Genomic DNA, 144,179 nt, shown 5'->3' on the forward strand with positions numbered 1-144,179 from the left:
GTGATGGTACATTAAACATCTACAAGGATTGATTAGTAACCAAGGATTTTAGACAAAAGAAAGATTTTGATTATTTCTGCACATATGCACTAGAAGCAAGCACAATGAAAATTATAGTTTTGTTTGCATTAGCTTCATCAAATAGATGTCAAAAATACTCTTAAATAGAAGATCTCGATGAGGAGATTTACATGGAGAAACCATAAGATTATATGCTTCATGGTAGTTAACAAATAGCGTGCAAGCTTGTCAAATCCTTGTATGGATTAAAATAAGCACTGAAACAATGACTTCAAAAAGCTTGACTTTTCCAGTACAAGATTCAAAATAAAATAAAATAAAAGGGGAGACACACAAATTAGGGGGAGACTTTGAATCTTATTAAAGCACGAATACAAAGAGTTTGTCATCATCAAAAAGGGGGAGATTGTGAAGAATATATCTTATATCTAGTTTTGATGAAGACAAAGGTTATCAAAGGAGAAAAGGATCAAAAGTGTCATGCACGTCAATGATGAAGTTGACCAAGAAGGTTTAACATAGAAAATCAAGTGAAGATTTGAGAGAAGTGAACATAACCAAGGTACTCATTACAATTTTTATTATACTATTTTAAATTGTTCATAATCTCATCTCTCACTTCATCTAAAACCTTCTTACATCATCGTGCATGATTATCTAAAAATATTTCTCATCTAATTCTTGTGACAAGTGTTTGTACATAAAGTTGTGTGAGAACATTATGATTTTCTTGTCTCCATGTTGATTATATGTTGATCATTATCAACGAGTTGAATGGAACTTTAGAAACAAAGAGGTTTCTAGATTCGACATTCAAGATGAAAAGATGTTGAAATAATATACACCATTTTCGATCAAAGTAAAGTGAAATAGTGGGGTTAAAAACATAGTCAGGAAAACTATATTGAGAAAACTTCCATATTCAAGATGAAAGATCTTGGATTATTTGAAACTCTTTTGGGGATCAAAGTAATACGAAATAGTGGGGGTCATGAACTTAGTCAAACACACTTTATTGAGAAAGTTATTGATAAGTTAAAATTGCCACGTTTCAAGAGACTGAATATTCAATTGGATCTTAGTGTCAAAATGATGACGGAGGTGTTGTGGCTATATTAGAATACGGAAGTGCAATTGGTTCTCTAATGTAATGTACTAGACCTGACATAGCATTTGCACTTAGTAAATGAGTAGATTTACTTAGAAATCCAAATGGTGAGCATTGGAAGGCCATCACAAGGATTTCCGATTATCTTTTAAAGAAACCAAAATCTTGACCTTCATCATGGTAGGTTTCCTATCATATTAGAAGGATATACCAATATGAGTTGGATATCGAGTGTAGGAGATCATAAAATTACAACTGAGTGGATATTTACACTAGTTGGAGGTGAGATTTCTTGGAAGAGCAAGAAACAAACATGAATCACTCTCTTGACCATGGAACCATGGTGTGTGGATCTCGCTTCCACTAATAAAAGAATTTAAATGGTTGAGGGACCTTCTGTCGGAAGTTCCATTGGCTAAATACAGTGTTTCAAAGGTGTTAACACAATGTGTTAGTCAAGCCAATTTAGCAAGAGAACTCAGATAAGTGTAAAATGAAAAGTCTGGGCAATGAGGCCTTAGACATTTGTGAGAAAATTGATTAAAGATGTAATCATTTACTCGCATATATACGATCGATCTATAATTTGGGAAATTCATTTACTAAGCCACTGGCCAGAGACTTAGTAAAAACAACCCCGAGTGGTATGGGGTTGAAACTCCTTGAGTAAGAGTTCCGACAGCGGCGACAACCCAATCTTATGTTAACAAAACATTAACCTCAAGATTTTCAATGGGTAACAATAAGTCGTTGATTTGGATAATTGTCAAACATTTCGTGATAATGTTGACCTTAAAACGAGGGTTGAGTTTTATTTTTAAACTCTTAATGAAGTTCAATACCGAGGGTACGTGTCTCGTGGAAAAGGACACAATATGAACTTCACCTATGTGAATTTCGAGATGGTGTCGTCTCAAAGTGAGAGTTGGAGTTTCTCTCATGAAAAATTCATGATACAGGATAACATATGGCCATAAATAAGTGCTAAGCGAGATATGTAGAGGAAGAACCTTTAAAGAGTATGTGTAAGGTAACGCCGGTCTAATCACATGGATTAATGGTTTAAAAGCATTGCTACCTAATATTCCGATTAAACTTTGCGTTATTCTCACTAAGGTTAAGTTTTAAATCGAAAGATACCTAAGTGTATTGACACTCTTTATATCTTTATTTCTGGAATGAGTTTTTGTCATTATTAGAACAAGTTGGGAATTGTTGGAAATTATAAAATAATAATTACCATAGTGTGTTCTAATGTGACAAAAATGGGAATAGATTTTTGGTTGTTGCATAAATTTGTTTTTAAATTCAAATTTACAACATTTCATGAAGGGGTGTCTTGTGTCATTATAGATGAACCATTGTAATATATGGTGAAAAGGTGTTGTTTCATCAAGAGTTGCAAACTTATGAAACAACACATGTAAGGCCTATAAATACACATTTATGAATCCAAAATGAAACACAAAAATTATAAATCCTCTTTCAGACACTCTTCCTTACATTCGAGTTTTTCGTCAGTCTTACGCAAACTCGACAAAAAGCTGAATTATCCTGGGTATTCATGCGTTCCAACTCTAAGACATATTGAGAGTACTTGAAATACTTATAAGGAAAGCGATTTCGTTCACGATTCTAGCCTCGATTCCATTCAGTTTAAATTAATTTTCTAACATAAATGGCTCCTAATGTCATATTAGAAAACTAACACAATGACATGAAAAAGATATAGAAGCATTATTGTGTTTCTACTGTTCCACATAACAAGAAGCTCGTTCGAATATGATAAGAGCTCCCACCTATCTAGCTACTCAATTATGTTGGCACAATGCACTTATAAAGTAACAATCTCAACGATCACCACACTAGAAATATCAACAATTGGATCGTACTCACAACAAAAAACTTAAAAGATGAGGTTCACTCCAAAATATTATCATTCATTATTTCACTCAAAAATTTATTATTTTCTTTGACTCTTCATTACTTTAACATCAAAATGTCTTTACAGGTACATCTACTTGCTCGGAGAAAGAGCGTACAATAAAAAAACATAGAACCCATAAGCTTGTCATGAAGATCACACCACCAATGGTGATCCCATCTGACATGTTAACTCATTTAGCTAAGAAAAATTAAGTTGCTGAGGACTCTGATAAAATTCAAAAAGAATATCATTGGTTTTTATCAATGGTCCAAAGTTTTGAGAACTATACTTAACAAATTCTAAATATTAAATTCAAGATTTTTTTTCTTGTTTAGTAGTCTAAAAGTCTGAATTTTACCCCTTAAAGGTGAATGAATGAGATGTTGCAAATTTGAACTCAGACTGTTACAGTCGAATGTCCTACACAGCTATCAACTAAATTGTCTTAACGAGACCGACCTTCCTTTTTAATTAGGCTAAATACAACTTTGATTTTTTTTTTTCTAATTTGTGTCCAAATATTTTAAAATGAGTTTTTAGTCTCTCTATAAAAAAATTCTAAGATTTTAGTCTTTCTCCAATTTAAGACCAATTTTTAGTGACATGACATTGATTGTGATAATGTGTCATAGCTATATCTACCAAATTTAAATCAAAAACCATTTAAATTATTATTTATGTTATTAATAATAATATGAATTACTCTATTTAAATAAAACTAAATAAAATTAAATAAAAAATTCATCATCTTCAACCATACACACAAATTCTCCATCCTCTTCCACAAATTCAAAAATAAATAATTAAAAATTAATGTCAAACTAAGAGGAACTAAAATTAAAAAAAAAATTAAAAAAATATAATTAAAGTTTTTTGCATTACCAATTAAAAATATTCCTCTAGTTTTTTGTATTCATAATTTTTATAAAAAAGTTTAATTGTCTCTAGAAGGATGCTCTACTGAATTGGTAAAAGTTTAAAAAGAAATTGGATTTTATCAATAGTCAAAATTTATTTTAAATAACACTAACTATTATGCATCTCGGTCTAAATATTTTTACAATTCAATGACAACTATTTATATCTAATACTCCCTCCGTTTTTTATTATAAGTCGTTTTAGACTTTTCACACAGTTTAAGAAAAATAATAATTGTTGTATAAAAATGAGAAATTATGAAGGTTTTCACAAAATTATCCTTCATTAATGATGTGTGGAAGATAAATTTATATAATTGAAAGGAGAGAGAATAATAAATATTTAAGGATATAATAGAGAAAATAACATTAATTATTCATTAGAATTGTAAAACGACTTATATTTAAATACAATTTTTTTTTCAAAACGACTTATAATAAAAAACGGAGGGAGTATTTTAGATATATACCAAAAAAAAAAAAAAATCAAACGTTATAAAAATTTGACAGTTATAATCAGCTCACACTGTAAAAAAAAACTTTAGGTTCATTTCAATTAAACCATTTAACACTCATATTACAACAAAGCTCCCCATAAACCCTCACTATAAAAAAAAACTTTAGGTTCATTTCAATTAAACCATTTAACACTCACATTACAACAAAGCTCCCCATAAACCCACAAATTAGAGTCTAATAATCACTACTTAACTTTCTCTTTTCATTCATCCGTCACCTTCAACACCGGTTTTTGTTTCCGCCATTGCAACAATCAGCAACTTCTTCTCTCTTCTCTTTCATTACCGAGAGTCATGGTTCAAATTGGCGGGAAAAAAGACGATCGCGAAACCGAAGAGGTTTCGAATTCCAATTCAACTGATTCGGAGAAGAAAATCGAAGAAGCAGTGACAGTGACAGTTACCGATCCCGAACAGGAACGAGAAAAAGAAAAGGATTCAATGGAGATGAATGTAGAAGACGGAAACGAACCAGACTCGTTCTCGCCAACTCCCGCCACCGTTTTTCAAATTCGTCTCGAACAACCAGACGCCTATTCACTTTACAAGATGGATTTCCCTCAAGTTTGTCGCAATTTCAGGTTCGCATGCGATTCTTTTCTTTGTTTCAATTTTGCATTTACGAATAGTTTGATTCTTATCGTAATGCTGCTACTGTTGATATGGATATTTTTTATTCAGTGCCGTTGCTTGGTGTGGGAAATTGAATGCTATAGCTTGCGCTTCTGAAGCATGTATCAGTGATCCAAGGTTAGTCTGTTTTTAAAATCCACTCACTGGTCATGTTTTCTCAATATTTCTTGATATCTATATAGCACCGACACCTCTGAAAAAAGGTGGTGTCTGTGGTGTCTGTGTCGAACACTGACACTGAGATATGTGATTACGTTTAATTTATTCATTTTTCAAATTATTATCTATGTCGTTGTATTAGTATCGGTGTCGTATTCGGGGTGTCCGTGTTTCATAGCTGAATATTGCTAAATGTTTTGTTGTATATATGACCTGTTATCTTTGGATTACTATGTAGCACCGACTCCTCTGAAAAAATAGGTGTTCGTGTTCGTGTCAGACACCGGCACTGACATATGTGATTACGTTTAATTTATTCATTTTTCAAATTATTACTGATGTCATTATATTATTATATTAGTGTTGGTGTCGTGTTCGGGGTGTCCGTGCTTTATAGTTGGATATTGCTAAATGCTTTGTTGTAAATATGTCTTTCTTGTTTTGATTTTTAGTCTCATGTTGAATTGAGATATGATGAGTATATGACTTTAGTAGTGATGATAAGTAAGGGGCAACCCTCATTTTGTTTGTCTGTTTTGTGTAGTTAAGTTAAGCTTAATACAAACAAACTCTAAGATGATATCAAAGGTTATCATAGATTGTTGTAATATCCCAGCTGGAATATTGGTTAGAAGCCACTTATTCGTCAAAATAATAAAATTATGGGACTGAGGGTAAAATAGTCATTTTGATCACCAAGGTGTTCTGGTCAAATTCTATAGTCTCTACTTGACTTAGGGTTTTGGGTCTGATTTGTGTAGTTAAGTTAAACTCAACACAAACTCTAAGATGATACTCTTTCCGTTTCTTTTTAAGTGTCATTTCAAAGTTCAAAGTAGTATTGGTTGTAGTTTTGTCAAAATTACCCCTATTTATTTATTACTGAGAGAAAAAGTTAAATAAATTACCAAAAAGTTAAGGGTATTATAGACAAAAAAATAATCACTGACTAAAAAGTAACAACAATTATTAGCTGTCTTGGTATATGTAAAAAGTAAAAAAAATGACATATAGTAAAATGGAACAGAGTATCAAAGGTTATCATAGATTTTGTTATTCCACCTGCATTTGTCCATACTCCAAATCTTTAGTTTTGGATGTGAGAGAGTGTGTTAAGATTTATGTTGTTTAATCTAAATTATTAGTCGACATTTTAGAAGACCAGTTCTGCGGTGATGTGTTGAGAGTCCCCTATTTGTTAGAGATATACTAAGGTAGTGTTTATTAGACTCGAGCAACTCTTGTCTTACAAGCCAGTGTTGTCTAATTGAGTTAGGCGCAAAATCTAAAAGTTTGAATAAGTATAGTTGATGAAAGATTTAAGAGCAAACTAATTTACTAGATTAGGATGATTTTGGGGGTCCGTTGGCCCAAGGCATTTAACAATTTATGGATGAATTCAAGAAGATTTGATTGGTTAATATTTCAAACTTTCTCAATTACATCTATCCTATTGTAAGATCCAAACCAGAAAAAGCACTGGGAAGAGGTGTTATGGGATGTATCTTTTGGTTTGCTTATCTCAGGTGGTTGGTACGGTGTCTTTGATTTCTTTCTCTGATTATCTTATATTATATTTTTCTTGCTCTTAATTAGTTTCCTCCTTTCTAGGCAAATGAATGTCAAACAACTTTAAGTTATGTCCTGTCTGATTTATATTTCTAGTAATATGGCAAATGGTTCATTAAAAATTGTGTTAAAGGGTAGGCTGCAGACAGAATTTCTGATCAACAGCAACATATATGTTAGTTTTGCATATATATTCATTTGTTAGACAGCCTACAAGGAAATCTGAATGAACGTGGTTCGTGGAAAACAAAAACTTGTTCATATGCAAAAAAAAAAGCTAGCTTAACAATGTCCAAATTCATATTGTTTATTAAATTTGCTTCTAATGTTTGTTCAAATCATTGAGGTTATATTGACTCAGTCATCTGTATCCGTTACTTTGGCTTGCGGCTGATACTCTTTATGTTTGTTTATGTGGGTAATTTTGTAATGGTTATTAGTCTTTCCTTTTTCCATAGCTCAATTCTAAGTCCATCATTTTGGATCCCTGTGCATATTGTGATCCCAGAGAGGCCAACTGAATCTGCGGTATTCAATGTCATAGCAGGTACTTTGATGTCATGGCTATTTCACTTTTACTGTAAGGGTTGGTTTTGTTTGATATTATTCTTCACTTGGCAGCAATATTAAAATTTGGTAAACAATACCAAAATTTGGAAAGTCTTTTTCAATTTCATTACCAATATCAAGGTTCTGATAAATCAGAGGCTTTTCAACAATGTGATCCTACATAAGCTAAATATGGATTTAGGAATATTATATTTGAGCATAAGGCATCAAGTTGATAGCAGAGAAGGAATCTTCTAATTGTTAGAATTTTTTGGCAATTGTATTTTGAATTAAACCTTTAGATGATTTTAATCTGGATAGCTTATAAGCATCAGATGTCAGATCGACTCCTTTTGAAGTTGTAATCAAATCTTTATGAAGTTGCTGTTTCACCACCAGAGGGGCAATTTAATTGATTTTAAAAGAAAAGTCCAAAGGATCTTCATGATGAAAATATATGATAAATCATCATCATCATCATAACAGTAATAATAATAATAAATAATAATAGTTTTACGTTGAATGGTTTGACAAATGACATTTTTTATGTGTAATATTGGTAAAATAAGAAATAAGATGAGTTGAATCTAAATGATACAATCCAGAAAACTGAGGAAATTGAGATCCTGTATAACAGTAGCAGAGATCAAATATGCAATTACCTCATCTGTTAATTTCTCCTTGCCATCAAATATGGGATATTTCTTTTGATTTGCTTCATTGACTGATCATCATATGAAAAATAATATTTTGATGTTCTTTCTTGGCATTTTCCCCTGAGCTTTTAGTCTCTGAACTGAACTGCTTCACTAAATAGGCAAATGCGTTTATACATTTGGGAATTTGATTAGTTGCACTATACGCCTTCTGTAGATTCTCCTCGTGATCCCATCCAGTTTATTGAATGGTCCCCTGCCTGTTGTCCCCGTGCATTATTGATAGCGAATTTCCATGGGAGGGTAACTATTTGGACTCAGCCATCTCAAGTAAGCCAGTTTTACTTAAGCTGATACTACTATCAAAATTTTCTAGCATAGCTTTAATTGTTAAGTATTCTTTATAGGTTTTCCTATGACCATAGATTTAATTGCTTAGTTGCTGGCTGCCTGTAACTGAGTTTGTTGCTAAAATTTACCCCACACTCCATAGCTTCCTGTGAACTGAGGGTATTTTTAATTTAAAAAAATACTGTAACGAGTGATTTAGCTATGTATGATAGTTTCATGTAAACTGAGATGCAATTTTCAAATCCCTTAATGAGTGATTTAGCTATGTGTGATAGCTTAATGTAGTTGACCTAGTGCTTGTGTTGTGCCTGCCCCTTTTGCCCATCTTTATTTTTCACTTGTTTCTTCATTACTCATATGTGGCTATATGCTTTTCTTATTGTTGGTTTCTTTCCCATTCAGGGGCCAGCTAATTTTGTACTTGACACTAGCTGTTGGCTGTGTGAGCATGAGTGGCGGCAAGAAATTTCAGTTGCTACAAAGTGGCTGTCAGCGGTGTCTCCGGTATGCAGTTAACTTCTCTTCTATGCTATGTTCAAATTTTCATTTTACTGTCTTTGAGGATTTTTATCTGTCTAACTATACCTGAAACTTATTTGAATAAACAATACATTTTTTTGGGTATATTCTAATAAAAAAATATATGTCGAACTATACAGTTGTCTCAAAAAAAGTTTTCTATCTCTTAGAATTTAGGTTGAGTTTAACTTAACCTTACAAAACCGCTTGTAAGGTGAAGAGCGGACTTATAAACAATTACTCAAGCCTAGTCTCATTAGATGTGGGACTTGACTCAACCCCTCACGCCCAAAGCTATTGAGTTAGATGCGTGGGTATAAATGGTGGGGGGTCCGATAGCAAAAACTTGATAGCACTTGACCTAATGGATTTTGGATTGGCTTAAATATCAACCTAAGGTTTGGGTTAGGTTCAAATGAACCTTACAGAATTGGATTGTAAGGTTCGGGCCTTATCTCATCTAATGTGAAACTATTATCCCTATCTATAAATAAAATTCTCAGTTGTTTAGAGATAGATTTTTTTGGAGGAAAATTAGAGAAATAGAAAATATTTCTTGGGAAGTGGTTTTTTTAGACACCTCTTTAATTGGAAAATTGGCAAACTATTATTTTTCCTTGAAATGAACTGTAACTTTTAAAGAAGTATATAGGTTTTGTAGGTTTCCTAAAATCTCCCTGATTCCCCTTCAATCATGAAGTCAGGGCATTGATGCACTGACTTACAATTTGCACTGTAGTATTAGTAAGCATGTGAGTACATACATAAAGATATTGTGCGATTCAATGTGACCTTTTTTAAAAAAAAAAAAACTGATTTAATTGCTTTTTTGATAAATAGTATAGGCGGCTTTCTTCCAAGTCAAGTGCTCCTGCCAATTCAAAGTCAATGTTTGAGGAAAAGTTTATTTCACAACAATCTCAAACTTCAGGTCTATTTTATTTTGCATTTACTATTCTAATTGCCATTTCCCATGTTTCAAAAATTATTATTTCGGGAAAGAAGAGGGATATAGGCGTATGGATATGTGTATCTTTGTGTATTGGGACTAGAGTTTGAGTGTTGCACGGTTTCACTTTTAAATTTTACTTATTGTTTTTGAATTATCCTGTCTCACCCATGGACACAACACAGCCCTTCTGATTACTCTCTGTATTTTCTGTTGCACATTAGCCTTTAGCAATATTCTATGTTGTTTTTGTGAATTTATTTTTGTTGATAAATGTCTCCATAAAGACAGATCACTTGAGATGAAGTAGTAAACTAACTGTTCTTTACAATTTTATCTGATTTGTATAATATGAATTTATGATACTCAACTGTCTTAGTGGCTGGCTGATGCCTAATTATCAAGCCCAAATACTTCGAAAATGGAGCCTTATCTTTACCAGAACACTTGTCATCCTAGCATGACTTGCAGTTTTTTGATCCATTCTCTGTATTATATCCAATGTCTCCCTTCTCAGACTGGTACGAAAACAAATTTTGTATGTTGATGATGCTGGTGGTAGTTCAGGACAGAACCTTAAATTAGAACTATGTTATCCTCTCTTTGTATTGTTAGACGCTGGCCTATAGATCTAGAGGGGGGGGGGGTGAATAGATCTCACTAAGTTTTTACAGATTTTTCTACAGACTTGAGCGAAAGCGGTTCTGAATCGACTTGCGTCTATTCTGGACCGCTATTGCAAAGGTCGTATGTATTTCAAAACCAAATAGTAAGTGGAATTGATGGTGAAGTAATATGATAGCTAACCAATACGTTTAACAACTGAAATCCAATTAACTTCTAGATTGACAACTTTGATTTGCAATGCAGTAAGATTGGATTAAGCAAAAACACAAACACTTGGTGATAGGTTCAAATTGATAGTGATTCAAGTTGTGGTGAATTGTGATGTTTGTGCAGAACTTTAATTCACAATTTTAACACTCGAATCGTTGATCAATTTTGCACTTATAACCAATTATGAACAGAAAGTAAAAGAGAAAGTAAAAGCGACAAGAACACGATATTTGTTTAGGCAGTTCGTCGATCGTCCTCGCTACGACTACGTCTGCCCCCAATTCCAAATTGAAATTGGGTAATCTTTCATTAATGTTGAAAGTAGTATATACAAAGAAGATAACAAAGCGATAAACGATAAACCAATTATGTCGATCCTTTGAATCTTCTTCCCCCTTAATCTTGAGCCAGATCAAGGTTATCCAAGAGCTTCACTTTGATTCCCTTCTGCAGTGTCTTGATTCCTTGAACTCCCCGTTCCTCAATCGTTACACTCAGCCGAATCCTCAATGAACGCCTCTTGATAAAAACCCCCAAGAACCACCCGTCGTGGAGGACAAAACCCGCAGATTTTATTCACCAACAAACCCCACAAACCTTCACCCACTAGGAATCTTCAATTCCGTTCCATGGACGTTATCGAACTCATCACTAACCCGCAACGCAAGAATGATTATGTGTAATTGTGTTGGAGATGATGAAGAACGAAGATGAGAAGCGTTTGTGTATCTTTCAGTCGTTGGTGTTGCTTGAATAATTACCCTTGCACAATATATATGATTGCATAACAGTTAGAACCAAGAAAAACTGATTTTTGAACTTTCTTGATCAGTTAGGTCGACCACTTGTAGTGCTTAGGTCGACCTAACAGAGCTTGCAGAATTTTTCTCCCAGTTAGGTCGACCTGTTGAAGGAGTAGGTCGACCAGAATCCTCTTCTGATGCATTCTGGGGACATTTTCACAGATTAGGTCGACCTAGTTGCCATGTAGGTCGACCTAGCAGACTGATGTGAAGATTTCTTCATTTTGAGTCGACCTAAATGGTCTGTGAGTCGACCTAGCAGAGGTATATGGATTTTCCTTCATTTTAGGTCGACCTAGGTTGACAGTAGGTCGACCTAACTGCTGATTTTCTGCATTTTTCATGTCCCGCTTGTGTTGAGTCGACTTATATACATAATGGATCACCTTGTGCTTTCATGAGTGATCAAATGCTTTGCTTTTCTGATTCCTCCTTGTTGTTTGAATGCTCATTTGAGTTTGCCATAAATCAAAAACCTCTTTGAGTGTAATCTTGTATTCACAAACTCCCCCTTTTTGATGATGGCAAACCAATACTCAAAAGCTTTGGTAGTAAGTGACAAGGACTCAAAAGGCTCCCCCGTACATCCGGCATCTATCTCTCACCAAGGCAATCTCTCAACAAAGCTCCCCCGTACGCTCAGCATCTATCTCCCCCTTTGTCAACATCAAAAAGAGAAAACAGGAGAATGGAAGAGTAACAAGAGAACCATAGATAATAATGCTAGCATGTATAGTATAGTAGGTAAAAGATAGTTAATGGTAGAATGAGACACATATGTGAGCAGGAGCAGTTTTTATGCATGAGGTCACTATAAGCGTGTTAATTGATAGCATATTATAGTATCAATAATATTTTTGGAAGTGAACACCAATTGCGTTACCGCTTTTTCAATATGACGCCTGGCTTGATGATGAGCTACCTTTATGCTAAAAAAATTGTTAGCAAGACAAATAGATATATACATAAAGTAAAGAAATAATATTAAGAGAAAACAAACGTAATTAGCCCAAATTAGAGATATCGAGTATCCCTAATTCCCTACGAATGTTGAAATATTGCTCCGTTGCTAGCGGTTTGGTGAAGATGTCAGCTAGTTGCTTCTTGCTTTCTACATGTTCAAAAGTAACGTCTCCTTTCTCTACATGATCTCGTAGAAAGTGATGCCTTATTTCAATATGTTTGGTACGTGAGTGTAAGACAGGATTTTTACTCAAGTTTATGGCGCTTGTGTTGTCGCACATGATAGGTATGTGATCAAGCTTAATACCAAAGTCAAGAAGTTGTTGCTTGAGCCATAATATTTGTGCACAGCAGCTTCCAGCAGCTACATATTCTGCTTCAGCAGTGGATAATGCAACCGATACTTGTTTCTTACTATGCCAACTTATTAATGAGTTTGAGAATAGATGACACGTTCCACTAGTGCTTTTTCTATCGGATTTGCAGCCAGCAAAATCTGAATCGGAGAATCCTACCAAATGACACTCATTTCCTTTTGGATACCATAGGCCATATGTAGTAGTTCCACGTAAGTATCGCAGAATTCTTTTGACAGCTTTCAAGTGAGATTCTTTTGGACAAGATTGATATCTTGCACACATACACACACTAAACATAATGTCTGGTCTTGAAGCAGTAAGATACAATAGTGAACCTATCATACCTCGGTATAATTTCACGTCAACCTCTTTACCTTTCTCATCTTTGTCTAGATTTGTATTTGTTGCCATAGGTGTGTCAATTTCCTTTGCTTCACTCATTCCAAATCTTTTGAGCAGCTCCGTACAATATTTAGTTTGATTCACAAACGTTCCATGACTGAGTTGCTTGATTTGTAGGCCAAGGAAGAAATTTAGCTCACCCATGAGACTCATCTCAAATTCACTCTGCATAAGCTTAGAAAAGTCTTTGACAAGTTTTGCATTAGTGGACCCAAATATAATATCATCTACATAAATTTGGACTAAGAGAATATCCTTATCTTTTCTTTTAATAAAGAGAGTAGTATCAACTTTACCCCTAGAGTACCCTTGACTAAGGAGAAATTTGCTCAAACGTTCGTACCAAGCCCGAGGGGCTTGTTTAAGACCGTATAGAGCACGTTTCAGCTTATAAACATGAGTTGGATACATGTAATTCTCAAAGCCGGGTGGCTGAGCAACATAGACTTCTTCATTTATATAGCCATTTAGAAAGGCACTCTTAACATCCATTTGGAATAGTTTGAAGTCTTTAGAACAAGCATAAGCAAGTAAAAGGCGAATAGCTTCGAGACGTGCTACAGGAGCGTATGTCTCTTCATAATCAATACCTTCCTCTTGATTGTAACCTTGAGCAACTAATCTAGCTTTGTTTCTAGTAATAACACCGTTTTCATCAAGTTTGTTACGAAAAACCCATCTAGTGCCTATTACTTGATGATCTCCCGGATGAGGGACTAAGTCCCAAACATCATTCCGTTTAAATTGGTTTAATTCTTCTTGCATGGCCATTAGCCAATGCTCATCAAGTAATGCGTCCTTAGCGTTTTTCGGCTCAACTTGTGAAACAAAAGCAAAATGATGGCAGAAGTTACTTATCTTTGAGCGTGTTGTAACGCCCCTTGAGATGTCTCCTATTATATTGTCAATTGGATGGTCTTTCACGTTTGTCCAGGCCTTGGGAAGTTCTTCATTGTTTGAGATGCTTTCTTTTTCATTTTCATTGTGAGACTCATCTTTCTCTCTCTCAGCATCTTTCTTTACAATACTCTCATCCTCATCTTCCTTATCCTTGACAATGTCTTCAGTGGATGGGCCTGCACCATTAAATGAAAGACCTTTCTCGACATATTTTGCATAAGATTCATCAAAAGAAACGTGTACTGACTCTTCTACTATAAGTAATCTCTTATTATATATTCGATATGCTTTGCTAGATTGTGAGTAACCAAGGAATATGCCCTCATCAGCTTTAGCATCGAATTTGCCAAGATTATCCTTACCATTGTTCAAAACAAAACACTTGCAACCGAATACATGGAGATGAGATACATTTGGTTTTCTACCCTTTAGTAATTCATAGGGAGTTTTGTTCAGTATAGGACGTATTGTTATCCTATTCAAAACATAACATGCTGTACTAATTGCGTCAGCCCAGAAATACTTTGGTAGATTACCCTCATTCAGCATTGTTCTTGCCAGCTCCTCTAGAACACGATTTTTACGTTCAACTACTCCGTTTTGTTGAGGTGTTCTAGGAGCTGAAAAGTTATGCTCAATTCCATGTTTATCACAGTATTTTTCAAAAGAAACGTTTTCAAATTCTCCACCGTGATCACTTCGAATTGCAACTATTTTGTTGTTCATTTTGTTTTGACATAATCTTGCAAATTGTGTAAAGGCTGGAAAAGTTTGATCCTTACTAGGTAAAAAGATTGTCCAACAAAATCTCGAGTAATCATCGACAATGACAAAACCATAGGTGTTTCCACCTATGCTTTTAGTCCTTGAAGGGCCAAAGAGATCCATGTGAAGTAGTTCAAGAGGGCGTGATGTTGAAACCACGTTCTTTGATTTAAAAGAGATTTTTGTTTGTTTTCCCTTTTGACAAGCATCACATAGATGATCTTTTGAAAAATTCATTTTGGGTAAGCCGATTACTAAATCTTTTGAGACAACTTTATTTAGTAAGTCAAAATTTATGTGGGCGAGACGTCTATGCCAAAGCCATGAGTCATCGCCTAGAGCAACTAGACATTTGGTACTAGACTTAGATACCTCATCCAAGTTTAGCATGTAGATGTTGTTTACTCTTAAGCCCTTAAACATAATGTCTCTTTTCTTAGTATGTTCTATTGTACATCCAGAATTTGTAAACATTACTTTAAAATCTTTGTCGCACAATTGACTTATACTTAAAAGATTATGTTTAAGACCTTCTACTAGCAGCACATCAGTTATAGTAGTGGTAGAAGGGTTACCAACACTTCCTTTACCAAGTATGGCTCCACGATTGTTATCTCCATAGGTGACATACCCCTTTTTCTTTGCTTGAAACTCAACGAAAAGAGATAGGTCTCCAGTCATGTGTCTTGAACATCCGCTATCAAGGAACCACAACCTTTCGGCAATGTCAAGACACTTTTCCTGCAAGATTAATTTAAAGAGGGAGGTCCCCAATTTTCATTGGGTCCTTGGTAGTGAGTACACAATTTGTTGCACTTAGGCAACCATTGAAATACTCCTTTAGGAACTAAAATTCTCCTAAATTTGCATTTTTCAATGGTATGTCCCTTTTTGCAACAATAATGACAGGTAATATGATGAGAATATGGAGTTTTGCTAGTTGATACTTTTGGTACAAAAGTGTATTTACTATATAAAGGAGTATACGATCTTTTGAACTTGTTTGGATCAACCGCAAAAGTCACTTTTGGTTGTAGAGCCTTGTCTAACTTGGCTTTTAGATCTCTTACTTCTTTTTGCCAAATGTGACATGTCTCACAACCAAACCATGATGTAGGATCTAATTCAACTTTGTCCTTTTGAATGTCTAGCATAGATTGTTTTAAAGCTTCCATATCCCTTTCGGTTTTCTCAACTTTTGATTCAAGGTATGAAAATATTTTCTTATTTGAGGCCAAAAGTTTGAAAGCTTTAATTGCATCTCTATGTAATTCTTCAAAAGCAAGTTTTAGTTGAGAATGAGATACCTTATCTACGAGTTCAGGTTTAAGATGACTTACAGCTTTCTTTTTCTTGTTTTGATGAGCCATGAGACATAGGTTTGCTGATTCTTCTTCATCGCTTGACGAGCTTTCACTAGATGAATCACTTTCCCATGCTATGTAAGCTCTTTTAGATTTGTTATGACCTTTGCTTTGGTTCTTCTCCTTTTCTTTCTTAAGGTATGGACAATCCGGTTTGTAGTGACCGGCTTTCCCACAATTGAAGCAAAGACCTTTGATCTTTCCTTTGTTGTCGTCATCTTGTTTGAACATGTTTGATTGCTTTCTATAGTTGATCAATCCTTTGTCGGAATGTTTTGCTCCATTTTTCTTTAGATATTTGTTGTATCTTCGCACAAACAGTCCCATTTCCTCATCATCGGAGTCTTCGTCATCACTTGTGTCACTATCCTTTGGCTCTCGTTTTGAGGTCTTGGAGCTCGAAGCTTTTAGAGCTATTGACTTCTTCTCTACCTCTTTCTCCATGTTCTTTTCTTTCTTTGTCCTCTTCTCATGCATGTCAAGGCATTTAAGATGCTGTTCATGTTCCTCTAGTTTACCAAAGAGAGTGGTAATGTCTAAAGTGTTGAGATCATTTGCTTCCTTAATTGCTGTAACTTTGGGCTGCCATTCCCTGTTCAAACACCTTAAGATTTTGTTAGTAGCAACTGCATTGGAAACAGGTCTATCAAGAGAGTTTAATCGATTTTTCAGGTGAACGAATCTTTTCTGCATGCTTTCGATGGTTTCACCATCTTCCATGTGGAAAAGTTCGAACTCTTGAGTTAACGTATTGATCCTAGCTAGTTTGACATCATCCGTTCCCTCGTGGGCAACTTGCAATGTGTCCCACATAGCTTTAGCTGATCTACAATGGGAAACGCGATAGTATTCATCAACTCCTAGAGCTGAGATTAGAATGTTTCTCGCTTTCCAATCGTATGCATATTTCTTTTCATCTTCAGCATTCCAAGTATCTTCTGGTTTTGGAACAACTGCACCAGCTGCATTTGTCATAGTGATCTGAAATGGACCATTGACAATAGCTGTCCAGATGTTCCTATCAATTGCATTGATATGGACACACATACAATCCTTCCAATAGCCGTAGTTTTCTCCGTTGAAAACTGGAGCTCTATTATGAGCCCCTTTAGGTCCAGAAGCCATCTTTCCAATAAGTGTTTCACGTAGCACGGAATAAACCAGAGCTCTTGATGCCACTTGTTAGACGCTGGCCTATAGATCTAGAGGGGGGGGTGAATAGATCTCACTAAGTTTTTACAGATTTTTCTACAGACTTGAGCGAAAGCGGTTCTGAATCGACTTGCGTCTATTCTGGACCGCTATTGCAAAGGTCGTATGTGTTTCAAAACCAAATAGTAAGTGGAATTGATGGTGAAGTAATATGATAGCTAACCAATACGTTTAACAACTGAAATCCAATTAACTTCTAGATTGACAACTTTGATTTGCAATGCAGTAAGATTGGATTAAGCAAAAACACAAACACTTGGTGATAGGTTCAAATTGATAGTGATTCAAGTTGTGGTGAATTGTGATGTTTGTGCAGAACTTTAATTCACAATTTTAACACTCGAATCGTTGATCAATTTTGCACTTATAACCAATTATGAACAGAAAGTAAAAGAGAAAGTAAAAGCGACAAGAACACGATATTTGTTTAGGCAGTTCGTCGATCGTCCTCGCTACGACTACGTCTGCCCCCAATTCCAAATTGAAATTGGGTAATCTTTCATTAATGTTGAAAGTAGTATATACAAAGAAGATAACAAAGCGATAAACGATAAACCAATTATGTCGATCCTTTGAATCTTCTTCCCCCTTAATCTTGAGCCAGATCAAGGTTATCCAAGAGCTTCACTTTGATTCCCTTCTGCAGTGTCTTGATTCCTTGAACTCCCCGTTCCTCAATCGTTACACTCAGCCGAATCCTCAATGAACGCCTCTTGATAAAAACCCCCAAGAACCACCCGTCGTGGAGGACAAAACCCGCAGATTTTATTCACCAACAAACCCCACAAACCTTCACCCACTAGGAATCTTCAATTCCGTTCCATGGACGTTATCGAACTCATCACTAACCCGCAACGCAAGAATGATTATGTGTAATTGTGTTGGAGATGATGAAGAACGAAGATGAGAAGCGTTTGTGTATCTTTCAGTCGTTGGTGTTGCTTGAATAATTACCCTTGCACAATATATATGATTGCATAACAGTTAGAACCAAGAAAAACTGATTTTTGAACTTTCTTGATCAGTTAGGTCGACCACTTGTAGTGCTTAGGTCGACCTAACAGAGCTTGCAGAATTTTTCTCCCAGTTAGGTCGACCTGTTGAAGGAGTAGGTCGACCAGAATCCTCTTCTGATGCATTCTGGGGACATTTTCACAGATTAGGTCGACCTAGTTGCCATGTAGGTCGACCTAGCAGACTGATGTGAAGATTTCTTCATTTTGAGTCGACCTAAATGGTCTGTGAGTCGACCTAGCAGAGGTATATGGATTTTCCTTCATTTTAGGTCGACCTAGGTTGACAGTAGGTCGACCTAACTGCTGATTTTCTGCATTTTTCATGTCCCGCTTGTGTTGAGTCGACTTATATACATAATGGATCACCTTGTGCTTTCATGAGTGATCAAATGCTTTGCTTTTCTGATTCCTCCTTGTTGTTTGAATGCTCATTTGAGTTTGCCATAAATCAAAAACCTCTTTGAGTGTAATCTTGTATTCACATGTATGACTGCTTTTTGTGTTATTTGCTTGATCATTTATTTATAAGTTCGCCTTTTCTGTTTTAATTAATAGTGCAGAACTATGTATTAAATTGTAAGATGCTTGTGTGTTTAACACATAGTTGTTTTGATTTCAGCTAGATGGCCCAATTTTTTCTGTGTCTGTTCTGTACTCTCATCAGGCTTAGTTCAACTTCATTGGTCACAATGGCCTCCTAGTCAGAATGCAACATCACCCAAATGGTTTTCCACTAGAAAAGGACAATTGGGTTGTGGGCCCAGAGGCATTGTGGCTGGTGATGCTATCATTACAGAAAGTGGTATTATGCATGTAGCCGCTGTGCCATTTGTCAATCCATCTACCATTGTTGTATGGGAGGTTATGCCTGGGTCTGGAAGTGGTTTCCTATTAACTCCAAAGACAAGTATTAATAATGGTGTCCCACCTCGTAGCCCACCCAACTGGAGTGGTTTTGCACCTTTAGCTGCATATTTATTTAGTTGGCAAGATTATCTGTTATCTGAAGAAAAAAAAGGGAAAAACCAAACAAACCAAAACCTTAGTGAATCTATACGACTTTACTGCTCACCAGTTTCAAATTTTTCAGCATATATGAGTCCTGAAGCGGCAGCTAAATCTGCAGCAACCCCTGCATGGGGTTCTGGTATATCAGCAGTAGCCTTTGATCCGATTCATGGCGGTTCTGTGTTAGCTGTTGTGATAGTTGAGGGTATGCACTTAATCCCCCCCTCAATTTCATTATATTATCTGTACATTATTATTTACGTTCCTCATTATCTTACCAGTATTTATACGTGATTCCTATTGAATGACACTAAGATCTGTGAAGCCTTATTTTTCCCATATTTTGTTAAGCTGTTTAAGATTTTAAAACCATTTATGTGTAAACCTATTATTTTCACTTAATCAATTGATGAACCATTAAATTACAGAGAAGATGTAATGCTAAAAACCCAAATAGCGCTAATCTGAATAAAATGATATCCAGTAAAAGATCGCGACTAATTTTTAATTAAAGCCTGAGATGTCTATATTTTTCTGTACGTCTTTTTATATGAAACCAGCAAATTGATCATCAAAACTACTTCTCCTTTGAATAAAATTAATCAGCTACGAAGCAATAGGGCTTCAGTATCCTCAATACAGGATACAAAATTTGAATATCAAATGATACTATGTGACATATTCCCTCTCACTACTGGTGTTTCTGCTCTTGGAATATCATCCTAGTGCAACCTGGCATTCCTTTTGAGACCAACTTGAGTGATATATCAGTAGGACCCATGCACTTATCTAGCCTTCTACATATTGTAATGATACTGCCTGTGATTCATGTTCGTCGGAATTTTTTGCCTGGGGTTTCTTGTGCACTGATCATTGAGCATTATCTCTGCAGGGCAGTACATGTCCCCTTTTGACCTAGATGAGGGACCATCAATCACAGGGTGGAGAGTGCAACGCTGGGAATCATCGTTGCAGCCTGTTGTCTTCCATCCAATATTTGAAAACCCTACTTCAAGTATTGATGGAAAGCCTCCTATGCAAGATGTTTGGCAATGCAAAGTGGATATGAGTATTCCACAAACAAATGATATCAAGAATCATCAAACACCTCCAGTCGGAATGAATGCTAATGTTCAAAAGGCATCTGAGTCTGGTTTTGATAAGTCAAAAGGGGAAAAGGTCAATGCTTTTGATCTTCCAACTGATATTAGGGCACTCTCACGAGTTGTTTACTCAGCTCAGGGTGGTGAAATGGCTATTGCTTTTCTTCGGGGCGGAGTCCACATTTTTTCTAGCTTAAATTTTGCACCTTTAGCCAACTATCAGATTGATGTTGGAGCTGCAATTGCTGCTCCTGCTTTTTCTGCAACAAGCTGTTGTTCAGCTTCTGTATGGCATGACACAAGCAAGGGTCAGACCATATTGAAAATAATCCGGGTTCTTCCTCCTGCTATTCCAATTGGTCAAGTGAAAGCAAACTCTTCAACTTGGGAATGTGAAATTGCTGAAAGGTGATTGCTTAAAATGCTTTAGGATGCAGCATGTTCATTCTTTCTTAATATGCCCATAAATTTACTGAAAGTTGTGATTTGTGTTTTTTGGACAACGGTTTATTTCTCTTCTAACATCTGTTTGGAAAAGCAGGTTCTGGTGGAGCCTTTTGGTTGGAATTGATTGGTGGGATGCTGTTGGTTGTGCACAAAGTGCTGCTGAGGATGGTATTGGTAAGGATACTGAAATTGTTAAGTCTTGCTACTATTTTTTGTGTTTTATTGGTGTTTGTGCCTGGAAAATTAGAGTTGCTAACTATTTAGTCTTGCTACAGTGTTTTTTATTTCACTTGAAATTTGTGCCAAAAAATCAGAATGAATGGACATTACAATTTAGTCTATTTCATGCACTCTATATTGTGGCTGCATAATTGCTACTGTCAACTGATTCTGTATGCTAATGAGGTTTTTATTTCATTTGGTTTCAGTTTCACTTAACAGTGTTATTGCAGTCTTAGATGCGGATTTCCATTCCCTTCCTACTGCTCAGCACAGACAACAGTATTGTCATGTATATTTCCATAAACTATCACCATTAGCTTGCTTAGTTATATATCTCTGTCTTTAACTCCAGGCTGTGTTTTATTATTTTCTGTTGTTTCGCATGTATTTATGAAGTTGTTGATAGTTTTTTATGAATATAATATTAGTTGGAATATGTATCCTGTAGCAAATGCTTGTCAGTAGCATTTTCATTTCATAACATGATAGATTCTGAATAGTATTGACAATTAAGGGAATAATAATACACACCATTAGAGTACTTTATAGCAGTTATACAGGGAATAACTTCCTGCAGTAGCAGTTACAAACTGCAACAGCAGATCTACTTACACAATTAACTGTAAATAACCTCTAGGATTAGAGAGCCTAGTCTCTCCCAAACCAACCCAACCAAATACAAACTGAATGATAGCCTTTCTCATTCTTTATTCTACTTATATACTTGACATCTAACTAAATCATTTGGGCCTAACTTACTTGGCCTTTGGGCCTACGCCTAACATACACATTAGTAATTGGAGGTCTACTAACAATACTCCCCTCCAAAAGTTTCACCTTGTCCTCAAGGTGAAAATCAGGAAATTGTTGGTTGATGACCTCAAAAGCTTCCCATGTTGCTTCAAATGCTGGTAAGTCCTTCCATTGAATAAGCACCTCCACAACGTTGGCAGCATTAGTACGGACAGCCATGAGATTTTGAGGTTCCATTGAGAAAAATCCCTTTAAGATAATCTGGTTCTACACTTCTAAGTGGGCCAGCATACAATTCAAACTTGTCCCGATACTCTTCCACCGATCCCATTTGCTTAAGGCTGAGGAGCAGTTCATAGGGACTTTGTAGCATTGACGGTTGAAACCGTTTGATCAAACCAGCCTTGAAATCATCCCAAGATGGTGAGGGGGAACAAAATTCCCACCATTGATACCAAGTGAGTGCTTTTCCTTCCATTGCTATCATGGCAGCCTGTACCTTTTCCTCGTCAGTTACACCCCTTAAATCAAAGTAGCGTTCAACACGATTAATCCACCCAAAAGCGTCTTCACCCTCGAAAATGGGAATTGTAAGTTTTCTCCATTTGTCATCATGGTTGCGGAGATTCTGTCCAAATACAGGGGTACCATTACCTATGTTGTCATTTCGGATAGTGAGACCGCGGACAGTTTCGAGTAGTTCATCAATTCGGCGCTGCGATTCATATTTTTCAGTTTCCATCAGATTGCGCAACTCATGAATCTCTTCTCTGGTTGCAACAAAACCTTCATATGCCCTTTCCAAAAATTCCAATCTTGCTTCCATTTGGCGGCGCGTGTGGACCATAAACTAGTGCCAAGGATCGTTGTCTATGATACCAATGATAGATTCTGAATAGTATTGACAATTAAGGGAATAATAATACACACCATTAGAGTACTTTATGGCAGTTATACAGGAAATAACTTCCTGCAGTAGCAGTTACAAACTGCAACAGCAGATATACTTACACAATTAACTGTAAATAACCTCTAGGATTAGAGAGCCTAGTCTCTCCCAAACCAACCCAACCAAATACAAACTGAATGATAGCCTTTCTCATTCTTTATTCTACTTATATACTTGACATCTAACTAAATCATTTGGGCCTAACTTACTTGGCCTTTGGGCCTACGCCTAACATACACATTAGTAATTGGAGGTCTACTAACATAACACTACTAAAACCTCAATTGGTCCTCCAAAGATTAGGTTTTTGTCAAATTAGATTTTTATTACTAAATTAGTCTGTCAAACATTATAGTGTCACCATTTCAGTCCTCCAAAAAATTTCATCACATTGGTCCTTCAAAGATGCACATTTGTTTCGAGATTTATCCATACAAAAGCTAAATGGCTGAAGTAAAATGGCTAACTTTGTGACATTTTTAGATCTTTGAATGTCTAATTTAATGAGTAGTCTTTTGAAGAACATAGGGCCTGTTTGCATTCTAAAAGTATTTTCAATTTTCATTTTATTAGGCCATGGATGAAAAGGCTACTGAAGTGAATAATTATGGTAGAGAGATGATGAAAGGAGATTGCGTTTTTTAAAACACTGAAAAAACATGTTATCGGCATTTTTTAAATTATCGAATTGGATAGAAACATGGTATTAGATAGAACATTATGGCAGAATTTGGTCAATGTAACCGACCCCACTTAAATGGATAAGGTTTGGTTGTTGGATCTTTTTTTAAAAACCCATTTTCAAAAGTTTCTAGAATGTATCGTCTATAAGGTTTATTCTTTTTGGTGGAAATGAAAGTAGGAAACCAAGAAGTAAAAGGGTCTTAATATGGTGACACTTTAATCTCTGAGGGACAAATAAAGTTTCACCAACCCCTTTCTATGGCTTTCATATATATTTCAACAATCACAATGTCTCGTTATATTGTTAAATATTAACTTTACATTTTAGCTTTCTGGTTTATTGCTGTAGTGTCTTAATGCTTATGGAAATGGCTTATTGATGCTGCTTTCAGGGCTTAACACACAACCATGTTTTGTATGATTGCAGAGTCTAGACCGAATAAAGTGTAGGCTACTTGAAGGATCAAATGCTCAAGAGGTCAGGGCAGTGGTTCTGGATATGCAAGCTAGGTTATTGTTGGATATGCTCGGAAAGGGAATTGAGTCTGCTTTAAATGACCCTTCAGCTTTAGTGCCTGATCCATGGCAGGTATCTGCTGAGGCATTATCCAGTATTGGTCCCAAAGCAGTAGCTGTTGAACCTGCACTAATTCCATGTATTCAGGTTTGTTTGTTTGTTTACAGTTATTTTGGCACAATTTTCTGCTGCAGCAGTTGACAGTTGCTAACTGCATGGTTTATAGCTGTTGAACCCAGAAATCCAAAGAGGAAAACAATTGTTTATTATTGACTGAAAAAGGAGCTCAAAGGCTCTACAATGGTAAATAAAACAATGCAAGCGATAAACCAGAGGAGTCTTACTCCTATTCCAGAGCAAAGCTCATAACCAGGGAGAAAACTCTCCGGACCAACTCTAGCAATATTTATCAATGCCCTTACACCCTCCTACTCGTGTATGTATAATGCCCCTCTAACAGAATCTCATATCCCACAAGCCACCTCACTAACAAACTTCCATTTTCTCCCTCATGGACCCACTTTCTTGTAGAATATGCCTAGATGTCCTAACATCATGGTACATGTAAAAGAACTTATGTTGTTGCATATTTAATACATCATGTAGATAAATATACCTACCTACCTATTATATGTATATAAATCTCATAATTGTTTCGATATTATGTAGGCCTATGTTGATTCAGTTCTTGATCTGGCTTCACATTTTATCACACGGTTGCGGCGGTATGCAAGTTATTGTCATACACTGGCTAGTCATGGTGTGACTGTGGGGACTGGAAGCAACCGGAATAAGGTCACTGGTCCTGCCCAAAATTCAACAGCTCCTGCAACAAGTCAGGGTAGGTCTGCAACAATATGATATATTGTTTATTATTAATAGATATTTCTTACAATAGAAAACTAAGTTAAACCATTAAGAACGATTTGAATTTAATGGTCGATCAGCAGCAGAGATGATTCTTAGTAGCACACTTTGGCATTATTTGATTGATGATGTGTAGTTTGATCCTATTAAAGGAACTGGTATTAACCAGTCCACTTTGTAAATACTGTGCACTAGCTGCTCAGTACTATAGTCTATCTAACTGTCCCTAACTAACTCCTAAAATCTAGGAAACTATTCCCTAGATTTTAGGATTAGGAAACTAATCCCTAGACTTTAGGAGACTTGTAACTAACTCAGTTGAGATCCTTGGTTCTATAAATAGATCTCAATCCTTTGTAATCAAAATTAAGAAATGCAAAAATAGAAATTTATAGAATTCAATTGAGAATTCTCTCATTACATTCATGAAAAAATAAGAATTCTAACAGAATCCATATAACTGAAAAAAGGCTTTGATTGTTCTTTTTGTGTAGTTTGTTAGATTTTGATTGATAAATTGTATAAATGTATTGAATCTATCTAGAAGCAAAGTTTTGGGCCTTTTGCTTTTCATTGTGAATAAAATTTATTTACATTGAATATTTTAATTTCCTTGAGTATCAGCATTATTTTTTATTTTACGTATCAAATAAAGGCAAAAATAACACTGTCCAGGAGGTGAAAATGGGACCACCAGTTCTAGTGGAAGCACAGAGATGAAAGATTTAGTGCAAGGGGCTATTGCCAAGATTAGCAACACTTCTGGAGTATCCAATCCGACTCCTAATCCCCCCATCAGCGGTCCTTCGTCCTTTATGCCAATAAGCATGAATGGAGAAACTTTTTCTGGAACACCCGCAGTTCGACTTATGGGGGACTGTCATTTCCTTCATAGATTATGCCAACTTTTGCTCTTTTGCTTTTTCTTTCGACGATCACAACTTCCCCGCTATATGAGTGGTGCGAAGAGAACTGCCGATAACAATACACAAAAGCCTCAACCTAATGCTTCTGTTCCTGACAAGGTGGAGGAGATTGCAAAACCGGTGTCAAGTGTGGGTAGGTCAGATGACAGTCAGACAGGGCGAGTTCTGCTTGGGCCTAGGTCAAGAGGGGGTGAAGAACAGTATCTAGGGCGTTTGAGATTTGGTACTGGAAATGCAGGTCAGGGGTATACTTTTGAAGAGGTATAACTTTGTTACAACTTGTCTAAAATATCTTATTTTTGTTATTTGTGACTGACATAAATGTTTGGAAACCATGGCAATTTATTCCTTTGCTTACAACAGTTGAACTGTTAGTTTCACTTGAGGTTTTAAAGCACTTGTAATGCAGGTCAAGGTTCTTTTTCTAGTAGTTATGGACCTTTGTCGCCGAACTTCTAGTCTGCAGCACCCCTTGCCAGTTTCTCAAGTGGGGAGTAGCAACATTCAGGTTCGGCTGCATTATATTGATGGGAACTACACTGTACTGCCAGATATTCTGGAAGCATCCATTGGCCCACATATGCAGGTAATTTTCTGTTTTCTCATTTCAAAGTTAGTGTGTCTGGTAAACAAATGGAAGTATGGAACTAGTTATGGGTTTTCTTTCACAAGCATGATGTATTATTTCCACTAGGTTAATATGCCACTCAATTCATGAATTGAAAATATGATGTAAGAATGATAGAAATGAATGAAATAGGGTTGGTAAGGGGCTCGGTTGTCTTTCTTTAACTAGCATGTTGTTTTTCAATTAATGATAAAGCATACTGTTTTAGATTACTTAGGAACAGTTAAAATGTATGAATATTGAACTCTTGATAAAATACATGTTTTTGTTTGTTTTATTTCATTTGGGTGAATTAAGATCTGTTTCTTTCCTTGGACTGAGTGGCTAAATTTCCTAAGAGTGACGCCTGCCCCAAAATTAAATAAAAAATGGCTATGCAGAACATGCCTCGCCCTAGAAGTGCAGATGCCGGTGGTCTTCTACTACGCGAGCTAGATCTCAATCCTCCAGCAGAAGAGTGGTACCGACAGAATTCGTTTGGTGGGCCTTGGACTGATCTAGATGATGAGGATGATGCAAATGATGCACCAAGACTAGTTAGTTTGTATCCATTTGATTCCAGTTCATTGGAAAACAATGATATCCATTATGAAGCCAATGGCTTGTTGCCAAGGAAGCGCAGGATGATTGAACGAGATGCAGCTTTTGGGTTGAACACTTCAGAGAGTCTGGGAGCTTATCTTGGTATTATGGGATCTCGAAGAGATGTTGTTACTGCATCATGGAAGACTGGCCTTGAAGGGGTCTGGTACAAGGTATGAAAGAAAGTCTTGTACAGTTTTTTCATTTTTGTTTTTCTAGTCAGTGTGTACGCATATTAACTAACAAGTGCTTTTTGGTTGTTATTAAGTACCGTCCAAGATTTTCCGTTAATCTCTAATATAGCCAGTGCATTTTTCTCTCAGTATATATCCCTACCAATAGATAGAAGATATATTGCTAAGTACCAACCGACGGAAGCTTTGATGTTAACTGAAAACTTTAGTTTTGTCAAAATTGTTAATGTGTTCAACCAAGATCAAATTTGTAAATAAAGTTATTCTATTGATGATGCTTGAAAATTACTGAAAAGACACTTCTTATTCTTCTTTCTGCCTCCAATTGGATATTATTCTATTTTCGTTCTTCGACATGTCTACATTCACATATATAGACACTCATATGCAATAGAAACACTACCCCCCACCACCACCATTGTGTATTGTTACTTACGGGATAATATAATAGATCTGCTTCTTTTTCTGATTCTTCTTTTAACTGCTGTATGGTGCAGTGCATAAGATGTTTGCGGCAGACTTCTGCTTTTGCTTCCTCATCTTCCACCAACCTTCCTAGTCAAGATGACCTCAAGAGTTGGTGGGTGAGCCGCTGGGCGTATGGCTGTCCAATGTGTGGCGGAAGATGGACTCGAGTTGTATAGCTGGCTTCATTACAAAATTGTCACCATGTTAGTTTCTTCTTGGTTGAGGGAATAAACACATGATTGTGGTTAACTGAAGAAACTAAATATAGATAAAAAAGAAGCAATTAGAATTGTACAGGGAAGAGATATAGACACGAGTTTCTTCTTGTTTGAGGGAAGAAACTCGTGATTGTGGTTAAGTATAGAAAGAAACTGAATGAAAATAAAATGCCGACTCGAATTGTACAGGGAAGAAGAGGTGTAGATTTACCTGACAGTGAGAAGTGTTGTGTTTTATGCAGTCACTGTTGTTGGAGCAAAGAAAAAAACTAGCTCTAGTTGTCATCAAGACATTTCATTGCCATTAAACTCTTCATAACACTTTGATGTTGCAAGTGAAGGTGGTTTACTTCATAGAACAAATGATGAGTGGAAGGAAGAGTTGTGTATGTCTCTTATGTACTGCAAGGTTTATGAAGATAAAACAATTTTTGGATAAAATGCTTGAGTTATTTATTTATAGACCTTAAAACATGCAAGTATCTCAACTTAGGTTTCTAAATTTTTAAATTATAATCAAGATCACTTATGTAAAATTTAGTAAACATGACAATAGAAAAACTAAATATTATATAAATTATTGTCAACATTATCTATTATAAATTACGCATATTACATTTGAAGTTACATTTGTATCATCAATATCTTCAACCTTTCTTTTGAAACAATTAATTTTTATTGCAATATATAATTGACCATGCAACAACACCAATGTTAGAAGATATACTCCAACATTATAAAGGCACAAGAAATTGTATAAGCTGAAATTAAAAAGGAATTTTTACATCAAACTCTATAGAAATGTTCAGATTAAACATACAATTAACAAATACAATCAAAATAGAAAACTATTTAATCTCAATCGAGTCACACACCACAAGTCTTGATCTCAATATGCACAATGATTCTAGCTTCCGAGGTTTGGTCATCACATTTACAAGTTGCCTTTCGAATATGCAATGGGACACTTCTACCCTTCCATCTCTTGTGAGATCCCTTAGGAAGTAGAATCTGACATCAATATGCTTGTATTTGCCATGTATTATAGGATTCTTCAAAAACTTGATGGTTGATGTGCTTTTTCTGCCATTAGTGTCTCTTGCATAATAAGAGTTTTACACCACTTGTTAGGATAAGCAATGGTTATATTTAGTACAATTTTATTGGGCGCGTGAGATCAGTTGTTGCAGTGCAAGAGAATGAATTTGGCCTAACTTAGGCTAACTATATCAGTTTTGTCTAACCAGCATAACACTGAAATGCACAAGTCAAAACTAAAAACTTCATGTTATTTAGATTGGAAATCATCAGAAATACTCATTGCTCAACATTAAATCACAAAAATGTACAAAACAATGAAACCAAACAAGATATCCCAAAAGGACTAATAAATGCAAACAAGCTCTCCCCTCATCATACTATCAAGTTGCACTTCACAAACAAAAAACTAAATAAACTTAGGTTATTATTTATGATGACACAAGTAGTTATGTTTGTCCCCAAGTAGACCAATTAGCTTCACTCCCAACACGCGGCATCATCTGATTCCTTGACTGAGAGTCAACATTGAAGTTAGCTCCACACATAACACCCTCACTGTCAATCCTAGGCATTGCTTTCATCTTCTTTGTTGGATGCTCAAAGTTCAACAATCCATGCTCACTATGAAACAAACACCCTGAAAATTCGAATATTATACATTAGATTTTATTAGTCCCTATACAATTTTTCACATTAAAAAAATCTAATTTTTTGCTAATCAAAATATTTACATACCCTTTGGAAAAGGTGCAAATGATTTAGCACAACTTGCTTTAACAAGCTCCAAATTTTCAGAAATAACCACTGACCCATCAGCTGCAATACCCCAATACAGTCCAATTTGCCCATCAGAGCCCTAAAAAAATATCAACAATTGTTAATCAATAAGTCCCAAAAAAGTGATTTTTTTCCAACATAGGCTAATTATAAGAAAAAAGTGACTCACAGATGCAGCAAAAACAGTTTCATTTTTATGATCATAGATCACAAATCCAAAACTTCCTTCAAATTCTTTGAGGACTTGATCAGCAGGGTATGGACCTCGGTCGCGAAGTGTCCGATACGCCTCGATGATGAACATGGCCTCATTGCTTCCCTTTGATAGTCCATATTGTTTGTTCAATTGACTGAGGTTGTGTAGATTTCCCATGAAAGCACAGTATATGTTGTCCAAACCACTAAACAACCTATTTGACACATGAAACATATTTTGTATTAGCAATATATCTATGATCTATATGATAAGCACTTTTACTCTTTTTAGAAATTTGATTCCTAAAATACCCTCATACCTTTGATGAATGGAGGGTGTGTTTGAAGGGGAATAGGCCAATAAAGCATCATTTCCAAATGTCATGAAGAAGGCATTTTCGGAATTGCATGACATGAAATCTCTAAGAATTTCATGACTTGGTTTAGCTTTCTTTGTGTTTGAATTTTGAGAAGCTGGACTATTAAGCTCTTTTGGTGCATTCACCAACTTTTCTTTGAAAATTCCCAACATGTTTGATTCAAATCTTTGATTTAGTGACAATTAGCTGCATAAAAACATTATAAAAAAACATGTTAGGAATTTTGAACCATGAATGAAAAAAATATTAAATATGAAAAGTAAGGGAATGAAAATAGAGAAGCATACCAAGAAAAATAATGAGAAAGCAAAAAAAATAAGTTGTAGATGGAGAATGAGATTTGGTGAAAGATAGTTTGAAAATGGAAAACGGATGATGAGAATAATGAGGCAATAATGTAAGATATATATAGAAAAATGGTGTGTGAGAGTTTTCTTTCTTTTGACTTAAAAGATGTGAGAGAGGTGACGTGGAGATAATATCCAATCCAAACAATAAATTATGATAAATATGAAAAAGTAAGATATCTTAATCAATTTTAATACATATGCAGGCCAGATTCACAATTGATAGTTGGTCCAGTGGTGATTGGTGCTGGACTTGGTAGATCGAACCACGGTTCGATCCCCCGCAACTGCGATCGGGAGGGGGATGGAACCACTTGATGCCAGAACTCGCCCCCGAACCGGACTAAACCGGTGGTATAAAGCCAAAAAAATAAAAAGAATTAATATATAATAAAAACATTTTGATAAAAAAAATAATTTTTTTGGTTAGCAAACAGTTCCGATTCATATAGTGAACCGACTAATCTAGATTTGTGGTTCAGAGGACGGCCCTGACCAAGTCTTATTTCTACTAAGAATCGAACTCAAATAATATTCGAACGATCGATCAGTCTTAAAAGAAACTCCTTTCCCACTAGAATCCAAGTAATTGGTTAAAAAAAATCTCTTTTAATTTATAAATATTTTTAATTTTAATATAAATGAATTGATAATAGAAAAGATTTTTTTTATTGCGTTATCTATTAATAATTTTATTCCCACTTTATATTTATTTTAATTTAAAAGCAATAGTAAAAAGAAGTTGTGTAATATAATAATAGAATGAGAATCTTGTTTGTGATAGAAGAGAACGTGTTGTTGGTTGGAATTGTGAATAAATCTTATCCATTCCATTCTCATGTGACAATTATCTGACTCATCAACTTCCAAAACTACCTTACATCATCATCCACAGTTAAAAACATCATTCGTGTCTGAATCTCACAAATAACAATAATTTGAATTCAAATGGTCAATGGATTTTTATTTTGTTGTTATGGAATCATCACAAAATTGTCCCTGCCCTATTCGTTGAGACAGATTCTTGCAAGAATTCTACTGTTGTCGACACCACTAGATTTTTTTACTCCCTTGCAATTATTTTTAAACAAAAATTTTAAAATGTCCTGCTTTCAATTTAAGGTCACGATAACTGGTGTCTCTGAAATACTTTTTAAAAATATTAAATTAAAAATATATATTTTATAAAAGTAAATATTTTAATTTTTAATTAATTGTATACACGTATTTTAAAAAAAAATTACTACTTTAATCATTTAAATTTTTTTTCAAAAACACTAGTTAGCATCTCCCTTAAAATTAAAATCATAGAAATTCCATTTGAGAAAGAGGCTCGGTCATCCATTGGCCGAGGATAGTCTGAATTCTTTTTAATGAACAGACTAGGTCACTCTTTTGCCGAGGATAGGAATTTTTTATTGTTTTTTATTATTTTAATATTTTTAATTAATATAATTTTTAATTTCAATATTTTTATAATATAATATAACTTTTTTAATTAAGTCATCTTTTTTTATACTCCCTCTAGTCCCATTTATAAGAAAAGATTTCTTTTTTAGATACATTGAATAAATAATGTACCTAGATAACATATTGCCCATATACATTATTTATTCAATGTATCTAAAAAATGGAATTTTTTTTTATAAATGGAACCGGAGGTAGTAATATTTTTAAGAGAAATGCCAACGATCATTAAAAATTTAAAATGGTATATTTTTATTGAAAATATTTTATTCAATGCATTGGATATTGAAATAATTGACCTTATTAAAGAATAAAAAAATGTTTTCTTATAAATATTTGTATTCAATACATTCAAAGTAGAAATCATAAGTTTATTTAAAAAAATACTTTTTTTATTTGAAATCCTTAAAAAATGTCTACGGGACACTAGTTAACATGACTCTATTTTTAAAGATTTAATGTAATTCTAATAAATTTTTATATTATTTTTTTAATTACGACCATTAAACATTTAAACAAAAACTATTATAAATGGTATGATTATGGATGTTCATCAATTAGGAGATTTCGGATTGATTTTTCATTTATTACATATGTATAAGAAATAATACTCATATTGTATCAGAATCTGACACACTCAAAATATGAATAATAGAATATATTTTCTTCTTCTCTTTCTCTCTTATATTGTTTTATTCAGTTTCATAACACGTTATCAGCACGAAGCTCTCAGATATATTTTTCTTTGTTTATTTTAGTTTTATAAAATATATTTGTTATTCAACCTATTATATTAGGATAAATCAATTGTGATTTCCATGCATCCCAAACGATTACATGAAGAATATTAAAATATCCCCAAAAGATTTTATAAAGATTGTTTTGTTATATCGATCTAAAAATTTGTAATTTGTAATATGTTCATAAAAAGATTCTCATTCCAGAAGAATGGCACAAATAATTTTACCGCATACCAAAATAATGGTTATGGTTATATTTTTTGGATCGTTTATAACATATTTTAATTTATCCCAGAAGGATGATTATATTTTTTAGATTATCGTTTATAACAAATATTTTAATTCATCCCAGAAGGATGGTGATAGAAGGCCCAATCGCATTAAAAGACAGCCCACATAGATGATAGGTTTTGTGCCCAAATAACAATTTTCTTTTATAGTTTTCTTTTAATTACTTGTTGGGCCTGACCCGTTTATTGACCCATTAGGGTTATGTTTGTATTTAAGACAGCATGCATTGTGGCAGCAGCATTGAATGAAAAATCAAAATTTTATTTTCTTCTTTAACGTTGTTTTGTGAGTTATTCAATGGTGAAAACCCTACTTTGGTAATATATTTGTTCTACCCTATTTATCATTGGTGCTTTCATTTCTTGTTCTCATGGCTCCCTTAAAACCCCCAAATCGATCTTCCAAAGAAACCATTGATGAAGTTGTCCAAACAGCAATACAAACTTCAACCCTTCATCTTAATAATGCCTTACAAGAGACCCAACTTCAGCTTGATGAACGATTTGCCCTTGCATCCACGGATCTGCAACAGCTGAACACACGGATGGATAATGATAGGGAGATTGCGGATAAAAGGTATGATTCAATGATGTCCATTCTTACAAAGCTGGTAGTTCAAAAGTCCAACCAATCTACACCCACTGTTCACACAGCAGCTTCATTATCAGGTATTCCTAAAACAACCTCTCCCTCACCCATGAACACATCTAATATTTCCACCATAATCTCTCCCACACACACCCCTACGAGGCATTCCACAATTTTTTCTCAGCCACCCACTCAACCCACGATTTCTATTAGCCCTAGAATACCCATCACTCAACCATCTCCCTTCATTCCTTACAGCCAATATATTCCACCCTTTTCAATAGCTCAGAATTTTGCTACTTCACTTGGGACAACAGCTTTTTCCCCCAACCACTCCTTTCCCATGTTTTTCCCTTAACAAATTCCATACACCCAGCCTTCCCCCATTCCCCAATTCCCCCTTTTCGCACCCCAAAGTTAGAGCTTGCTGTTTTTGATGGTTCTAATCCCCTATAATGGTTATTTCAATCTGATCAATTTTTTACTTTTTACTAATTACCGCCTGAAAATAGACTCTCTATGATGTCCTTTTATATGAAAGGAGAAGCTTTGGCTTGGTTTAATTGGCTGCATCAAAATAATTTGTTGTTGGATTAGTTTTCTTTTATAAAAGAGTTAGAATTACGGTTTGGCCCTTCTACTTTTGAAAACCATCGGGCTGAATTATTCAAATTGAAGCAAACAAATTCTGTTGTGGAGTATCAAGCCGCTTTTGAAAAATTGGGCAACCAAGTTGTTGGTTTATCGCATGAGGCTATCTTAAATTGTTTTATTTTATTTCAGGTTTGACACCTGAGATTTAACATGAAATTGCTATTCATAAACCCACATCCATCTCTCAAGCAATTGGTCTTGCCAAATTGATTGAGTCTAAACTAAGAGAATCTAAACCTAAATACACAAAAACCTCTTCACCCAGCCCACCAAACCGCCAGCCCCTTCAGCCCCAATCTGCATCAACAAATGCAGCAAACCGAAACCAGTTTCACATTCCAATACACCACGTCTACCTATACGCCGCCTTTCCAACACTCAATTTGATCGCGACTTTACGTGTCTATTAGTCGGGATAACTGCAAGTGCACAGTCGTGTCGTGTAGTTTTAAAAGATATCGAATCCACAGGGACTATAAATCGATCTACCGTTAAAGTTACTATGTAAAGTTAAGGCTAATGATATTTTGGTTGTTTATAAATGGAAACTAAAAATCTTAATTCTAAGAAATATAATAATAAGCGGATATCAGTATGTAGTTCGTCTAACTTAGGTGATCCGAAGTTCCATTGTCCAGATTCTAATTAAATCAAAAATCTTTACTAACTATGTTATTTAAAAGTCCTCCTCTCAAACTCTCGCTCTATTGATTCAGACTACGATCTTAACTCATAATGTACGCTCTCGCCATCCCACTAGATTTAGAAACGCTTTTTGAAAACATCATATTTAATAAAATGCTCGCTTCATGAAGACGTTACCTACTTAAATCTCCTAGTCTCAAACTCTCGCTCTGTTGACTCGGATCATGCTAGTATTCCCTAACGTACGCTCTCGCCGTCCCGCGTCGGGTTTAAAAACACTTTTTGAAAATAAATAAATTCTAATTAGTTTTAATACGCTTTCGCCATCCTTAAAACTGATGTTCTATGTCTACTATCCAGTTAAAGATCTCAAACTCTCGCTCTGTTGATCTTAACCTTTATCAGTTCTAAAATCTAAAACTCTCGCTCTGTTGATTTTAGAACTTTAGCAAATTAAATTAGATACAAAACCAGAAACGGGTGATTTTCAATAAAATATATTTAAGCCAATTTATTTCGGATCCCACAGTTAAATTACTTTACATACTGTCATACCCCAAAATTTGCCCACCATATTCAAATATTCAAATTATTTCAAAATTGAATTTTTTATAAAATTTTGAGGTCATTCACATTGACGTCTTGAATTTTATAAATATTCGATTTAAAGTCTATTTTAAAATATAATAATTTACTCTTAAATTATTTATATTTTAATAAATAGCAAAATGATTTCCCATGCTTCATACACTTTCAATTAGCTTTTGTTTCAAACAAATAATATAGCGCAATTGGTAAGGAGGTAAGGCTTGCAAGTACAAAGTCTCGGGTTCGAATCCCACTTCTAACACTTTTTTCTTTTATTTGTTTCTAACTATGGTTTTAATTTTATTTTCATTTATATAAAAAAATCACAAAAAAATCATTTTTTATCATTTTATTTTTAATTATCGTATTAATTAAATAGGCATTTTTTAAAATAAGCAATTTTAACTTTTTATGCATTTTTAGTAAAAAAAATCACCAAAAATCATAAAATATTTAAAAAATCCAAAAAAAGAAGTTTTTAATCTTATTTGTCCTATATTTAGCACTTTTTATAACTTAGGGAACAAATCAATGTTATTAAATTAGTTTGATTTAAATTTTTATTAGAATTAAAACAAATTGATTTTTGGGCTTTGATTTGGTCCATAGTTTTACTATAATTATTTTTCTTCTAACCTAATTCATGATGATAAATAGGACTAACAATTCTAACCCTTACTCCGTCTCTCTCTTCTCACAAACACAAAATATTTTCTCCTACTTCTCCTTCTTCAGGGTTGCAATTCCGGTTGCAGCACAATAATAAATTTTCCAGCCTATCAGTCGAATTTTGAAACTACTGTTTCGATTTTCTCCGAATTTTTTCCAGAAGTTCAGAAAAAATCGTAGAACAATACTCCTTTAGAATAGAATTCAAAAGGATTTCGACCCTCAAAATCGCAAAATCCTCTTTTTTCTATTTTATTTGATTTAATTTCTATTTTCATATTTTCAAAAAAATCTAAAAAAAATTGTGGTTTCGTATTCTTATTTTATTTGATTTATAATCAGGTTTTTATTTTTTATTTTATTTTAATCACTTTTCTATTTTTCCATTTGTTTTTTTAACCGTAAGATTGCGTTGGTTTATGAACAGGTGTTCTATGGATTGACCAAATGGATGGTACCCCAATTGCTTTTTTGGCCAAAAACCTTTTGGTATTTGGCCAAATCAAGGTTATTTGTAATTCTGTCCATAATTTAATTTGCTAAACCCCAATTATTTTCTTGTGTTATTATTATTACTATTACTAATATTCTTATTCTTATTATTATTTTATTTTTGCAAGTACCTCCTTTGGCCAAAGGGGAGCAGGTGTCAATTCTTCCTTACAGCTTCATTACCCTTGAAAACCTTGGTAACCATTAACCCTAAAATATATATAATAGGTAGATGTTGTCCATTTTCATGAATTAGGGTTAGGATTTTATCACATTCTTTATTTTTAGGCTAATAATTATTTTTAGGCTAATTAATTTATTTTTAAGCTAATTAATTTATTTTTAGGCTAATAATAATTTTAGGCTAATTAATTTATTTTTAGGCTAATAATTATTTTTAGGCTAATAAATTTAAATTTAGGTTAAACAATTTAGATTAATCAGGTTCATTTAATCAATTGACTTTCCCTTGCCATGTTACCTTAGTGCAGTTAGGCTAAGTAATTACTGGTAGGTGTTGCCCATTAACCATAGATTTAAGTTTTTTCCCCGTAATTCTTTTAAAACACTAATTTTCTTTATTTTGCCCTCTTATTTTACTTTATTATTTATAATTTCGCCTTTATTTGCTTACTTTACTATTGTTTACTTTACTATTATTACTGTAGTGTCTTGCAGGGTTATCATCTACTTAATTATTTCTTGTGGTTTTCCCGCAAGTTTTTGCCATATTATGTAACTGCTCACAGGATGTAATAGTTTAATTAGGGTTTTTATTCCTGCCTTTATTTTTCTGCCTTACAGGTGTGTGTTTATTGTAATAGCGTAGAATCTTTATTTCTGTTTATTTTTCTGCTGTGGTTAGTAATCCTAGGGAGTGCAAGCCTTGTTAAAATGAATTAGACCACTAATTATAAGATAAATATTCGAATTGAACCACATGATTGTGCCACACACGCACCTTTAGGATAATCCTTCTTATGCTGCATGTTGCCTTTTAATTACGATTCTAAAATAGTCAAGTCCCTCGATTTCGAGGATACCTAAAGCTAATGTTTCCCTCAGTTCATAAATCATCATAAGATCATATGTCCCTTTGAAGTTGCCTTAACAAAAATGATCTTGTCCCTCGAAGTTGCCTCGGTAAATGGTGATTGTCCCAATTGCTAAGGTATCCTCGCCTGTTGCCTAAAAAAGATTAATGACTATTATATCCTTCCCTAAAGACTACCTACCCTCTATATGGCAGGGACAGTCTTATGGCGAACGATAATTCCGATGACCCTTCAACATCCAATGAAAGGACTTCCCACCCTCTTATGGTATGGATAGCCCTTTTAAACTGAAAAGTTTAAAGAACAGAAATCTTAAAATTAGGGTAGTTGCTACTAATTGCTTGCTCTGATTTAAATTCAAAAATCTTTTTTCACACTATCTTTTCAAATACTTTCAAAAACAAGGCTACACTTATTTACAAGCTAAAGTCCTTAACAAAGTTTTTACTATTCACACACTACACTTCAAACATTTTGAAAACAAAAGTGAGCTAAGCAATTAAGAGCCCATGAATAACCATGGATACAAAGGGTGCTTACACCTTCCCTTTGTATAACTTACCCCCCGAACTCAATCTCTTTTAAAAGGTCTTTTTCTGTTCTTTTAGCCTTTCTAAAAATTGGATAAAATAAAAGTCGGTGGCGACTCTTGCTATCCGCGACATTTTTAAAAGTCAGTTCTCCCACCGTATTACACATACCGATATCTAAATAAATTAGCCAGACATATTAATATGGTTAAACATGCATAAATAGATTCGGTTCATAATTTTAGGCATATTAATTGGCATACAATATATTATGCAAAGGAATAAAATTAAAGCAGTAAATAAGAAACCTGAATAATATAAATCTGAAATAAAATCTTGAATCTTGGAGTACTTGAACTTCCACCACAGGTTGGTTGGATTGTTCTTCAAATATTATTCAGCAGGAATTAAAACAAGGAAATAAAAACTAAATCTAACGTAAGGTTAGATCTGTTAAAGGTTCACAACAATTTCCGGTATAGAAATTGTTGTGAGAAAAGATGAACAGAATAAAAAAACAATTGCTAGAAAAGTAAAATGTTGGAATGAAAATAATACTAAAAACTATGGCTGGGACAAAGCATGGTCCAACCCCTTTTACATGAATACTCCCCTCTTTATATAGTGGGAATTATTGGAAGTTATCACGTGAGATGTAGTGGAGATCATGGTGGGAGAAGTTGAGAAAATCATGGGTGAGCGGACTTAGTGACTTCATTTGGTGGTTTAGAAAATGTTAATGTGCGAGGAAAAATAGGGAGCATTTGAATAAGTCTGGAGATAGGCGTCTTGGGTGAGAAAGAGGTGGAGAAAATAAATGAGAGGTGGAGACGGACGTCTCAAGTGGCTGACATGGCCTTTGGACGTGGGTGAACTTGGGAGACTGACGTCTCCTTTGATGACGTGGCCCTTGGACTTTGGAGACGGACGTCTCCATGCAATTGGGCCCTAAGACGGGCGTCTCAGCTTCTTCATAGTGGGAGCTTCAGCTCCTTCGTGGGTCGGGCTTCCACACTTGGTCCATCCTATTTGCACCCCTCACATTTGATTCATTCTATTTGCACCTCCACTTATAATATTTGCCTATTTTCTTCTTTCTTTGTCTTTTTAAGTTGATTTTATCTACATTTCATCTTCTTTTGACAAATAGTTCTCAACACGAACATAATACCTGAAACATCCAAAATACCAGCGTAATACTAAAATAAAGCAATTAAATCGAATAAAAGTACTAGCAATATGTATGTAAATCAAGTCAAATATACTATATAAATTCGTGTTATCAAACTCCCCCACACTTAAACCATTGCTTGTCCTCAAGCAATCAACCAACACGGTAAAAGAAAATAATTATGCACGATGTGAAACAAGGGCACGACATCACTCTTAGTCATACGCGGTGCTAAGCGAATGTTACATTGATAGGTTCTAGATATCAACACCAAGGATACTGTAATGACACAATGTTCAAAGACTCCCTCTTTATGCAAACCAATTCGAATTATGCCATTATAACTCAACCTATATCTCTCATTTTTTTTCTTCTTTCGCTCTTTTTCATTCAAACGCAATCACATTAAGCCCGTTATCTGTACACGCACATAGTAGGGGAAATTGGTTAGCGACTATGATCCTTTTTCTTTAGCACGGGGTTCTGGTTTTTTAAATGGTGAAGCCCCATATTTCCCAACTGCGGTTGCGGGGGATCGGACCATAGTCCACCCTACCAAGCCCATTATCAATGACCTCTGGGCCAACCAAAAGTGGGTGCTAATTATTAAATTCTTATTGGCTTAACAACCGTTGGGCTAAATGACCGGGTGAGGGTCACCTAACTTAGAAGGTTATTCTTCAATTAAATCATTTTAAAAACAGGATCATTCACTTATATTCATCGACTCCCTACGTAGTTTGTGCTTAAGATGGTGCCGACTGCTAATATAAACTACTTAAGAGCTACTTTGAAAACTTGAGCCTAAGGTCTCGACATAATGGGCATCCAAATTGATATCACATAATGAGGGGGTTTAGGGTGTCAGGACGGTATCGATGTTGTTGAAACGTCCCCAAGTCTTTCTAACAAAGCCTAAAGTGTGACGACCTATATACTTTCAGAGTGTGCATGCCATGTATCAAAAAGCAAATAATTTTTGTTGGTGGTTAAAAATTTTAAATTTCAAGGGAAATTCAATAGCAACTGAAAATCACGTATATAGACTCGACAACATAACTAGAAAACAATAAAGCAACAAATGAGAACAGTAAAGTTCCTCCCCCACACTTAAACCAAACATTGTCCTCAATGTTTTGATATAAGGTGGGAAAGGAAAGACATAACCTATATGGATGCTACAGGCGTTCCATCATGACCAAATCCACTCCGCGTCTGGAGGAAATACCTTCTCCTATCATACTCATCAATTGTGTCACCACCAGCAGCAACACTCGTAGGAATGTGCGTGGAGACCCGCTCATCTTTGAGACGATCGTCTATAGATTTTTCGCCTAGATATGGTTGAGACGTGACAAGCGATCCATACTTTTATTTTCTGCAAATTCAAACAATAAAAAGAAAAAAAATTAAATTAAAAGCTCGTGGGTTGCCTCCTACGCAGCGCTTTGTTTAACGTCGATAGCTCGATGGCTTAAGAGTGCAAGCACTCAAGGTGGTTCTCTCGAGAATGACTCCTCGGTTGAACTTTTAGCAAACCTCGTTTCCATGGCCACTTATCAAGCCATCTCACATATCCCTCACCTTTTCTTTTCTTTCTCCTGTTTGGTGGTTCATTCTTCTGAACTCGTGGTGGAGGTTCTGGATCAATTCTAAGTATAAGCTTTTCAAATTTGGGTTTAGTGATTTCATCTACCACCTCAAAATTTAACCTTACCCTCTTAACACTAATGATCTCCCTAGTTTCATGGTCCTCTAAATTTCTCTTTTTATGCAAGACTTCCAACAAGGGTGCATTAGTGTGGATATTTTCGAATACCTCCACATATGTTTTGGATTGGGATTCTACCTTAACTTCCATAAAACTTTGCAGGAAAGGAATCGGTGGGTGTAATACGGTGAACTGACTTTTAATAATCGAAAATGTCGCGGTTAAGCATGAGTCGCCATCGACTTTTATTTTATCCAAATTAATCAGAAAGGCTAAAAGAACAGAAAAAACCTTTTAAATAAAAACTGAGTTCGGGGGGTAATTTATGCAAAGAGAAGGTGTAAGGCACCCTTTGCATCCATGGTTTTCCATGGGCTCTTAATTGCTTTGCTCGTTTTTGAAAAGAAATATAGAAGAAGTGAATATGGACTTTAGCTCGTAAATGAGCATAGCCATTTTGAAGATTTATGAGAAAGAATATGAGAAAACAGTTTTAGCCAGAGCAAGGCAATTAGGAGCAATTACCTTAAACTTAGATGATAGGTTTCTTTTAGCCTTTCAGGGTGAAAGGGTCTATCCTTGCCATAAGAGGGCAGGAAGCCTTTCATTTGGAGGTTGAAGGGTCATCGAGTTATCGTTCGCCTTAAAACTGTCTCATGCCATAGAGAGGCAGATAGTCTAAAGGGAAGGATCAGAATAGCCTTTTTCGTAGGCAGCCAGAAGATACCTCAGCCTTTTCCGTAGGCAACTTCCGAGGGTCGAGGTCATATTGGTGTATCGAAGGCAGCATCATTAGGGTCTTATGACCTTTGCATAATCGAGGCAACATGGCTGAGGTATCCTCGTATTCGAGGACTGGCTATTCTGCAAAGAAACACAAGGCAACAGGCAACAGGCAACAGAGAGGTTTACCTAAAAGCGTGCGTGTGTGCACCAATCACGTGATCATATTCAATTATATTATCTTATAATTAGGTGATTCTAATTCAGTTCAGAGTTACACTCCCTAAAATTACTAACCACGACAATATAGACAGTATAATTAAAGCAATATGGGGAAGGGAAGTTGTAACCAGCGGAGGAGAGGGTAATTGAAACCAGCGGGATATAATTAAAAGCAAAAGGTTTAACACAAGTAATAATTGAGGATAGGGTTTAGGGTTACCAATACTCGTAGCTTTGGCAGTCGACAAACCCTGAAAATTGGAAAAGAAAGAATAAACAGAGGGGTGAGTGCATTATCGATTCGGAGGCAAACGAAATTAAACCTAAAAATAAGAAGATAATGAATTTAAGAATGAATAAATAAATGAGAGATACTTAGCTTTGCATTTGATCTGATATGGTTGGCGATCGGAGTGAAGCCTCGGAGGTAACCCTAAAAAATGGCAAAGGCAGAAGAATGGAGAGTGAATGTATGCACAGTTCATTAAAAGACGAACCTTAATAGAAGGAAACAAAATAGACTTTAAATTAAATTAAATACTTAGCTTTGTGAAGGGCGTGGCGCGTAGTCGGAAAGCGTTTGAAAAGTAACCTTGAAAAGGCATAAATAAAAAAACATTCAGTGTAGGGCATGATCTTCGTAAACCCTGATTCGGGCGTAAATTAAATAGAAATAAAATAATCGATTTAATTAATTATTGATTTCGCAACCTAATTAATTAAATAGATTGATAAATAAATTTTAATCAGAAAAAAAGCATTCTCATAATTTTTGTTAAACAAAACAATTAAGGTTTTATAAAAAAATTTCAATAAATAAAACTACATAAATTTAACAATTAAAATAAATAAAATAAATAATTTTGTTATTTGTAAAAAAAAGATTTTGAATAAAAAACTAGTTTTATTAAGATATATGTGAAGAGAAAACAAACATATATATATGAAAAAGAAAACAAGTTTATATAATAGTAAATAAATAAAAATTAAAAAAAACTTAGCTTATGATTGTATGTGATAGGCCCTTGGGAGTCCATGGTGGGGAGGCGCCTTCTGGACCTTCAGATTTTGGTCTCTGCAGATCTACTGGTTGATATGTGGAGGCGTACGGTTGGCTTTCACGCATGAGACGCACAGGATCTGCAAGAAAACAAATTGAAAAAAAAGCTTTGCAAGGGCCAGGGATCGAACCCTAGACCCTTTGGTCATCAAGCTTACGCGTTACCACTAGAACCAGATCAACCAGCTGTTAATGCTATTATCAATAATTATCATATATGAAAAAAACACGTGACAGTTTTAAAAAAAACTAGCGCGCCCTCACTTCTTCTTCTTCGTGGAATGTTTCTGAAACAACACACTTTTGCCTACGGTTTATGTCCGTGGCCATAGACCTTCAACATTAAAAAACCTGCAAATCACGATATATGGATGCCAAACAAAATCCAGATCGATTAACTAATGCCCCCTGATCACGAAAACATGATCAATTGCAATTAATTTGGTTCCTAAAAGCGTAGCCCCAAACTATGAATTAAAAACCCTAACCATGGTGTATGCTTCGAATCGCACCTAAAATGCAATCAAACTATCCAGAAACGATATACAGGCCCTCACGATTACGAATATGTATTCAAAACACGTTCATGATTCTTATATGATCAAAATCGAAAATCAAATACAAGTGACAAACCGTGAACGTGATGACGGCAGTTCTGAGCGTTTTGGCCGATGTCGAGAGTTGCAATACCTTCAGGAGACTTCCAGGAATCGATAGAGACCTTGTGTTTGGCTTGAATCTTGCTGAGATCCAGAAACTGAGATTGCTCTTTGCCTTGAATTTTGGGTTTTTGTCAATCCTTCTAGACTGCGAATCCTTGTAATTTTCCACCCCTATTCTTCTGTGCTTTCTCAGTATATATAGCATAAACAATTAGGTCAATAATCTTCACATAAATCTCTTGAAATCATGGTGAAATATTTGATTGAATATTTGTATGCAAATCTTTCCAAAATTGAGTTCAATCTTCCCTATCCCTCTCCAATATCTCTTGCAACGATTCATAATCAGAAATAAGATAATTGGATGCTTAGATTTGATTGGAAAATAAAAGTCATGCATATCTTCTATATTTCTTATTATTTATTTAATTAAATTTTGAATTTAATTGAACAAATTTCAAAATAATAGAAATAAAGAATGGCATTATGGGCCTTGGATAAGTTCATGATTATTTTTCAAAACCAAAACTTAGGCCCATTTGTCAAAAAAAACATCAAATTTGTTCAAATTGACTTTTATGTATTTTCTCAATTTTTGTCAACTTCAACGAGTCATAATTCCCTCAATATTTATCATATGGAGATGTTCTAGGACTTTTTGAAAAGCTCAAGATGTCCTCTACAAACCCATTTGGAACATATTCTTCATTTGGAGATTTTATCTTGAGGATATGGCTCCTGGAAGAAAACAGCTTTTTGCGAGCTTCTAGAAGGACCTGTAATGTTTTGGCTCATATCTCTTAGGTAGAAGCATTTCTTGACCTTGAGCCCAACATCAAAGTTGTAGAGAATGAAATTTCCTTGAGAATAGGCTTTAGTTGGGGAATTTTTGATAAAGCATGAAAGAGATATGATTAGTCAAAGTTGGGTTGACTTTTGTTAAGGAGAGTGTCTTAGAGCCTTTGTGTATTGATTTGAATTTGTACAAGAGAAATAGTATGGGCAAATTTTGGGGTATGACAGTGGGGTATAGGGAAGAGGAACAACAATAGGTGTTTCCTTCTCTACCTCTTCTACAACCTCCCTTTCAGTTTGTGTTGGTGGATTTTTCTCAATCTCCACTCTTTTCTCACTAGAACTCTCCTCAACTATATTATCCCTCTCCTCAATCTCATTATCACTCTCCTCAATCTCATAATCACTCTCCTTAGGAACTTCAATTTGTTTTTCACTAATGGTTGTTTCAACATCCACATGCTCCTCAGGGAAAGGTCCTAGAGGGTTTTGTTCAAGTTGGGAAATTTGAATCTCTAATGCCATGTTGTGAGTCGCGAGGGACTCAACCATAGTGGTCAGTTGCCTAAGGGTTTTGTTGTTTTGAAGACTTTGTTTTCTGAACTCTTCATTTTGGACAGTTTGTGTCTCTACAAGGTGCTCCATCATGGATTCTAATCTAGAGTGAGTTAGGGTCTCTTCGGAATCCTCCATTGATGTTTTGAAGTTAAAATTATGGGATTCTTGAGGTTCTTCAAAGGGAGTTAGCGTTGCATTTTGTGTTTCCTCAAAGTGCTTCGTCATCATAGATTCTAGCCTTGAGAGAGTTTGTGCTTCAATGAATTCCTCCATTAAGATTTCGAGGTGGGATTTATGATAATCTTGTGACTCCTCAAAATGTTGGGCGTGGTGATCGTAGAGGAAATTTGGTTGATGATAAGTTTGTGTTGTATTGAAATCCTCTATTAATGCTTCGAGGTTAGAATTATAGGATTCTTGTGGTTCCTCGACATATTGGATATGGTGATCGTAGAAGAAAGTCGTTTGAGGATAGGTTTGGTTGGAATCATAAAATTCTAGCGACTCCTCAAAATGTTGGGATTGGTAGTTGGAGAGGAAATTCGGGTGAGAATGAGTTTGTGACGCATTGAAATTTTCCAACAGTATTTCGAGGTTGGATTTATGGGATTGTTGGTATCCCTCGAAATACTGTTGTTGGGAGTTGTAGAAAAAGTTTGGGTGATACATTCTAATTAATGAAAAAAATGCCTTAGTCTATACTGTGTAACTAAAAGAGTTACGATATCGACTTAAATAGTCCCCGGCAATGGCGCCAAAAATTTGATCACGACTTTACGTATCTATTAGTCGGGATAACTGCAAGTGCACAGTCGTGTCGTGTAGTTTTAAAAGATATCGAATACACAGGGACTATAAATCAATCTACCGTTATCTAAAGTTACTATGTAAAGCTAAGGCTAATGATATTTGGGTTGTTTATAAATGGAAACTAAAAATCTTAATTCTAAGAAATATAATAATAAGCGGATATCAGTATATAGTTCGTCTAACTTAGGTGATCCGAAGTTCCATTGGCCAGATTCTAATTAAATCAAAAATCTTTACTAACTATGTTATTTAAAAGTCCTCCTCTCAAACTCTCGCTCTATTGATTCAGACTACGATCCTAACTCATAATGTACGCTCTTGCCATCCCACTAGATTTAGAAACTCTTTTTGAAAACATCATATTTAATAAAATGCTCGCTTCATGAAGACGTTACCTACTTAAATCTCCTAGTCTCAAACTCTCGCTCTGTTGACTCGGATCATGCTAGTATTCCCTAATGTACGCTCTCGCTGTCCCGCGTCGGGTTTAAAAACACTTTTTGAAAATAAATAAATTCTAATTAGTTTTAATATGCCTTCGCCATCCTTAAAACTGATGTTCTATGTCTACTATCCAGTTAAAGATCTCAAACTCTCGTTCTGTTGATCTTAACCTTTATCAGTTCTAAAATCTCAAACTCTCGCTCTGTTGATTTTAGAACTTTAGCAAATTAAATTAGACACAAAACCAGAAACAAGTGATTTTTAATAAAATATATTTAAGCCAATTTATTTCGGATCCCACGGTTAAATTACTTTACATACCGATATCTAAATAAATTAGCCAGACATATTAATATGGTTAAACATGCATAAATAGATTCGGTTCATAATTTTAGGCATATTAATTGGCATACAATATATCATGCAAAGGAATATAATTAAAGCAGTAAATAAGAAACCTGAATAATATAAATCTGAAATAAAATCTTGAATCTTGGAGTACTTGAACTTCCACCACAGGTTGGTTGGATTGTTCTTCAAATATTATTTAGCAGGAATTAAAACAAGGAAATAAAAACTAAATCTAACGTAAGGTTAGATCTGTTAAAGGTTCACAACAATTTCCGGTATAGCAATTGTTGTGAGAAAAGATGAACAGAATAAAAAAACAATTGCTGGAAAAGTAAAATGTTGGAATGAAAATAATACTAAAAACTATGGCTGGGACAAAGCATGGTCCAACCCCTTTTACATGAATACTCCCCTCTTTATATAGTGGGAATTATTGGAAGTTATCACGTGAGAGATAGGGGAGATCATGGTGGGAGAAGTTGAGAAAATCATGGGTGAGTGGACTTAGTGACTTCATTTGGTGGTTTAGAAAATGTTAACGTGCGAGGAAAAATATGGAGCATTTGAATAAGTCTGGAGATAGGCGTCTTTGGTGAGAAAGAGATGGAGAAAATAAATGAGAGGTGGAGACGGACGTCTCAAGTGGCTGACATGGCCTTTGGACGTGGGTGAACTTGGGAGACGGACGTCTCCTTTGATGACATGGCCCTTGGACTTTGGAGACGGACGTCTCCATGCAATTGGGCCCTAAGACGAGCGTCTCAGCTTCTTCATAGTGGGAGCTTCAGCTCCTTCGTGGGTCGGGCTTCCACACTTGGTCCATCCTATTTGCACCCCTCACAATTGATTCATTCTATTTGCACCTTCACTTATAATATTTGCCTATTTTCTTCTTTCTTTGTCTTTTTAAGTTGATTTTATCTACATTTCATCTTCTTTTGACAAATAGTTCTCAACACGAACATAATACCTGAAACATCCAAAATACCAGCGTAATACTAAAATAAAGCAATTAAATCGAATAAAAGTACTAGCAATATGTATGTAAATCAAGTCAAATATACTATATAAATTCTTGTTATCACAATTACAAGAGCGTCGTGCTCAGGGTCTATGTTTTAATTGCGATGAAAAATTCATCCCAGGCCATAAATGTGCAACAGGGAAAATTCCTTTTACTTTTGGTGGAAGATGATGATTCTATTCTGCCGGACCCCACATAAGAGACTGACCTAACAATTACTACCACAGAATCAGATGAGACATATTTTCAGTTATCCCCTCAAGCAGCTATGGGACAATTCTTTCCTAAAACCCTAAAATTTAGTGGTTTCATCAACGAGATAACAGTAACAATTTTAATTGATACAGGCAGTACCCACAACATCCTTCAACCCCACATAGCCCAGCATCTAAAATTTCCAACTACACCTATCCCAAATTTTTCGGTCATGGTCGGAAATGGTTCTAAATTGCGTTGTTCTGGACTATGTCCCCAAGTTCCCATTACACTACAAAATAATTTGTTCACAATTCCTTTTCACTTACTGCCCATCGAAGGTGTCGATGTGGTGCTAGGAATGGAATGGCTTCGCACATTAGGACCACTTGTGGCTGATTTCTCTATCCCAAAATTTTCCTTCACCCATAACAACAATGACATCACCATTAAAGGGGATCCTAAATCCTTACCCACACCATCTTCATATCACCATTTATGTCATCTCCTTAACACAGACTCAGTAGCTTCCATCCATCTACTCTTATATCAACCATCCCCGACCCTTGACCATAACAATACTGCCACCACACTTTATTCCCTTGACTCTTTACCTACCTCAATTCTCAAAAACATCTCCACAATCCTTCAGTCCTTTTCAAGTATCTTCCAAAAAACCCAAGGCTTACCACCGCCTAGGCAACATGACCACCACATTACCATTTTACCCAATTCTGCACCTATTAATGTCAAACCTTATAGGTACCCCCATTCCCAGAAAGAAGCTATGACTACCATTATTCATGAAATGCTTCAAGAAGGCATCATAAAGCCCAGCAACAGTCCCTATTCCTCACCTGTCCTACTGGTTCGAAAAAAAAGACGGTAGTTGGCGATTCTACGTTGACTATCGTGCATTGAACGCTGTCACTGTTCGCGACCGTTTTCCCATCCCCACAATAGATGATCTATTTGATGAATTGGGTTCAGCAACTACATTTTCTAAGATCGATCTTCGATCTGAATATCACCAAATAATGATAGCCCGGAGGATACACATAAAACAGCTTTCAGAACATTTGATGGACATTATGAGTTCTTGGTTATGCCCTTTGGCCTAACTAACACTCCTAGTTCCTTTCAATCGGCATTGAATGATTTACTTCGCCCTTACTTACGACGGTTCGTTTTAGTTTTCTTTGACGATATACTGATTTATAGCTCTTCTATTTCTGATCATGTTCTTCATTTAAAGTTGATTCTTGAATTACTTTTAACTAATCAATTTTATGCCAAGTTATCCAAATGTGTTTTTGTTGTTCCTAAAGTTGATTACCTAGGCCATATTATTTCAAGTGATGGTGTAACCCCAGATCCTGCTAAAATTCAAGCTATTCTAGAATGGCCAAGGCCTCGATCACTCAGGACACTCAGGAGTTTTTTAGGCCTCACCGGATTCTACAGACGTTTTGTTCATAACTACGCCTCTCTCGCTGCTCCAGTCACTGGTTTATTACATTCCACTAAATTACATTGGCATACAGCAGCTGAGACAACATTTACAAATTTAAAGCAGAAAATGACAGAAACTCCAGTCTTGAGCCTTCCAGATTTTCCCCAACTCTTTGTCATCGAAACATATGCCTCTGCAATGGCTGTTGGAGCAGTTCTTTCACAGTAGGGTCACCCTCTCACATTTCTCAGCAAAAAGTTTTGTAACAGGTTTCAAGCGTCGTCCGTTTATGTCCGTGAGATGTATGCAATTACAGAAGCTGTCAAAAAGTGGCGTTAGTATTTAATCGGAAGGAACTTTCATATATATACTGATCAAAGGAGTCTTAAAAACGTATTAATGCAAACAATACAAACGTCGGAGCAACAAAAATGGGCGACAAAGCTATAAGGGTTTCACTTCGATATTTTTTACAAACCTGGTTGTGCTAATCAGGTTGCAGATGCGTTTAGCTGCCGACCAACTGAGGACGATGATGTGCTTCTCTCCATCTCCTCACCAGTTCCACACCCCATAAACCAATTGAAAACACATTACAATACATCTCAGGAAGGACAGGCTTTTATCGCAAGAATTCAGACTGACACAGCAATGCAAACCAAATTTCAAATCATAGAGGGACTAGTGTTTTACAAAGGCCGTATATTCAAACCTTCTCCTATAGATTTACGGGAAGCGTTGCTCGCTGAATATCATTCCACACCTTCAGCTGGTCATTCTGGTCTCCAGCCCATGTTGGCTCGCATTTCTTCTGCTTTCTTATGGCCTGGTATTTACAGAGATACAAAAGATTTTGTGAGAAGATGTTTAGTTTGCCAACAAAACAAATATATGCCACAAAAAAAAACAGGGTTTACTACCGCCATTAAGTGTTCTAGAATTGGTTTGGGATGAACTAAGCATGGATTTTATCACACACTTACTGAATTCGTTTGGACACACCACCATCTTGGTGATTTGTGACAGATTAACAAAATTTTCCCACTTTATTGCTCTTCCAACCAACTTCTCAGCTAAGGATTTGGCACTCTGATTTTCGGTTGAGATCTGTCGTTTGCATGGTATGCCAACCTCCATTGTTTCAGCCCGCGATCCCTTGTTCCTCAGCCATTTCTGGAAAGAATTGTTCAAAGCACAAGGTACCACGCTGAAGTATAGTTTAGCTTACCATCCTGAAACAGATGGACAGACAAAAGTTACTAATCATTGTCTCAAAACCTACTTAAGATGCTTCACAAGCGACAATCTAAAAAATGGTTTTAATACTTACATCTCACCGAGTTTTGGCATAACACGGCTCATCACTCTGCCATAAACATGACACCATTCGAGGCTCTCTATGATCGTCCACCACCGTCTCTTATCCGCTACACACGTGGTCGTACGAGCATCTCATCCATAAAGGCCAACCTGCAACGAAGAACTGAGCTTTTAAAAACTCTAAAACGAAACCTCAAGCGCAGTAGACAGAGAATGGAATCACATGAAAATTAAAAGAGATATGATTTTACCTTTACCGAAGGAGATTTGGTTTAGCTAAAGCTTCAACCTTATCGTCAAATCTCCGCCAGCCGCTAGACATCTCAAAAGCTTTCGAAGTGATACTTTGGCCCCTTTTAGATACTACGAAGAATCGGCAAGGTTGCTTACTGTCATACCCCAAAATTTTCCCAACATATTTATTCATATTTCAATCCATCTGACTTTTAAATGCTCAAAGACACACAAGAAAGAAGCATGCAGTCTCTCTCCTAAACAACAGCCTCTGAATTAGGGTTTCTGATTTAATCAAGTAATTTGAACTTCTGATACCCCAAGTGGATTCCATGATCTCTCATATGATTCAAAGTGCCCTCATGCCAAGTTTCAAGCCCTGATTCAAAAGATTACTCAGTCAACTACTCAAACGATCAATAATCGACTGGTTGACCTAAAAGTCAAACTATGGACAAATTACAGTCAAAACTTCTGATTTTTGGTCAACATCCTCATTATGGAGTATCATTCATCATTTGATCAAGTATTGATCATGATTCATCAAGAAAAGCTCCAGAATCATCAAGGACCTGAGTTTCTAAATTAGGGGTTTTAAGGAAAAAGTCAACTAAACTTTGACCGGCCATAACTCCCACATGGAACATCAGAAATTTCCCATCCAAAGCTCAATTTGAAGGAAATTGAATTCTCTACAATTTTGTCTCATGCCAAAGCCAAAAATGCTTCATTTGAGAGATATGAGCCAAAACATTACAGGTCCTTCTAAAGGATCGCAAAAAGTCGTTTTTTCTCAAAGCTCATAACTTGAACATGGTAGACTCAATTGAGATGAAACCAAAAGCATCATATAGAGGACACTCTAAGCTTTCTAAAAAGTCCAAGAACACTTTCATGTGATAAAAATTGAAGGAGATACGACGCTCAGAAGTTGGTCAATTCTCAAGAAAAACTCAAAACCCTAATTGCACAATTTGGTGTTTTTGGACTAATGGGCCTAAAGAATGGATCCTAAACAGGTTTATGGGCTTTATAAACATCCTTAAATTAATTATTTTATTTTTTATCACATTTATTCTATTTATTTGAATTTTTATTCATTTAAATATTAATAAATCATGTAAAATATAAAATAATTAGTTTTAATCAAAGATTTGATTTTTAATCAATTTTTATCAATCAAGATGGTCCAAGTAATCACATGGGGGAGTCTAAATTCGTGAAAAACACCACGGAAAAGATATCATGCAAATTTGGAAAGATTTAGAATGAATTTAGAAACAAATATTTTCTTCTTCCAATAACTCAAGGACCAAGCCCATTCATGACCTAATTCTCACACATAAATACACTCTACAACATCAGAATAAGGTGTGGACGAAAATAGGATTCTTGAGACAAGGGTTTCCAAGTTCAAAGTTACACTCAAAATTTACAATTTTTAAACCTTGATTGGCAGACCTCCTCAGGGCTTCCTAACCATCCAATCTTGTTCTGGGGGTAAGCAAAGGTAGGAAACATCTCTTGAACAACCCCCATGCTCATCATATAGCTACATATACCTTCATACCTCTTAACACATTATTCATTATCGTTTTTAATTTTATGGCCTGTTTCGGTTAAAACTAACATCGCTAACATGTTCATATGGTGTTTTAGAATCAATTTGATTATTCATTCGCAGCTTTTGATGCACGGAAGAGAGATCACCATGGCTAGGGCTTTGAGCTCGTAAAGTTTCGTTTGGGTGACACAGGCAGTTTCAGGCCGCGAAAAGCATATCATTGAATTCAAAATGCTGTGAATATACGATCTGGGCATAGCTCTTTAATCGATTGGTTGATTTTTGCAGGTTTTGATTGTCTCCAGAATTTGCTACGAAAGAAGTAGCAGAGGTCGCAGCAGCATTGAAGCAAATCTGTAGCAAAACTTTCGTGAAGATGATGAACATTCACTTTGAATTGTTGACCGCTGCGTGGCTAACCTTCATTCGTGGGTAAAACCTGGTCCATTCTCTCTCCACGCGTGGCGTGTTCCAATCAGCCAGTCAAACCAGATGCGTTCTCTCTCTCCACCCCATTGGCGCGTGCGAGAACCAGTGGGGCCGGTTTGACCTTTCTCAGCATTAACTTTTGTTTTATTATATTATGTTTTATGATGATATTAATGTCAAACACAGAATACAGTGTAGGTGGCAAGGGAATGAGGGTTTAATGCATAATGTCCTGGGTTCGAGTCCGACTCAGGGTGTTTTGTTTTAATATTTGTTCATTCTTGATCAAGTGCAGGCAATCCAATAAAGACCACGATACGACCACTGGTGTCAACCATCAGATCACTAGCGTCCTGAATCCAGCGCACCAGATTGAAGGATCACACCATGCACCCTCAGAAGCTGACCACACTAGATTCCAGCTATGTTCTCTTCTCTTTTTATTTATTTATTTTTTATTATTAAAATTAGTTATCAAACTTCTTTCTTTTTGTTTTATTTATTTAATATTTTTTAAATCTTTATATATATATATATATATATATATATATATATATATATATATATATATATATACAAAAATTAATATTTTCTTTATGGGTGATTATTTTATTTATTTTAATCGAGAACTCGATTCTTCCATAACTTTGTCAATAATTGTTTTGAATAATAATAACTATTTTATTCGCCTTATACGGTTTTCTGGCCTTTATTTATCTGGTTGACTTTTGTCCTATTCGAGGTTTTCCTTTGGCCTCGCCCTTTTTATTTTGCCTAAATTATTATTATTTTGATTTTTAATCTGCCACGTTATAATTGTTGGGATCACTCATACACTAAATATTTTTCTTCTTTATGCCCAATTTTCAGGATTAATCAAAGATCCTTCCAACTACGCGCCGTCAAGTCAAAAGATGTTCAGAGTCAATCAAAGGTTCATGGGAGATCAAGGCTCAGGATAAATATTTTAAAATTAATTATTGTTCCCTCTTATTTTCTGCTTTCATTCCCCTTCCCCGCAGGTGTTTATTGTAATAGTGTAGGACTTTTATTTCTCTGCCTTTAAATTCCGCAATTTTAAACTACGTGGTTAGTAATCCTAGGGAGTGATAAACCATGAACTGAACGTTAGATCACTAACAATACAAGATTAAATAATCGAACTGAACCACGTGATTGTTGCACCCACACACCTTTAGGGTAATCCCTCTGGTTGCCTTGTTGCCTTATTATTGTTGCCTTGATTTTGTTGCCTAAAAATAGTCAAGTCCCTCGATTCCGAGGATACCTAAAGCAATGTTGCCTGTCGCCTTCAAAGTTATTGAAACTCCCTCGATGTTGCCTTATAAAATGATTGTCCCAATTTGCTAAGGTATCCTCGCATGATGCCTAAACAGATAAAATGACTATTATATCCTTCCCTTAGACTACCTGCCCTCTTTATGGCAAAGGGACAGTCTTATGGCGAACGATTTATCGATGACCCTTTAAATCCAATTGAAAGACTTCCTACCCTATCATGGTATGGATAGATCCTTTCACCTGAAAAGCTAAAAGAACGTTTTTAAACTTAGGGTAGTTGCTATTAATTGCTTGCTCTATTTCAAATTCAAAATCAAATTCAAACTCTTTTTCCACTAATTTTCAAATACTTTTCAAAAGACTACGCTTATTTACAAGCTAAAGTTCTTCTTCAAATTTTTTACTTTTCACACCTCCTTTTCAAACATTTCAAACAATCTAAAAAGTGAGCTAAGCAATTAAGAGCCCATGGATAACCATGGATGCAAAGGGTGCCTTACACCTTCCCTTTGTATAACTTACCCCCGAACTCAAAATCTTTCAAAGGTCTTTCCTGTTCTTTTAGCCTTCCTAATTGGATAAAATAAAAGTCGGTGGCGAATCTTGCTATCCGCAACATTTCAAATAAAGTCAGTTCACCGTATTACACTTACCAACTGGATCTACCGTCATCGACCAAGATTCACCCAGTTTTCCATGTCTCTCAACTGCGTGCGTACCATGGCAAAGATCCTTCATCTCACTTCACTCCATTTCCAACTGAGATGAATGCAAGGGAAAACGAACAAGTTTTAAGCTCAGAATACAAAGAGAGGAACTCAGTGCTTTTAGATGGAGATGACAACAAAAGGAGAGAAGATGTTTAGAAAGAAGGACAAGAGAAGGAGAGGTTTGCGTGTGACCCTCAAACAAGTAAAGAGAAGGATATTGTACTTATGACTAAAGAGAAAAGAATCCAAAGTCCTTAAAGTTCCACTTCAAGTACATCTTTGCCCAAAGTATCTATTCCAAACGAATCTACCCCATCCATTACCCCGCCTACCACTATGCCACAATCTGGACCGTTGAATTTTTCAAACCCTTCACGTGACCCAACTTGCACTACTTCCCCCAAAATCTTGGTAACATATACTGCAATCAATATTCAGACTCCCCACATGTCTTTACAGCCTGTCGCCACCTACCCTACTGTTGCACACATTTCCAGTCTGCCCACAACTATCTCCCACCGCCCAAAATTCAAATCCAATAATGTTGTTGCTGAATCTGCAAATGGGCCTACGAATTAGGCTCCGCCCACCAACCTTACACCCAACCTTGAGGACAAGGTTGTTATTGGACCGGATAGTAGTGATAGAAGGCCCAGTCGCATTAAAAGACAGCCCACATGGATGATAGGTTTTGTGCCCAAATAACAATTTTCTTTTATAGTTTTTTTTAATTACTTGATGGGCCTGACCCGTTTATTGACCCATTAGGGTTATGTTTGTATTTAAGACAGCTTGCATTGTGGCAGCAACATTGAATGAAATATCAGAATTTTATTTTCTTCTTTATCGTTGTTTTGTGAGTTATTCAATGGTGAAAACCCTACTTTGGTAATATATTTGTTCTACCCTCTTTATCAGATGGTAATATTTTTAAGATAATCGTTTATAATGAATATGTTAATTCATCCCAAAAGGATAGTTATATTTTTTAGATGTTTATAACAAATATTTTAATTCATTTCATAAGTGGTTATATTTTTGATATTAGTGTTTATAACAAATAATTTTAACGCATCCCAGAAAAATGGTTATATTTTTTAGATTAGTGGTTATAACAAATAATTTTAACATATTCCATAAGAATGGTTATATTTTTTTAGATTAGTGGTTATAACAAATAATTTTAACTCATCCTAGAAGGATGGTTATATTTTTTAGAATATTTTTTTATAACGAATAATTTTAACTCATCCCAGAAGAATGACTATATTTATTTTAAATTGTTGCTTATAAATACGTATTTGATCGAGTATATCTCAATTAAAAATTATTGCCAAAAGAAATTTAAAAATTTATTCCTAGAAGGAATTGAACCCAAAAACCTTTGATCTTTACCTTTGTTTAAAGATATGTAATATATTTCTAAGAGTGAAGACCCATTTTAGTCCCTCACAAAAATCACACAACCCAAATTAGTCTCTCACAAAAAAAAATCCGATTTAATCCCTTACAAAATTTAACCGGACCATATTAGTCCTTTTGTTAATGTTTTTATCAATTCGGTTTTTTCATACTTTTAAATCGTGACTGGACTGCCACATTGACTTTTATTTTTTATTTTTCATTTTTTAAATACTAAATTAGATTTTTATTATAATTTCATTTTTTTTCATACTTTTAAACCGTGACTGGACTGCCACATTGACTCTTATTTTTTATTTTTCATTTTTTAAATACTAAATTAGATTTTTATTATAATTTCATTTTTAAACAGTTATGATTTAATAATATCAAAAATCCAAAATTATTTTTTAAAAGGAATCGAACTCAAGAATTCATGACAAATAATTTTCAAGATTTTTAATAATACTAAATAATTATGAATTTAATACAAAAATTATAAAATTTATATCAATGGGGTTTCGAACCTCATTGATTTAATAATTTCAAATAATACACCAATTTAAAAATAAATTTTATTAAATGTAAAACCTCAATATATTTAATCAATTAGTAATAAATTATATTATATGTAATTGAAATTAAATAACACGCAAATAAATATTTACTTATTTCAAACTAATTCAAATTAAAAAATAATTAATTAATTTAATAGTAATTCAACTAATTATTAAAATATTTAATCGATTTAAATTAAACAATCAAATAATTTTTGAAATTATTTTGTTAATTCAAACTAAATAGTAATTTATTGTTAATTCAATTAAATATTAATTTATTGATTTTTATTTGGTTAATTATATTTAGGATTTATATTTTATTAATTTTATTTTTAAATTTTGTAATACTTAAAGTTAGTAAATATTTGTTTTTTTGTTATTTGAAATAAATAAATATTTGTTCAGAATTATTAACTAAGTATTCAATATTAAGAATATTAACTATACAAATTGATTTGTCTAGTTGTAAAGTGACTATCATTTAACTTGATCGAATTTGAATTTGAGATCCCATTGATACAAATTTTAACTTTTTTTTGTTTTAAATTCAGAATTATTTAATATTACTAAAAATTATAGGAATTATTTGTCAGAAATGTACGTTGGACTAGTGGTAAGGACTTAAGATATTGGTTAAAGGTCCTAGGTTCAATTCCATATAAAAATAATTTTGGCTTTTTTGATATTATGAATTCAGAATTGTTTAAAAATAAATTTATAATTAAAAATTAATTTAGTATTAAAAACTGAAAGATAAAAAATAAAAGTCAATGTGGCAGTCCAGTCACGGTTTAAAAGTATGAAAAAAACCGATTTGAAAAAATACAAACAGAAGGACTAATATGGTCCGGTTAAATTTTATAAGGGATTAAATCAAGTCCTTTTTTTTTTGTTAAGGACTAATTTGAATTGTGTGATTTTTGTGAGGGACCAAATGAAAGATTATTAATAATTTAAAGCATATTTTTTTAGCATCTAAATTGATTTTTATATGATTTGGATCAAACTAAAGTAAAAGAAATATATTCTATTTGATATTCTTGTGTTTCAAATAATTTATTTTAAGAGAAAAAATTGAATTACTAATTGTTAAAAATATAAAATTGATAGTAGTTTGTTATAATTACTTATTATAATTTGACGTGATTACATTTTTTTAAAACTGCATTAAGATATGATTGTTATATTAAATTATAACAATTATACATTAACTATTCAATTTAGTTGAATATATTATTTGGTTGGTGTTAAATTATTTTACGGGAACAAATTCCGTTATGTATAATGTATGATTTAATATATTTTTGTATCAATTAGTAAATGTTATAGATTTTATTGTTGCTATTAAATTTATAAATTAGGAAAAAATTCAAATATTAAGGTGTATTTGATATTTTAAGATAGTTTTTATATTGCTTAATTAATGTCATTTGGTGCTACAATTTTAACGATATTATGTTATGTTATTTATTTATTTATTGTAGATGTTGTTGATTGGCTGTAATTTTTGGTAAAACTCATTGTGATATTATCATGTCAAAACTGATGTCATGACATGCATTCTACTGTAGTGAAATCTTTATTTGTGCAGGCCTTTACCTGATGTCAAGGCCGATGTCATGACATCCGTAGCTGTTACATCTTATTCTGTTACTAATTCTGTTTGTGTGATCTGTTAAGATCCTATGCGCCTTACTTGGAAATATTGGACTGCGCCTTACTTGGAAATATTAGATTATGATCTGTTTGATCTTTTCAAGGACGTCTTTAATTGCTCTTATTTTGGTTCCTTGATTTGTGGAAATTAGTTTAATTAGGTTAAAGACTAATTTGGATCCAAGGCCCAGCTGCTGCGTTTTGAAGGCTATATATATTATGAAGAAGCTGCAGCCCGTGCACAGTTTTTCTAAGAGAAGTTTTAAGAGGTTTTCGTTATTAGGGTTTTTAAGTTCTAGCTTTCTTGTGAGCCAAACAATCATCATGATGATTGTCTTGGTCTAGGTGTTTTTGTTTGAGTTGTAAGAGGTACTTGAAGCTTTTAAGCAAGAGTATCATTGTACTTGATTGAAGCTTTTAAGCAAGATCAAGTTGTGTCCTTGAAGTGTGTCTTCTATTCATATTCGTTGAGTGTTATTCATCACTGCTGTGATTGAGGGGGAGTGAGTGGAATCTCTGATCTAAGTAGTATTAGGTTGAAGTTGCATTGGGTAGATATTAAGTGAAAGGTGTAATCTTGAACTGTATTACTCTAAATTGATACTACTTATAGTGGACTTCCTCCCTAGCTTGGTAGCCCCCAGATGTAGGTGTGTTTGCACCGAACTGGGTTAACAACTCTCTTGTGTTGTTTGTTATTTGTTTGTTTCTTTCTTGTTCATTGGTTTAAAATTATTCAGATAGTAGTGTCGTGACATCCTATTCGACATCACGTATCTGACTCCAGAATTTCAATTGGCATCAAAGCAGGCACCCTGCCTGTTTTTCTTACTGGGTGAGATCTAGGGACAGCACTTTCTGGTACTATGGACAAGGAAGGTGGTGGATTTGTGAACAGACCACCCATTCTGGATGGATCTAATTATGATTATTGGAAACCTCGTATGGTGGCTTTTCTGAAATCCTTGGATAGTAAAGCATGGAGAGCTGCAAACAAAGGATGGGAACATCCTGTCACTACTGGAAAAGATGGCAAGTCATCCCTCAAACCTGAGGAAGAATGGAGCAAAGATGAGGAGGAGCTGGCTCTTGCCAACTCTAAAGCTTTAAATGCTCTATTCAATGGAATTGATAGGAATATATTCAGACTAGTACACCATTGTGAACTAGCCAAAGATGTTTGGGATACCCTCAGAACTACTCATGAAGGCACCTCCAAAGTTAAGATGTCAAGACTTCAGTTGCTAACTACAAAGTTTGAGAATCTAAGGATGAAAGATGATGAAAGTATTCATGAGTTTCACATGAATATACTTGAAATTGCTAATACCTCAGGAGCTTTAGGAGAAAAAATGTCTGATGAAAAGCTAGTGAGAAAGATCCTTAGATCCTTGCCGAAGAGATTTGATATGAAAGTCACAGCTATAGAAGAGGCACAGGATATCAGCAATATGAAGGTAGAAGAATTAATTGGATCTCTTCAAACCTTTGAGATGGGGATCAGTGACAATACTGAAAAGAAGAATAAAAGTCTAGCTTTTGTGTCCAACTCTCAAGAAGAAGTAGAGGAAGGTAGAGAAGAAAATCTATCTGAATCTATAGCCATGCTTGGAAGACAATTTAACAAGATTATGAGAAGAATGGATCAGAAGTCAAGACCAAATGTCAAGAACATCCCATCTGACACTAACAGATCCTATGACTCTAGCAGAAAGGTAAAACCTGAAGAAAAGTACAATCAAAGCAAAGGAATTCAGTGTCCTGGATGTGAAGGATATGGACATATTAGAGCTGAATGTCCCACTTATCTCAAGAAACAAAAGAAAGGACTGTCAGTCTCCTGGTCTGATGAAGATTCTGAGAGTGATTTTGAAGAAGAATATGCCAAACATGTCACAGCCCTTACTGGTGTTTGTGTCTCTAATGAAGATTCTAGTGAAGATGAGCTAACCTTTGAAGAATTGGCAGCATCTTACAGGAAGCTATGTATCAGAAGTGCTGAAGTCTGTCAACAAGGTGAAAAGCAGAAGAAATACATAGTCCAGTTGGAGGCTGATAACACAGGGCTTCGTGAAACTATATCTGGTCTAAACAGTGAAGTTACCATGCTAACATCCAAACTTGATCAGATGTCAAAATCTGTCAAAATGTTAAACAGTGGTTCTGATATGTTGGAAGAGATTTTACAGATTGGAAAGGGTTCAGGAGATATGTCTGGTATAGGATTTGTTGGTGCAAAGAAACATCCTCAAGCTAGTAGTAATGCTAAACCAGAATCTAAGATGTTGAACCCGATGTCAAAACATGTGACTCAACATCATGACAAAAGTAAAATGAAGAGGAAATTTCAAAGATGGAGATGCCATTACTATGGTAGATTTGGACACATTAAGCCCTTCTGTTTCAGATTATATGGATACCCAGACCAAGCTCCATACTACAGACCCAAGCAGATCATGCCCATCAAGAAGCAACAGTGGACACCTAAAAATATGGCTTTAATAGCTCATACATCTCTCAGAGTATCAACCAAAGAAGATTGGTATTTTGACAGTGGATGTTCCAGACACATGACTGGAATCAAGAATCTATTAGTAGATATCAAAAACCATTCTACTAGCTATGTAACTTTTGGTGATGGAGCTAAAGGAGAAATCAAAGGGGTTGGAAAACTAGACTGCTCAGGAGTTCCAAATCTGGAAGGTGTCTTGTTGGTCAAAGGCTTGACTGCTAATCTCATAAGCATTAGCCAACTTTGTGACCAAGGATACCAAGTTAACTTCACTAAAGCTGAGTGTGTGGTTACTAATGAAGGAAAGGAAGTAGTAATGAGGGGAGTCAGATCCAAAGATAACTGTTACTTGTGGGTTTCTCATGAATCTAGCTACTCAACTGTATGTTCTAAAGAAGAAGAAGCAAAGTTGTGGCATCAAAGACTTGGTCACCTTCATCTAAGAGGTATGAAAAGGATTATTTCTATGGAAGCTGTGAGAGGAATTCCCAAGTTACAAATTGATGAAGGAAGAATATGTGGTGAATGTCAGGTAGGAAAACAAACCAGGATGTCACATCCAAAGGTTAGACATCTGACTACTTCCAGGGTTCTAGAACTGCTTCATATGGACTTGATGGGACCTATGCAAATGGAAAGTCTTGGTGGAAAGAAATATGCTTATGTGGTTGTGGACGACTACTCCAGATACACTTGGATAAACTTCATCAGAGAGAAGTCAGATGTGTTTGATGTATTCAAAGACCTGTGTCAAAGAATTCAAAGGGAAAAGGAAAATGATGTTGTGAGAATCAGAAGTGATCATGGAAAGGAATTTGAGAATCAAAAGTTTGCTGATTTCTGCTCCTCTGAAGGAATACACCATGAATTTTCATCTCCTATTACTCCACAGCAAAATGGGGTTGTTGAAAGGAAAAATAGAACCATTCAAGAATCAGCCAGAGCTATGATTCATGCTAAGAAACTCCCTATTTATTTCTGGGCTGAAGCCATGAATACTGCCTATTATGTTCATAATAGAGTTACCTTAAGGAAGGGAACCTCTACCACTTTGTATGAGATCTGGAAGGGAAGAAAACCCACTGTCAAATACTTCCATGTGTTTGGTAGTAAGTGTTACATTCTTGCTGGTAGAGATCGCAGAAGGAAGATGGATTCCAAGAGTGATGAAGGGATTTTTCTGGGCTACTCTACAAACAGCAGAGCCTATAGAGTTTTCAACTCAAGAACCAGAATAATCATGGAATCCATAAATGTAGTGGTTGATGATGTTCACAAACAAGCAGATGTCACAGATGATGTTGGAACATTCTGGGAACCCGCAGCTGAAGGATCTAAGAAAGAAGATGATTGCAGTCCTACTGTTACAGAAGCTGAAGCTGAACCCTCTAACAAAGGACCCTCTATAAGAGTTTAAAAAGATCATCCTAGTGAACTTATTATAGGAGATCCCGACAGTGGAGTTGTTACAAGGTCAAGAGAACAGGTCTCAAACTCCTGTTTTGTATCAAAAATTGAACCCAAGAATGTTAAGGAAGCATTGACAGATTAGTTTTGGATTAATGCTATGCAAGAAGAACTAGGCCAGTTTGAAAGGAATGAAGTATGGGAGCTGGTTCCAAGACCTAAAGGTACAAATGTCATTGGAACAAAATGGGTTTACAAGAATAAGTCAGATGAACTGGGAACTATTATCAGAAACAAAGCAAGGCTAGTTGCTCAAGGATACACTCAAGTTGAAGGAATTGACTTTGATGAAACTTTTGCTCCTGTTGCTAGACTTGAGTCAATTAGATTGTTGTTAGGAGTTGCTTGTATTCTAAAATTCAAACTATACCAGATGGATGTGAAGAGTGCTTTCTTAAATGGATACTTGAGTGAGGAAGTTTATGTGGAACAACCTAAAGGCTTTGCTGATCCAAACCATCCTGATCATGTGTACAAACTAAGAAAAGCTCTTTATGGCCTGAAACAAGCTCCTAGAGCTTGGTATGAGAGACTAACTGAGTTTCTTACTAGTAATGGTTACAGGAAAGGAGGGATAGATAAAACTCTTTTTGTTAAAGATGAAGGAGGAAAGATCCTGATTGCTCAAATCTATGTGGATAATATTGTGTTTGGTGGGATGTCAGACAAGATGATTAGACATTTTGTTGATCAGATGCAATCAGAATTTGAAATGAGTCTAGTTGGAGAATTAACTTACTTTCTTGGGCTGCTGATCAGTGCATATTTATGCACATTCTCCTATATTTTTACTTAGGCATTTCTTTACTTTACCTTGGTTATTTTTCTATTTTAATGTGTTTTTATAAATCAGTTTATTTTTGCACTTATTTGATTTTCGCACTCTATTTTCAGCATTAGCAGTCTGCACTAAAATGATCATAACTGGAGCTCTGGGAATCGGATTAACGCGTTCTAATAATCGCCGGAAAGCTAAGAGAAAGAGCTACATCTTTCATGTTGGAGTCAAAGGCAAATTCGGAATGTATAATTCCCAGAATTTCGTTGAAGTGTCAGTCATTAGAATAATTTGTTTTTGGGTCATTATTTTATGGGCTTGGGTTATGTTTTTGACCCAGTTTGAGTTAGTAGAGAAAAAACCTTATTTTGTTTTATAAGGGTTGACAGCCGTTAGAATATTTTAGACCTTTTTTTTCCCACAAATTTTACTTTTGGTTTCATGATTAGAATGAAGAACTAATTCCTGAAGGCAAATCCTGCTGCTTATGGGTTCCATTGCTTTGAGGTTATTCTAATACTAATTTAAATTCGATTTCTATTCAATTCTTTTCTATGAAATCATTTGCTTAATTTGATTACAATTGTTTGCTTAATTCGATTGTTGTTCATAGGATAGAATTGATTAAATTCGATTGTATGCATGTTCCTAAATTTAATTGCGTGTTACCGTTTGCTTAATTCGTTAACTCGTCATATTCTTAACCGTTTGCTTAATTCGGTAAACAGGAACATAACTCGTATGATTTTGATAAGCGCTTGTCTGATTAATCTCATAATCGAATAGGATCGAAGCTGTTTAGGGATTGGTGTTATTATAACCGATGATAAGTCGGAACCCGAATCAGTAGGATTAGCCGTTTAGCTTATTTTGATAATCACTTATTTTACTCTGTTTTATAAATTGATTCTAAAACCATAAACCCCCAATTCAATTTCTATTAGTTAATAACAAAACAAGAATCCTTGTGAGAACGATATCCGAGTTGTCGTTACCGCTAAACTACCGTTTTGCAAAACTACTCGTTTTGATCCGCGCGCGACAGCGGATCAAATTGGCGTCGTTGCCGGGGATTCTTGTTGTTATTAACTGATATTAGAGTCATAGGTTTTGTGTTTTTGCTTGTTTTTTTTTTGTGTTTGTTGATTTTCAGGGTTGCAATTCCGGTTGGTGTACAGTGATAAGTTTTCCAGCCTATCAGGTAAGATTGAAAGCTACTGTTTCGAATCGTTCCGAATTTTTTCCACAAAGTCAGAAAAAAATCGACGAACAATACTCTTTTAGAATAGAATTCTAAAAGATTTTGACCCTCAAAATCGCTAATTCTTTGTTTTTCTATTTTTTATGAATTTTTTACTGTTTTCATAGTGTCAAAAAATTCCAAAAAAATTCTCAAAATTTTTATTTGTCTTCATTAGATTAAATTTCGTGCTTTTGTATTTTTTGAATTTATTTTAATCATATTTGTTCTTTCGTGTCAAAAAAAATGGGAGACTCATTGGATCAGTTGGCTTATCTTATTAATTTGATGGAAGCAAGAGAACATCAATCGTGCTATCAAAATCATATTCCACTTGCGATTTGCAATATTTGTTCTTCAAATTTTCATGGTAATGATGCATGTCCTATGTTGTTAGATACTAATTTTTATGGTGAGGCCCAAATGGTAGGTGATCTTCAAGGACAATACTCATATATTGAAGAGCAGCCTATTTGGCCATATCAACAATTTCAACAAAATGCATCATTGAAAGCTGACACACAATCATATTTGGAAGAAATTATCAAGCAAATGGCTGAAAATAATAAGCGAATGACTGAAAATAATTTGCAGTTTCAACAATATATGCAATCTATGTTTCCAGTTAAAAAAGTCCAAGCTGAACAAATAATCTCAAGTGTCCATCAAATTCAAGAGAACGTGATGTTTCATGATGATGTACAACCTGTTGCATCATTAGAGTTAACACGATGTGATACCAGCCTTGATGAATTTCCAGGTGAGCCCATTAAAACCGTGTTTGTTTCATATGATGAACTCATAGTAAGAAACAAAAATTCAAGTGAATGCATGAAAGAGATTATGCCACAAAATTTCTTGAAATCTGATTTGGATGAATTATATACTTCTCTTGAAGTAGATAAATCTCTTGAAATTTTTGCTTGTGAATGTGGTGTTTGTAATGTTTGTCTTGAGATTAGTGCAGCCATTTCAGGTGAAGATAGTTTGATGCCGACAACCACTTGTGTAGAAATTCTAGCAAATTCAACAACTCTTGAATTTGACACAAAAAATGTGGATATTTGCCATAAGCAACCATTGTCCGTAGCAGAACTTTTTATGGTGGAAACTCTAATTAAGCCAAACAACATGGAGTTATCTTTCACCATTTGTGCATCTCTTCCACCTATTTTATCAAACTCACTAGCTAAATGTGGATTTTCTATTCTTCATACTTTTGTTATTGCAGGTTTACCATATGTGCAGACTATTCCTCCTAAGCCACCAGATTTTTTACTAATATTCAAGTTCACTTGATATTTACTTTTTCCTATTTCATGTGTTTGTAGTGCAGAAAGGCCTCCACCAAAACCACCAGACATGAAAGCTACATCTCACCTTAACCCCTCGGGTGTGTTCTTTCCTTTCTCTCACTCTTATTTTATATTTATGTTCTTTCATTGAGGACAATGCATGTTTTAAGTGTGGGGGAGGGAATAATTTATTTTCTTTATTTTCTTTGTTTTTGTTTTTTTTCCTTTGTTTTCGTTCTTAAAAAAAAAAACATCTTTTTGAAAGTTTTGGGCTATAGACTGATTTGAGTCGAGTTTGCGGAGACTTGGGAAAAATTCACAAGATCGGTATCATTTTAACACCGTAAGTCTCCTGCATATGGAAATTGATTTGAATTTTTTATTATGTTTTAGCCTTAAATTCTCATTCTCTGACAGCTCTTGAGTAGTTTATTTTAGCAGTCGGCACCATCTCTCACACACTTTACGCAGGGAAGCCGATGAATATAAGTGAGTGTTCCAGAAAAAAAGAAAAAGAAAAAGGGAATGCACCTTCTAAGTTTGGTGACCCTCACCCGGTCACTTAACTCAACGGTTGTGTAACCTTCAAAAGAAAAAGTTTTTCAAAACTCTTTTTTAGTTGGTTCAGCGGTTTCTGGTGCTGAACTTGGTAGGGAGGATTACGGTCCGATCCCCCGCAACTACATCTGAGTAAGCAAAGGGTTATGCCACGTAAGTACCGGAACCCCGTGCAAAAGAGGATCAGAGTCACTAACCGGTCGTCCTGCTATAAGTGTGTGGAGATAACGGACTTAATGTGATTGCGCCAGAATGAAAAAAGAGCAAAAAGGATGAGTAAGTTAGGCTATGGTATAATAATATGATTTGAATTGGTTTGTATATTTAGGAGGCTTATTTCTGCAAAATTATGGATTAGTGTTCCTACGATATCCTTAGTGTGCAAGATTAGTACCTATTGATGCAAACTTAACCGAAGAAGACTTTTAGCCTGGAATGAGTAACTGTTGATGTGTTTGTGCTTTCTTTGTTTTGATTTTATTTTGCTCGGAGTGCAAAAGTTCAAGTGTGGGGGAATTTGATCAGTGCATATTTATGCACATTCTCCTATATTTTTACTTAGGCATTTCTTTACTTTACCTTGGTTATTTTTCTATTTTAATGTGTTTTTATAAATCAGTTTATTTTTGCACTTATTTGATTTTCGCACTCTATTTTCAGCATTAGCAGTCTGCACTAAAATGATCATAACTGGAGCTCTGGGAATCGGATTAACGCGTTCTAATAATCGCCGGAAAGCTAAGAGAAAGAGCTACATCTTTCATGTTGGAGTCAAAGGCAAATTCGGAATGTATAATTCCCAGAATTTCGTTGAAGTGTCAGTCATTAGAATAATTTGTTTTTGGGTCATTATTTTATGGGCTTGGGTATTGTTTTTGACCCAGTTTGAGTTAGTAGAGAAGAAAACCTTATTTTGTTTTATAAGGGTTGACAGCCGTTAGAATATTTTAGACCTTTTTTTTCCCACAAATTTTACTTTTGGTTTCATGATTAGAATGAAGAACTAATTCCTGAAGGCAAATCCTGCTGCTTATGGGTTCCATTGCTTTGAGGTTATTCTAATACTAATTTAAATTCGATTTCTATTCAATTCTTTTCTATGAAATCATTTGCTTAATTTGATTACAATTGTTTGCTTAATTCGATTGTTGTTCATAGGATAGAATTGATTAAATTCGATTGTATGCATGTTCCTAAATTTAATTGCGTGTTACCGTTTGCTTAATTCGTTAACTCGTCATATTCTTAACCGTTTGCTTAATTCGGTAAACAGGAACATAACTCGTATGATTTTGATAAGCGCTTGTCTGATTAATCTCATAATCGAATAGGATCGAAGCCGTTTAGGGATTGGTGTTATTATAACCGATGATAAGTCGGAACCCGAATCAGTAGGATTAGCCGTTTAGCTTATTTTGATAATCACTTATTTTACTCTGTTTTATAAATTGATTCTAAAACCATAAACCCCCAATTCAATTTCTATTAGTTAATAACAAAACAAGAATCCTTGTGAGAACGATATCCGAGTTGTCGTTACCGCTAAACTACCGTTTTGCAAAACTACTCGTTTTGATCCGCGCGCGACAGCGGATCAAATTGGCGTCGTTGCCGGGGATTCTTGTTGTTATTAACTGATATTAGAGTCATAGGTTTTGTGTTTTTGCTTGTTTTTTTTTTGTGTTTGTTGATTTTCAGGGTTGCAATTCCGGTTGGTGTACAGTGATAAGTTTTCCAGCCTATCAGGTAAGATTGAAAGCTACTGTTTCGAATCGTTCCGAATTTTTTCCACAAAGTCAGAAAAAAATCGACGAACAATACTCTTTTAGAATAGAATTCTAAAAGATTTTGACCCTCAAAATCGCTAATTCTTTGTTTTTCTATTTTTTATGAATTTTTTACTGTTTTCATAGTGTCAAAAAATTCCAAAAAAATTCTCAAAATTTTTATTTGTCTTCATTAGATTAAATTTCGTGCTTTTGTATTTTTTGAATTTATTTTAATCATATTTGTTCTTTCGTGTCAAAAAAAATGGGAGACTCATTGGATCAGTTGGCTTATCTTATTAATTTGATGGAAGCAAGAGAACATCAATCGTGCTATCAAAATCATATTCCACTTGCGATTTGCAATATTTGTTCTTCAAATTTTCATGGTAATGATGCATGTCCTATGTTGTTAGATACTAATTTTTATGGTGAGGCCCAAATGGTAGGTGATCTTCAAGGACAATACTCATATATTGAAGAGCAGCCTATTTGGCCATATCAACAATTTCAACAAAATGCATCATTGAAAGCTGACACACAATCATATTTGGAAGAAATTATCAAGCAAATGGCTGAAAATAATAAGCGAATGACTGAAAATAATTTGCAGTTTCAACAATATATGCAATCTATGTTTCCAGTTAAAAAAGTCCAAGCTGAACAAATAATCTCAAGTGTCCATCAAATTCAAGAGAACGTGATGTTTCATGATGATGTACAACCTGTTGCATCATTATAGTTAACACGATGTGATACCAGCCTTGATGAATTTCCAGGTGAGCCCATTAAAACCGTGTTTGTTTCATATGATGAACTCATAGTAAGAAACAAAAATTCAAGTGAATGCATGAAAGAGATTATGCCACAAAATTTCTTGAAATCTGATTTGGATGAATTATATACTTCTCTTGAAGTAGATAAATCTCTTGAAATTTTTGCTTGTGAATGTGGTGTTTGTAATGTTTGTCTTGAGATTAGTGCAGCCATTTCAGGTGAAGATAGTTTGATGCCGACAACCACTTGTGCAGAAATTCTAGCAAATTCAACAACTCTTGAATTTGACACAAAAAATGTGGATATTTGCCATAAGCAACCATTGTCCGTAGCAGAACTTTTTATGGTGGAAACTCTAATTAAGCCAAACAACATGGAGTTATCTTTCACCATTTGTGCATCTCTTCCACCTATTTTATCAAACTCACTAGCTAAATGTGGATTTTCTATTCTTCATACTTTTGTTATTGCAGGTTTACCATATGTGCAGACTATTCCTCCTAAGCCACCAGATTTTTTACTAATATTCAAGTTCACTTGATATTTACTCTCTCAGAGCAAGTATGCCAAAAACATTGTCAAAAAATTTGGGATGGAAAATGCTAGTCACAAAAGAACACCTGCACCTACTCATTTAAAATTGTCCAAAGATAAAAAGGGCACTAATGTTGATCAAAGTTTGTATAGAAGCATGATAGGAAGTCTGTTGTATCTCACAGTTAGTAGGCCTGATATTGCTTTTGCTGTTGGGGTGTGTGCTAGATATCAAGCAGAACCCAAGATCAGTCACATAAATCAAGTCAAGAGGATTCTGAAATATGTGAATGGTACTTGTGAGTATGGTATGCTCTACTCTCATGGGTGTGAACCAATTCTCACTGGATATTGTGATGCAGATTGGGCTGGAAGTGCTGATGACAGAAAAAGTACGTCAGGAGGATGTTTCCTCTTGGGGAATAACCTTATCTCATGGTTCAGCAAGAAACAAAATTGTGTATCCCTATCCACTGCAGAGGCAGAATACATTGCAGCAGGAAGTAGTTGTTCTCAGCTTGTTTGGATGAAACAAATGTTAACAGAATATAATGTCACACAAGTGTTAGAACAAGATTTGTTCTGATCAATTATCTTAGTTTTGATGATAACAATAATATGAATTTTGCTTAAGATAATATGGTACTCTAATCCAATGCAATTTCCTTTTCAGGAAATATATAAAGAGTATGCATAATTCAGCGCTCAGAAGCTTTGTCTCAAAGGGTTCAGCATGCAACATCAGAACATGGTCTGGCAAGACATCAGAAGATGGTCGAAGCAGAATCAGAACATGGGTCTATGGAAGCATCAGAAGAACATGAGATCAGAAGCACTGAAGTTCTGATGGTATCACGCTCAGAAGCACTTCAAGGTCAGAAGATCAGAAGATGCTTTGCACCAAGCTGTTTGACTCTGATGATATTCAAACGTTGTATTCACAAACATCAGATCAGAAGGAAGTACAAGTGGCAAGCTACGCTGACTGACAAAAGGAACGTTAAAAGCTATTATAGGCAACGTCAGTAGACACAGCGTGAACAAGGCTCGAGGTAGTTGACAAAAGCGTATAACATTAAATGCGATGCTGTACGGAACACGCAAAGCATTAAATGCACTCAACGGTCATCTTCTCCAACGCCTATAAATATGAAGTTCTGATGAGAAGCAAGGTTAACGATTCTGCACAAAACAACTCATATTAACTTGCTGAAACTCTGTTCTATTCAAAGCTCAGAATCTTCATCTTCATCAAAGCTCACTACATTGCTGTTGTAATATATTAGTGAGATTAAGCTTAAACGTTAAGAGAAATATCACAGTTTGTGATTATAGCTTTTAAGAAGCAATTGTAATACTCTTAGAATTGATTACATTAAGTTGTAAGGAACTAGAGTGATCGTGTGGATCAGAATACTCTAGGAAGTCTTAGAGGTTATCTAAGCAGGTTGTAACTAGAGTGATCGTGTGGATCAGAATACTCTAGAAAAGTCTTAGAGGGTATCTAAGCAGTTGTTCCTGGAGTGATCAGTGTGTGATCAGAAGACTCTGGAAGACTTAGTTGCTGACTAAGTGGAGAACCATTGTAATCCGTGCGATTAGTGGATTAAATCCTCAGTTGAGGTAAATCATCTCTGCGGGGGTGGACTGGAGTAGTTTAGTTAACAACGAACCAGGATAAAAATAACTGTGCAATTTATTTTTATCTGTCAAGTTTTTAAAGCTACACTTATTCAAACCCCCCTTTCTAAGTGTTTTTCTATCCTTCAATTGGCATCAGAGCGCCGGTTCTAAGGTGCAAGCACTTAACCGTGTTTAGAAAAGATTCAGGAAGAGAAAAACGCTTCAGTAAAAGATGGCTGATGAAACTGCAAAGTCTACACCTGCATCTACATCTGGCTCTGCTGAGCAACACAACGGTAACAATGGTTATACTAGACCGCCGGTATTTGATGGTGAAAACTTTGAATACTGGAAAGATAAACTGGAAAGTTACTTTCTTGGTCTAGATGGTGATCTATGGGATCTTCTGATGGATGGTTACAAACATCCAGTAAATGCCAGTGGCGTAAAGCTGACAAGGCAAGAAATGAATGATGATCAGAAGAAGCTTTTCAGGAATCATCATAAATGCAGAACTGTTTTGCTGAATGCTATCTCTCATGCTGAGTATGAGAAGATATCTAACAGGGAAACGGCCTATGACATATATGAGTCCTTGAAAATGACTCATGAAGGAAATGCTCAAGTCAAGGAGACTAAAGCTCTCGCTTTAATCCAGAAGTATGAAGCCTTCAAGATGGAGGATGATGAAGACATTGAAAAGATGTTTTCAAGATTTCAAACTCTTACTGCTGGATTGAGAGTTCTTGACAAGGGATACACCAAGGCTGATCACGTAAAGAAGATCATTAGAAGCTTACCCAGAAGATGGGGTCCTATGGTGACTGCATTCAAGATTGCAAAGAATCTGAATGAAGTCTCTCTGGAAGAGCTTATCAGTGCCTTGAGAAGCCATGAAATAGAGCTGGACGCAAATGAGCCTCAAAAGAAAGGTAAGTCTATTGCATTAAAATCCAATATCAAGAAATGCACTAACGCTTTTCAGGCTAGAGAAGAAGATCCTGAAGAATCAGAATCTGAAGAAGAAGATGAACTGTCCTTGATCTCCAGAAGGCTAAATCAACTCTGGAAGAACAAGCAAAGGAAGTTCAGAGGCGTCAGAAGTTCAAAGAAATTTGAACGTGGAGAATCTTCTGATGACAGAAGATTTGACAAGAAGAAGGTCATGTGCTATGAATGCAATGAGCCTGGACACTTCAAGAATGAATGTCCAAAACTTCAGAAGGAAAATCCCAAGAAGAAGTTTCATAAGAAGAAAGGTCTTATGGCAACCTGGGATGAGTCAGAAGATGATTCAGACTCTGAAGATGAGCAGGCTAACTGTGCGCTGATGGCGACAGAAGATGACGGATCAGAATCTACGTCAGAATCAGATTCTGAAGAGGTATTTTCTGAACTTACTAGAGATGAGTTAGTTTCCGGTCTAACAGAACTTCTGGAATTCAAGTCTCAGATTAGTCTCAAATACAAAAAGCTGAAAAAGCTATTTGAATTTGAAACAAAGAAGCTTGAGTTGGAGAATTCTGAATTAAAAGAAAAACTTTTAAAATTATCCAATAATGTTGGATCTTCTTCTGATTCAGAAAAATCCACTCCTAGTCTAAACCATATTCTGAAAGAATATGATTTAAGTTTCAGAAAGTTCTTATCTAGAAGTATTGGCAGAAGTCAGCTAGCTTCTATGATATATGCTGTGTCTGGAAACAAAAGAGTTGGCATTGGTTTTGAGGGTAAAACCCCATACAAACTTGAACCTGTTGATGAAATGAAATTCACATACAAGCCATTGTATGATCAGTTCAAGTATGGCCACTCCCATGATATTAGGCACACTTCACATGCTCAAAGTTTTCACATAACACACACCAAAAAGCATGTGACACAACCTAGGAAATATCATGAAACTCACATTAAAAATTATCATGCTGTTCCTCCTATTGCTTACAATGTTAAACCCAAGTTCAATCAGAACTTGAGAAAATCTAACAAGAAAGGACCCAAGAAAATGTGGGTACCTAAGGATAAGATTATTCCTATTGCAGATATCCTTGGCTGCGAAAAGGACAAAGCACAACATGTCGTGGTACCTGGACTCTGGATGCTCACGACACATGACAGGAAGAAGGTCTATGTTCCAAGACCTGGTGCTTAAGTCTGGAGGAGAAGTCAAGTTTGGAGGAGATCAGAAGGGCAAGATAATTGGCTCTGGAACTATAAAGTCTGGTAACTCTCCTTCCATTTCTAATGTACTTCTTGTAGAAGGATTAACACATAACCTCTTATCTATCAGTCAATTGAGTGACAATGGTTATGATATAATCTTTAATCAAAAGTCTTGCAAGGCTGTAAATCAGAAGGATGGCTCAATCCTATTTACAGGAAAGAGGAAGAACAACATTTATAAGACAGATCTGCAAGATCTTATGAGTCAGAAGGTGACTTGTCTTATGTCTGTTTCTGAAGAGCAGTGGGTCTGGCACAGAAGATTAGGTCATGCTAGTTTGAGAAAGATTTCTCAGATTAACAAACTGGATCTTGTCAGAGGACTCCCTAATCTGAAATTCAAATCAGATGCTCTTTGTGAAGCATGTCAGAAGGGCAAGTTCTCCAAACCTGCATTCAAGTCCAAGAATGTTGTTTCTACCTCAAGGCCATTAGAACTCTTGCACATTGATCTGTTTGGCCCAGTCAAAACAGCATCTGTCAGAGGGAAGAAATATGGATTAGTCATCGTAGATGATTATAGCCGCTGGACGTGGGTAAAATTCTTGAAACACAAGGATGAGTCTCATTCAGTGTTCTTTGATTTCTGCATTCAGATTCAATCTGAAAAAGAGTGTAAAATCATAAAGGTCAGAAGTGATCATGGTGGTGAATTTGAGAACAGATCCTTTGAATAATTCTTCAAAGAAAATGGTATTGCCCATGATTTCTCTTGTCCTAGAACTCCACAGCAAAATGGAGTTGTAGAACGAAAGAATAGGACTCTGCAAGAAATGGCCAGAACCATGATCAATGAAACCAATATGGCTAAGCATTTCTGGGCAGAAGCAATAAACACTGCATGCTATATCCAGAATAGAATCTCTATCAGACCTATTCTAAATAAGACTCCTTATGAATTGTGGAAGAATAAAAAGCCCAACATTTCATATTTCCATCCTTTTGGATGTGTATGCTTTATTCTGAACACTAAAGATCATCTTGGTAAGTTTGATTCCAAAGCACAAAAATGTTTCCTTCTTGGATATTCTGAACGCTCAAAAGGCTACAGAGTATACAATACTGAAACATTGATTGTGGAAGAATCAATCAATATCAGGTTTGATGATAAGCTTGGTTCTGAAAAACCAAAGCAGTTTGATAATTTTGCAGATTGTGATATTGATATATCAGAAGTTGTTGAGCCAAGAAGCAACGCATCAGAAGCAGAGCTTCTCAGAAGCAAAGAATCTGAAGATCAAGTATCAGCTTCTCTGGAGAATCTAAGCATTTCTGAAGAACCATCTGTCAGAAGATCATCCAGACTCATCTCTGGTCATTCAGAAGATGTCATTCTTGGAAAGAAGGATGATCCAATCAGAACAAGAGCATTCCTTAAGAACAATGCAGACTGTCAATTAGGTCTTGTATCTTTGATCGAGCCAACTTCTGTTGATCATGCTCTAGAAGATCCAGATTGGATGATTGCTATGCAAGAAGAACTGAATCAGTTTACAAGGAATGATGTTTGGGATCTTGTTCCTAGACCAGATGGATTCAATATAATCGGTACAAAATGGGTCTTCAGAAACAAGCTCAGTGAGAAAGGTGAAGTGGTAAGGAACAAAGCCAGACTGGTGGCTCAGGGTTATAGTCAGCAAGAAGGGATTGACTATACAGAAACCTTTGCGCCAGTGGCCAGGTTAGAATCTATTCGTATATTAATTTCATTTGCCACTCAACATAACATCACTCTCTATCAGATGGATGTTAAGAGTGCCTTCTTAAATGGTTATATAGATGAAGAAGTTTATGTCCATCAACCTCCTGGTTTTGAAGACTCTATGTCTCCTAATCATGTTTTTAAACTAAAGAAATCGTTGTATGGATTGAAACAAGCTCCCAGAGCTTGGTATGAACGCTTAAGTTCTTTCCTTCTGGATAATGGTTTCACTAGAGGAAAAGTGGACACTACTCTCTTTTGTAAAACCTTTAAAAGGGATATTTTAATTTGTCAAATATATGTAGATGATATTATTTTTGGAACATCTAATGCTACACTTGGAAAGGAGTTTGCTGAGTCTATGCAGGCTGAGTTTGAAATGAGCATGATGGGAGAACTCAAGTATTTCCTTGGAATACAAATAAATCAAACATCAGAAGGAACGTATGTTCACCAAACCAAGTACATGAAGGAACTTCTGAAGAAGTTTAATCTTCTAGACTGCAAAGAAGCCAAAACTCCTATGCATCCAACATGCATCCTAGGTAAGGATGAGGTAAGTAAGAAGGTAGATCAGAAGTTATACAGAGGTATGATTGGATCTCTTCTATATTTGACTGCTTCTAGACCTGACATTCTGTTCAGTGTTTGTTTGTGTGCTAGATTCCAATCAGATCCTAGAGAATCTCATTTAACTGCTGTTAAGAGAATTCTAAGGTATCTGAAAGGTACTACTAATGTTGGCTTAGTTTACAGAAAATCTAAAGAATACAACTTAGTAGGATTCTGCGATGCTGACTATGCTGGAGACAGAATTGAAAGAAAGAGTACTTCAGGAAGTTGCCAATTTCTTGGAAGTCATTTGATCTCCTGGTATAGCAAGAAGCAAGCAACTATTGCTCTATCAACAACAGAAGCAGAATATGTCGCTGCTGCTGGTTGCAGTACACAGATGCTCTGGATGAAGAGTCAGTTAGAAGATTATCAGATATATGAGAGTAACATTCCTATATTCTGTGATAATACTTCTGCTATATGTTTATCTAAGAATCCTATTCTTCATTCAAAGGCTAAACATATTGAGATTAAACATCATTTCATAAGGGACTATGTTCAGAAGGGTGTTATATCTTTAAACTTTGTTGATGCAGACCATCAATGGGCTGATATCTTTACAAAACCCCTGGCTGAAGATAGGTTTAAGTTCATTCTGAAGAACATCAGTATGGATTTATGCCCAAAATGAGAAGATGAGAAGTTCTTACGTATGAGTATCTTCTGAAATGAATGTGGATTTTTTTTAAATCAGAAGTTCTGATTGAAATCTTTTAGAAATTATGATTCGGTTATTACTAACGTTTCATTGTCTAAGTTGATTCAGAACCTCTTTTAAAGCAAAACAGCTGTAACGTTTTATCTCGGGATGGTAAACCTGTCGTTACTGTTCATGGATAAGCGCGCGTGCAGTTGAAGGGACGCCGACCATAGGTAACTGTGCTAGTCACCTCATTTGTCTTTATTATCTCTCCTCATGTCACGTAACATTAAATGCTATCCATCATTTGTTTCATTTTATTTTCTTTTAAATACTCTTCAAACGCTTCTCCTTCCCTCTCATATTTTCTCTATTACACTCTGTCTTTGTTTTCCTTCTCTATCTCTTTGCATTCCTCATCAAGTTTTTTTCTCTCTCTTGCTCAAACAAAGTTTTTTTTAAAAAAAAAATCCTAGTTCAAACCTAGCGTTCACCTTGAATCCTTTGTCTGGATCTCTTAATCATGCTCTAAGCCTGTTGAAGATCTATGACTCAAAGGCGGCAGATCTCTGCATATCTCGGGATGGCTCTCCTAATACCTCTCAAGTCAGACCTCGTCTTTGATGTTGTTATCAACTTTCACCCAAAGACAGAAGACTTTCTTGAGTTATGGGAAGAGGTTAAGAATGATATTCTTAACTTCTATGTTAAGGGAAAGCCCCATTTGCAACAGCAGTTCTCTGTCTGTGAACTGTCCCTCTCTTCCTCTTTGGTCTCTGGGATCTCTCCTACAGTGGAGGTTCTAGTCTGGAAGACAAGAAGACCACCGGGATTCTTGATGGGTTGACACAGAGTGTGTCTTGCTAGGGTTTTGTTTTTAATTTTTGTAGTCATTTCCTCTTGGGATGACTTTTTATGTATTTGCTAGGAATGTTTCTCATCTTGTTAAACATAGGAATCTTTTGTAATATCTGTTGATTATCAATGAAAAGTTTCTTTGTTTTTACATTCCAGTGATTCTTATTTGTCGTTTTATTCATCTGAATCTTTTGAAATATTCTTTTTGATGTTATGACAAAAAGGGGGAGAAGATAAATGATAAATGATTTGATTAATCTATCAGTTGCTGGGTAAAGCTCCCACACATTTTCTAACAAGAACTGCAAGTTCTATATGGTTTAAGTGTTTTGCAGGTATAAAGAAGTGAAGAGAATCTTCAAAGCAAACACAAGAAGCAAAACCATAAGAAGTGTTATTCTGTAAAAAGAATAAACTCATGGAAACTGAAGCAAGCTGAGTGCTATCAAGCTTCAGAAATCAGAAGCAAGAAAGAAGAATGAATCAGAAGCACAGATAATAGAATTTGATCCATATTTGTCTATTTGCTCTGACAAAATTCTATTTGCTCTGATACATTATTTCAGCCTATATGGCTCTGATACATATCATATGTTCTCATATACATTTTATGTTCTGACTCGTTCATGCTGACTTTTGTCGTTTAGTTTTTGTTCTGTAACATTTCAGGATGTAGAGATGCTCTGATGATGCTCTGGTACATTCAACAATGTTCTGATACAAATCTAGCATGAAGTGATGTTGGTAGAAATTCAAGCTCTGAAGCTATCCGAGGGAAGCAGAAATCAGAAGCTGTGAATGTTCTGAAGATCAAAGAAATTCAAGTTCTGAAGCTGTCCTAAATGGAAGCAGAAATCAGAAGCTGTGAATGTTCTGAAGATCAAAGAAATTCAAGTTCTGAAGCTGTCCTAGATGGAAGCAGGAATCAGAAGCTGTGAGTGTTCTAGGGATCTAAAGAAATTCTAGTTCTGAAGCTGTCCAATGGAAGCAGAAGTCAGAAGCTATGAATTCTCTGAAGACAGAAGCTTATGTGATCGTCTCTACCGAAATAATCAGGGAAGTCTTTTATTAAAGTTCTTCGAGTATTTATTTCAGGGGGAGATTATTTATCTCAGGGGGAGATTGTTAATCTCAGGGGGAGACATATTCATATGCTTATACTATAGCTGTGTAATTTGTCTTTTGCCGTCTGCTCTTTCTGATCGCAAATTCATATCATTTATATATGTTTTTGTCATCATCAAAAAGGGGGAGATTGTTAGAACAAGATTTGTTCTGATCAATTATCTTAGTTTTGATGATAACAATAATATGAATTTTGCTTAAGATAATATGGTACTCTAATCCAATGCAATTTCCTTTTCAGGAAATATATAAAGAGTATGCATAATTCAGCGCTCAGAAGCTTTGTCTCAAAGGGTTCAGCATGCAACATCAGAACATGGTCTGGCAAGACATCAGAAGATGGTCGAAGCAGAATCAGAACATGGGTCTATGGAAGCATCAGAAGAACATGAGATCAGAAGCACTGAAGTTCTGATGGTATCACGCTCAGAAGCACTTCAAGGTCAGAAGATTAGAAGATGCTTTGCACCAAGCTGTTTGACTCTGATGATATTCAAACGTTGTATTCACAAACATCAGATCAGAAGGAAGTACAAGTGGCAAGCTACGCTGACTGACAAAAGGAACGTTAAAAGCTATTATAGGCAACGTCAGTAGACACAGCGTGAACAAGGCTCGAGGTAGTTGACAAAAGCGTATAACATTAAATGCGATGCTGTACGGAACACGCAAAGCATTAAATGCACTCAACGGTCATCTTCTCCAACGCCTATAAATATGAAGTTCTGATGAGAAGCAAGGTTAACGATTATGCACAAAACAACTCATATTAACTTGCTGAAACTCTGTTCTATTCAAAGCTCAGAATCTTCATCTTCATCAAAGCTCACTACATTGCTGTTGTAATATATTAGTGAGATTAAGCTTAAACGTTAAGAGAAATATCACAGTTTGTGATTATAGCTTTTAAGAAGCAATTGTAATACTCTTAGAATTGATTACATTAAGTTGTAAGGAACTAGAGTGATCGTGTGGATTAGAATACTCTAGGAAGTCTTAGAGGTTATCTAAGCAGGTTGTAACTAGAGTGATCGTGTGGATCAGAATACTCTAGAAAAGTCTTAGAGGGTATCTAAGCAGTTGTTCCTGGAGTGATCAGTGTGTGATCAGAAGACTCTAGAAGACTTAGTTGCTGACTAAGTGGAGAACCATTGTAATCCGTGCGATTAGTGGATTAAATCCTCAGTTGAGGTAAATCATCTCTGCGGGGGTGGACTGGAGTAGTTTAGTTAACAACGAACCAGGATAAAAATAACTGTGCAATTTATTTTTATCTGTCAAGTTTTTAAAGCTACACTTATTCAAACCCCCCCTTTCTAAGTGTTTTTCTATCCTTCAACAAGATGTCATGACATTATATTGTGACAACCTAAGTGCCATTAATATTTCAAAGAATTCTATCCAGCATAGTAGGACCAAGCACATTGATATTAGGCATCACTTCATAAGAGATCTTGTTGAAGATAAAGTAATCGCCTTGGAACATGTTGCTACTAACCTTCAACTGGCTGATATTTTCACAAAAGCTTTGGATGCTAATCAATTTGAAAATTTGAGAAGTAAGCTAGGTATTTGTCTTTGTGAGGAATTATAGCAATTAACCGTTTGTGGGGCCAATAGTATTCTATTCTCCAAATATTTGTTATCATTGAATATTAAAGTGTATTTTCCCCCTCACTTTCACTCCTTCCAAACGGTCCCTATTCCCACAAATCCTATTTTCTGCATTCACTCTACCTCACCGATTTTCTGCATTCACAAACCCTTCCCCATCGTTTCATTCCTTCTCAGCATGTCTCAGATTTCTCCTTCAAAGAAGACGACTTCCCGCTCTGAAACAGTATCCGATTCTAGGGCACTAAATATGGTGAGTGATCAGGATGTTGTGATGGATGTTGTGCCCTTGAACACGGTTCCGGCTACTGATCCTGTTAGTAGTATACCAAGAAAGATGCATGCACGAAAATCGACTGGTGGGTAGTATACCATGAAGCTCATCAAATCTGCAGGTTTGCTTAAAACTGTTACTCATCTCTCTAAATGCTATGAAATGCTCGTGAAGGAGTTTATAGTAAATTTGTCTCAAGATTGTGCTGATGGGAAAGTTGAGGATTTTCATAAGGTGTATGTTAGAAGAAAATGTATAGATTTCTCCCCAACTGTTGTCAACCTCTATCTAGGTAGGGATGATGAGGCTCAACCTGAGCTTGAAGTGACTGACAATGAGGTGTGCAAAGTTATCACTGGTGGTAAGGTTAAGAAATGGCCCATAAAGAGTAAATTGTCTGCTAGTCTTCTTAATGTCAGGTATGCTTTGCTGCACAAAATTGGTGCTGCTAACTGGGTGCCTACCAATCACACTTCTACCATTGTTGTTGGCCTAGGTAGATTCATATATGCTGTGGGAACCAAGACAAAGTTTGATTATGGAACTTACATATTTGATCAAACTATTAGGCATGTTGGTACCTCTGCTACCAAGCTACCCATTGCTTGTCCATCCCTGATATGTGGGATAATCCTCAAGCAATACCCTGGAATTCTGAAAGCTAAAGACTCTGTGTGTAAGAGGGAGAGTGCTTTGTCCTTCCACTATAAGCTGCTCCAAAGGTCAGATGACATAACATCTGCTGGGACATCACAAACCAGCAAATCTGTGAACAAATCCTCTCTTATTGCTGAGCTGAAAGAGACTTGTAAAGAGTTGGACAATAGGAAGATGAAGCTTGAAAAGCTCATTCAAAGACTTGAGCAGTCTACAGATGATGATCATGCTGGTGGAAGTGATGGTGAAACTAATGATGAAGAAAATGGTGCTGATAGTGGTGATGATGAAGAGGCTGAGGATAGTGAGGGTGCTGAAGAGACTGGGAGTAGTGATGCTGGTGAAGAGACTGGTGGATCTGACAATTAGCCCTACTTCATTTATGCTGTTTTCTCTTTTGACTGACTTGGTGTTTCTCTTTTTGTACTTTTGTTTTGGTTTGGCTTCCTTTTGTGGCTAAAAAGGGGGAGTAATGGATATTTTCTGGTTTCTAGTCTCTTTGACAATGGATATTGGTATTCTGTAACAGATGTTTAAATAGCTGTTTTCTGGTTTTTCTGGTGATTAAACAAGCTGGTTGTTGTTTCCCTTTTGCTACAGAATTTATTTTTCTGTATTCTTGGTGTTGTGATCTGCTGCTTGTGCTCTGATATTATATGGTTACATCTATTGTTGTTTTAGCCAAAAATTTGCCAAAGGGGGAGTTTGTAGATGTTGTTGATTGGCTGTATTTTTTTGGTAAAACTCATTGTGATATTATCATGTCAAAACTGATGTCATGACATGCATTCTACTGTAGTGAAATCTTTATTTGTGCAGGCCTTTACCTGATGTCAAGGCCGATGTCATGACATCCGTAGCTGTTACATCTTATTCTGTTACTAATTCTGTTTGTGTGATCTGTTAAGATCCTATGCGCCTTACTTGGAAATATTGGACTGTGCCTTACATGGAAATATTAGATTATGATCTGTTTGATCTTTTCAAGGACGTCTTTAATTGCTCTTATTTTGGTTCCTTGATTTGTGGAAATTAGTTTAATTAGGTTAAAGACTAATTTGGATCCAAGGCCCAGCTGCTGCGTTTTGAAGGCTATATATATTATGAAGAAGCTGCAGCCCGTGCACAGTTTTTCTAAGAGAAGTTTTAAGAGGTTTTCGTTATTAGGGTTTTTAAGTTCTAGCTTTCTTGTGAGCCAAACAATCATCATGATGATTGTCTTGGTCTAGGTGTTTTTGTTTGAGTTGTAAGAGGTACTTGAAGCTTTTAAGCAAGAGTATCATTGTACTTGATTGAAGCTTTTAAGCAAGATCAAGTTGTGTCCTTGAAGTGTGTCTTCTATTCATATTCGTTGAGTGTTATTCATCACTGCTGTGATTGAGGGGGAGTGAGTGGAATCTCTGATCTAAGTAGTATTAGGTTGAAGTTGCATTGGGTAGATATTAAGTGAAAGGTGTAATCTTGAACTGTATTACTCTAAATTGATACTACTCATAGTGGACTTCCTCCCTGGCTTGGTAGCCCCCAGATGTAGGTGTGTTTGCACCGAACTGGGTTAACAACTCTCTTGTGTTGTTTGTTATTTGTTTGTTTCTTTCTTGTTCATTGGTTTAAAATTATTCAGATAGTAGTGTCGTGACATCCTATTCGACATCACGTATCTGACTCCAGAATTTCATTTATATTATATAATAATAACTTATAGTAATTAAGGAATAAGATTTTACTACTTTAAGTTATTTTATTGTTTACTATCACACTTAATTAGTAATAATATGGTTTCTATATTTGTTTGAAATTTATTTGATTTATCTGATAAAAAAATTGAATTGCAAAAAGTTCTTTTGACTAAATGTGTATTCTAAATAATATTGTTAGGAAATAAATTTAAATTTAATTTACAAAAATCAAATCAAATTAAAATATATATGTATGGTTCATGAAGATTTATTTATTGAAGAACAACATGATTGACTCAATTATATTAGAATAATTAAAATATATATGTTATTATATATCAGAAGTTTACAAATCACACTTAAGTGTTTGTTGGCAAAATCAGTTGAGTCATCTCGAATGTATTATGATGTGAAAATTAGCATTGAAGAACGTGAAGTTTCTTCAATCCAATAAGTTTTGTATTTTCCTAAAGGAAAATAAAATTTTATAAGTAGAGTTTTTATATAACATACGTAAGATGGTATTTGTGAATCAATACACCAGTCATGTAGATGATATAAATATTTTATGATATTAACTATTGCATCGACTAAAAGATCATGCATAAGTTTATTGTCTACTCACAACCAGAAGTTTGTGAAATTGTTTTCTCAACTAAAAGATCATGAATATGTTTATCAACTGAAAAACTAGTATTGAAGAACCAGAAGTTTCTGCATTCCAATAAATTTTGTGTGTTTCTAAAGAAAAATAAAAATCTGAGAAATTGAGTTACTAATGACATTAATTATTGCATCGATTAAAATATGATGCAAATGTTTGTTGTCTAATCACAACCAGCAGTTTGTGAAATTGTTTTCTCAAACTAATATCTCAATATCTGAATTTTTCCGAACTTTCTTATTAAGTATCACATATATTATTAAAATTAATATTGAACATCTTGTAGCATATGTTCATTAAAATTAATATTGAACATCTTGTAGCATATGCATGTGAAGAGTGAACTAGAAGTTCAAATAAACAATTAAAAATAAATTGTCATCTTGATCCTTGTATAAACGAATATGAACCAGAAGTTCAATATATTTCTCATTTGCAAAATTTATAAAACTTATTATCGGCTGCTAATATTCCTATTAAAGTAGGTTCTCTTGTTTGAAAATCTAATATTGCAAATGAGTTGTAGTTGCGCCTGAAGCGTGAAATTAAAGTCGGTTCCTATGTTAAAAGTCCTCTACCAAGAAAAGAAACTAAAGTTAAAGTTGACTCAAGTGAGGATATGAAAATTCTAAGAATACTTTGACATTATTTATTTTTCAGTTCCAGAAGAACTAATCAAGTACTTGAAATATGAAATAAAGAAATCTTGATAAATTATGTCATGAATAAAATGTGATGGAACCGAAATCAATATAACCTAAATTAAGTCAATATTGACAATATCTTTGTATACAATATAGCGCTACAAGTGATGAATGATAACGAGGATCATTAGTCAAAGTCTATTAAAGATTGTAGACAAAGTGAAAATTCTCCATTGTACTCAGGAAGTATGTAGGCACAAGATGTAACGTCTTGTCGAGCATAATTTTAAAATCAAACCCAAATTTTCTTTTGCACACAACTCTTTTAACACCGATTTACAAAAAGGTTATTATGGAGTACCACATATGTGATGGGTGCTAACACCTTCCCCTTACATAATCAACCCATGTACCTAAGATCTCTATTTTTTTATTAGTTTGTGTTTTAAAAAACTTATTTGGGTTTTACTTCGTTATTTTCCCATTTCCTTTGGAAACAATAAAGCGTGGTGGCGTATTTTACTAAAATATGAGTCAAGTCAATCCAATGACTTTGATCTCAATTTTCCCGCTACAACATGGTGTGAGGTAACCGGTTACATCATAAAAACTTGGAATTATTGGCTTTGTTTCAGTGATGTAATTGGCTACATCATTTGCGATAACCGGTTACATAGTTCAAAATTTGCGTAACAGAGACAAAGGAAGGTGATGTAACCAGCTAAATGAATTGAGGTAGCTGATTACCTTACTGAAGCTGACATTTTTCTAAACTTTGAAAATTAATAACTTTTGACCCGGGTGTCCATTTGATGTGCTGTTTGGACCGTTGGAAAGCTAAAAATATTCTCTTTAACATGATGATATTTTTATATTAGAAAATGATAATTATATGTGATTCGTATGCCTTGTGTATTAGTGTCGTACGAAATGCGATGAATTTTGTTGTGATTGAACGATGATATTGTACGAATGATGTTTGAATGAATTTCATAATATATTTCATAATGATGTTGCTGTTGTTGGCCTGGAATGGCATCATATTTAAAGCTTACGATATGTAATTGCATAGTTATGATTTGGAATGTTAGTGTTTCATGATACATTGTTGAGATCTTATGCTCTATTGTTGGTCTGGATTGGCAAATTGTAGAGGGCTTGTGCTCTGTTGGTACCACATGCATTGAGTTGGTGTCAGTCTCATAGCATGACATTGAAGAATTGATATGATGTTTTGTTGTATAATTGAAGTATGAATTGTGTGTCATGTAATGATGGACTATTGTTGATAATATGCATTGTATATTTATCGCATACTTATTAATATATAACCTATTAGAGCGCTGTGATATCTCACCCTTCTGTTAGAATGATTCTTTATACGACATCGTGTAGATAATCAGGAGTAGTCCGAGGCTGCGGAGTCTAGAAGAGGTTTCTCTTCTTATTTTATGAGTTAACATCAATGCTCTGATACGTAACACCAGGGGGTGAACGCTTGCTTGTTTTTGATATGTTAACGTTTTATTTTGTTGATTTGTTGGAGTATTAAGAACTCCCTTTTATTGAATAAAGTTGATTTATGGTTGATTGAGAACGTTTGAATAAAGATTATGTTTTCTTCCATTGCATTAATAAAGTTAAAGTTGAGAACTATGTTGAATGGTTTTTGGTTCATCCACTTGATGTGTTATGTATCTATCTATGCATAATTGAGCAGGTTTTGATAAAGTGGTGAAGTGTAGCATCCAAATTGTTGTGTTTTAATTTAAGAAATAAATTACTCTGATTTTTATTAAATTATCATTTGGGAATTAGGGTGTTACAACTTGATCAAACTTAGATCAAGGAAAGAGAAGTGCAAGGATCAACATCAAATATAGGGTTTGTATGGTGGAATTTCTTGACATATCTTGTAAACACTTTTTTTCATAGTAAGATTGATATCTCAATTCCAAATTGGAATTAAGGGCAGACATAGTCGTAGAGAGGACGATCGGTGAAATGCCTAGACAACTCCTCATGTCCTCTCTCTCTCTCGATATATCTCTTTATCTCTTGCGTTTAAATTTCCATTATCAAATTGTTAAACACATTGATTCGTAATGATATTCCGGTAATCGTTTTGAACATTGTTGATTTGTTGATTTCCTTACAATCAAATAGATTGTAAGAGGATTTTGATATCAACAAACTTAAAGGAAAAATATGAAAAAATCAATCGCACATCAAGTGTTCGATAATTTTATATTTTGAATTTTTGTGTTTAAATGGATTAGAAATTGGTTGCTAAGGGTTGTGCGCATATCTGAGGTTCCAATAACTGGTTCGGTGTAGAAGACTTTTGATCTAAACACGATACTTCTGCTTGCCATAGTTTAAATGTTTTCATAACCTTTAAAATTTGAATTTTTAAACTTGGGGATCTATTCACCCCTTTTCTAGATAAGTTGCCATCGTCTAACAATTACCCCTACAAATTATTTTAGATCATATTTCATACTTTGATTTTTTTCTCCGAATAATAAATAAGCCTAGAGTTTAAGGTTATTCTTATTCCAAACTAAGTTGTTTGAATCTAGTGTTGTTTTCCTGCATGCTCATGATATTATCAATGATAAACACAAACTACTGTATATAATTGAGGGAATACCATGAAATACGAAAAGCACAAAAGATTAATAGATGTTACAACAAACATAAAGAAACTTGGCAATATCATAGAATGGTTTAATTCATGTATGATGTATCTAAGGGAATTAGTGATGTTGAAAGGTTGGTTGCACGTATCGAAGAAAAAGTCGCGCATCGGAAAGATTCGGCAGAAATTGTGTAGGTTTGGTTTCTGATATTAAAATGACTATTATTATACCTTTTCGGAAAAGCAATCGACTCACGAGTCCAATTCATTGATTTGCAGTGACATATGGGCCTTTTAAACCATCAGAGTTTGTTTCAGGCCTGAATATAACATTTTAACATTTTCCATAATTTTCTGTTTTATTTTTGTTTTTGAATTAAAAGTCCATTAAGGGTTTTTTTTATGTATTTAAACACCTTTGGGTGTGGCCGTGAAGGCTATCTTTGATCATAATAAAACTCAGCAGTTTTTCTATCTGGTGGATTTCAGAGTTTTATCTGACAGGTTTTGCGCTTGAAAACCCGTGTTCTCATTATAGGATTAGCGCTTGCTATTCCATAGTGTTTCCAACTGCGTTAGGTGGCATTATAGCAAGTTTTCCCATGTTTCTATTCGTAGTTTGATCCACCATGGGAGATCAACCATTGACAAGAGTAGACCTTGAGGGATTTACTGTAGCTTTTACCACGACCCTAACTACTTTGACTGAATAAATGGCGACTTTAACAACTCAGGTGAACATCTCAAACAACAATGACAATCAGTAAAGATACAAGAGAAGGGAACCGATGATGGTTTCGCGGGTGGAAACATTGTGATGTTATTGCTGAAAAATCAACTTCTGAAAAAGAAGAAGAATTTGACGAGGAAGAGGTAGTAGATCATGGGAATCGACATAACTATGATTATCAAGTGAAGGTTGATACTTCATTATTCTATAGAATGATAGGAGGGAAGGAGTTTCTGAATTGGTAGATCAACGTTGACAAACTTTTCGCCGACATGAGCGTCCTTGAGAATAAGAATGTCGATGGTGATAAAGTTGAAGAGTACAACTGATGTTTGGTGGGAAAAGCTTGTTGTTTAGAGCCAGAGGCAAAGAATGAAACAATTGATCTTGGAGCGATTTTTACCGGAGGATTATGAGCAGATTCTTTATAAGATGTATATTAAGTGTGTTCAGGAAAAGAAAATTGTAATAGAATACACAAACTAAGTTCTTGCATTTCTCTGAGCCTAATGTGTAACGCCCGGAAAAATAAGTATATGCTTAATTTGGACGTTTGTGACGTTTATTGGAATTTTACCGTTTTTGGAGTCGTTTCAGTTGGTATTAGTTCGGGATGGCGGACTAATATTTAATTGAAGGTTTTCATATTTTTGATACTAGAAATATTATTAAGGTAATATTCCGCGTTTTGGGGGCGTTTGAACGATATTTGAGCATAGGGGCATTTTGGTCATTTCCGTGGGGTAGATATTTTCTTTATAAGAAAGAGATATTTGTGAGAAAGGAAAAAGGGTGGAAAGAAAAAGAAGAGAAAGAAAGGAAGAGAGAAAGAAGAAGAGCAAAGATGGAGAGAAAGTGAAGAAGGGGGTTTTGGAGAAGATGGAGAATCAAACCAAGGTAAGGGGTGAATCTAATTTATCTTGAATGTATGATTCTTATAGTTTTGTTTTGGTTTTGTTCTTGTTCTTGTTCATTTCTATGATAGGCCAACAATGGTGGATTGTGAGTTTAGGAGTTATAAACAAGATTTTGTGGTGTGTATGTGTAGTATGATGATAGATGTCTTCATTGATCATGTTTGTTTTCCATTTCCATGGCTTGATTAAGTTTGAAGAAAATGTTAGGTTTTGAGAAAGATTGATGAATCAACCATGAAAGTTGGATGTTATGTTGTTTATATGGTATGTATGTGTTGTATTGGTGTTATAATGATGTTTTGAAGTGGTTTTGGTGGGTATAAGGGGCTTGAGACAGTTCTGTTCGTGCTGGGTTTTTTCTGGTTTTTCTCAGGTCCGTTAAGCGGCCTCAGGCCCGCTGAGCGGAGTTTTCGTTGGTCCGTTTCTGGAATTTCCGCTTAGCGGCCTAAGCGTCCCGCTGAGCGGCCAACAGCATATTTCATTTTTCCAAAACTTTGAAACTTCGTAACCCTTGGACCGTAACTCCGATTTTGTCGCCGTTCGAAGCGTTGGAAAGCTAACGCAATGAACTATACTATGATCTAATAAAATGATTCATAGGATGTAGTCTCCTATTATTTTTATTAGGATCAAGTGGTGAACTGTGTAGTAAGTTCAATTATCCAAACTTTGAAACCTTGTAACTTTTGATCCGTAACTCCGTTTTATACGCCGTTCGAAGCGTTAGGAAGCTAGTTGGATGTTCTATATGATGGTATAGGCTTGGTTAGCTTGTGATTAATTGGTTTTAATTATTGTTGATGAAAACACATAATTATTTATATGCGCGATATGATTGGTAAATAATCATAGTGCTTGGTTGCAATTGTTGTTGATGTGTGGATTAACATGGAATCATGTTCGTATGTGTTATGTATTAATGAATGTTCATTCTTGATATGTGACGATGTTTGGTTGTTTGTTGTTAACATAATGTGTGGCCTTATGGCAAGTAATTGTTGTTATGAGAATGATGTATTATCATTGTTGAATTGTTGTTATTACAACTTGTTGATGATGTATTGATGAAGTTGTGGGCCGATGGCCAATATTAATTTTATGTGATGCAATTATGAGATCATTTATGCCGACGTGGACAGTATGTTTTGACGCTGAATGTGTGTTGTGTGCTTAATAATGCCTGTGTGGTAATTATGGTGTCATGTAATTGATAACGATGTTATTAATTGGTGATGTATCCTTTTGGATAGAATATAAACGGTGTAACGTGAGTATGTGACCGTGTTATATTGTTGATGATGTTGTTGTCGTGTAATAGAGTCGTATATTTGCATCATAACATTTCAATATGTTAATAGCGGAATTCTATTAACAGGTGGCCTGCGGGCATTGGTTACCAGTAGGAGCTTAATGCTCGGTAACGGTATATTAGCCTGAGTGGCAAGAGGTCATTAGTGGGAGCTACATGCTCGATGACAACAGCCTGCGGGCTTCCTGAGTGGAATAAAGTCCCAGCATAATGCTCGGCAAAGGGTCATCAGTGGGAGCTACATGCTCGATGACGACAGCCTGGGGGCTTCCTGAGTGGAATAAAGTCCCAGCATAATGCTCGGCAGGTGTATTTGTCATAATGACAAGGAGGAGTTTACTCCGGATTTGGTACCACATGCATATGCATAGTCGAGTCTCATTCATCATTGTTTGTCTTTATAATTTATGTTATCATTCATGTGTTGCATTACTTATATATCGATTGTAGCTAAATGAGTAGATTATGTTGTTGTATGATTCTTGATGATACTTGTTGGCATTACTATATTTATCATGCTTCTTCATTATAAATTATATTCTCACCCTTCTGCTGATTTGATACTTGAGTGGCATCCTGCAGATTAGCCGCTTTGGGAGTCTTTTGGAAGAGGTAGTTCTCCAGTTGGTCTTGTCAGTCGCTCTGATACGTAACACCGGGGAGTCGGGAGTCTGTTGTTATTTATTTGTATATGACTCTTTTAAACATGTATATGTGATAACGTGCCGTTGTGTATTGTAAACACTTTATTTTGGAAAACTCCTCTTTGAGAGTGAGAGCTATACGTATATATATATATATATATATGTTCATATCTTCCGTGTGTTATGTATCATTTTATTGGCAGGTGTTGTATGCTTTTGGCATCGCTGATGTCCGTTTGTTTTCTAGGTGTTTGTTTGGTTACTTAGTATAACATCCTAATTGTGTTGTATGAAATTTTAATACTCTGATATTTTCTTGCCTAAATGCTTTGGGTAGAATTGGGGTGTTACATTAGTGGTATCAGAGCAGGTCGGTCTGTCCGGCCAGTGTTGTCTAATGTTGTTTAATTCCTCAGTATGTGATAAGTGTGTGGAGCACTGTCAGTACTTATTGTGCCTCTAGTCAATTGTATGCAGGAATGGTTTGAAGCTAAGTGGGGGAGAAGATATGCTTCTCGGATATGTTTCAGTTGCAAGATGTTAGTATGCTACCGAGGGCAGCAGTACTAGTGTTGTTGGAATTTGTTGTTTTCTGAAGTGAAGGTGACTTGGACTTAAGACTTTGGTTGTTAATCAAGTTGGAGTGTCTCAGAGTAGATTTTGGTTATTTCTAAAGAATGGAATTTAGAGAGTTGTGATGCTCTAACGCTACTGATGGACTATGAAGTTGTTGTTTGAGTAGCCTTGTGTGAAGTGACGTTGTTGGAAACGTTTTGGAACTCGAGTAAGAATTAGGAGTATGAAGAGATAAGTAGGATCTCAGGAATTTTGTTTTGAGATGTTGTTAGAAGTGTTTTGGTACGTAGCTACCGGACGTCGGTGTTAGCTGGTTCAGATGATCTTGAGAGATTTGTGAATTATGGAATCATAGTGCTTCTGTGCTATGAGCAAAAGTTGGAAAAGAATATTATTAATGTTGGTACTGATAGTTTATACTCTATTATGATTGTCGGATACCTATTGACAAATTGAGGACTTGATCACCCTTAATCTCTTGTTGATAGTAGACGGGATCGTATTGGACGTGATAGGCTTATATGGCTAGTTTGATAATATTGGAAGTGAATGAGTCGGTGCAAGGTGGTACGAAGTTGTTTATGTTGTCGACGACTTTGGATGTTCTTGAGAAAGAGCGATGGTGGGAATTGCGGATAGTCGCGCATTTGTATAAGTGTTTCTTGAAGGTTTAATTGATTCATCGTCGAAAAGAGGAATTCTGTCTTGGAGTTTTGTTTTGATGAAATTAGTTCCTAGAACTATTGTTGTGTCGAGGGTTTCGTATCGGATGCCAACTTCTGAGTTGAAAGAGTTGAGGAGTCAACTTAAGGATTTTCTTGAGAAGAGGTTTGTTCGTTCGAGCATGTTGCCGTAGGGTGCACGTGTTTTGTTGGTTAAGAAGGAAGGTTCTATGAGGCTTTGTGTCAATTTTAGACAATGGAGAAAAGTGACAATTAAGGAAAAGTATCCACTTTCGAGGATTCATATTTTGATGGATCAAGTTGGTTTGAGCTTGTTTGTTTTGCAAGTTTGATTTGAAGTATGGGTATCATCAGTGTGAAGATGATCATGCTAAGTATTTGAGAATTATTTTGTCCGTGTTGGGAAGAAGAAGTTGTTTGCTAAGTTTCCTCATGTGAGTTTTTGGTTGAGTGGAGTGAGTGTTCAAGGGTTTAAGTGGAGGTTGACTATCATTCCTATTTTGATTTTGCCGGATCTGTTAGAACTGTTTGTGGTGTTTTGGGATGTTTCTTTGTTGGGTTTGCAAGAAGTTCTAATGCAGAAAGGGGTAAATGGTGGTTTATGCTTTTACGTAAGTTAAGATTTTTGGAAGGATTTATCTGTCACAAGATTTAGAGTTGGCAGTTGTTATTTCTGTTTGGGAAATTTGAAGGCACTAATTATTCAGATCAAGATTTGTGTGTGTAAGTGACTACAAGAGTTTGAAGTATTCGTTTGATCAGAACGAGTTGAATATGAGAAACCATTGCATACGTCTATGTCGATGATTCGAGTATTGTGATATTTGAAACAGTTGTGGGATTTGAGTTGGGTTTGTAAAGAGACTTCTTCAGGCGTTGAGCTTTATATGTGAAAGCTTACTTATGGTATTCTTGATGAGATTAGAAAAGGTCAGAAATCGGATTTGAATTGGTTGATAAGATGACATTTATTAGTCAAAGATAAATATGGTGATCTTCGGATTGATAAGAACAATGTCATGGGATGTCATGATCAAGTTTGTATTCCTAATGTTTGAAGAAGGATATGAAGGGATTTGTTTATTTGTGTTTGACTAGTCAGAAGTCGTCTAGTTTGATGTAACTGTCATCCATTCCTGAGTGGAAGCGGAATAACATTTCTATGGATTTTGTTTCTGGTTTGCCGAGGACTTCGAGTAATTGTGAGGTGATTTGGGTTATTGTGGATATATTGACGAAATCTGCTCACGTTGTTTCGATAAGAATGGATTAACCGATGGAAGTACTGGCGAGTGGTATGTTGATAAAATTGTTTGTTGGTTTGTTTGTTTGCATGGTGTTTCGAAAAGTATTGTTCGGATTGAGATCCGAGGTTTATTTCTGAAATTTTGAGAAGGTTCGCAAAGTACTTTGGGTATGAAGTTGCGTTTGAGTTTGGCGTATCATCCTCAAACGGATGGTCAGACTGAGAGGGCGATTTGGTCACTTAAGGATCTATGAGGGCTTGTGTTGTGAAACAAGGATGTGTTTGGATTAGCTTTTTGCCTTTGATTGGATAATACAAAGACTTTTGTCTGGTGTGCGAGCTGACACAGTAGATTAAGAGGTTGAGTATGTTAAGAGAGAACATGAGTTCTGGTGAATACTAGAAAGGGCTGGAAGTTGGATATGAAATTGGTAAATTTGTTTGTTGTGGGAAATCAGAGTGCACATCGGAAGCGTGAAATGACGCGGCTCGTATGTGTGTGTGTGAATTGTTAGAGTTTAAATTGTGGACAGTGGATGTGGTAGGAATTATAAGACCACCAGATGTTTTGGTTACATGTTTGACTGCTATGTCTTAACATGGTTGTTTGGATGTTGTGCGACCGGGTTGTTGTCTGTGTCTTGGTTATTTCTTGTGTTTTGGTGTTAGTCTATGAGTGCATTGTATGGGCATTGCATCTCGTTGTCGTTGTTGTGTTTTGGTTGTTTTTCTTTTAGCTTGAGTTATTCGTTGTTTGTGCTGATTGTGTCGTTGCTTCCGTGGCTTGATAGTTGGTTAGTCGGATGCGAGAGCGTATCTAGGTTTGTTTGCGTTTGGGATATTTCCGAGGACGAAAATGTTCTAAGTGGGGGAGAGTTGTAACGCCCGGAAAAATAAGTATATGCTTAATTTGGACGTTTGTGACGTTTATTGGAATTTTACCGTTTTTGGAGTCGTTTCAGTTGGTATTAGTTCGGGATGGCGGACTAATATTTAATTGAAGGTTTTCATATTTTTGATACTAGAAATATTATTAAGGTAATATTCCGCGTTTTGGGGGCGTTTGAACGATATTTGAGCATAGGGGCATTTTGGTCATTTCCGTGGGGTAGATATTTTCTTTATAAGAAAGAGATATTTGTGAGAAAGGAAAAAGGGTGGAAAGAAAAAGAAGAGAAAGAAAGGAAGAGAGAAAGAAGAAGAGCAAAGATGGAGAGAAAGTGAAGAAGGGGGTTTTGGAGAAGATGGAGAATCAAACCAAGGTAAGGGGTGAATCTAATTTATCTTGAATGTATGATTCTTATAGTTTTGTTTTGGTTTTGTTCTTGTTCTTGTTCATTTCTATGATAGGCCAACAATGGTGGATTGTGAGTTTAGGAGTTATAAACAAGATTTTGTGGTGTGTATGTGTAGTATGATGATAGATGTCTTCATTGATCATGTTTGTTTTCCATTTCCATGGCTTGATTAAGTTTGAAGAAAATGTTAGGTTTTGAGAAAGATTGATGAATCAACCATGAAAGTTGGATGTTATGTTGTTTATATGGTATGTATGTGTTGTATTGGTGTTATAATGATGTTTTGGAGTGGTTTTGGTGGGTATAAGGGGCTTGAGACAGTTCTGTTCGTGCTGGGTTTTTTCTGGTTTTTCTCAGGTCCGCTAAGCAGCCTCAGGCCCGCTGAGCGGTGTAACACCCCGTTAATTCTAGTGTATTAATTTAATTATTTTATTAATTAAATTACTAGAATTAATAATCTGTGGGAATTATTTGGAAAATAATAAAAATATGGTGTTGGGCTGAGTGTGATAGTTAGTAGAAAGGGGGTGTTAACTAAGCAAGCCCATTAAGAATGTTTTATTTTATTTTTCATAAAATAAAGGAAATTGGGAAAAAGAGAGGCAGAAGCAGTAGAAGCAGATTTTGGAACTGAAGAACACGTGAAAGTGAGAAGAGCCAAAGGGGGAGAAGAACTTCGAAGATCCGACTCTAAGGTAAGGGGGGATTCTTCGGGTTAGTAATCCTTATGCGATTATAGGTAGTAGGATTGATTAGGATTATTGTTTAGTTCATTCGTACGTGTCGGGTTGGGGATTTGTTAGGTTTTGATAATCTTGTATGAATTGACATAATCCTGTTGATACTTGTGATATATGATGTTAATACATGTCAATAACCTATTTGAAATGTGTAATTGATGCATTGTGATGTGTATTTCGTGGTATGTGTGCATTTCATTTCCTATTATTCGAATTGGTGTAATTGGAATGAGTTGGGAATGGTTGGGATGCTGTTTTCTGCAAAATTTGGGGTTGCAGGTACGCAGTAACCGGTTACTGGGAGCAGGGTAACCGATTACTGCAGTGTAAAAAGGGAAATATTGCTGGCTGGGAGTCGGTAATCGGTTACTGAAAGCAGGGTAACCGATTACCCATACAAAAAACAGGGAGATGTATTTTCTGGAAGTCAGTAATCGGTTACTGAAAGCAGGGTAACCGATTACCCATACAAAAACCAGGGGGATGTGTTTCGTGAGTCAGGGTAACCGGTTACTGGCCTTTGGGTAACCGATTACCACTGAAGGTTTTTGAAAAATGCAGAATTTTGTAAAATGCATAACTTTTGATCCGTTGGTCCGTTTTGTGTGCCGTTTTGAGCATTGTGAAGCTGAATTAAAGGCCTATATGATGAATAGGTGGTATGGATGTGAAGTCCAAGTTGTTTATTTGTGATTATATTATTTCTTGGTTGATGACTTTCATGTATGCGTGTGATATGTTTGTATGAATGCTAAGAATATATATACATGCTTATTGGTGATGATTTGGTGATGATAATGAGACGATGTGTTACATCGGATTGGTGATGTTGTAAGCATGTTATATGTTGCATTCATTGGCATACATTTTTGGTGATGGATCCCGGTGATGAAAGTGGATCAAAATGGTGGGCATAATTCCCATTGTGTGGAATTTGTGCTGGTTAAAACTGTATCTTGGTGATGAAAAAGATCGGTTGGATGGGTTTATCCCATGGATGGTACCACATGCATTAGTGTCAGTTCATTCATTGCATTATATTATGATATGACTGAACGATTGTGTGGAGTGATATAATATGCTTATGTACTGATGTTTGGTTGTTATAACAAATTCCGATTCTATGTATGATGAGTGGATGATAATTGCTATGATATTCCATTGCTTATGATTGTATAATGGTTATTAATTCGAATGAAACTCACCCTTACTTTGATGATTTCAGATTAAGGATGTAGCGGCGTGTGATTGGGTGAAGATAGCTTATAAGCTAGCCCGTAGTTCGTGTCGAGTCATGCTCTGATTGTAACACTGGGATCGATTAGTCTTAGCGTTACTTGAGATACTATGTTGTTATTTTGTTTATGGATTATGTATTGATGAGCTGTTTGGATATGCTCCTAACGTTGTTTGAAATAAGTTTCCGCTGTGATGAACACATGTTGAAGTTTGGTTAATTTTAATAAAAGCATGACAATCGACTTTGATGTTTTATTTATTTAATAATTGTAACATCCTTGATGTGTTATTACTCTGATTATATTATTTTACCGTGGGGTTTTAGAAGGGTGTTATAATAGTGGTATCAGAGCATAGTCGGTCGTTTGAGTCAGAGTCTTAGTGTCAGTGTTCCCTTGTATGCGACTAGTGTAAGGTAAACACTGTCGATACTTCTATTCTGATGAGATTGTTTTGTGATTTAGCAGAACAATGGCTGGAAGAGGTGGAAGGAATGATGATGCTATCGCAGAGGCTCTAGGCATGATTGCTGGTGTATTGGGAGGGAATGCTAATGGAGCTGCGATTGGTGCTGACAGGCAGTTGAACAGCTTTCAGAGGAACAACCCTCCACTGTTCAAAGGCACTCATGACCCTGATGGTGCTCAGAAATGGTTGAAAGAGATCGAGAGGATCTTCCGAGTGATCGATTGTGCAGAAAATCTGAAGGTGAGGTACGGTACTCACATGCTATCAGAAGAAGCTGATGACTGGTGGGTTACTACTAAGACTGAATTGGATTCAGATGGGATTGCGATTACTTGGGCCATATTCAAGAGAGAATTTCTGAGGAAGTACTATCCTGAAGATGTTCGGGGAAAGAAGGAGATTGAGTTCTTGGAACTGAAACAGGGTAGTATGACAGTGCCTGAATATGCTTCCAAATTTGTGGAATTGGCTAAGCACTACACACCCTACACCAACGATGCAGCTGGAGAATTCTCTAAGTGTATCAAGTTTGAGAATGGTCTTCGTGATGAGATCAAACAGGGCATCAGGTATCAAAGGATTCGCCGATTTGCTGATTTGGTGGACTGTAGCAGAATATTTGAAGAAGACAGTCTTAAGCTGAGATCATCTCACTCTCGCGAGTTAGTTGATAAAAAGGGTAAGAAGCCTATGGACAGAGGTACACCATATGGTAGGGGAAACCCAAGAGCTGGTAATTGGAAAAGGCCTAGTGGGGGAGATTCTGGTGCTCCCTTTAGGTGCTTCAACTGTGGTGAACCAGGACATAAGAGGAATGAGTGCAAGAAAGAAGAGAAGAAGTGCTTTAAGTGTGGCAGAGTAGGCCATGTTGCTCCTGACTGTAAGATGAGAACTGTGACTTGTTATAACTGTGGAGAAGAAGGTCATATCAGTACACAGTGCACCAAGCCGAAGAAGAACCAGTCTGGGGGAAAAGTCTTTGCTTTGTCTGGATCAGAAACTACTCCGGAGGATAGACTGATTAAAGGTACGTGTTTCATACATAACACACCTTTAATTGCGATTATTGATACTGGTGCGACTCACTCGTTTATTTCATTGGATTGTGCTAAGAGGCTGAATTTAGAGATATCAAAGATTGATGGAAGTATGGTTATTGACACTCCTGCGTCGGGTTCAGTGACCACTTCATCTGCATGTTTGAACTGTCCTATTGATATATTTGGTAGGAAGTTTGGAATGGACTTAGTGTGCCTTCCACTTGAACAACTTGACATTATTCTGGGGATGAACTGGTTGCAATTTAACCGAGTTCATATCAATTGTTTTACGAAGACGGTCATCTTTCCTGAAGAGATGAGTATCGAAGAGTTGGCAATGACTGCAAGACAAGTGGGTGAAGCAATTCAAGAAGGGGCAGCCGTGTTTATGCTTTTTGCGTCGATGGAAGTGAAAGGAAGAGTAGCAAGTAAGGAATTACCAGTGGTCCGAGAATTTCCTGAAGTTTTTCCAGAAGATGTCAGAGAACTACCACCTGAAAGGGAAGTAGAGTTTGCTATTGAGTTAGTTCCTGGAACCAGTCCTATATCGATGGCACCTTATAGAATGTCGGCATCTGAATTGACCGAGTTGAAGAGTCAATTAGAAGAATTGTTGGAGAAGGAGTTCATCCGTCCAAGTGTGTCACCGTGGGGTGCACCGGTGTTATTGGTAAAGAAGAAGGAAGGATCTATGAGGTTGTGTGTAGACTACAGACAACTGAATAAAGTTACTATCAAGAATCGGTATCCATTGCCGAGGATTGATGATCTGATGGATCAGTTAGTCGGGGCTAGTATATTCAGCAAAATTGATTTGAGGTCTGGGTATCATCAGATTCGTGTGAAGGCGGACGATATTCAGAAGACTGCATTCAGAACGAGGTATGGTCGTTATGAGTACACTGTGATGCCGTTCGGGGTTACTAACGCACCTGGTGTTTTCATGGAATACATGAATAGGATTTTTCACCCTTATCTTGATAAGTTCGTTGTGGTGTTCATTGACGACATTCTGATATATTCCAAAAATGAAGACGAGCATGCAGAGCATCTCAGAATTGTGCTGGGAGTGTTGAAAGGGAAGAAGCTTTATGCCAAACTGTCGAAATGTGATTTCTGGTTAAGTGAAGTGAGTTTTCTGGGTCATGTAATTTCTAAGAGCGGTATTGCCGTAGATCCAGCAAAGGTAGAAGCTGTGTCTCAGTGGGAAGCTCCGAAGTCCGTGACTGAAATTCGTAGCTTTCTGGGTCTTGCAGGTTACTATCGGAAGTTTATAGAAGGATTTTCAAAGTTAGCTCTACCGTTGACGAAGTTGACTAGAAAGGGCCAAGCATTCGTTTGGGACTCGGAATGTGAAGAAGGATTCCAAGAATTAAAGAAGAGGCTGACTAGTGCTCCTATTTTAATTTTGCCGAATCCGGCAGAATCTTTTGTTGTGTATTGTGATGCTTCATTGATGGGACTTGGAGGTGTGCTAATGCAGAACCAACAAGTAGTCGCTTATGCGTCGAGACAACTTAAAGTGCATGAGAAGAATTACCCGACTCATGACTTAGAGTTAGCAGCAGTGGTGTTTGTGTTGAAATTATGGAGACATTATCTTTATGGTTCACGGTTCGAGGTGTTTAGTGATCATAAGAGTCTGAAGTACCTATTTGATCAGAAAGAGCTTAATATGAGACAGAGGAGGTGGTTAGAGTTCCTTAAAGATTATGACTTCGAGCTGAATTACCATCCGGGTAAGGCGAATGTTGTTGCTGATGCTTTGAGTAGGAAGTCCTTGCACATGTCAATGTTGATGGTACGAGAACTAGATTTGATTGAACAATTCCGGGATTTAAGTTTGGTATGTGAAGGCACTTCGAATAGTATCAAGTTAGGTATGTTAAAGCTGACAAGTGGATTTCTTGATGAGATCAGAGAAAAGCAGAAAGATGATGTGGGACTAGTTGACAGATTGACCTTAATTAACCAAGGAAAAGGAGGTGAGTTCAGAATTGATGAGAATGGCATAATGAGATTTGGCGACCGTGTTTGTGTTCCTGATGTTACTGAACTGAAAAAGAGTATCTTGGAAGAAGGACATCGTAGTGGATTGAGTATTCACCCTGGTGCTACTAAGATGTACCATGATTTGAAGAAGTTATTCTGGTGGCCTGGAATGAAAAAGGACATAGCTGAATTTGTCTATTCTTGTTTGACTTGTCAGAAGTCAAAGATCGAACATCAAAAGCCGTATGGAACTATGCAACCTTTATTTATTCCTGAATGGAAGTGGGATAGCATATCCATGGACTTTGTATCTGGATTGCCAAGAACAGCTAAGAACTATGAAGCCATTTGGGTTATTGTGGATAGACTGACGAAGTCTGCTCACTTCATACCGATGAGGATGGATTATTCGATGGAAAGGTTGGCACAGTTGTACATTGAGAAAATAGTAAGTTTGCATGGTATTCCTTCGAGCATAGTATCAGATAGAGATCCAAGATTTACATCCAGATTTTGGGAAGGGTTACAGAAGGCCTTGGGTACTAAATTGAGGTTAAGTTCTGCTTACCATCCGCAGACTGATGGTCAGACTGAAAGGACGATTCAATCATTAGAAGACCTATTGCGTGCTTGTGTATTGGAAAAAGGTGGTACATGGGATAGTTACTTGCCGTTGATTGAATTTACTTACAACAACAGTTACCATTCGAGTATTGGTATGGCTCCATTTGAAGCTTTGTATGGTAGAAGGTGTAGGACACCACTGTGCTGGTATGAATCTGGTGAAAGTGCAGTGATTGGACCAGAGATTGTTCAAGAGACGACAGAAAAGATTAAGATGATTCAAGAGAAGATGAAGGCTTCTCAAAGTCGTCAGAAGAGCTATCATGATAAAAGGCGGAGAACACTTGAATTTCAAGAAGGAGATCATGTGTTTCTGAGAGTAACTCCTACGACGGGTGTTGGTCGAGCACTAAAGTCAAGGAAGTTGACGCCACGTTTCATTGGTCCGTTTCAGATTACAGAAAGAGTAGGAGAGGTTGCTTATCGTATTGCTTTACCAACAACACTTGCAAACCTACATGACGTATTCCATATATCTCAATTAAGGAAATATATAGCGGATCCGTCTCATGTAATCCAGGCAGATGACGTGCAAGTGAGAGATAATATGACAGTTGAGGCGTTGCCTATGAGGATTGAAGATCGGAAGATAAAGCAACTACGTGGTAAAGAAATAGCTTTAGTCCGAGTAGCTTGGGGAGGAGCTGCAGGTGGAAATGTTACGTGGGAGCTAGAGAGTCAGATGAAAGACTCTTATCCCGAACTCTTCGTTTGAGGTATGTTTTCGAGGACGAAAACTCTTTTAGTGGGGGAGAGTTGTAACACCCCGTTAATTCTAGTGTATTAATTTAATTATTTTATTAATTAAATTACTAGAATTAATAATCTGTGGGAATTATTTGGAAAATAATAAAAATATGGTGTTGGGCTGAGTGTGATAGTTAGTAGAAAGGGGGTGTTAACTAAGCAAGCCCATTAAGAATGTTTTATTTTATTTTTCATAAAATAAAGGAAATTGGGAAAAAGAGAGGCAGAAGCAGTAGAAGCAGATTTTGGAACTGAAGAACACGTGAAAGTGAGAAGAGCCAAAGGGGGAGAAGAACTTCGAAGATCCGACTCTAAGGTAAGGGGGGATTCTTCGGGTTAGTAATCCTTATGCGATTATAGGTAGTAGGATTGATTAGGATTATTGTTTAGTTCATTCGTACGTGTCGGGTTGGGGATTTGTTAGGTTTTGATAATCTTGTATGAATTGACATAATCCTGTTGATACTTGTGATATATGATGTTAATACATGTCAATAACCTATTTGAAATGTGTAATTGATGCATTGTGATGTGTATTTCGTGGTATGTGTGCATTTCATTTCCTATTATTCGAATTGGTGTAATTGGAATGAGTTGGGAATGGTTGGGATGCTGTTTTCTGCAAAATTTGGGGTTGCAGGTACGCAGTAACCGGTTACTGGGAGCAGGGTAACCGATTACTGCAGTGTAAAAAGGGAAATATTGCTGGCTGGGAGTCGGTAATCGGTTACTGAAAGCAGGGTAACCGATTACCCATACAAAAAACAGGGAGATGTATTTTCTGGAAGTCAGTAATCGGTTACTGAAAGCAGGGTAACCGATTACCCATACAAAAACCAGGGGGATGTGTTTCGTGAGTCAGGGTAACCGGTTACTGGCCTTTGGGTAACCGATTACCACTGAAGGTTTTTGAAAAATGCAGAATTTTGTAAAATGCATAACTTTTGATCCGTTGGTCCGTTTTGTGTGCCGTTTTGAGCATTGTGAAGCTGAATTAAAGGCCTATATGATGAATAGGTGGTATGGATGTGAAGTCCAAGTTGTTTATTTGTGATTATATTATTTCTTGGTTGATGACTTTCATGTATGCGTGTGATATGTTTGTATGAATGCTAAGAATATATATACATGCTTATTGGTGATGATTTGGTGATGATAATGAGACGATGTGTTACATCGGATTGGTGATGTTGTAAGCATGTTATATGTTGCATTCATTGGCATACATTTTTGGTGATGGATCCCGGTGATGAAAGTGGATCAAAATGGTGGGCATAATTCCCATTGTGTGGAATTTGTGCTGGTTAAAACTGTATCTTGGTGATGAAAAAGATCGGTTGGATGGGTTTATCCCATGGATGGTACCACATGCATTAGTGTCAGTTCATTCATTGCATTATATTATGATATGACTGAACGATTGTGTGGAGTGATATAATATGCTTATGTACTGATGTTTGGTTGTTATAACAAATTCCGATTCTATGTATGATGAGTGGATGATAATTGCTATGATATTCCATTGCTTATGATTGTATAATGGTTATTAATTCGAATGAAACTCACCCTTACTTTGATGATTTCAGATTAAGGATGTAGCGGCGTGTGATTGGGTGAAGATAGCTTATAAGCTAGCCCGTAGTTCGTGTCGAGTCATGCTCTGATTGTAACACTGGGATCGATTAGTCTTAGCGTTACTTGAGATACTATGTTGTTATTTTGTTTATGGATTATGTATTGATGAGCTGTTTGGATATGCTCCTAACGTTGTTTGAAATAAGTTTCCGCTGTGATGAACACATGTTGAAGTTTGGTTAATTTTAATAAAAGCATGACAATCGACTTTGATGTTTTATTTATTTAATAATTGTAACATCCTTGATGTGTTATTACTCTGATTATATTATTTTACCGTGGGGTTTTAGAAGGGTGTTACAAGCGGAGTTTTCGTTGGTCCGTTTCTGGAATTTCCGCTTAGCGGCCTAAGCGTCCCGCTGAGCGGCCAACAGCATATTTCATTTTTCCAAAACTTTGAAACTTCGTAACTCTTGGACCGTAACTCCGATTTTGTCGCCGTTCGAAGTGTTGGAAAGCTAACGCAATGAACTATACTATGATCTAATAAAATGATTCATAGGATGTAGTCTCCTATTATTTTTATTAGGATCAAGTGGTGAACTGTGTAGTAAGTTCAATTATCCAAACTTTGAAACCTTGTAACTTTTGATCCGTAACTCTGTTTTATACGCCGTTCGAAGCGTTAGGAAGCTAGTTGGATGTTCTATATGATGGTATAGGCTTGGTTAGCTTGTGATTAATTGGTTTTAATTACTGTTGATGAAAACACATAATTATTTATATGCGCGATATGATTGGTAAATAATCATAGTGCTTGGTTGCAATTGTTGTTGATGTGTGGATTAACATGGAATCATGTTCGTATGTGTTATGTATTAATGAATGTTCATTCTTGATATGTGACGATGTTTGGTTGTTTGTTGTTAACATAATGTGTGGCCTTATGGCAAGTAATTGTTGTTATGAGAATGATGTATTATCATTGTTGAATTGTTGTTATTACAACTTGTTGATGATGTATTGATGAAGTTGTGGGCCGATGGCCAATATTAATTTTATGTGATGCAATTATGAGATCATTTATGCCGACGTGGCCAGTATGTTTTGACGCTGAATGTGTGTTGTGTGCTTATTAATGCCTGTGTGGTAATTATGGTGTGATGTAATTGATAACGATGTTATTAATTGGTGATGTATCCTTTTGGATAGAATATAAACGGTGTAACGTGAGTATGTGACCGTGTTATATTGTTGATGATGTTGTTGTCGTGTAATAGAGTCGTATATTTGCATCATAACATTTCAATACGTTAATAGCGGAATGCTATTAACAGGTGGCCTGCGGGCATTGGTTACCAGTAGGAGCTTAATGCTCGGTAACGGTATATTAGCCTGAGTGGCAAGAGGTCATTAGTGGGAGCTACATGCTCGATGACGACAGCCTGCGGGCTTCCTGAGTGGAATAAAGTCTCAGCATAATGCTCGGCAAAGGGTCATCAGTGGGAGCTACATGCTCGATGACGACAGCCTGCGGGCTTCCTGAGTGGAATAAAGTCCCAGCATAATGCTCGGCAGGTGTATTTGTCATAATGACAAGGAGGAGTTTACTCCGGATTTGGTACCACATGCATATGCATAGTCGAGTCTCATTCATCATTGTCTGTCTTTATAATTTATGTTATCATTCATGTGTTGCATTACTTATATATCGATTGTAGCTAAATGAGTAGATTACGTTGTTGTATGATTCTTGATGATACTTGTTGGCATTACTATATTTATCATGCTTCTTCATTATAAATTATATTCTCACCCTTCTGCTGATTTGATGCTTGAGTGGCATCCTGCAGATTAGCCGCTTTGGGAGTCTTTTGGAAGAGGTAGTTCTCCAGTTGGTCTTGTCAGTCGCTCTGATACGTAACACCGGGGAGTCGGGAGTCTATTGTTATTTATTTGTATATGACTCTTTTAAACATGTATATGTGATAACGTGCCGTTGTGTATTGTAAACACTTTATTTTGGAAAACTCCTCTTTGAGAGTGAGAGCTATATATATATATATATATATATATATATATATATATATATATATATATATATATATATATATATATATATATATATATATGTTCATATCTTCCGTGTGTTATGTATCATTTTATTGGCAGGTGTTGTATGCTTTTGGCATCGCTGATGTCCGTTTGTTTTCTAGGTGTTTGTTTGGTTACTTAGTGTAACATCCTAATTGTGTTGTATGAAATTTTAATACTCTGATATTTTCTTGCCTAAATGCTTTGGGTAGAATTGGGGTGTTACATAATGAACTGGGAGATTCAGAGAGCAAGAAGGTAGATCGATATATCATAAGTTTAAAAAGATCTTTGTGTGAGAAGATGGGTTTATAGAATTTATGGATTGTGACTTGGGCATTCCGTCTAGCATTGACGGTAGAATTGAAGGAGAAATCCCCTTGAAATTTCTCATCTACCATAGTGGTGTGCAGCAGGGTAAAGCACCATTCCAGAGGCAAAGTAATCCATATGCTAAATCCACTAGAGACACGGGTTATCGTTGTAATGAAAGAGGTCACAGATCGAATGTTTGTCAAAGAAGGATAGTTGTCGTTGTTGCGGAGAAAAATGGATGAAATTCTGATACATAGATACCAAATGTCACGACACTGATATCCGATCAATTACAATAGCAATAACAATTATGAAGATACAATAAACTGCTGAAAGAAAATAACCCAGATAATTATTAATCCAATTAGATGCAACATCACATACTCTAGTTAGAAGTAACAATTTTATTGGAAACCTGAGATACCACTAAGGCTTTGAAAAAGTCGTGCATCAATTATTTTGTTTAGTGCTTGGACGAGATTAGGTTTAGGGAGAGCAGTTTTTAGAGTTAAAGTACATTGGAGACACAAGAGACTTTAAATAAAATAGACACTATAAAATTCATAAGTCAAAACTAAAAATTTCATCTTTATTTATATTGAAAATGATTAGAAATACTCATTGCTCAACATTAAATCACAAAAATGTACAAAACAATGAAACCATACAAGAAAAAAGAAAATAAACTTAGATTATCCTTATCATACTACTTAAGTTGCTCTTGGCAAACAAAAAACTAAATAAACTTAGGTTATTATTTAGGATGACACAAATAGTTATGTTTGTCCCCAAGTAGACCAATTAGCTTCACTCCCAACACGTGGCATCATCTGATTCCTTGACTGAGAGTCAACATTGAAGTTAGCTCCACACATAACACCCTCACTGTCAATTCTAGGCATTGCTTTCATCTTCTTTGTTGGATGCTCAAAGTTCAACAAACCATGCTCACTATGAAACAAACACCCTGAAAAATTTTCAACACCATTTAAAATTCTATTAGTCCCTATACAATTTTTGATGGTATGATTCTTATTAGTTCTACAAATTTGATAAATAAATATAATGTTTTTAGGACATACAAAATTTTAATTTTTTTTTTGCTAATCAAAATATTTACATACCATTTGGGAAAGGTGCAAATGATTTAGCACAACTTGATTTAACAAGTTCCAAATTTTCAGAAATAACCACTGACCCATCAGCTGCAATTCCCCAATACAATCCAATTTGCCCATCAGAACCCTAAAAAAATATGAACAATATTTTGTTAATCAATTAAGTACTAAAAAGTGATTTTTTTTTCCAGCATAGGCTAATTATAAGAAAAAAGTGACTCACAGATGCAGCAAAAACAGTTTCATTTATATGGTCATAGATCACAAATCCAAAACTTCCTTCAAATTCTTTGAGGACTTGATCAGCAGGGTATGGACCTCGGTCGCGAAGTGTCCGATACGCCTCGATGATGAACATGGCCTCATTGCTTCCCTTTGATAGTCCATATTGCTTGTTCAATTGACTGAGGTTGTGCAGATTTCCCATGAAAGCACAATATATGTTGTCCAAACCACTAAACAACCTATTTTGACACATGAAACATATTTTGTATTAGCAATATATCTATGATCTATATGATAAGCACTTGTACTCTTTTTAGAAATTTGGTTCCTAAAATACCCTCATACATACCTTTGATAAATGGAGGGTGTGGTTGAAGGGGAATAGGCCAATAAAGCATCATTTCCAAAAGTCATGAAGAAAGCATTGGAGGAATTACATGACATGAAATCTCTAAGAATTTCATGACTTGGTTTAGCTTTCTTAGTGTTTGTGTTCTGAGAAGCTGGACTATTAAGCTCTTTTGGTGCATTCACCAACTTTTCCTTAAAAATTCCCAACATGTTTGGTTCAAATCTTTGATTTAGTGACAATTAGCTGCATAAAAACATTATTAAAAAACATGTTAGGAATTTTGAACCATGAATGAAAAAAATACTAAATATGAAAAGTAAGGGAATGAAAATAGAGAAGCATACCAAGAAAATAATGAGAAAGCAAAAAAATAAGTTGTAGATGGAGAATGAGATTTGGTGAGTGATAGATTGAAAATGGATAATGAATGATGAGAATAATAAGGCAATAATGTAAGATATATATAGAAAAATGGTGTGTAAGAGTTTTCTTTCTTTTTGATTTAAAAGATGTGAGAGAGGTGACGTGGAGATAATATCCAATCCAAACAATAAATTATGATAAATATTGAAAAGTAAGATATCTTAATCAATTTTAATACATATGCAGGCCAGATTCAGAATTGATAGTTTATTTTAGTGAGTAGTAACTTTATATGTCATCCTTTCAACAAATAAATAAATAAATAACATTTATAAAAATGATATTAAGGGTTAAATATGTTTTTGGTCCCTTTAAATATAGTGGTTTTCAACTTTAGTCTTTCTAAATATTTTCCTCAAAGAATGGTCCTTTTAAAAATTTTAATTTTAACTTTTAGTCCCTCATGGCTAAATCGTAGCTAAAATGGTATCTAATTTCGTCGCTAAATAAAAAACAGTCGCTAAAACCGTCGCTAATTTGTAAAAGCCATCGCTAAATTGCAAAAGGGACCAAAAGTTAAAATTAAAATTTTTAGGAGGACCACTCTTTGAAGAAAATGTTTAGAGGGACTAAAGTTAAAAACCGCTATATTTAGAGAGACAAAAAACTTATTTAACCCTTATATTAATAGACATAAAAGACACCACTTTATTAAGCACATTAATATATAATAAAAATATTTTAATAAAAAAGTATTTTTTAGATTTAGTCAACAATTTTGATCTATACAGTGAACCGACTAATCTAGATTCGTGGTTCAGAAGACGATCCTGACCAAAACTCAAATAATATCCGAACGATTCGTCTTTAGTGAAAACTCCTTTCCTACTAGAACCCAAGTAATTAGTTAAAAAAATCTCTTTTAATTTATAAATACTTTTAATATAAATGAATTGATCAATTAAATCAATTATTTTATAATAGAAAAGGTTTTTTATTGGGTCATCTATTAATAAACTTATTCCCACTTTATATTTATTTTAATTTAAAAGCAATAGTATAAAGAAATGGTGTAATAATAGAAGAGAACGTGTTGTTGGTTGGAATTGTGAATAAATCTTATCCATTCCATTCTCTCATGTGACAATTATATGACTCATCAACTTCCAAAACTACCTTACATCATCATCCACAGATCGTTGCAGTTAAAAACATCATTCGTGTCTGAATCTCACAAACAACAACAATCTGAATTCAAATGGTCAATGGATTTTTATTTTGTCGTTATGGAATCATCAGAAAAATGTCCCTGCCCTATTCATTGAGACAGATTCTTGCAAGAATTTTACTGTTGTCAACACCAATAGATTTTTTTACTCCCTAGCAATTATTCGGAAACAAAAACTTTAAAATGTCTTATTTTCATTTTAGGGTCATGATATCTCCGGAATATTTTTTAAAAATACTAAACAAAAAAATATTTTTTACAAAAATAAATATTTTAATTTTCAATATATTGAATATCCGTATTTTAATTTTTTTTATCACTTTAATCATTTAAAAAGTCTTTCAAGAACAATCATTAGCATTTTCCTTAAAATTAAAATCTTGGAATATTCCATTTGAGAAAGAGACTCGGCCATCCATTGGCCGAGGATAGTCCGAGTTTTTTTAATGAACATACTAGGTCACTCTTTTGCCGAGAATAAGAATTTTTTATTGTTTTTTTAATTTTTTTAATATTTTTAATTTCAATATTTTTATAATATAATTTTTTTAATTAAGTCATCTTTTTTTATAATACTTTTAAGGGAAATGCCAACATCGTTAAAAATTTAAAATTGTATATTTTTATTGAAAATATTTTATTCAATGCATTGGATATTAAAATAATTGACCTTGTTAAAGAATAAAAAAAAAGTATGTTTTCTTATAAATACTTGTATTCAATACATTTAAAGTAGAAATCATAAATTTATTTAAAAAATATTTTCTTTATTTTGAAATCCTTAAAAAATGTCTACGGGACACTAGTTAACATGACTCTATTTTTAAATATTTAATGTAATTGTAATAAATTTTTATATTATTTTCTTAATTACGGCCACTAAACATTTAAACAAAAATTGTTAAAGTAGAAATCTGGTTGATTTTTCATTTATCTACTATCTTCTAACATATATTCAAAGATTGATCAAACTCCTTAAATTGCTCTTTCCTCAAAATAAATTTACACTACAAAATGGACATTTTGGTAACTAACAAAATAACGCTTCACCTTTTTATCTTTTGCACCAAGTATTTCACTCTTATTGGTCCACCAACTTTCTACAACATAATACACTATCTCATTTTTCTCCTTATAAAATACAATTTCAATTGAAAATATAATATAGTTGCATATTTATGATTATTATTCATTTATAATTGAATCATACATTTTAAATTTACATATTTTAAATATATTTTATACAATATTAAATAAATTTACATGATATTAGGTTGTAGTTTACAGATTACTATCAACATAATACATATTTTATTTATTTTTTCAAATGTTAAAATTCTTTTTATTCTCTTTCCGTCTTATGGATTTTTTTTCTTTGTATAATTATTTAATAATTAAGTAATTCATTTTAGATTTATTTGCATAATGTATTTTTTTAATTTAATTAGCATGATGAAAAATGTATTTATCTTCCGGGTCACTAACAAGACAATATTTATTTTAGTTAATCAATCATTATTTTAATTCAAGAGAAAAAATCTTTATTTTTAAATATTAATTTTTTCTCCATCTCACACTACAAGAAAAAAAAAAGTTTTGCGACATGTAGGTTGCGACATAATTTTTTAAAAATCTGGAACATTTTACGACGGTTGTAGGCTCAACTGCCCTTTAAAGAAATTTGCGACAGTTCAACAACGCTCGCCCCAAAATATATTCATGATTATTATTTGAAGATTCTAAGTTACTACATTTTTTTTAGTTATTTACACAATATCATAATTAAATTACCCAACCTCAAAATATATATGGTTGAAATTGCAAATCATTGTTAAATTGACTATGAAAACCTTATTAATAAATTTTTTTCTAATGGTTAATTTCCATTTTATGTATACAATTTGGTCAAACTTTTTATTTCATATTTTTTTCATATCATTAAAAAAATACTACACCATAAATAATGCACCCGTGCGACAGCACGGGTCTCTGACTAATTACATATGTACAATAAATAACACTCATATTGTATCAGAATCTCACACTCAAAATATAAATAATAGAATATACTTTTTTTCTCTTTCTCTCTTATATTGTTTTATACAGGAAGAATATTAAAATATCCTCAAAAGATTTCATAAAGATTGTTTTGTTATACCGATCTAAAAATTTGTAATTTGTAATATGTTCATAAAAAGATTCTCATTCCAGAAGAATGACACAAATAATTTTACCGCATATCAAAAGGATGGTTATGGTTATATTTTTTGGATCGTTTATAACATATTTTAATTCATCCCAGAAGGATGATTATATTTTTTAGATTATCGTTTATAGCAAATACTTTAATTCATCCCAGAAGGATGGTTATATTTTTTAGATAATCGTTTATAATAAATATGTTAATTCATCCCAGAAGTATAGTTATATTTTTTTAGATCGTTTATAACAAATATTTTAATTCATCTCAGAAGTGGTTATATTTTTTATATTAGTGTTTATAACAAATAATTTCAACGCATCCCAAAAAGATGGTTATATTTAAAAGATGGTTATATTTTTTAGATTAGTGGTTATAACAAATAATTTTAACCCATCACATAAGGATGGTTATATTTTTTAGATTAGTGGTTATAACAAATAATTTTAACAAATCCCAAAAAGATGGTTATATTTTTTAGATTAGTGGTTATAACAAATAATTTTAAGTAACGCATCCCAGAAGGATGGTTATATTTTTTAGATTAATGGTTATAACAAATAATTTCAACCCATCACATCAGGATGGTTATATTTTTTAGATTAGTGGTTATAACAAATAATTTTAACTCATCCCAGAAAGATAGTTATAATTTTTAGAATATTTTTTTATAACGAATAATTTTAACTCATCCCAGAAGGATGATTATATTTATTTTAAATTGTTGCTTATGAATACATATTTGATATAATATATCTCAATCGAAAATTATTGCAAAAAGAAATTTAAAAATTTATTCCTAGAAGGAATTGAACCCAAAAACCTTTAATCTTTATATTTGTTTAAAGATATGTAATATATTTCTAAAAAAAAACAATCACAACATCCTTGAAAGATTGTTCAAAGAATTTTTTTTCATCATTTGTTATATGGTTCCCTAAGAACTAAATATTCCATTAAATGATTGGTCATCTAATATATTCTTTTTATAGTATATGAAGATTGAGCCATTGTTCCTGAAGAACCAATATTTTAATATCAAAGTATTTTGAAAGATTGAAATTTTTATCTTTGTTGATAGAGAATTTTGGTTGAGTTTTATAAGAACCAACCTAATATACTCCTGAAGTAGCAAAATTAAGAATATACTTTCAAGAATATCATGAAAGATTACTAATAATTTAAAGCATATGTGTTTTAGGATCTAAATTGATTTTTATATGATTTGGATCAAAATAAAGTAAAAATATATATTCTATTTGATATTCTTGTGTTTCAAATAATTTATTTTAAGAGAAAAAATTGGATTATAAAGTGTTAAAAATATAAAATTGGTAGTAGTTTGTTATAATTACTTGAAAGTATATTCTTTTTAAAATTGTAACGATTATGCATTAAATATTCAATTTAATTAAATTTATTAGTTGTTTGGTGTTAAATTATTTTACTAGAACCAATTCCGTTATGTATAATGTATGACTTAAAATATTTTTGTATCGATTAATAAATGTTATAGATTTTACTGTTGCCATTAAATTTATAAATTAACAATTTTTTTCAAATATTAAGGTGTATTTGATATTTTAAGATAGTTTTTATATTGTTTAATTAATGTCATTTCGTGCAACAATTTTAACGATATTATGTTATTTATTTATTTATATAATATAATAGTAACTTATAGTAATTAAGGAATAAGATCTTATTACTTTAACTTATTTTGTTGTTTACTATCACACTTAATTAGTAATAATATGGTTTTTATATTTGTTTGAAATTTATTTGATTTATCTGATAAAAAATTAAATTGCAAAAAGTTCTTTTGACTAAATGTGTGTTCTAAATAATATTGTTAGAAAATAAATTTAAATTTAATTTATACAAATCAAATCAAATTAAAATATGTATGTATGGTTCATGAAGATTTATTTATTGAAGAACAACATGATTGACTCAATATATAGTGTGTTTCTAAAGGAAAATAAAAATCTGGAAAATTGAGTTATTAATGACATTAATTATTGCATTGATTAAAATATGATGCAAAGGTTTGTTGTCTACTCACAACCACCAGTTTGTGAAATTGTTTTCTCAGACTAAGATTTCAATATCTGAATTTTTCATAACTTTCTTGTTAAGTATCGCATATATTATTAAAATTAATATTGAACATCTTGTAGCATATGTTCATAAAAAAAATGGAGTTAAAGATCCATTATTTAGACGTATAAAGTTAATTTATATGGTTGATACTTGTGAGATTATAAATTCTAAATTAGATATTTGAAACACGCAAAACATGAATATTAAAACATTTATCCGCATCATGCCAACACATTGCGATACATTTCTCGTCTAAATGAACTTCTGGATGTGTTGTGTAGTTTGCAATCGCTCCAATATAATACACTAAGACGGGTCCTGAAATAATATTGGAAAAATATATTTCATATAAATCCCAATTTTGAGACATAATTTGAGCAAAGAATTAGATACTTGATTGCAGCCCAGTAGGCTGATTTTTAATTGAGAAATTAAATTTTCCAATATTAGGGAGAGAGTTTATGGAGGTGAAGAGTGAACTAGAATTTCAAATAAACAATCTAAAATAAATTGTCATCTTGATCCTCGTATAAAAGAATACGAACCAGAAGTTCAATATATTTCTCATTTACAAAATTTATAAAACTTAGGCAAAATACCATTTTTAGTCCCTTAAGTATACCCCAAGGTCCATTCTGGTCCCTTATCTTTAAAGTGTCATAGTGGTCCTTTAATTGTTCAAAAAGGTCCACGTTAATCCTTTCCGTCCATTTTTTTTTTTGCTAACGGCGTCAACTTTTCCATGCTGGCATCTGACGTGGCGCCGAGTCATATTATTATTATTATTTCTCTCTCTACGCTCTCTTTATCCCTCTACATTTTAAAACACTCTCTGCAACTAACAGACTACCTCTACCCAGAAAATCCATGAATATTCATCCCCTACCTCTAGCCACTTTCAATAGATTTCTAGAAACCTAAACAACAGTTAGGTAACCCAGGCCATAATTGAGGTTTTGCATAAAGCACTACGAGGGTTCTTCATTGACTTCACCACCGCCAACAGAATTTTATCCCTGATAATCACAAACTTCAAATCAGAAACAAAATTCCTCGAATCCTAATTCAACCCATGACATAAATTTCAAAACTTTAACAAAATATATACAAAAAAATTAACCCTTACAAAATGGTAATAGCAGAGAAGAGTGGAACACACTTTGACCCAGTTTTTCGAATCCAAATCTTCGATCAAACTCTGCATTTATGAAGATTTCCATAAATCGATGCCAGAATCAATTGTGGGTTCCGATGGGACTTGATTTTCGTCATTGGCAGTATGAGGTTGTTGGTGTTGTTGTTGTTTCTGAGTTACGACAGTAATTCTAGGTTGTTTTTTGGGTCTTTCTTGGGTAGTTGTTGTTGCTGTTTCTTCTTGTCATTTTGGTTTTTCTAGGGTTGGTGTTGTCTGGTTCTATTTTAGGTATAAGAATTTCAAGGAAGCAAAAAGGGCCATTAATAAGTCCAAATGGACTTTAATGTTATTCCATAAGGTTTTGGCGAAGACAACTTGATGAAGACAATGTCAATGGAAGTGGCTCTTCAGATAAGGTTTACAAGGTTGTGTTGAACGGCGAGGAAGCTGTTGTTGTTAATAACTTATCATTCTTTTGTTTTTGTTTATAATAAAATTGAATGAAATGACATACATAAATTGCAAGGTGATGTAGTGGTAAGTTGTTTCACCTATATAGAAGATGGCCTGAGTTCAAATCCAACTTAAATGTAAAATTTTGGAATTTTGTAATAATTTTGATGAGCATTGATGATGAACACAGGCCACACATACCACATCACCGCCACGTCAGATGCCAGCATGGAAAAGTTGACGGCGTTAGCAAAAAATGGATGGAAAGGACTAGTGTGGATTTTTTTGAACAATTTATATTCCTATTAAAGTATATTCTCTTGTTGAAAAATCTAATATTGCAAATGAGTTGTAGTTGCGCCTGAAGCTTGATATTAAAGTCAGTTCCTATGTTAAAAGTCCTCTACCAAGAAAAGAAACTAAATTTAAAGTTGACTCAAGTGAGGATATGAAAATTCTAAGAGTACTTTGACATTATTCATTTTTCAGTTCCAGAAGAACTAATCAAGTACTTGAAATATGAAATGAAGAAATCTTGATAAATTATGTCATGAATAAAATGTGATGGAACCGAAATTAATATAATCGAAATTAAGTCAATATTGACAATATCTTTGTATACAATGTAGCGCTACAAGTGATCAATGATAACTAGGATCATTAGTCAAAGTCTATTAAAGATTGTAGACAAAGTGAGAATTCTCCATTGTACCCAGGAGGTATATAGGCACAAGATGTAACGTCTTGCCGAACATAATTTTAAAATCAAACCCAAATTTTATTTTGCACACAACTCTTTTAACACAGATTTACAAAAAAGTTATTATGGAGTACCACATATGTGAGGGGTGCTAACACCTTCCCCTTGCATAATCAACCCCTGTACCTAAAATCTCTATTTTGTTTTATTAGTTTTTGTTTTAAAAAACTTATTTGGGTTTTACTTCGTTATTTTCCCATTTCCTTTGGAAACAATAAAGCGCGGTGGCGACTTTCACTAAAATACGAGTCAAGTCAATCCAATGACTCTGATCTTAATTTTTCCCCGCTACAACATGGTGTGAGGTAACTGGTTACATCATAAAAATTTGATTTATTGTCTTTGTTTCTGTGATGTAATTGGTTACATCATTTGAGATAACCGGTTACATAGTTCAAAATTTGCGTAACAGAGACAAAGGAAGGTGATGTAACCAGCTACATGAATTGAGGTAGCCGATTACCTTATTGAAGCTGGCATTTTTCTACTTTGAAAATTAATAACTTTTGACTCGGGTGTCCATTCGATGCACTGTTTGGACCGTTGGAAAGCTAAAAATATTCTCTTTTATCATGATGATACTTTTTATATTAGAAAATGATAATTATATATGTGAGTTTTATGCCTTGTGTATTAGTGTCGTACGAAATACGATGAATTTTGTTGTGATTGAACGATGATATTGTACGAATGATGCTTGAATGAATTTCATAATATATTGCATAATGATGTTGTTGTTGTTGTTGGCCTGGAATGGCATAATGTTGAAGGCTTACGATATGTAATTGCATAGTTATGATTTGGAATGTTAGTGTTGCATGCATACATTGTTGAGATCTTATGCTCTATTGTTGGTATGGATTGACAAATTATAGAGGGCTTGTGCTCTATTGGTACCACATGCATTGAGTTGGTGTAAATCTCATAGCATGACATTGAAGAATTGATATGATGTTGTGTTCTATAATTGAAGTATGAATTGTGTGTCATGTAATGATGAACTATTATTGATAATATGCATTGGATATTTATCGCATACTTATTAATATATAACTTATTAGAGTGTTATGATATCTATCCCTTCTGTTAGAATGATGCTTTATACGACATCGTGTAGATATTCAGGAGTAATTCGAGGCTGTGGAGTCTAGAAGAGGTTGCTCTTCTTATTTTATGAGTCAGCATCAATGCTCTGATACGTAACACCATGGGGTGAACACTTGCTTGTTTTTTATATGTTAACTTTTTATTTTTTTTTAATTTGTTGGAGTATTAAAAACTCCCTTTTATTGAATAAAGTTGCTTTATGGTTGATTGAGAACGTTTGAATAAAGGTTATGTTTTCTTCCGTTGCATTAATGAAGTTAAAGTTGAGAACTGTTGTGAATTCAATGCCAAGAACAAAGTATAAAACAAGGAAGAATAAAGGACAAGGAAGAAGAGGAACACAAGAATTTGTTATAACTGCTATTCTTTTACTTTCTCTTAAAACAAGATTACAAGTTTACAAGAATAACAAATAACCTCTCTCACCCTAAATTAGGATTTGCAGCTTAGCAATGATGAGAGACTAGTATGCTATTTATAATAAAACCTAACATACTAACTAATGGGCTTTTTCATCAAGGCCCATTACACAAGCCAACTTAATAAACAAGCTAACTTAACAAATTAGGGTTTAAACACTAAAACCTAATTTAACATGCTAACAACCCTAGCATCTTCGACATCTGCATGCTAGACCCATCTTCGACTACAGCATGCACACTTCGACACCAGCATGTGAACAATCCTTCGACTTCATGCTTAACTCTGTCGAACTGTCGAACCAAGAAGCTACCCTTCGACAATACTAGAGTTCGATCCAATATCTCACAAGAACAATGTTGAATGGTTTTTGGTTCATCCACTTGATGTGTTATGTATCTATCTATGCATGATTGAGCAGGTTTTGATAAAGTGGTGAAGTGTAGCATCCTAGCTGTTGTGTTTTAATTTAAGAAATAAATTACTCTGATTTTTATTAAATTATCATTTGGGAATTAGGGTGTTACAACTTGATCAAACTTAGATCAAGGGAAGAGAAGTGCAAGGATCAACATCAAATATAGGGTTTGTATGGTGGAATTGCTTGACATATCTTGTAAACAATTTTTTCATAGTAAGATTGATATCTCAATTCCAAATTGGAATTAGGGGCAAACATAGTCGTAGCGAGGACGATCGGTGAAATGCCTAAACAACTCCTTATGTCCTCTCTTTATATATCTCTTTATCTATTGTGTTTAAATTTCCATTATCAAATTGTTAAACACAGTGATTGGTAACGATATTCCGATAATTGTTTTGAACATTGTTGATTTATTGATTGCCTTACAATCAAATAGATTGTAAGAGGATTTTGATATCAACAAACTTACAGGAAAAATCTGAAAAAATCAATCGCACGTCAAGTGTTCGATAATTTGACACTTTGAATTTTTGTGCGCATATTCGATGTTCTAATAACTGGTTCGGTGTAGACGACTTTCAATCTAAACACGATACTTCTGCTTGCCATAGTTTAAATGTTTTCAGAACCTTTAAAATTTGAATTTTTAAACTTGGGGATCTATTCATCCCTTCTCTAGATAAGTTATCATCGTTTAACAATTATCCCTCCAAATTATTTTAGATCATATTTCATACTTTGATATTTTTTTCTCCGAGTAATAAATATTCCTAGACTTTAAGGTTATTCTTAATCCAAACTAAGTTGTTTGAATCTAGTGTTGTTTTCCTGCATGCTTATGAAATTATCAATGATAAACACAAACTATTGTATATAATTGAGGGAATACCATGAAATACGAAAAGAACAAAAGATTAATATATGTTACAAAAAACATAAAGAAACTTGGCGATATCATAGAATGGTTTAATTCATGTATGATATATCTAAGGGAATTAGTGATGTTGAAAGGTTGGTTGCACGTATCGAAGAAAAGTCGCACATCGGAAAGGTTCGGCAAAAATTGTGCAGGTTTGGTGTCCGATATTAGAATGACTATTATTATACCTTTTCGGAAAAGAAATCGGCTCCGAGTCCAATTCATTGATTTGCAGTGACATATGGGCCTTTTAAACCATCCGAGTTTGTTTCAGGTGCGAATACAACATTTTAACATTTTCCGTAATTTTCTGTTTTATTATTGTTTTTGGATTAAAAGCCCATTAGAGTTTCTTTTCTTGTTTTATTTCTATTTTGAATTAAAATTCCATTAAGGGTTTTTTTATGTATTTAAACACCTTTGGGTGTGGCCGTGAAGACTATCTTTGATCATAATAAAACTCAGCAGTTTTTCTATCTGGTGGATTTCAGAGTTTTATCTGACAAGTTTTACGCTTGAAAACCTGTGTTCTCATTATAGGATTAGCGCTTGCTAATCCACAGTGTTTCCAACTGCGTTAGGTGGCATTATAGCAAGTTTTCCCATGTTTCTATTCGTAGTTTGATCCGCCATGGGAGATCAACTGTTGACAAGAGTAGACCTTGAGGGATTTACATGAGCTTTTATCACGACCCTAACGACTTTGACTGAATAAATGGCGACTTTAACAACTCAGGTGAGCATCTCAAACAACAATGACAATCAATAAAGATACAAGAGAAGGAACCGATTATGATTCCACGGGTGGAAACAATTGTGATGTTATTGCTGAAAAATCAACTTCTGGAGAAGAAGAAGAAGAAACTGACGAGGAAGAGGTAGTAGTTCATGGGAATCGACATAACTATGATTATCAAGTGGAGGTTGACACTTCATTATTCTATATAATGATGAGAGTGGAGGAGTTTCTGAATTGGTAGATCGACATTGACAAATTTTTCGCCGACACGAGCGTCCTTGAGAGTAAGAATGTTGATGGTGATCAAGTTGAAGAGTACAACTGATGTTTGATGGGATAATCTTGTTGTTTAGAGCCAGAGGCAAAGAATGAAACAATTGATCTTGGAGCGATTCTTACCAGAGGATTATGAACAGATCCTTTATAAGATATATATTGAGTGTGTTCAGAAAAAGAAAATTGTAATAGAATACACAAACTGAGTTCCTGTATTTCTCTAAGTCTAATAAACTGGGAGAGTAAAAAAAAAACAAAAAGATAGATCGATATATCATAAGCTTAAATAAAATAGACACTATGAAATTCATTAGTCAAACCTAAAAATTTCATCTTATTTATATTGAAAAGGATTAGAAATACTCATTGCTCAACATTAAATCACAAAAATGTACAAAACAATGAAACCATACAAGAAAAACTACTCATTGCTCAACATTAAATCACAAAAATGTACAAAACAATGAAACCATACAAGAAAAACGAAAATAAACTTAGATTATCCTCATCATACTACTTAAGTTGCTCTTGGCAAACAAAACACTAAATAAACTTAGATTATCATGATGAAACTAGTAGTTATGTTTGTCCCCAAGTAGACCAATTAGCTTCACTACCAACACGTGGCATCATCTGATTCCTTGACTGAGAATCAACATTGAAGTTGGCTCCACACATAACACCCTCACTGTCAATCCTAGGCATTGCTTTCATCTTCTTTGTTGGATGCTCAAAGTTCAATAAACCATGCTCACTATGAAACAAACACCCTGAAAAATTTTCAACACCATGTAAAATTCTATTAGTCCCTATACAATTTTTGATATTATGATTCTTATTAGTTATACAAATTTGATAAATAAATAAAATATTGTTAGGACATTACAAAATTTTAATTTTCTTGCTAATCAAAATATTTACATACCATTTGGGAAAGGTGCAAATGATTTAGCACAACTTGATTTAACGAGTTCCAAATTTTCAGAAATAACCACTGACCCATCAGCTGCAATTCCCCAATACAGTCCAATTTGTCCATCAGAACCCTAAAAAAATATGAACAAATATTAATCAATAAGTCTCAAAAAAGTGATTTTTTTCCAGCATAGGCTAACTATAAGAAAAAAAGTGACTCACAGATGCAGCAAAAACTGTTTCATGTGTATGATCATAAATCACAAATCCAAAACTTCCTTCAAATTCTTTGAGGACTTGATCAGCAGGGTATGGACCTCGGTCGCGAAGTGTCCGATACGCCTCGATGATGAACATGGCCTCATTGCTTCCCTTTGATAGTCCATATTGCTTGTTCAATTGACTGAGGTTGTGCAGATTTCCCATGAAAGCACAATATATGTTGTCCAAACCACTAAACAACCTATGTGACACAAAAAAACATATTTTGTATTAGTAATAGATCATAAGATAAGCACTTTTACTCTTTTTAAGAAATTTGATTCCTAAAATACCCTCATACCTTTGATAAATGGAGGGTGTGTTTGAAGGGGAATAGGCCAATAAAGCATCATTTCCAAAGGTCATGAAGAAAGCATTTTCGGAATTGCATGACATGAAATCTTTAAGAATTTCATGACTTGGTTTAGCTTTCTTAGTGTTTGAATTCTGAGAAGCTGGACTATTAAGCTCTTTTGGTGCATTCACCAACTTTTCTTTGAAAATTCCCAACATGTTTGATTCAAATCTTTGATTTAGTGACAATTAGCTGCATAAAAACATTATAAAAAAAAACATGTTAGGAATTTTGAACCATGAATGAAAAAAAAAAATACTAAATATGAAAAGTAAGGGAATGAAAATAGAGAAGCATACCAAGAAAAATAGTGAGAAAGCAAAAAAAGAAGTTGTAGATGGAGAATGAGATTTGGTGAGAGATAGATTGAAAATGGAAAACGGATGATGAGAATAATGAGGCAATAATGTAAGATATATATAGAAAAATGGTGTGTAAGAGTTTTCTTTCTTTTGACTTAAAAGATGTGAGAGAGGTGACGTGGAGATTTTATCCAATCCAAACAATAAATTTTGATAAAGATGGAAAAGTAAGATATCTTAATCAATTTTAATACATATGCAGGCCAGATTCAGAATTGATAGTTTTTTTCTTTTGGTACAAGAATTGATAGTTTATTTTAGTGAGTAGTAACTTTGTATGTCATCCTCTCAACAAAAATTATATTAAGCACATTAATATATAATAAAAACATTTTAATAAGAAAAAAAAATGGGAAAAGCTAACGTGTGCCCTTAAGGCACAAGTTAATGATATATTTATAGAAATATTTTATTGGAACGCGTGCATTCAATGTATCGGAACTTTAAATATGACTTTATTACATTTAATTATAATTAACTTTTTCTAATTATAGTATTTTAACATGTGCCCTTAGGGCACATGTTAGCATAACCCAAAAAAAATTTGGGTTTAACAAACAGTTTTGATTCATACAGTGAATCGACTAATCTAGATTCACAGTTCAGAGAACGACTACGACTATGACCAAATTTTGTTTCTACTAAGAATCGAACTCAGATAATACCTGAACGATTCGTCCTTAGTGAAAACTCCTTTCCTACTAAAACCTAAGTAATTGGTTAAAAAAATCTCTTTTAATTTATAAATATTTTTAATATAAATGAATTGATCAATTAAATCAATTATTTTATAATAGAAAAGATTTTTTTTATTGTGTCATCTATTAATAAACTTATTCCCACTTCATATTTATTTTAATTTAAAAGCAATAGTAAAAAGAAGTGGTGTAATACTCCCCCGTCTCATAATAAGTGTCTTATTAGAGTTTTGCGCGATTCTTAAGAAAATGATTAGATATATTGATTTTAATGAAAAGATTAACATCATTTACTAAAATACCCTTATTTATTATAGATAGTGAAGTGGTTGAAAAACGTGAAAGTTAATAAATAGGGGTATAATAGTGAAAATAATTAATAAATATTGTATTGGTATTTTAAAGAGATATTTATTTTGAGACATAAAAAAAGTGTAAATGTGACACTTATTATGAGACGGATGGAGTAATAGAATGTGAATCTTGTGATGGAAGAGAACGTGTTAGTTGGAATTGAATTGTGAATAAATCTTATCCATTTTCATGTGACAATTATCTGACTCATCAACTTCCAAAACCACGTTACATCATCCACAGATTGTTTTGTTGTAGTTACAAATATCATTCGTGTCTGAATCTCACAAACAGCAATAATCTGAATTCAAATGGTCAAATGGATTTTTATTTTGTCGTTATGGATTCTTAGAAGAATTCTACTGTCGTCGACAACAGTAGATTTTTTTACTCCCTAACAGTTATTAGGAAACAAAAATTTAAAAATGTCCTATTTTCATTTTAAGGTCACGATATGTCTCCGGAATACTTTTTAAAAAATATTGTAAATAAAAAATATTCTTTACAAAAATAAATATTTTAATTTTCAATGAATATACATATTTTAATTTTTTTACCACTTTAAATCATTTAAAAAGTTTTTCAACATCACTCGTTAGAAAATTCCATTTGAAAAAGACGCTCGGCCATCCATTAGTCGAGGATAATCTGAATTTTTTTAAATGAAACTAGGTCACTCTTTTGTCGAGGATAGGAATTTTTTATTGTTTTTTTATTAATTTAATTAATATAATTTTTAATTTCAATATTTTTATAATATAATATAATTTTTTTAATTAAGTCATCTATTTGTATAATATTTTTAAGGAAATGTCAACGATCGTTAAAAATTTAAAATAATATATTTTTTATTGAAAATCTTTTATGCAGTGCATTGGATATTGAAATAATTGACCTTATTAAAAAATTAAAAAAAATATATGTTTTCTTATAAATACTTGTATTCAATACATTCAAAGTAGAAATCATAAGTTTATTTAAAAAATATTTTTTTTATTTGAAATCCTTAAAAAAAATGTCTACGAGACACTAGTTAACGTGACTCTATTTTTAAAGATTTAATGTAATTGTAATAAATTTTTATATTATTTTCTTAATTACGACCATTAAACATTTAAACAAAAACGATTATAAATGGTATGATTATGGATGTTCATCAATTAGGAGATTTCAGGTTGATTTTTCATTTATTACATATGTATAATAAATAACCCTCATATTGTATCAGAATCTCACATACTCAAAATATGAATAATAGAATATACTTTCTTCTTCTCTTTCTCTCTTATACTATTTTATTCAGTTTCATAACATGTTATCAACACGAAACTTTCAGGTATATTTTCCTTTGTTTATTTTAGTTTTATAAAATATATTCGTTATTCAACCTATTATATTAGGATAAATCAATTGTGATTTCCATGCTTCCCAAAGGATTACAGGAAGAATATTAAAATATCTCAAAAGATTTCATAAAGATTGTTTTGTTATTATCGATCTAAAAATTTGTAATTTGTAATATGTTCATAAAAATATTTTCATTCCAGAAAAATGGCACAAATAATTTTACCGCATGCCAAAAGGATGGTTATGGTTATATTTTTTGGATCGTTTATAAGATATTTTAAATCATTCCAGAAGGATGATTATATTTTTTAGATTATCATTTATAACAAATATTTTAATTCATCCCAAAAAGATGGTTATAATTTTTAGATAATCATTTATAATAAATATGATAATTCATCCAGAAGGATAGTTATATTTTTTATATCGTTTATAACAAATATTTTAATTCATCTCATAAGTGGTTATATTTTTTATATTAGTGTTTATAAGAAATAATTTTAACGCACCCCAGAAAGATGGTTATATTTTTTTAGATTAGTGGTTATAACAAATAATTTTAACCCATCCAAGAAGAATGGTTATATTTTTTAGATTAGTAGTTATAACAAATAATTTTAGCCCATCCTAGAAAGATGGTTATATTTTTTTTAGATTAGTGGTTATAACAAATAATTTTAACCCATCCCAGAAGAATGGTTATATTTTTGGGAAAATACCCTTTTTCGTCTCTTAACTTTGTCTCGGGGTCCATTATGGTCCCTTAACTTTTAAAAAGTTCAATTCAATCCCTTAAGTCTTAAAAATGGAGCACGTTTGTCCTTCCGTCTATCTCCGTTAGTGAGAGTTCAGAATAAGAGTATATGTGGCATGGTTGATGTGTTACGTGGCATTTACTCTCTCTATCTCTCTCTCTCACACAAAGCAACTCGCAGAAGAAAAACAAGCTTCATAACTCAACCACCATGTACGATCCATAAGCAAACCCATAAACACCCAGCCACCCTCACTCTCCTTTCAAACCACCATTGGAGTTTCACTATCTCCATAAAAACACACAAGTTGAAAGGAAAAATTAGGCTAAAATTGAAATTGGAAAAGAAAAATTTGTGAACAAATCGGAAAGAAAACGTATGAACAAATTGGAAACCCATCGTTTCCGTTTCCGTTGGCATCTCCGTCGTCGCAAAAATCGTCAGAATAAGTAACAAATCCACCAGAACAACGGTGGTTACCACCACTACTACTACTCAACAACAAGAAGTAGTTGAAACTCCCAAGAATCCATTCATCCCTTTCTTCCCCAATTTCAATTTCAACTTCAAACTCCATCCTTCTTTCTTTCCACCAAAACAACACCATCAACGTTAGCATCATCAGGGTGAGGAAGAAAGAAAGACTCTGAACGCTGTGATGTTTTCGAAAATCGAACAATCTGTCGTCGTTATTCCGACGCCTCTTCAGAATAAACCAGATCTAGCATTTGAGAAAGAAAAAGAACAAATTGGAAAAAAGAAGTTGTGGAGAAATTGGCAACCCTTTGTGTTTGGGATTTTTCTGGGTTTGGAAATTTTGGTATTTTTGGATTTAAAAAAATGAAAAAAAAAGAAGGAGACAAGCCATGTTATCTGCCACGTCTGCAGACCTAACGTCCGTTTGCAATAAATAACGGAAAGGACTTACGCGCACTGTTTTTGATAACACGATTTTATATCGTATATTTAGCCTGAAATCCATAGATATTTATAGCATTTTCCGTTTATTATGTTGATTTATTATGATATTACGCAAGTTTTCGCTTTGTTTCAGGTTTTACACTCTTATTATGACTATTTGTGAAAAGGAAAGAAAATGGAGCTAAAATGACCAACATTTATGCCTAAAAGATGAAAAAGGAGTGCTGAAGTGAAAGAGGGGTGCAAATAAGACCCAAAGGCCAAAAAGAGACAATTCAGCCCACAAAGGAACCAAAGGCGCGTGGCCCAAAACCTTGCCAGCACATGGAGACGCACGTCTCCAATGTTCTACGCCACGTCACCAGAGTGGAGACGCCCGCCTCCAGCTCCTCCTACTTTTACTCCACTTGAGACGCACGTCTCAAGTCATTCAACAGAACTTCCCCAAGAATCGGAGACGCACGTCTCCAAGTCCAAGTCTGCTGAGTTCCTCTTTTCACGCAACGTCACAGCAAAACCTCCCCTATAAATAGAACCTGCTACCTCACTTCCAAAGAGTCCGATTTCCTGCCAACGAAGTGCTGCCGAAATTGTACCGCGAACCATATTTTTCATTCTGCTTTCATTCAAACACTTATTTTCTCACAACGATTTCTACACCGGAAATTGTTGTGAACTTTTTATAAATCTAGCCTTACGTTAGATTTATCGCTTTTATTTCCTTGTTTTATTTTCTGTCCGTTTAAATTCCGAAGAACGATCCAGCCAACCTGTGGTGGAAGTTCGATACTTGAAGATTTACTTGCCATTTATTTAATTCAGGTTTAATATTTACCGCCTTATTTATATATTGCTTTGCATGATATATTATATGCCTTTTAACATGCCTTTTATTATAAGCCAAATTAGTTTATGCATGCTTAACCGTATTAATATGTCTGGCTAAATAGCTAAGATATCGGTATGTAGAGTAAGTTAACTGTGGGATCTGAAATAAATTGGCTTAATTATGTTTTATTAACTATCACCTGTTTTTGGTTTATATGTCTAATTTAATTAGTAAGTCTTAAAACCAATAGAGCGAAAGTTTGAGGGGTTAAGACGGTCAAAGGTTAAAATCAATAGAGCGAAAGTTTGAGATCTTTAACTGGATAGTAGACATAGGACATTAGTTTTAAGGATGGCGAAAGCGTATTAAAACTAATTAGAACTTATTTATTTTCAAAAATTGTTTTTACACCCGAGCGGGATGGCGAAAGCGTACGTTAGGGATATTAGCATGTTCCGAGTCAACAGAGCGAAAGTTTGAGATTAGGAGATTTAAATAGATAACAACTTCGTAAAATAGGCATTTTATTAATTACGTTGTTTCCAAAAAGCTTTTCTAAAATCTAATGGGATGGCGAAAGCGTACATTAGGATTAGGATAGTAATCTAAATCAACAGAGCGAAAGTTTGAGACGAGGATTTTTAACCAATTGAATTAGTAAAGATTTTTAATTGAATTACCATCAACCAATGGAACTTCGGATCACCTTAAGTTAAACGAAATACATACCGATGTCTGTTTATTATTATATTTCTTATTATTCACAATCACTCTCCCTTAAGAACAATCAAATTATTAGTAGCCTTAGCTTTACATAGTAACCTTAGATAACGGTAGATCGATTCATAGTCCCTGTGGATTCGATATCTTTTAAAACTACACGACACGACTGTGCACTTGCAGTCATCAGATTAATAGACACGTATAGTCGCGATCAAGTTTTTAAGACTTAAGGGATTGAATTGAACTTTTTAAAAGTTAAGGGACCATAATGGACCCCGAGGCAAAGTTAAGGGACGAAAAAGGGTATTTTCCCTATATTTTTTAGATTAGTAGTTATAACAAATAATTTTAACCCATCCCAGAAGGATGGTTATTTTTTTTAGATTAGTGGTTATAAAAAATAATTTTAACTCATCCCAAAAGGATGGTTATATTTTTTAGAACATTTTTTATAACAAATAATTTTAACTCATCCCAGAAGAATGACTATATTTATTTTAGATTGTTGCTTATAAATACATATTTGATCTAATATATCTCAATTGAAAATTATTGCCAAAAAAATTTTAAAAATTTAATCTTAGAAGGAATTGAACCCAAAAACCTTTAATCTTTACATTTGTTTAAAGATATGTAATATATTTATAAAAATAAAAAACAATCACAACATCCCTGAAGGATTGTTCAAAGATTTTTTTTCATCATTTGTTATATGGTTCCCTAAGAATTAAATATTCTACTAAATGATTGGTCATCTAATTTTTTTTTTTATCGTCTATGATGATTGAGCCATTGTTCCTGAAGAATAGATATTTTAATATCAAAATCTTTTGAAGGATTGTAATTTTTATCTTTGTTGATAGAGAATTTTGGTCGAATTTTATAAGAATCAATCTAATATACTCTTGAAGTAGCAAAATTAAGAATATACTTTCAAGAATATCATGAAAGATTTCTAATAAATTAAAGCATATTTTTTTTAGGATCTAAATTGATTTTTATATGATTTAGATCAAAATGAAGTAAAAGAAATATATTCTATTTGATATTCTTCTGTTTCAAATAATTTATTTTAAGAGAAAAAATTGGTTTACGAATTGTTAAAAATATAAAATTGATAGTAGTTTGTTATAATTACTTATTATAATTTGACGTGGTTACATTTTTTAAAATTGCATTAAGATATGATTTTTATATTAAATTATAACAATTATGCATTAAATATTCGATTTAGTTGAATTTATTAATTGTTTGGTGTTAAATTATTTTACCAGAACAAACCCCGTTATGTATAATGTATGATTTAAAATATTTTTGTATCGATTAGTAAATGTTATAGATTTTATTGTTGCTATTAAATTTATAAATTAAGAAAAAAATTTCAAATATTAAGGTGTATTTGATATTTTAAGATACTTTTTATATTGCTTAATTAATGTCATTTGGGGCAACAATTTTAACGATATTATGTTATTTATTTAATTATATTATAATAATTAAGGAATAAGATCTTACTACTTTAACTTATTTTGTTGTTTACTATCACACTTAACTAGTAATAATATGGTTTCTATATTTGTTTAAAATTTATTTGATTTATCTGATAAAAAAATTGAATTGCAAAAGTTCTTTTTGACTAAATGTGTGTTCTAAATAATATTGTTAGGAAATAAATTTAAATTTAATTTACAAAAGTCAAATCAAATTAAAATATGTATGTATGGTTAATGAAGATTTATTTATTGAAGAACAACATGATTGACTCAATTATATTAGAATAATTAAAATACATATGTTATTATAAATCAGAAGTTTACAAATCACACTTAAAATTCTAAGGATGAGGCAACTAAGAATTTTTAAGGAATTTAAAATTCTAAGCAATTCAAATGATTCAATTGAAATTCATTCAATTTTAAATTCTTTTGTTTGGATGAAGTATTAAAATGATTCATTGTTAAATTTTTTGGTCATTTTCATCAATTTTAAAACTTTTGAGCCAAATTTGAAGTATGAAAAATAGGGACTAATTAGCAATTTTTGAAAATTTTAAGGGACCATTATGTAAATTTGGAAAATTATTAGGGACTTCTTTGCAATTTAATGAATTTTTTTTGGATAAATTTAAAATTTTAATAAAATATTGGACCATTTTGTAAATTTAGAAAAATTAATAATAAATAATTTAGGGTTAATAGTAGTTTACCCCCTATAATATGAGCGTGTTTTGGTTTACCCCCCACCGTTGCCAAAGGCAGGTTTTGACAACGGTTTTTTTGAAAAAACCGTTGCCAAAAGGTAGGGAGGAGGGAAAAGCAAAATTCGCTAACATTACAGGGGTTGAATTACTATTAACCCAATAATTTAACACTCAAGTTATGAAGCAATTTCAAATTCTTTACTTTTTTTGTGTCATTTGAAATTCTTTAAATTTAACTTGAATAAAATACTTCATAAATTTACATTATTTTAACAATTCTCTATATTTTTCATCCAAACAATGGATTTTGGTCAAATTATTTTCCATTCCCTCAAAAAATTACTTTCCCTCATTAAAATGCTCCATCCAAACACACTCTAAGTGTATTGTTGGCAAAATCAATTGGGCATCTCGAATGTATTATGATGTGAAAATTAGCATTGAAGAACATGAAGTTTCTTCAATCCAATAAGTTTTGTATTTTCCTAAAGGAAATTAAAATTTTATAAGTTGAGTTTTTATATAACATATGTAAGATGGTATTTGTGAATCAATACACCAGTCATGTAGACAATACAAACATTTTATGATATTAACTATTGCATCGACTAAAAGTACATGCATAAGTTTGTTGTCTACTCACAATCAGAAGTTTATGAAATTGTTTTCTCAACTAAAAGATCATGAATATGTTTATCAACCGAAAAATTAGTATTGGAGAACCAAAAGTTTCTTCAATCCAAAAAAATTTGTGTGTTTCTAAAGGAAAATAAAAATCTGAGAAATTGAGTTATTAATGACATTAATTATTGCATCGATTAAAATATGATGCAAATGTTTGTTGTCTACTCACAACCAGCAGTTTGTGAAATTGTTTTCTCAAACTAAGATCTCAATATCTGAATTTTTTAGAATTTTCTTGTTAAGTATCACATATATTATTAAAATTAATATTGAACATCTTGTAGCATATGTTCATAAAAAAAATGGACTTGAAGATCCATTGTTTAGACGTCTAAAGTTAATTTATATGGTTGATATTTGTGAGATTATAAATTCTAAATTAGATATTTGAAACACGCAAAACATGAATATTAAAAAATTTATCCGCATCATGCCAACACATTGCGATACATTTCTCGTCAAAGTGAACTTTTGGATGTGTTGTGTAGTTTCCAATTGCTCCAATATAATACACTAAGACGGGTCCTGAAATAATATTGGAAAAATATATTTCATATAAATCCCAATTTTGAGACATAATTTGAGCAAACAATCGGATACTCAATTGCGGCCCAGTAGGCTAATTTTTAATTGAGAAATTAAATTTTCTAATATTAGGGAGAGAGATTATGCAGGTGAAGAGTGAACTAGAAGTTCAAATAAACAATTTAAAATAAATTGTCATCTTGATCCTCGTATAAACGAATACGAACCATAAGTTCAATATATTTCTCATTCGCAAAACTTATTATCGGCTGCTAATATTCCTATTAAAGTAGGTTCTTTTGTTGGAAAATCTAATATTGCAAATGAGTTGTAGTTGCGCCTGAAGCGTGATATTAAAGTCGGTTCCTTTGTTAAAAGTCATCTACCAAGAAAAGAAACTAAAGTTAAAGTTGACTCAAGTGAGGATATGAAAATTCTAAGAGTACTTTGACATCATTTATTTTTCAGTTTCAGAAGAACTAATCAAATACTTGAAATATGAAATAAAGAAATCTTGATAATTATGTCATGGATAAAATGTGATGGAACCGAAATTAATATAACCAAATTAAGTCAATATTGGCAATATCTTTGTATACAATATAGCGCTACAAGTGATCAATGATAACGAGGATCATTAATCAAAATCTATTAAAGATTGTAGACAAAATGAGAATTCTCCATTGTACTTAGGAGGTATATGTAGGCACAAGATGTAACATCTTGCCGAGCATAATTTTAAAATCAAACCCAAATTTTCTTTTGCACACAACTCTTTTAACACAGATTTACAAAAAGGTTATTATCGAGTACCACGTATGTGAGGGGTGCTAACACCTTCTCCTTGCATAATCAACCCATGTACCTAAGATCTCTGTTTTGTTTTATTAGTTTTTGTTTTAAAAAATTTATTTGGATTTTACTTCGTTCTTTTCCCACTTCCTTTGGAAACAATAAAGTGCGGTGACGGCTTTCACTAAAATACAAGTCAAGTCAATCCAATGACTTTGATCTCAATTTTTCCCCGCTACAACATGGTGTGAGGTAACTGGTTACATCATAAAAATTTGGAATTATTGGCTTTGTTTCAGTGATGTAATTGGTTACATCATTTGAGATAACCGGTTACATAGTTCAAAATTTGCGTAACAGAGACAAAGGAAGGTGATGTAACCAGCTACATGAATTGAGGTAGCTGATTACCTTACTGAAGCTGACATTTTTCTAAACTTTGAAAATTAATAACCTTTGACTCATGTGTCCATTTGATGCGCTGTTTGAACCGTTGGAAAGCTAAAAATATTCTCTTTAACATGATGATACTTATTATATTAGAAAATGATAATTATATATGTGAGTCTTATGCCTTGTGTATTTGTGTCGTACGAAATGCGATGAATTTTGTTGTGATTGAACGATGATATTGTACGAATGATGTTTGAATGAATTTCATAATATATTGCATAATGATGTTACTGTTGTTAACCTAGAATGGCAAAATGTTGAAGGCTTACGATATGTAATTGCATAGTTATGATTTGGAATATTAGTGTTGCATGCATACATTGTTGAGATCTTATGCTCTATTGTTGGTCTAGATTGGCAAATTGTAGAGGGCTTGTGCTCTGTTGGTACCACATACATTGAGTTTGTGTCAATCTCATAGCATGACATTGAAGAATTGATATGATGTTGTGTTGTAGAATTGAAGTATGAATTATGTGTCATGTAATGATGAACTATTGTTGATAATATGCATTGTATATTTATCGCATACTTATTAATATCTAACCTATTAGAGTGTTGTGATATCTCACCCTTCTGTTAGAATGATGCTTTATACGGAATCGTGTAGATAATTAGGCGTAGTTCGAGGCTGCGGAGTCTAGAAGAGGTTACTCTTCTTATTTTATGAGTCAGCGTCAATGCTCTGATACGTAACACCAGAGGGTGAACGCTTGCTTGTTTTTGATATGTTAACGTTTTATTTTGTTGATTTGTTGGAGTATTAAGAACTCCCTTTTATTGAATAAATTTGCTTTATGGTTGATTGAGAATGTTTGAATAAAGATTATGTTTTCTTCTGTTGCATTAATGAAGTTAAAGTTGAGATCTATGTTGAATGGTTTTTTATTCATCCACTTGATGTGTTATGTATCTATCTATGCATGATTGAGCAGGTTTTGATAAAATGGTGAAGTGTAGCATCCTAATTGTTGTGTTTTAATTTAATAAATAAATTACTCTGATTTTTATTAAATTATCATTTAGGAATTAGGATGTTACAACTTGATCAAACTTAGATCAAGGGAAGAGAAGTGCAAGGATCAACATCAAATATAGGGTTTGTATGGTGGAATTGCTTGACATATCTTGAAACAATTTTTTTTCATAGTAAGATTGATATCTCAATTCCAAATTGGAATTAGGGACAGACATAGTCGTAGCGAGGACGATCGGTGAAATGCCAAAACAACTCCTCATGTCCTCTCTCTCTAAATCTCTTTATCTCTTGCGTTTAAATTTCCATTATCAAATTGTTAAACACATTGATTCGTAACGATATTTCGGTAGTTTTGAACATTGTTGATTTGTTGATTGCCTTACAATCAAATAGATTGTAAGAGGATTTTGATATCAACAAACTTAAAGGAAAAATCTGAAAAAATCAACCGCACATCAATTGTTCGATAATTTGACACTTTGAATTTTTGTGTTTAAATGGATTAGAAATTGGTTGCTAAGGGTTGTGCGCATATCTGAGGTTCCAATAACCGGTTCGGTGTAGACGAATTTTGATCTAAACTCGATACTTCTGCTTGCCATAGTTTAAATGTTTTCAGAACCTTTAAAATTTGAATTTTTAAACTTGGGGATCTATTCACCCCTTCTCTAGATAAGTTGCCATCGTCTAACAATTATCCCTACAAATTATTTTAGATCATATTTCAGACTTTGATATTCTTTCCCCGAATAATAAATAAGCCTAGATTTTAAGGTTATTCTTAATCCAAACTAAGTTGTCTGAATCTAGTGTTGTTTTCCTGCATGCTCATGATATTATCAATGATAAACACAAAATACTGTATATAATTGAGGGAATACCATGAAATACGAAAAGCACAAAAGATTAATAGATGTTACAACAAACATAAAGAAACTTGGCGATATCATAGAATGGTTTAATTCATGTATGATGTATCTAAGGGAATTAGTGATGTTGAAAGGTTGGTTGCACGTATCGAAGAAAAAGTCGCGCATCAGAAAGGTTCGGCAGAAATTGTGCAGGTTTGGTGTTTGATATTAGAATGACTATTATTATACCGTTTCGGAAAAGAAATCGGCTCACGAGTCCAATTCGTTGATTTGCAGTGACATATGGGCCTTTTAAACCAATCGAGTTTGTTTCAGGCCCGAATACAACATTTTAATATTTTCCGTAATTTTCCGTTTTATTTTTATTTTTGGATTAAAAGCCCATTAGAGTTTCTTTTCTTGTTTTATTTCTATTTTGAATTAGAAGTCCATTTAGGGTTTTTTTATGTATTTAAACACCTTTGGGTGTGGCCGTGAAGGCTATCTTTGATCATAATAAAACTCAGCAATTTTGTATCTGGTGGATTTCTGAGATTTATCTGATAGGTTTTGCGCTTGAAAACCTGTGTTCTCATTATAGGATTAGCGCTTGCTAATTCACAATGTTTCCAACTGCGTTAGGTGGCATTATAGCAAGTTTTCCCATGTTTCTATTCGTAGTTTGATCCGCCATAGGAGATCAACCATTGACAAGAGTAAACCTTGAGGGATTTACTGCAGCTTTTACCACGACCCTAACTACTTTGACTGAATAAATGGCGACTTTAACAACTCAGATGAACATCTCAAACAACAATGACAATCAGTAAAGATACAGGAGAAGGGAACCGATTATGGTTCCGCGGGTGGAAACAATTGTGATGTTATTGCTGAAAAATCAACTTCTAAAGAAGAAGAAGAATCTGACGAGGAAGAGGTAGTAGATCATGAGAATCGACATATATATGATTATCAAGTGAAGGTTGATTCTTTATTATTCTATAGAATGATGGTAGTGGAGGAGTTTCTGAATTGGTAGATCGACGTTGACAAATTTTTCGCCGACATGAGCGTCCTTGAGAATAAGAATGTTAATGGTGATCAAGTTGAAGAGTACAACTGATGTTTGGTGGGATAAGCTTGTTGTTTAGAGCCAGAGGCAAAGAATAAAACAATTGATCTTGGAGCGATTTTACCGGAGAATTATGAGCAGATTCTTTATAAGATGTATATTGAGTGTGTTCAGGAAAAGAAAATTGTAATAGAACACACAAACTGAGTTCCTGTATTTCACTGAGCCTAATGAACTGGGAGATTCAGAGAGAAAAAAGGTAAATCGATATACCATAAGCTTAAAAAGATCTTTGTGTGAGAAGATGGGTTTATAGAGTTTATGGATTGTGACTTGGGAATTCCGTCTAGCATTGACAGTAGAATTGAAGGAGAAATCCCCTTGAAATTTCTCATCTACCATAGTGGTGTGCAGCAAGGTAAAGCACCATTACAGAGGAAAAGTAATTCATGTGCTAAACCCACTAGAGACACGGGTTATCGTTGTAATGGAAGAGGTCACAGATCGAATGTTTGTCGAAGAAGGATAGTTGTCGCTGTTGCGGGAAAAAAGGGATGAAATTCTGGTACATAGATACCCGATGTCACGACACTGATATCCGATCAATCACAATAGCAATAACAATTATGAAGATACAATAAATTGCTGAAAGAAAATAACACAGATAATTATTAATTCAAGTAGTTGCAACATCACATACTCTAGTTAAAAATAGTACAATTTTATTAAAAAAGTCATGCATCAATTATTTTGTTTAGTGCTTGGACGAGATTAGGTTTAGGGGGAATAGTTTTTAGAGTTAAAGTACATTGGAAACACAAGAGAGTTTAAATAAAATAGACACTATGAAATTCATAAGTCAAAACTATAAATTTCATCTTATTTATATTGAAAATGATTAGAAATACTCATTGCTCAACATTAAATCACAAAAATGTACAAAACAATGAAACCATACAAGAAAAAAGAAAATAAACTTAGATTATCCTCATCATACTACTTAAGTTGCTCTTGGCAAACAAAAAACTAAATAAACTTAGATTATCATGATGAAACTAGTAGTTATGTCTGTCCCCAAGTAGACCAATTAGCTTCACTACCAACACGTGGCATCATCTGATTCCTTGACTGTGAATCAACATTGAAGTTGGCTCCACACATAACACCCTCACTGTCAATCCTAGGCATTGCTTTCATCTTCTTTGTTGGATGCTCAAAGTTCAACAATCCATGCTCACTATGAAACAAACACCCTGAAAATTTTCAACACCATTTAAAATCTATTAGTCCCTAAACAATTTTTGATATTATGATTCTTATTAGTTCTACAAATTTGATAAATAAAAAAAAAAATTCTTTTAGGACATTACAAAATCTTAATTTTTTTTCTAATCAAATTTACATACCTTTTGGAAATGGTGCAAATGATTTAGCACAACTTGCTTTAACAAGCTCCAAATTTTCAGAAATAACCACTGACCCATCAGCTGCAATTCCCCAATACAGTCCAATTTGTCCATCAGAACCCTAAAAAAAATATTAACAATTGTTAATCAATAAGTCCCAAAAAAGTGATTTTTTTTCCAACCTAGGCTAATTGTATAAAAAACATAATTAACTCACAGATGCAGCAAAAACAGTTTCATTTTTATGGTCATAGATGACAAATCCAAAACTTCCTTCAAATTCTTTGAGAACTTGATCAGCAGGGTATGGACCTCGGTCGCGAAGTGTCCGATACGCCTCGATGATGAACATGGCCTCATTGCTTCCCTTTGATAGTCCATATTGCTTGTTCAATTGACTAAGGTTGTGTAGATTTCCCATGAAAGCACAATATATGTTGTCCAAACCACTAAACAACCTATTTGACACATGAAACATATTTTGTATTAGCAATATATCTATGATCTATATGATAAGCATTTTTACTCTTTTTAAAAATTTCATTCCTAAAATACCCTCATACCTTTGATGAATGGAGGGTGTGTTTGAAGGGGAATAGGCCAATAAAGCATCATTTCCAAAGGTCATGAAGAAAGCATTGGAGGAATTGCATGACATGAAATCTCTAAGAATTTCATGACTTGGTTTAGCTTTCTTAGTGTTTGAGTTCTGAGAAGCTGGACTATTAAGCTCTTTTGGTGCATTCACCAATTTTTCCTTAAAAATTCCCAACATCTTTTCCTTAAGTGACAATTAGCTGCATAAAAAACATTATAAAAAAAACATCTTAGGAATTTTGAACAATGAATGATAAATAAAAAAATACAAATTATGAAAAGTTAAGGTGATGAAAATAGAGAAGCATACCAGAAATAATGAGATGAGATTTGGTGAGAGAGAGATTGAAAATGGATAATGGATGATGAGAATAATGAGGCATTGATGTAAGATATATATAGAAAAATGGTGTGTTAGAGTTTTGTTTCTTGTTGACTGTAAGATGTGAGAGAGGTGACGTGGAGGTTCTATCCAATCCAAGCAATAAATTAAATTTAGATAAAGATGAAAAAGTAAAATATCTTAATCATTTTGTTTTTAATGTATTCCTATATACAGGGCAGATTCATAATTGATAGTTTATTTTTTTGTAACTTTTATATAAATAAATGTTTTTTAATATGATTGATCTTTATAAATATCTTTATAATATATTCAGCAATTTTTTTAGAAAGACACCATTTTATTATTCATATTAATTAATATGTAATAAAAACATTTTAATAAAAATAATATTTTTTTAATATAAATGAATTGATCAAATAATATCACCTATTTTAAAATGAAAAGATGTTATTTGTTAATTGTGTCGTATAAATTGATTTAGGGTGATGATAATCAGTGTCTTTAAGGCACTTTTTAAGTGATTAAAGTGATAAAAAAATTTAGAAAGGCGTGTATTCAATGCATTGAAAATGCATTGTAAATTGAAATACTTACTTTTATAAAGAATATTTTCTTTATTTAGTACTCCCTCCGTTCCTTTTTAAGTGTCGTTTTAGCAAAAAGCTCTTCAACCAAGATAGTGGATTATTAGAGTTAATTTTTCTATTATATACTTATTTAATTTTCTCTTTCCAAATAAATTCTCTTTTTTCCATAACTAATTGAAAATTTTGAGGTGGAGTTATTGAGAAAATAAGGGTATAAATGACAAATTATAACATTAAATTATAAAACGACACTTAAATAGGAACAAAAAAAATCTTCTAAAACGACACTTAAAAAGGAACGGAGGGAGTATATTAAAGAGTGACTTGAGGGCACTGGTTAGCGAGACCATTAATTTATCGCACTATATATTTATTTTAAAATTTTAATTGAAATATACTTACAATATAAAACAAATTTACACTTTAAAAATATTTATTTTATTGTTTTATTTTAATTTTTTTAAGTAACACAATTGATTGATTATGATGTAGTGGTGGTCTAAATTTTATTTATACTAACTTTACATAGAATTAAACTCTTATTTTAATTATAAATCTATTAATATTTAATTATTACAATTAATTGAGTTAAAGTATTATTCTGTTTTTTATCCATATATTTTTCAAATATCCAAAAGTATTTTAAAATTAAAAAAAAAAACAAAAGAAGTGGTGTAATAATAGAATAAGAATCTTGTGATGGGAGAGAACGTGTTGTTGGATTGGAATTGTGAAAAAATCTTATCCATTTTGATGTGACAATCATCTGACTCAGCAACTTCCAAAACCACCTTACATCATCCACAGATTGTTGTCTGAATCTGACCAGCCACAATAAATGTGAATTGAATTCAATGAATTCATCATATTATTTTGTCGTTATGGAGTCATGACCCAATCTAATTTGACACGCGTAATTTAATATCTTTTTATTCAATAGAACCTGCTCTAAATAAGACAGATTTCTTGCATTGCTAATATGTAGGGGTGTTCGCGGTGCGGTTTGGGCGGTTTTGACGAAAAAAATCATCCGAACTGCGAGAGAAAAAATCGTGCGGTTTGGTTTGGTTCGGTTGGCTTTTATAAAAAATCTGAACCGAACCAAACCAAACAAATGCGGTTTAGTTCGGTTCGGTTGGTTCGGTTTTTTACAAATATTTTATTGAACTATACATACACATATAGATGACAATATAATTTTGTATTTAGACATTCATACACTATCAAATAACAACAAAACTCGTCATATTTTGACAACAATTTTCTATTTAATGTGTAAAAATTAAATTAGACAAAAGTGGAATATTAAACATAAAATAATAGCATAAAACAATATAAAAATTATTATAATGAAACAAAAAAATAGAAGAGACGAGAGATTAGTGAAGGTGAAAAAGAAAAAAAAGTTGAGAGATTAGAGAAGAAGATATGCGATAAAAACGAAACTGAAATACAGAACATTTACATAAAAATGAGAAGGTGAAAAAGAAAATATATAAGAGAGTAGAGATTATAGAAGAAGAGAGAAAATGTATATGGGAAAGAAGGTGCGATAATGTTATTAGATATTTGAGAAGATCGGGACTGAAATTATATGGGTAAGGATGAGAAAATTGTTTGTAATCATAAGGTTAAGGTATAATAGACTTAAGTTTGGGTTGGATGTGAGTTAAGTAAAAGTTAGATGGTAACATAATGCGGTTTGATTCGATTTGGTTCGGTTTACAAAATACAAACCGGAAACCGAACCGAACCATGCGGTTTTGTTGAAAGATGACCCAAACTAATCCAAACCAAATGCGGTTTTTTGCAGTTTCGGTTTGGTTTGGTTTGGTTTGGTTTGCGGTTTTCTATTGGGTTAGTTTGGTTTTGAACACCCCTACTAATATGTGTTTGATTCTGCTATGTAAATGTGACAAAATTGATTTTGAATGGATTTGTCATGTAATATTATAAGTAAATTGAATGAATTTTGATTTTTGGTGAATCAAATTAATTTTGAGTTAATTGATTTGATTAAAAATGAATTAAAAATAAAATTATTTATATTTGATTAATTTATAACAAATTGAATTAATCAATAAATTTTAAAAATCACGTTTAAATTTAAAATATATAAATTTTAGCTTCAAATAGAATCAATTATAAATGCATAATCAATTCTATTTTAAAGAACCAAACATCTCAATTATTTCAAAATCAATTCAACAATTTTAAAATTGCTTTTCAACTTCAAAAGTTAAACCCAACGTACACTAATTAAAATAAGTTGTAGGTAAAGCGATTTATATTTAATCAAACTCTCACAAAAGTAATATTAATAGTAAACTTTTATAAAAAAAAAAAAATTGATGTTTAGACTCAAAAGTTATAATTTCTAACTTCAAATAAAATCAATTATAACAAACAGAGTCAAATTATAATCAAAGGCAACCAAACGTGTCAAAATCAATTCTACACATCCATAATCAATTCAAACAATCAGTTCTAACTGCTCTAACAGTGAAACCAAACTTGCCCAAAGGGATGATTTTCTTTTTCAAACCAACACATTCTACACACCAATCACTTGTGCCAATTTTGAAAAATTTTAAGCTTGATGTGCCAATTTTGAAAAATTTAAAGCTTGATTACTACAATTGTATGAATACAAATTATTTTACTGTGAATGCATCTACACATCAATGACAATAGCATCAATATATATCTAATAAACCTGAAACAAAACTAAATATATAAACTTGAGTGACGAAAAGTTGCTATAAACACTACAAACAGATCTTCATCACTAGAAGTGGTTATAAATCATACTCCATACTATGATAATTTTCTTCTGGATAGTAAACAGCCGTCACAATATTACCCCCAAATTTCCTGCCATTCAGAGCATTTCTTGCAGCTAAAGAAGCAGTACAGTCAGCGTATTCCAAGAAAACCTACAAGAGAAAACAAAACCACGTTCAAACAACTTAGTTTGGATCAAGAGTAGCCTCACAAACTCAATTTACTAGAGAAGACAGTGTAAGTCCACAAAGCTCGAGCCATTAAAAGTTTCAAATCAATAAGTGTTGAGGTGCATGAAATTAGTAGCTCGTGCCTGAGCCTGACATGTTAGCCAAAGAATCGAGAACTCAAATGCATCACAAAGGAACTGCATACCTTTCCAATACCTGCAGACAGTTCTCCGTTTGGATTTGGACGAGGAATAACAACATTCACCAACGTCCCTAAACATTCCAATAAGGTAGAAGAAGAAAGTATATAAATCAGAAATCCATGAACAAAGACATTAGTGGGAATTCCAGAACATTCATTTGTTGATTATTGCCTTATCGATGCATTTAATAGATGATAAAAATAAAGTCAGTAGATGAGAACACTTCCTACAACACCTATAAGGCTACAACTTTTTTACTCTATTTCCCTTTGGAATGGTTCATCAAGATAATCTGAAAGACAAGCTTCTCCAGCAATTGTGACTTACAACCATCATACTGAATTAACAGTATCATTCTACAGGTCCCAGAGAGAATTAACTACATAACTGAAATACTGAACTGGTATGAATACTTGTCTGCACCAAGCTAAAAAATTTGATAGAGATTAGTTGAACGATCTAACTTTATCTGATCCAAGTATAGTTTTCCAAAAACAGGGGCGAGTTTAATTACATTTTGTAAATAGATCCAACTCACCCACTAAACCAAAGAAAATGTGATATATTGACTTCATATGCACAGCTTTAAAGCAGAAAATGACAGTAACAGGACACATATTACACAACATGCATACCAAATTTGCAGCATTCATCCCGCATGTCTTCCAATATTTCTTCGTATTCTCCATTATCATTTAATTGTTCAGTAGTGACGGCCTTTAAAGAAAATCAGGTAGAACGGGTGAGGTGAAAACCCAATAAGGGTCGATCAAATCAAATTGTTAACCATAGTAAATTATGATTACATGAAAATAAAGAGGAGAGGGGAACAAATAAAGAAATAAAAAGCAAATCAAGCTGTCAAAACTCTACAAGGAGTATTTTGGTTGACAAAATTCTGCATGTAATAGAAACTAGAATCACCTGAGTTAAACATACAACTTTAGTGGGGCTTTCTTCATTTGTTGGGCCTCTTTCGACTCCTGGAATATTTAGTCCAACCACTTCCAAAGCTATTTTCTGTTAGTTGTTGAGGGATATAAATAATCGAGGCAAATAGTATATGGCAAACAAGTAGAAAAACAGAGGGTAAAAGTTTGTGCCTCACCTGCATAGCTATATGCTGTTGTGCCCGTGCAAAGATGTTATCCTCTTCTGGTTTAGAATGTCCACTGCCAGACAAGTAGATTACAAAGAATTTTATTAATCAATGAAAAGTAAAAATAAATAAAAAATTAGTCACCTAGATAATAAAAGTTTATTCACGAGTATTGCTCCATGCTCATTATATTATCAATGATAAACACAAACAGCTGGAAATAATGGAGGGAATACCATGAAATACCAAAAGCACACAAGATTAACACATGATAAAACAAACATAAAAAAGCTTCACGGTATCATAGAATGGTCTATTCCATGTATGATGTATCTAAGGGAATTATGATTAATCAGCAACAAGGGGAACTGAATCATATTTTATAGCAAAGGAGCATATTGAAGGAGGAAAAATTGGAAGGCTGACCTGACAGTAGCACGCCTTACAGTCAATGTTTTATCTCCCATTTTAAGGCCATTAAGAGAGGCACAAGCAATGTCTGTTACTGCTGGATCCTAAAAAGATTACCCAGAAAATCAATTTGTATAAAAAAAATACATAGACACTTTATATCCTGTTAGGAAATTACCAAATGCTCAAAAAACTTTTCTAGGTAATTACTCAAAAAAGAAACATTTGAAAAGTGAATTATCATTAAGATCTATATGTTCTACAATGCAACTTTGTTCACCTGATAGATGCAGAAACCATATCCTTTAGAGTTTCCCGTTTCTTTATCTCTAACTATATCAAAATTTCGGAGAGGACTGCATTGGGTCAAATGATATCACAACATAAATGTGTTGGGTTTATGCTTGTTAAGTAAATCAATAGGCATGGTTGGAAATGGAAAAGTATATAAAATACCAGAATACAGAAAAGAGTAAACACGTAAATAAATATATTCATGACAATCATACCCAAAAGCTTGAAGCAGTTCTCTCATTTGTGCTTCAGTAAAGTAGTATGGCAGCCCACCCACAAAGATGCGATCAAGCCCCTCAGCTCCACCAATTGAACTGGGAAATGGGAACATCCCAGATAGGTCAGAACATAAGGTATACTCCAACATTATGTAAAATTCACATAAAACATGCACACTGCCATCAAAGTACATGGTCAACTTACCCTGCAGAAAGTCCAACAGCAGATAAATTGAGGTTTGCACTTGGCTGGCAAGGACCTAGAACTGCAGCTAACGAAGGGTTATAGTCAGTTGGCCTACGAACTCTCACAGAAACACCCTGAGATTAGATATCACAAGAAAAACATCAGTGGTTAGAGTTCTAAAACATATTGGACATGCAAGCTCTGGGTAATTTCATGAATGTTTTGACTGATGTTCTGTGCAACAAGGTGATGCATGAACCAAGTAATATGCAGAGAGCAATCTTTCTAGCTCATTGCATTGAAGTCGAATTGTATGGAAGAAACACGGGGTTAAAATTGACCAGATTCGCAGAGGCAATTACCCCCTATGTATAATACAGTGGTCATTTAGGAGCTGTTGCCGATAACACCAAAATATTTGGAATAGCGAAGAAAACCAATGGTTTGGAGTTCGGACAGGTATTCCTCTTCTGCTTTACCCGCTCACAATAATTCGAAACAAGGTCAAAAGGACAACCACGTAGTAGTTTTATTACATGCAACCATTAAGGATCTCAACATAAATAGAAGTATTAGGCATATTACTTTACTTATCAAATGTCAAGGGTATGTGCTGTAAGAAAGGTGGATTGTCGTCAATCCTATGGCCCTTGGCATAGGTTGAAAATTCTTATTCTAGGTGTGTTTGATTTAGAGATAAGATGAAGAATTCACTCTTTGTATTTGTTAAGAGTCCCACATCGGACAATATATGGCCTAAACATGTCCTTATAAGTGGGGGCAATCCTCACCTTACAAGCCGGTTTTGTAGGGTTGAGTTAGGCCTAATCACACTTCTTCACATGGTATCAAGAGCCTGGTTTAAGATCCGGTGGGCCACCTTCTATGGTTTCCGCTATCAGGCCACCCACCATTTATTTCCACGCTCCAGTTGTCTAGTCCTGGGCGTGAGGGGGTGTGTTAAGAGTCTCACATCGGACAATATATGGCCTGAACATGTCCTTATAAGTGGGGGCAATCCTCACCCTACAAGCCGGTTTTGTAGGGTTGAGTTAGGCCTAACCACACTTCTTAACAAATGTCTCTTATAAGGACATGTTCAGGCCATATATTGTCCGATGTGGGACTCTTAACAGTATTAAACAAACTGTTTCTGATTGATTACAATGATAGAGCTTCGGATCTGTGAGTGTGTGTGTGTGTGTGCGCGCGCGCTCTGAGCTATCTAACTAACTGAAACATAAGCCAATGAGCAAGTGATACCTCTATCAGACTGAGAAACAAAGTTTGAAATCCTAGTTTAAAGTAGGTGAAGCAAAATTTATGGGACTTGGGAATGGAAATACTGAAACAGCTTGAGCAACATAGTGTTTAGCGAGAAATCAAATGTTCCATGGAGATAAACTCTACCTGAGACAGAAAAATCAGATGGCAGCACTTTTGCAAGAAGAATAGGGTGTTTTCTAAATTCCACAAAGGAGAGGGGCAACATGTCATTAAATTACTTCCTAGCACGTGTCCAATCAAAGTTAGGTCAAACATGCTCAGTCAAAAAAATGAAAATGCACATTTGGTGGGCAAAATGTTACATGTAAAGAAGAATGGAGGCTGAAGATTTTTTTTTGTAGATTATAATACCCTCAATAAAGCTATAGTTCCCAACATGTACCCCATCCATATGATAGAGGAGTTGCTGAAGGAGTTGCATGGACTCTATGATAGACTTTGGGTCAAAATACCTTTAAATCAGAGTAAAGCTTAAAGATGTCCCAAAGACAGCATTGAGAATACCTATGTAGTCAGTAGCATATAGCGCAGCGTAGCGGCCGACCCCCAAAATGCTGTAGCAGTGTAGCGGGTAACGGTTTGGCCGCTACGTTGAAGTCGAGCAAACATTACAAACATTTCCTATGATACACAATATAAAATAAGGTGTTGATTGTGGTTGTTGAGACTAAGATGATGCCATAAAAGGAAAC

The 144,179-nt window shown here is 34.3% G+C and overlaps 7 protein-coding genes and 2 long non-coding RNA genes across 11 annotated transcripts in view; 4 read left to right on the forward strand and 5 right to left on the reverse strand.

Annotated features, from left to right (window-relative positions):
• The first annotated feature begins 4,593 nt into the window (after nt 1-4,593).
• LOC131644973 (mediator of RNA polymerase II transcription subunit 16-like) lies at nt 4,594-28,933 on the forward strand. The gene is made up of 16 exons (XM_058915607.1): nt 4,594-5,072; nt 5,173-5,241; nt 7,311-7,399; nt 8,275-8,387; nt 8,811-8,912; nt 9,768-9,858; nt 19,117-19,710; nt 20,398-21,016; nt 21,150-21,229; nt 21,484-21,566; nt 24,091-24,327; nt 24,850-25,021; nt 25,723-26,234; nt 26,383-26,559; nt 26,982-27,356; nt 27,875-28,933. Exons 1-16 carry the CDS (start codon nt 4,786-4,788, stop codon nt 28,019-28,021), a joined length of 3,747 nt encoding a protein of 1,248 aa, XP_058771590.1. The 5' UTR covers nt 4,594-4,785; the 3' UTR covers nt 28,022-28,933.
• Nucleotides 28,934-29,369: 436 nt separating this feature from the next.
• LOC131644976 (stem-specific protein TSJT1-like) lies at nt 29,370-30,865 on the reverse strand. Its single transcript, XM_058915612.1, has 5 exons — nt 30,744-30,865; nt 30,397-30,642; nt 30,051-30,291; nt 29,840-29,960; nt 29,370-29,741 (listed from the first exon to the last, which is right to left on the reverse strand). Exons 2-5 carry the CDS (start codon nt 30,606-30,608, stop codon nt 29,551-29,553), a joined length of 765 nt encoding a protein of 254 aa, XP_058771595.1. The 5' UTR covers nt 30,609-30,642; nt 30,744-30,865; the 3' UTR covers nt 29,370-29,550.
• Nucleotides 29,370-107,157, reverse strand: LOC131644975 (stem-specific protein TSJT1-like). 2 transcript variants are annotated; one of them, XM_058915611.1, is made up of 6 exons: nt 107,040-107,157; nt 106,693-106,938; nt 106,342-106,582; nt 106,125-106,245; nt 105,763-105,967; nt 29,370-29,524 (listed from the first exon to the last, which is right to left on the reverse strand). In XM_058915611.1, the coding sequence occupies exons 2-5, from the start codon at nt 106,902-106,904 to the stop codon at nt 105,777-105,779; spliced, it is 765 nt and encodes a 254-aa protein (XP_058771594.1). In that variant the 5' UTR covers nt 106,905-106,938; nt 107,040-107,157; the 3' UTR covers nt 29,370-29,524; nt 105,763-105,776. The 2 variants fall into 2 exon arrangements, with proteins under 2 accessions (XP_058771594.1, XP_058771593.1); XM_058915610.1 differs by lacking the exon at nt 29,370-29,524 and having other exon boundaries at nt 105,567-105,967.
• On the forward strand, nt 80,578-81,504 carry LOC131596680 (uncharacterized). The gene has a single exon (XM_058869410.1). The coding sequence runs from the start codon at nt 80,578-80,580 to the stop codon at nt 81,502-81,504; it is 927 nt and encodes a 308-aa protein (XP_058725393.1).
• LOC131644978 (uncharacterized) lies at nt 94,783-96,400 on the forward strand. The gene is made up of 2 exons (XR_009296807.1): nt 94,783-94,861; nt 96,132-96,400. It is a non-coding gene; the product is annotated as an uncharacterized LOC131644978 (long non-coding RNA).
• LOC131644977 (uncharacterized) lies at nt 101,254-102,871 on the forward strand. The gene is made up of 2 exons (XR_009296806.1): nt 101,254-101,332; nt 102,603-102,871. It is a non-coding gene; the product is annotated as an uncharacterized LOC131644977 (long non-coding RNA).
• Nucleotides 107,158-119,224: 12,067 nt separating the features above from the next.
• Nucleotides 119,225-120,788, reverse strand: LOC131623754 (stem-specific protein TSJT1-like). The gene is made up of 5 exons (XM_058894780.1): nt 120,653-120,788; nt 120,300-120,545; nt 119,960-120,200; nt 119,748-119,868; nt 119,225-119,592 (listed from the first exon to the last, which is right to left on the reverse strand). Exons 2-5 carry the CDS (start codon nt 120,509-120,511, stop codon nt 119,402-119,404), a joined length of 765 nt encoding a protein of 254 aa, XP_058750763.1. The 5' UTR covers nt 120,512-120,545; nt 120,653-120,788; the 3' UTR covers nt 119,225-119,401.
• Nucleotides 120,789-134,749: 13,961 nt separating this feature from the next.
• Nucleotides 134,750-136,344, reverse strand: LOC131623766 (stem-specific protein TSJT1-like). Its single transcript, XM_058894788.1, has 5 exons — nt 136,212-136,344; nt 135,868-136,101; nt 135,522-135,762; nt 135,305-135,425; nt 134,750-135,151 (listed from the first exon to the last, which is right to left on the reverse strand). The coding sequence occupies exons 2-5, from the start codon at nt 136,077-136,079 to the stop codon at nt 134,961-134,963; spliced, it is 765 nt and encodes a 254-aa protein (XP_058750771.1). The 5' UTR covers nt 136,080-136,101; nt 136,212-136,344; the 3' UTR covers nt 134,750-134,960.
• A 2,737-nt stretch (nt 136,345-139,081) lies between these two features.
• The window catches only part of LOC131644979 (splicing factor U2af large subunit B-like), a 10,581-nt gene continuing 5,483 nt past the window's right edge, over nt 139,082-144,179 (reverse strand). The window contains exons 10-18 of one of the 2 annotated variants that reach the window (XM_058915614.1): nt 142,219-142,334; nt 142,011-142,109; nt 141,782-141,857; nt 141,517-141,605; nt 141,100-141,163; nt 140,916-141,011; nt 140,627-140,708; nt 139,994-140,061; nt 139,082-139,770 (exon numbers count right to left, since the gene is read on the reverse strand). In XM_058915614.1, coding sequence (XP_058771597.1) covers nt 139,633-139,770; nt 139,994-140,061; nt 140,627-140,708; nt 140,916-141,011; nt 141,100-141,163; nt 141,517-141,605; nt 141,782-141,857; nt 142,011-142,109; nt 142,219-142,334 — 828 coding nt within the window. In that variant the 3' untranslated portion in view covers nt 139,082-139,632. The remainder of the gene's footprint in view (nt 139,771-139,993; nt 140,062-140,626; nt 140,709-140,915; nt 141,012-141,099; nt 141,164-141,516; nt 141,606-141,781; nt 141,858-142,010; nt 142,110-142,218; nt 142,335-144,179) is intronic. The other variant, XM_058915613.1, reaches the window with a different exon arrangement.

This window comes from Vicia villosa, linkage group LG1 (assembly GCF_029867415.1).
Source record: "Vicia villosa cultivar HV-30 ecotype Madison, WI linkage group LG1, Vvil1.0, whole genome shotgun sequence".
NCBI lineage: Eukaryota > Viridiplantae > Streptophyta > Magnoliopsida > Fabales > Fabaceae > Vicia > Vicia villosa.

Coding starts and splice junctions, on each gene's coding strand:
- LOC131644973 (XM_058915607.1), top strand. CDS start 4,786: ATGGTTCAAATTGGCGGGAAAAAAGACGATCGCGAAACCGAAGAGGTT. Junction 8,913..9,767: donor GGCTGTCAGCGGTGTCTCCG/GTATGCAGTTAA, acceptor TTTGATAAATAG/TATAGGCGGCTTTCTTCCAA. Junction 19,711..20,397: donor AGCTGTTGTGATAGTTGAGG/GTATGCACTTAA, acceptor TTATCTCTGCAG/GGCAGTACATGTCCCCTTTT.
- LOC131596680 (XM_058869410.1), top strand. CDS start 80,578: ATGAAGCTCATCAAATCTGCAGGTTTGCTTAAAACTGTTACTCATCTC.
- LOC131644975 (XM_058915611.1), bottom strand. CDS start 106,904: ATGTTGGGAATTTTTAAGGAAAAGTTGGTGAATGCACCAAAAGAGCTT. Junction 106,583..106,692: donor ACACCCTCCATTTATCAAAG/GTATGTATGAGG, acceptor GTGTCAAAATAG/GTTGTTTAGTGGTTTGGACA. Junction 105,968..106,124: donor ATTTGCACCTTTCCCAAATG/GTATGTAAATAT, acceptor AAAATTTTTCAG/GGTGTTTGTTTCATAGTGAG.
- LOC131623766 (XM_058894788.1), bottom strand. CDS start 136,079: ATGTTGGGAATTTTTAAGGAAAAATTGGTGAATGCACCAAAAGAGCTT. Junction 135,763..135,867: donor ACACCCTCCATTCATCAAAG/GTATGAGGGTAT, acceptor TGTGTCAAATAG/GTTGTTTAGTGGTTTGGACA. Junction 135,152..135,304: donor ATTTGCACCATTTCCAAAAG/GTATGTAAATTT, acceptor GAAAATTTTCAG/GGTGTTTGTTTCATAGTGAG.
- LOC131623754 (XM_058894780.1), bottom strand. CDS start 120,511: ATGTTGGGAATTTTCAAAGAAAAGTTGGTGAATGCACCAAAAGAGCTT. Junction 119,869..119,959: donor AAACAGTTTTTGCTGCATCT/GTGAGTCACTTT, acceptor ATATTTTTTTAG/GGTTCTGATGGACAAATTGG. Junction 119,593..119,747: donor ATTTGCACCTTTCCCAAATG/GTATGTAAATAT, acceptor AAAATTTTTCAG/GGTGTTTGTTTCATAGTGAG.
- LOC131644976 (XM_058915612.1), bottom strand. CDS start 30,608: ATGTTGGGAATTTTCAAAGAAAAGTTGGTGAATGCACCAAAAGAGCTT. Junction 30,292..30,396: donor ACACCCTCCATTCATCAAAG/GTATGAGGGTAT, acceptor TGTGTCAAATAG/GTTGTTTAGTGGTTTGGACA. Junction 29,742..29,839: donor ATTTGCACCTTTTCCAAAGG/GTATGTAAATAT, acceptor TCGAATTTTCAG/GGTGTTTGTTTCATAGTGAG.